The sequence below is a fragment of the Lemur catta genome, chromosome 18, assembly GCF_020740605.2.
Source record: "Lemur catta isolate mLemCat1 chromosome 18, mLemCat1.pri, whole genome shotgun sequence".
NCBI classification, from domain to species: domain Eukaryota; kingdom Metazoa; phylum Chordata; class Mammalia; order Primates; family Lemuridae; genus Lemur; species Lemur catta.
The window spans coordinates 45274472-45418650 of NC_059145.1; the positions used below are offsets into that span (position 1 = coordinate 45274472).

The following is a 144179-nucleotide window of genomic DNA, read 5'->3' on the forward strand; positions in this document are numbered from 1 at the left end:
CCAACATGGGTGGAAAAGGTAAATGCCAAAGCAGGCTGCATTTTAGGGAGGTGAGGGAGAAACAGGAGTAGACATAGTCTCTGGGGCCTATGATATTTTTAGGGGCCCATGAAAATTTTTAATTTTAATTTCTTTTAAGACCAGAGGAAAAAAAGTGAACCTAATATAATTAATATATAAAAATAAAACAAGTCTGGATTATATTTGCCTTTATACTACCATAATCATAAAAAATAATTTCTAATATTTTTTAATGGAGGAAAGGCCCACAAATACCCATGTAAGTCATACTATGTCCCTGGGCAGAGAGAAGCTTCAATTATTTTTCTAGATTGTTGGCATATTCTCTCGTTTCAGGTAACTCACACTGATCCAAATCACCCCACCCTTTCTTCTCCATTCCTTTCTCTTTTCTTTCTTTCCCTTCTGCTCCCTTGCTCCTGTGTCTCTCCTGCTGTGTTTCTCTTTCTCCATCTGTAGTGGACATTTGTTATTTTTGTCTGCCCAGCATCCATTCCCAAGTCTTTTGTCACAACCTTTGAATTTGCTTCGGAGCCAGTTGAGAAGTCTGCAGTTGGTCTGATGGGTTTTTCTTTGTACATTACCTGATACTTTCGCCTTACAGCTCATAGGAGTGCCTCTTCTGTGTTTACTTTGGCCAATCTGATGACTGTGTGTCATGGTGATTGCCTCTTCATGATGAATCTCCCAGGAGTCCTTTGAGTCTTTTATACCTGGATATCTAGATTTCTAGCAAGGCCAGGGAAATTTTCCTCAATTATTCCCTCAGAGAGGTTTTCCAATTCTTGTGTATTTTCTTCTTTACCATCAGGGATGTGTATGTTTCTTATGTTAGGCCTCTTTACCTAATCCCATATGTCTTGTAGGCTTTGTTCGCTTTTCTTATTTCTCAGTTCTTTCTCTTTGACTGACTTGTTTAACTCAGAGGTATTGTCTTCAAGGTCTGGGATTCTTTCTTCTGCCTGATCTAAGCTATGCTGGAGGCTTTTCACTGTGTATTATATTTCCTTGAATTAATTTTTCATTTCTAGAAGTTCTGTTTCATTTGTTTTAATACTTTTATTTCTTTAATGAATTTTTCATTCATTTCCTGCATTGTTTTATGGTTTCTTTGTGCTTGTTTTCTATTTTCTCTTGCATTTCATTGAGCTTCCTTACAATCCATATTAAAAATTCTTCATCTGTCATTTCAATCTTTTTGTTTTGGTTGGTATTTTGTTGGTAAGGAGCTACTGTTTTCTTTTGAAGGTGTCCTTTAACTCTGATTTTTCATGTTTCCAGATTTCTTTCACTAATTCTTTCTCATCTGAGCTCTTGGTCAAAACCTGGGGATGTTAGGCCTGGCATATAGGCATGTTTCTGTGTCCCCCAAAATCAATCCCTGAGCATGCCAAGGAGAGGAGTGCTGGTCCTGAGTTACCTATGGGGTATTATAGCAGGTTTGATGAACCTCTTGGGTTACCTCTGACCTGCTGTCTTCACCTTTTCCCAACAGTGTGTAGTGAGTTAGGTCCCCCAGCTTAATCTCTGAGATGGTAGGTATTAGCCCATTCCTGTTTGTTTGAGTTGAAAGGCACTATGCTTAGCTATGAAGTTGTTTCCCACATCATTGATTGAAGTTTGTGTGGAAGAGCCAGCTGCCAAGATAGTTTTTTTGTGCTCATGGTAAGCTCTTGTCCCCCAGGTGGGGCACACTAATGCACCAAGATTTAGGAGGGACTCTGTATCTCCCAGGGGTTTGCTTGATCTCTGCTCCCTCTGAGGTGGGGAAGGGGAGGAGCAAGACAAACCGTGGCTGGGTTGTGAGAGCCTGAGGGAGCCCTTGGCAGGGCTCAGAGGTTGCTTATCTGCCTTCTAGGGGGAGCTGCTGGTATGAAGTTCAGGGCAATCTCTCCAAGCCAGGAAGTCTGTTCCCAAGGGAGGGGCCTAATCTCTTGAGTGCTAAAGGCCCAGGCCAGGCTCTTTCTGCCCTTGACCACTAGCACAATTTCTCTGCAGGTTGGGGTGGGTGCCCTTTCTATTCACTCCCTGGAACTCCACATCACTCTCCCATCAATCAGTCCACATGAGTTCCCTCACTTCCTGAGACCGGCTCTCAAACTACCCCCTCAGTTAATGTGTGACCTACCAGCATGTGTCTCCATGGGATTCTAGTGGGTAAGGGGATCCCCAATTGCACATGCCTGTTCTGCCACAAGACCCCAAGGGGAGAGAGTTAGGCCTCTCTGTCTGCAGGGGCCTCTGCCAGGGGCATGCTCCCACCAGGCAGAAGTGGCCACTTGCATGTTTCTTGGCTCAAGCTGAATGCCCTATTTTAATGAGTGGGGGAAGGGGCCACTGCTCCCATTCAGCTGGCACACACAACGCGTTTGGTTGTCTTGGAAAACAGGGGCTAGGCTAATTCCCTTTAAGTGCCCCACCCTTATTCCATATGGCAGTTCTTCAGCAGGGGTGGAGGATGGGCATGCTCACAGATCCTTGTTTCTCAGCACCCCTCCACCCTTTCCCTTTGGATGTGTCCACAAGGGTTTCCTTGCTACCCTAGTCCAGGACCAAGACCTCTCCCCTGTGACTCCCTGCACTGCTTTCATGTCCAGGGGGCACCAGGTCCAGCCCACCTGTCTAATCAATCTACCAGCATGCAATCCTGCAAAATGCCAGTGGGAAGGAAGCTTGTAAATTGCGGTGGCCCCACTGTGAGCGGTGGGGTCAGCCAGGAGCATGCGCACCAAATTGTGCTTCTCAGTTCAGAGTATTCCATGTTTGCAATGGGGGGGAGGGGCCATGGCTATCAGCCAGTCCAAACTAACATTACTCTCTCTGATGCCATGACTGGAGGAAGTGCAAAGGAGGAAGTGTCCAGGCATAGGAAAGCCAGCATTCTGGTCTCTCATGGCACTTTCCCATGTAGTGTCCATTTGAACACCCGAACTCCTGGGGTTTGCTGGTTCACCCTGCTATTTCTATTTAGCCTCCGTGCCTGGGCTCATGGAGGGTAGAAGCACTTCCAACGTGTCTTATGTCCCACTGCTCATCAAAGATACCTAGGTGGGGAGGGGAAGCCCCCCTTACCCTTTCACTGAGCTCAGAGCCTCTCTGGGTTTGGTCTGCACTGGTGTCTTCTCCTCTCTGCCTTCTTTTTTCTCAGCTTCACAGTTTTTCTCAGTTGGGTCTCCAGATGTCTCTGTTTTCTCTCCCCGTGATCCAAACGTGAGGTGCAACTACTTTCCACTCTCCTCAGTCCAATATTCTATCTCCCAGCTAGGATGACCTGACAAGCAATGTCTCTAGTTGGCCATCTTGGTTCACCCCAAAAGGGTATCTATTTTTTAAAACCTACAGAAACATCATACTTAATAATGAAATGTTAAAAGCTTTCTCTTTGGGATCAGCAACAAAGGATAACTGGCACCTGCTAGTTATCACCCCTTCTATTCAACATTGCCCTGGAGGTCCTAACCAGTGTAATAAAGCAAGGACAACAAACATACGAATAGCAATCAAAAGGGAAGAGGCAAAACTGCCATTATTCAGATGTGCTGTGATCATATACATAGAAAATCTAAAAGCATCAACAGATAAATAAATCAGACTTAATAACAATATTGTAGGATGCAAAATAAATTTATATTTGTATCAGTTTCATTTCTATATATGAGTAAACAAAGTACAAATAAAACAAATACCTGTTATAACATCATAAAATATTATGTAACTAAGAAACCTCTCCAGAAAAAAATTGTACACACACAAACACAAACACACATATATGTAGAGAGACAGAGAGAGACAGAGAGAGATATGAAAGGCATACCATGTTCATAGATTAGAAGACTCGATGCCAAAAAAGATGTCAATTCTTATTGACTTGATACCCCAAACAAAATATGAATAGGATTTTTTTGTGAAAATTAATAAGTTCTTTCTAAAATTTATATGGAAGTACAAAAGACTAACCAAGACATTGTTGAAAAAGAAACATAAAGCAGAATGATTTGCTCTACCAGACAGCAAAAATTATCATAAAGCTCAAATTATTAAGGTATAGATAACTAAGGTAAAAAAAAATCTAGACAAATACATCAATGGTACAGAATAGAGAGCCAAGAGACAAACCTATACATGTATAAACACTTGATTTATAGCAAAGGCAGCACTGCAGAGAATTAGAAAAAAGACTCTTCCATAAATGGTATTGGAACAATGGGATATTAATATGAAAAAAATTAACTGGATCCCTACATCTCACTATACACAAAAATTAATTCCGGGTGAATTTTAAATGTAAGTGTGAAAGGTGAAAAAAACAAATTCTTTAGGATATAATATAGGAAAATATCTTCATTATCTTGGTTAAATAAGGAACAAAAATACTGATTGATCATAAGGAAAAAATTACTTAAAATTGGACTACAAATTAAGAACTTCTGTTCATAAAAATCACCTTAAGAGCATAAAAACGCAAGCCACTGAGTGCAAGAAAATACGTGGAATACATAACTGACAGGGATTTACATATGGCATATATAATACTACAAAGTAATAAGAAAAAGGCATAAAACCCAACCAAAAAATAGGCAAGGGACTTAAATAGATCATTTGGAGAAGAGGATATCCAAATGGTGAAAACAAACAAACAAATAAACAAAACAAAAAAAACACAGAAAGCTGATCAATTTCATTGTAATGAGGGCCGTGTAAATTGCTACCACAGTGACATACCAACAGATATTACTAAATGAGGGAGGCCAAGGGTTTCTGAGGTTGAGAGGAAATTTACTTTCTATTGTATGCCATTTTGTATTTAATTTATTTTGAATTATTCTTGTATGTCTTTAATTTTAAAGAAGGAAATTAAGTTGCATTTAAATTAAAGAAGGAAAACGATGAAGCTACGGACAGAAGTGACAGGGCTGATTCCACCTCCTTGTTTGTGGATCAGTGTCAGGCATTAGCTGATTGTTCTCAAGCTCTGACAATTACACAAAGGTAAATCAATGGCTGAGAAATCAATTGATAGAGCAGTCCAACAGGTAATTCAGGCTCCAGACAACTTTTTCTTTTTTAATAGCAGAGTGGTTTAGTAGGACAGTCTGGTTTTCTTTAGCATGTAGAGGCTAAAGATTGGGCTGGGATGATATCTCACCGACTTGAAATAAAATCCCTTGGAAATCTATCTGTGTTTTAACTAAAGTATTTATGGAGGAGAGAAATTTTCTATTTTGATGGTCCATTCCTTGACTAATATTAACTGAATGCCTACCGTGTGCTAGGCATTGTTCTGGATAATAGGAATATAGCAGTAAACAATATAGACAAGCTCCCTGCCCTTTTGAAGCTTACATCCTAGAGGGAGAAATAAAAAATAAACAGATAAATATGGAGAATGATGCCAGGAATAATATGTGCTATGAAGAAAATTTAAGTAGAGCTAGAGTTGAGGGTGCTGCTCTTTTAGTTAGGGGGGCCACATAAGGCCTCTCTGAGGAGGTGGCATTTCAGCAGACAATGGAATGAAGTGAGGGAAGGAGCCACACACACATTCGCAAGAGTCTTAGGCAGAGGGAACCCAAGTGCCTGCGGTGGGCTTGCATGTCTGTGGGTTCTACTTAGGTTATTGTGGTTTTACAGGATTGCGTGTTATTTTGCTGTGCTATCTCCTTTAAAGAGGCAAAGCCACAGGTGGGTTTAGTGCCCACTGTTTGTTTGGATGAACCCTCCAGGCAAGCCAGTGCATGCTAGGTTGGTAGCAGATGTTGTCAGCAACCTGCTATGAAAGAACACATTGTCTCCCCTGGCATCCTGGCCATGCCACTCATCGCCCAGAATGGCTAACCAGGTGTCTTGTTCTGGTATAAAAGTTACTATCTGGAGATTTTCGGACTAATTCTGCAGCGTCTCAGTGTCTCCAAAGTAAAGAAGGTGTCAGTAACCACTACCATAAATTGAGGGTCTTGAGTTCCAGGTGTTCAGATGGTGCATCCTGAGGATTCAGGTGCCACCCTTGACCCCAGCCCCCCACCCCATTTGCTTTCACCTGCTGCCAAGGTCTTCCTTCAGGTTCTGGCCTACACTCTCTTGTTTCTTTCACACAAAAGCTCTATTCTCTTTCCTTTCACAATTGTCTTTGGCTCATTAAAACCTAGAGCTCAAATATTTAGCAACCAAAAAACTGGTTCCCCTTTCCTTGAGGGCAGGAAGAACTTGCTCTTCACACGCTGCCAGCGAGTGATGAGACGTGTGCATTCCTCCTGGCAGGTGGGAAGTGCCCTCCACTTCCAGACTGGATTGAGACCCACTGGTGAGACAAAGGAAAGGGAGGAAAACAATTGTTGACATGTAAAAACTGGCTGAATCGTCAGCTCCTGCTACACTTTCCCCCGCCAGTGGTCCTCTGCACATCCCAGTGTCCCCAGGGAAGTCACTTCCTTCCGTTAGGACACAGCACCTGTCACTGTGGGAGTGACTCCCTCCTCTGGCCTCCTTGGGCGTGCAGTTAGCCTGGCCCGTGGGTGAATTGCTCATCTCTTTTGTGCTTTGTCTTCCTGGGTGTTATATTCTAATTATTCTGTCTCTTGTCCTCCTCTGGGCCATCCCTGTGTGTGTAGTTAGGCTCAAATGTAATCCCACAGGTGTTAACTGAAGCTGTGGGAAAGTATTTGCCTCCCCGGCTCCCCAAACCACCCCTGTTTTGTGGCTGTCTCCCTCTTCCTCAATTCAGTCTCCACCTTCCTGCTACAATCCCAGGGAAGTCCATCATCGGATCCACCTTCTCAGAAAACCCACCTTTCTGTCCCTCACCAAGTGACCCCAACTGTACTTGAAATTTGCACACATGGGGATGGTCCTCCCATCATCCTCCCTAGGAGAAATAGCCAGGTCATTTCTAATCTGAACAACCTAGTGTGCCCTGCTCCACTCTCCCTTACATGGGAAACCTTCGGTACTGACCATTTTGTTCCTAATCTGGTGTCCTCAGTTTTGTACCTCAATTGGTACAATTGCAGCTCCTGACACCTTAGTGTAAAAGTGTAATTTAATCAGGTGTTTGCCGTGCTGATCAGCAGCGGTGCTAACTGGGGTCCTTCCTGTCCCTTGGCTCTAAGGCCACTTGTGCTCTCAACCCTGTGGCTCGCCTTCTTTGCTCATCCTCAAGCAGAGGTGGTTGGTAACAGACGTTCCCAACCAACCTAATGGCATTTTTCCCAGTGGCAGTGGGCATGTAGTAAAAGCACCACACAGAGTCTCCATTGCCCTTTTTGCTCAGGGGTGTACAGGGTGAGAGGAAATGGGCTGGAAAGAATGACTGTCCAGCCTGAAGGCAGCAGGACATGTGATATCCTATGATGCTCTTGATGTGGTATGACCAGGGCAGTTGATCCCAAGAAAGAATGTGCATCAGTCCCTTAGGATCCCTTAGGATCTCTGAAATGCAGATTTCAGAGAGCTATCAACAGATAAAGAAACTGAGGCATAGAGATTAAGTAACTTGGCCAAAAATTTACAGTGAGGTAAACTATATTATATTGTCTCTATTCAATCATTTTAAATATTTATTTTACATTCTGAATTTGATAATTTTATTGTCTGAAGTTTTTAAAAGTCTAAATTTGCTTTTTGTTGATTCTCATGACTATGGCTCATGGCATTTTGTTCCAGCGTGTTTTGTAACTTGAAGTTGTGAGTTCATATTAGGTGGGCTTTATCTGTGGGTGTTCTAAGTAGCTTGGGTTGGGGCAGGAGGAATCTCTCCCAAATGGTTTTAGTTTTTCTTCTTTCCAGCTACCCCAGAGATGTTGCCAACTGAAAATCCCTTTTTATTAATTTCTAGGTTTGGGGTCTCCTAGGATAAATTTGAACCTGGAACTAAGGCAACCCTGGGATGAAGATTTCTCCTAAGGAGACTCATTTCCATTCAGTGGAGGGGTTGAGAGAGATTCAAGCTTGTTAGTCATCTTCCTTTGATGGTGAGTAGACTCTCTCTAGTTTACCATTTGTATTAGTCAGGCTCCTCCAGAGAAATAGAACCAACAGGATGTGTGTGTGTGTGTGTGTGTGTGTGTGCATGAGTGTGTGTGTAAGCATGTGGACATATATGTGGGGAGAGGGAGAGAGAAGGAGAGAGAGATAGAGAAAGAGACAGAAAGAGGGATTTATTTTAAGGAATTGGCTTGCATGATTGTGGAGGCTTGGTAGGGTAGGCCAGCAGGCTGGAAACCCAGGGAAGAGTTTCAGCTCGAGTCCAAAGGCAGTCTGCTGACAGAATCCCTTCTTCTTCTGGGGAGAGTTAGTCTCTTCCTAACTAAGGCCTTAAACTGATTAGATAAGGCCCACTCATATTGCAGAGGGTAAGCTGCTTTACTCAAAGTCCCCAATTCAAAGGTTGATCTCATAAAATAAAAAACCTTCACAGAAACATCCAGAATAATGTTTGACCAAATATCTGGACACCATGGCCTAGCCAAGTTGGTGCCTAGGATTAACCATCACATCATTTATGGGAATGCGGGACATGTGAGGATCCTGGCTTTATGCAATGGTCTCAGTTCTAACTTTCTGCCTCATACAGGCCCAAATACTTCATCTCTTATCCTGCATGGAATTAGTCTATTTTTAGGCCCAGGTTTCTGAGTTCCACTTACGATGACCTAATTCTCAGAACTTGAATTTTTATTTAGAAACCTATCATTGCTCTCATTAAATTACTCTTCTCGCCTGATGTTCTTGAGAAAACCAGTTCTTTAATGATGTGTAGGGATTATGATGGTGTATTCCCTTGGCCCACAGATCTCAAACCGAGTGATCTGGTAATGGATTTTAGCACCTGCAATTCACACTGTCTTCACTTGGTATATTAAAGGAAATTCAAGTTAAAATATTGTCAGCTCAGAGAGCAATTATGATCTGAGCCCAGATGATTTAGGTGTCATGTGAGATCTGGCCTTATAAAACCATGGCCATAGATTAATCTGGAACCCATTGCAGAGTATGTATGCCATAGTCATTGAAAAGGGCCCAACAGATAAATCTTGCAGTTGTTTTAATATATGAATTATGATGACAAAGCCACTATTTATGAAGCACTTACTATATATGCTAGGCATTGTACTTAGTATGTCATATAAGTTATTTCCTTTGAAACTCATGGGGCCAGGAGCTACAGGAAGTAGGTGCTGTTGATGGAAAACAACCAAAGTTTAGAGAGGTTGCCTTATTAGCTAGGTTTTTATTGCAACAGTGTTGTGTAACAAACAATCCCCAAATCCCAGTGGCTTTCAACAAGCGATTATCTGTCACTCTTGAGTCTATGAGTCAGCTACAACCCAGGTGGGCTTAGCTCCAGGCTCAAGGTTTCAAGTTTCCCATTTGGTTCTCTCAAAACCCCACCTGAAAGCCCAACAGCTTCCTGAAACAGGCCTTCTCCATGGTGAAGGTTAGAAACTCCAAGATGGGGGAGACACTGTATGTGATGCCTCTTAAGTCCTCAGCTCCAAAGTGACACCCTGTCCACTCTGCTCACACTTCCTTGGCCAAGACAAGTCCCACAGCCAGACCCAAGTCAATGGGGTGGAGAAGTAAACTCCACCCACAGAGAATGATAAGAGAGATGGAAGAACTGTAGACAAATAATATCATCTACCATGTCAATCATTCCATGTGTGCCTAGCATGCAGTCCTTTCTCAATTGGGATTTTTTGAAAGAAAGAATAAAATATTTATTGAGCAAAGCTCTGGTTGAGGTGTTTTGGTAGTGTTGGGGGGCAGATCATAAAGTTAAGGCATATTTTCTGTCCTTTATTCACCTATAGTCACCATCATATCCCCAGGGCCAAATCCACAGAAGGTGCTCAATAAACATGTGTTGAGTGGATGAATAAGACTACCGAGCAAGAAACTAATGAGGTTATGTAAAATGCTTAATGCCTCTAAAGGATCTTTGTTTGAGAACTAGACACAGAGGCACTCACATCTCTAGATGCAAGGCACCATCTCAGTGAGCCTACAGTGAAGCAGCTACTGATCAGAGTCAAAACCATCCCTGGGGCCCAAGAAGTGAAGGGAGGGGGTCTTCTGGGCCCGGCTTTGCACCAAGGACATAGGAAAAGGGGGACCACCTGACATATATTGGGAGATAGCTCACCTGAAAAGTGAATAATGGATTGCTTCACCAACTGGTGTATAAAGGAGCTTGAGGCTCATGTTTAATGATTAATCCATTAATTTACACTCATACAAACCACACATGAAGAGATAAAAACACCAAACATAAAAGCTTGATGAAAGAAGTGGTAAGGTGGATAGTGATGCAAGGGATCAACCACAAAGTATTTCTGAAAGCAATGAATGGGAAAGGGCACCCTTTTTTCACTGGCACCAAAATTCAAGAATGCCCTTTTCCCACTAAAGCCTGGCAGGTCTATCAAACCATGTGACCATGATAATGCAGATTGCAGGTGGCATTCCTGAGGGATTTGCAATCCTACTTACAAAATTAAGGTAGGTCCCTGCTGCAACATCTGCATTGAAAAATGTAGTACTTGATAGGATCAAAGATAGCAAAAAATATAGACACAGGGTTGATAAAGATGCTCTAGTGCAAACCCTAGAGTGAGAAGTTTGGGAAAAAGAGACTACAGAATTCTCTGCAGTTAGTCTATCAATGAGCAGGCCTGCTACAGGAAGTGACCAGCCCAATGATCAACCAGCATGGGCCATAGAAAAGGATCCAAAGTTGCCACATGGATGAGAAGGGAGGAGAAGAGAAATATCCCAGAGAATTTTCCTGAGTCTCACCCTGCTGATGGCTCCCCTAGTGCCTCACGGAGAGGCGGTGGGGAGTTGACGTGTAACTCACCATAGTTGATTATGTGTGTTACTTGTGGTTTTCTCCCCATATTACGCTGGTCATTTGCCTGTTTGGCCTTAGATCCATTCCCTGCTCATCTCCTGTTCTGCTCTATGTGATATCAGTCCCCTGAAAACTACCTTTCCCAGGCTCCCTTGTCCACTGCTTCCTATTAGGTTCAACCAGTGGGAAGAACTGAGGGGAAACCAAAGGCAGGTGTAACCACATCCAAGTTCCGGCTCCTATTGGGCAGCTTCCCCCATGCTTCCAAATCCAAGGTTCAGCTCTCCCTGGGCACCCTGTCTCCTAGGTTCTGGTGACACCATCTCTGCTCTTTGTCCCTCTAGCCCTATAGGTGGCTATGTCATTCTAATCTTTAATTGCATCTCTGTCCCATTTTCAGCTTTTCTAACACCTCTGTAACTTAGGTCCCCTTTTAAAATTCCCTAGATTTAACTACTTGGCTTGGGTTTTGTTTTCTGAACTTCTAAAAAACTTCTACAATTACAGTTTTCTGTTTAGTATACTGTACAAGTTTCAACCTGTAGTGTGGATTCAGTTCTTATGAATTAAACCTCTTTGAATCTCATATGTTTTCATTCAGGTTCCTTAGAAGCAGAGCCTGAGACAGGGATTCCTGAGGAAGTGATTTACTGGGGCAGAGCTCTCAGGAGAAGAGTGAAGAAAGCAGGGTGGGGCAGGGAGCAGAACTCATCAAAGATGTGGTCTCAATTAAAGTCTGACTTAGGAGCTCTGGAGCATGAATTGACTACAGAGCTGGTCCCACTGGGAATGCTTTTGCTACTCTGGGTCAGCTAGCCAATGGCTGCCCAAGCATGGGTGGATGGAGGATTCATAATCTCCATTGGCTTCAAGACCAAAGAATGGGACAGCTGAGGGCTCTTAGCAGCCAGCACTTGTCACAGCTGGGGGATGGATGTGCCAGTCTGGTAAAGATGATCCGAGTGTGGCACTGACAATATCCGCTGCACCAAGTCAGAAGACCTCCTTTTATGGTTATCATTCACTCCCTCTCTGACCAGAACCAACTTCTCAAAGGAAAAGAACCCCATGTAAGTGATATGCAATCATCACACATCAGCACTCGAGCTGGGAGGAAGTTAAGCTGTTTCCATTGTGCAGGGAGAACACTAGAAAAACTACTATCGGTGGCTGTGAGACACAGAAACTCTCTCCAGAGAGACAGGGAGAATATCTAGAATAAAACATCAGCCTGGGATGACTCCAGTGTGGCTTTCCCTAACGGTGGAGGTGCATTTGCACTGTATTGTCCCTCTCTGGAGATTTGAAACATTTTAACATGATCTATTACTATGAGAAATCCCTTTTCCTTATTACATAGTCAAAAGCCAAGTTCTATTGGTTATTCCTGAGATTTTTGTTTACATATATTGCTCTCCACTCCTGGTACAAAACCTTAGTCAGAACCTACATGGTCCCATTCTTGGATTGCTATGTCAGTTTCTTCATCATTTTCCCACTTCCAGTCTCTTAGCCTTGTCATAAAACACTAGTGTTGTCACATCTCTGCTAAAATTCTCCAGCTGTAAATCTGTATCTCCTGTCTGGCATTCCACTATCTATGGTTTGGCCCAACCCTACCCTCAGCACTCTGTTTCCCACCACTTTCCAACTCCTCCTCTCCTCTCCTTCTGTTCTCTTTAGTGGCTCCTGCTCATGATTACTGGTGTCTTTGCCGCGTCAGCCCAGGCCTTTGGGGATGGGGGAAACACACAGCTCCAGCAGGTCTTTTAACTAATATCCATTTCTGTAAACTAGGAAACATCATAAGTGATGGCTAAGGCTCATGGATGGAATGTCTAAGTGAAAAATTGTTTATGTCATGCGCCTAGTACAGAACTTTTCTCATGGGGTGCTCAATTAGTCTTCAGTCTTCTCATATCTCACATCACATTTTCTCCCACAGGAAGCACTGCTCCTTCCCCTTGAAGTGAACTTCAAGAGTCTGTACTATTAATAGTTATGCCTCCCCAGGACTTCCTGGGCTATCCCAGCACCAACTATATTTTAATAGCACCCACCCTACACACAATGTCTCTAACACAAGCTAACAAGCAGCCCTGCTTTAATTCATTGCTTAATCATTGCTTATGTGTGTGCCTTCTGCCTACCCAGCAGAGCTACACCAGTCACAAACGGTGTAAGGCTCCATGTTGTCCAGTGCGACTGCCCCAAATGTTAGAACCTATTCTCGGGCTGAACTAAGCTAGCCCATCTTGATGTCTTGAGCTAGGGCAAGAGTTGATAACACCCCCTCATTATTCTCCCAAAGAAAAGAAAAAATTTGCACAAATTTGTGCAAATTGTACAAATTTGGAATATCAGACTATGCTGGCTGAATACAGATTTCAAAACCATTTTTCTTTTATTTCAGGTCCAGCCCTCGAAGTCTGGTTGAAAAGACATGATAAAAGGGTGTCTTAGGAGACGTGGCCTATTGGGAAGGAAAGCTCTGGAAAGCCCAAGAGTTAAATTCTGTGGTGTGGCCACAGCTCTTCCACTCCTGTATTGCATTATCTTTCTCTGTCCCTGAACAGCTGATAATGTGGGCAGTGGGGGAAGAGAGGAAGAGGAGACAATCACCTTTCAAAAGTCAGCCTACTTTGGCTGTGAGAACTGAAGACTATGAAGATCAGAGCAAGTCCATATTCCAAGTCTTCAATGGACCATGTCCTTTGAACATGAAAGCCCTCACTTAGGCTCCCCAAGGCATGGAATCACTTAAGTGATGGTCACCCTGGACCCAGTCCAGCTGAGAATAAAGACAAAGATTTCAAGGATCATATCTTTATGAGAATGGGACATTTAACTACACCACAGATTTCCAAAAATATGCTGAAGATCAGAAATAGGAGGAGACCCAATGGCTTTGGTTTCCCCCCAAATGTCATCCAGGGCTACATCTACAGCTCCCTGCCCTCCCATGCTGGTTGTCCACTCTAGCACTATCTGAGCAATGCCACTCCAATAAAAAAGGGCTCCAACCCTTAGAGCTTTCTACCCGTATTTCTCAATTTAAAAAAAAAGAGTGTGTTTTAGAAGCAAATATTTTAGAGATGTTTGTGTATCAACTCAACTACCATTCATCTCCTTTCCTTTCCCTCTGGATGAAACAGGTTCTGGGCCCAGTGAACAGAAGACCAGAGCCCATCTACCTTCTCATCTCCTGCAGTCTTCCAGTCCCCATGGCTGGAGCCACTTGCTACCCCCACCAGACTCTGAGACCAATTTTTTCTGGATCCTAAGGGAATTAATGGGGTTCTAGGCCAAGTGTTCTGTTCTACCCACTCAAGGCTTGTATTGGTCTTATATCTCATGCCTTATACTAGGGGAATCATCCCTCTGGATTTTTTGGTTTGTTTTTATTTTTTGGAAACGAGATGCTATTTTATACTACACCTCTGGCAGGTGGGCGTGGTTTTCTTTCTCCACCTGCATTAGTTCCTACAGGGACTTTCTTGCTCTAACCCATCTTGTGCCACCTTTCTGACACTCCCTGTCTTCCTATATCTCTCCCATTCAGCCTCCTGCCAATACATCTTGTTATTCATTCCCCTTCTCCCTGGATACTCTGTCCTTCTACCTCCTGTTCAGACTATATGTTGCATCCTTTGTGTTTTTCTGGGTCACTGCCAGCCTTGTGATATATTTCTAGTGCCTGAGACACCTTGATAGTCTGCCGTGCCTGGAGCCTGGTATCTGGCTAGATAAGAGGTTGTGACTGAGCTCAAGGAACCAGCCACAGCTTGGTGCATAGCTTGGTGCTCTGGATGCAGAGCTGGAACTTTGGCCACTTTTTACTGAAGTTATAGTTCTGGGTTTACTAGAAATATCATGGTTATAAAGGACCCGGATTTGGGTCTTAGCTCTGCCTGTCATCTTCTGTGTAACTCTAGCCTAATACCTTCCTCTGGTGGGACTTATTTTCTTATCTGTGAAATGGGAGTTGAAGGAAGAGAATCCCTAAAGACATTTCCAACTCTGAAGTGCCCTGACTCCTATCCACTTTGGTCTGAGGTGGTTCTGCTTTCAAGGAGTCATGAGCTCCTTGTGAAACTCATCAGTTTAGGTGGACAGAGCTTATCACCCTCTACTTGATGTTTGTCTACACACTTTGTCACTTAACTAGCATTATCCTTCCCAATGACATTTTACTTTGTGTTGCTTTGATTAGAATCACAGGTTAATTCAACACATACCTATTACATATTGGCAAAAAGGAAGGATGACTTTGAGAATGAGATAAGAAACTGGCACATGAGTGTCTTCCTCCTTGGGCAGATGAAACCATCAAAACTGCCATCTGGGAACCACCCTGAAGTGGCCAGAGCTTCCAGATGCCCCTACCCAGCTCAGCCTTTCATAGACCTAGGACTGGGAATTTTATGAACCTTCCCAGGGGTACATTTCCTCTCCATACAGATGAAGAAATAAAAGCAACCTAGACCTTAGGAAGGATCCTAAAAACTAGAGCCCTTAAAAGAGTAACTCTGAGCAGACCCAATCAAGACAGGCTCTTCTTCATGGTTGCCTTGAAAATTCTCCCTGTAATACAACTGAGTCAAATAGCAACATCTCATGTTTCTGTAGAAATTCAAAACCTGCACTGTTTTTGCCTACTTTATTTGAGCCTTAAAATAATGCTGTGAGACATATCTAGCTGGCTAGCTGGCTACTCTTATGACTTCTATTTTTCAGATGAGAAAACTGAGTCTCAGGAAAATTGCATGGCTTGCCAAAGTCATTCTCCAATCCTCAGCACAATGTTCATGTCCTCTCTCTTCCATACTTTACCATTTTTTATCTTAGAGTGTGTGGCTTCCTCCTATTCAGCCATGAGCCTGAGCCTTGCTCTGCAGTGATGACCAAAGAACCTCTTCAGACACATTCACAGATCATCTTAATGTAGCTGTGGAGAGGATAATAAACATGATCTTACAGTTCAGTGTGCAAAAGAAGAAGCAAGAAATGCTGTTATATATGGTCATGAAGCTGGGAGTCCTAGATCCAATCTTCCTGGTGGTATGACAGATGACTTCATAGCTCCAAAAATATTGTCAGTTTCTCATAAGCTCCAGTTGTCTAAAGCTTCCAGGAGCATTTATGAGGCGGGGAGAAGGGTGGAAGGAGTGGTGCTTATTGCTGCTTTGCTTTAAACAAAATTGCAAAGTGAGACTCTTAATTTGCCTGCTCCTCCAATGGCTCTACCAGCAGATACGCATGGGCTAATAAGGTCTTTCTTTCCTCCACTATACTTTTTAATAGGAAAGTTATTCGTGGGGTGAACCAGATACTTCAATTACTTGGCATAAAAAAAGAGGGGACCAGCCCTATGTCCAATTACTAATCCAGCTCCACATGTGTGTCTGCTTCCCTCCTAATCTGTAAATAGCCAGATAGTCCTATGTATGGAGAGCAAAGTCCACATAAGCTCACAGATGCACTCATGCATTGTTCCTCCCAGGATGACAATATGGAGGACTCCCCACATGGACTTGGCAGGGCTGAGCCTTTAAGGACTGGAGGGAAAGGCTTGTCCTTCCCAACATGGCAGTCTGCTGATAGGGAAGGACTGTCTGGTCTTAAAATGTCAGAGGTGGGGATGCCCCTCAAGAACCCCTGAGGCAGCCTCCTGTTGCAGCAGAGGGATTCTCTAGGTACAGCAGGATCTAGCTGCAACAAGGGGCAGGGGCAGGGGCACACACAGCCTGTGGGGGGCTGGTCACACTTCCCTTTCCAAGGCAAGCCCACCAAAGGAGTGAGGAGTGCAAGCCACAGACCTCCAGAGCCTCTGCACCTGCTGTGGGCCTGAGTAAGGGAGAGCATTCCAAAGATGCCTGGGACCCTCCTGTACTAGGGAAGCAGACAGGAGGAAACAGAATGTAGGCACAGACTGGGAAGACTTCACACGTCTCTAGTGCAGCCTACAGGAAACACAGACAACACTCAGCTGGTCCCTCTATTCTGAGAGAGGCAGGTGGTGGTGGGGGAGAGAAAGAGAGAGAAAGCTATCCAGATCGACTCCTAAGTAACCAGGAAACCCAAAGGAAGCTAGGACAGTGCTTGGCTTGCTGATAGAAGCAGCACACTGTGAGGCTTCTCAGGTGTGTGTGTGTGTGTGAATATGTGCATGCAAGTGTGTGTGTGTACATGTGTATATACATGTGTCTTCACAAAGGTAGACTGACTGTCCCAGGATGCAGGGTACCAGGCCATGTGTCCTCTAAGTGAACAACAGCTACAAGGCCACAAGAGCTCTGTGGACTCTGGAATCTTTGCTAATGTACCTTGGAGGGCCCACAAAGCACGCAGGAAAACTTTTAGAAGTGTTTTGACTTCTCAACATTTTGAAGTTCCTTAGAAACCTACTATAGCAACTAGCAGTCTCTGCTCTAGGTGTGTGATATAGAGAAATGAGCCATGTATACTTGTGTGTGAGCACAAGGTTTCAGGACTGCCGCTGGGATCAGTCCCACTGTCCTTTGTCAAGCATCTCTACAGTGAAGAGTTCTTCCTAATGCTTGGCTATTTCAGGGGGCTGCACTCAAGAGATTTTTCTGTTTTGTTTTGCATTTCCACATAGGTCTGTATTTTAATTAGTTCCCATTTTTGCTGCTTTTCCTCTGTTTTTACCCTCAGGTTGGCTTTTGGTTTTTACAAAACTAGTACATTGAGAAATAAAGCTTAAAAACTGAAAACTCTCTTACCTCCAACACTAAAAATCTAAAGTTGTACATTTGGTACAAGCCTAGGTCTTTGGTTTTATTAGCCCGGAAAGACTGCAGACGTTGGAGCTGGACAGACTTGAAGTCAAATCCCACCTTTGATATTTACTTCCAGGTTACTTTGGGCAAGTTCCTTAACTGCTCTGCACCTCAGTTTTCTTATCCATAATGCAGAGATATTTATGCACCCTCATTAGGTTGCCTGAGGATTAAATTATTCAGTCTTATACAGCAAGCAGCACATGGTAGCTATTCAACAAATGCTACTTCCTTCCCCAGCTGTCCTCTTGTCCCCTTGTCCCCGTCAGCAGCTGTCATTCCCAGACATGGTTCACACAGCCACTATCCATCTTTATAAAAAGCCTGACATAGGGGCTTCTTTTAGGGAAGCACGAAGGCAAGGGTAGTCGGGAGCTATTAGCATCTGTTAATCCTAGCATTCTAACATAGTTCCTTTGAACAAAGGGCACCACTATCATATACCATGTACACGGGAGTTCTTAGTCTTTGGGAGGGGCATGAACATATTTTGGTTAAGTGATGAGACTGGAATCAGGCAGCCTGGGATCATGTGTCAGTTCAGCCAATGACTAGCTACATGACATTGGGCAGGTCATGCTATTCTGAAAACCTCAATTTCATCATTTGTGAAGTGTGAGAAGTGGATCATACCTCACAGGATTGGTGTTATATTTATTAAATTAAGTAATACTAAGCACTGTTTCAGCTATCTGCTACTACACAATAAGCCATCCCCAAACTCCGTGACCTAAAACAACAGTTTATGATTTCTCACAATTCTGCAATCTAGGCTGAGCTCAGCTGGGTGGTTCTTCTCCTCAGTGTGGTGTCTGTTGGGGCTAAAACAGCCAAGATGAATTATTCACTCATGTCCCACATCTCACTTGGGATGGCTGAAACAGCAGGGCTCTCTCTTTCTGTGTGTGTGTGTGTGCATGCATGTGTGTGTATGCCCTCTCCATTTGGTATCCTGGGCTTCCTTACAGCATGGTAGTCTCAGAGTAGTTGGACTGTCAGACCCCTAAAGTGTATGCCTAGAACTGGTGCATTGTCCTTTCCACCAAATCATATTGGTCAAAGCAACTCAAAGGGCTGGCCCGATTCAAGTGGAGGGGAAATAAGTTCCATATCTTCAAGTGAGGTATATGTGCATCCAGGAAGGGAAGAAATTGATGGTGGCCATGTTTGGGTACCAGTTACCATAAGCACTTAGTCTGGTGCCTGAAACAGTAGGAGTCACTTTAAAAAAAATCCTTGCTTGAAATTAGATTGAGATTTATAGACACAGTAGAAAATGAAACACAAACCCTACACATAAAATTTGAGGATATCTTGGGCCCTTCAAACTGATGAACAAGAAATATTTCCAAGCAAGCATTCCCAACAGAAGCACCAGGAATGCCATGTTCATCCTCACCCATTACATCCATGCATGATGTAAATGCAAAGGCTTATGCAAATGGTCTTCTCAGAGTGCTGTACACAGTGCAGGGGTCTTACTTGCCATGGGGGTTAAATGCAAATGAATGCAAAGACACCTAGAAACAGGTAATTCTTACAGTGCAGTGCAGAATGTGGAACCCATTTTAAAGGAGCCTTTGGCGAGAGGTGTGTCAGAATAACCATAAAAAACCATTTGGGTGAGAGATTTCTGCTACAATAAGGAATGATTTTGTATGTCTGTCATTCTGTCAGGCATTAGACAATGATGGATATGGAAGAGGATATAGCTACAGCAAGCCTGAGGTGGAGAGAACACAGATGTTTTCATTAATCGGACTTCAGAGCAAACAGTGCAGGCAGAGCTTTGTAAGCGCCAGGTCAGATCTGCTCACATAAAGAAATCAGTTTCTCCCCATCCCACTCCCACCCCAGGATGGCAAAGTTGTGTAATGTTCTTCTCAAATAAGAATGAAATAAACGATAAAGCAAGGCAAGGAGTGATTGGTGTATAGGCTCAAAGTCCAAAGACGATGATCAAGAAAAATTTCGTTCATTTTGGGTAAATTGAGAAAACAGACACATATCTGTGAGACTAAATTACCAGTTTTCCTCCACAGCTTGTACCAGCGTATTTAATTGCAGGAGGAAATAAAGCATCACAATCAGATAACATCCTTCCTTTGGAAGTTAGATAATATTCAAAGTTTGTAGAGATAGAGGAAGAGATTGTGTCTGTGTTATACGCTTTGTGTTTGGACCTTGGATAGATTTAAGCGTATTTGGGGACACAGCCTATGGTTACATTAGAATTGTGAATCAGTCAACCTTTTCTTAGGCCCATTCTCTTCCTTTATTTCACCAGTCTTGCCTTGCATTTGGCCTTTCTTTCACCCCATTCTTGAATGCTGGTGCTCTGTGATTTCAAGCCCCTTCTCCCATATCAAAGCAATTTATACTAGAAGAGTAATTTTTTTTTTAATGCTGGTAAAAGAATTTCTTTTAGGAGGGAAATTGCCTTTGTTTAGGGAAATAGGTTGGTAAGTCGCTGGAGGGTGGAAGGGAGCAGCACCCTGAGGGGCATGGTCTGGAAGAAGGCAGAGAGGCAGAAGAGGTGACTGAAGTGCCCTGCACTGGAAGCGAACAGCCCTTGGGAAACAGGAACACTGCAGAGAAAATAAAATACTGAGCCCCTTGGCCAGGAGCTGGCAACTAACATGGCAGAAATGACCCAGGGATATTTTTCAACAGTGTTAACTACTGTAACAGCAATTCCCAAACTTTCTTGGTTCACAGCACCCTTGGTGTCTCTGGAATTTTTTCATGGAGCCCCCTGGACCAAAAGAAATACCTACCCGTTCCTTTATTAAGTGATAATCCCAACAGCTCAATATGTCCTAACAACTTAGTAATAGTTCAAAATAACAATATAAATTCAAATTTAAAATAATTTTATTTTATTGTTTAAAAACCACAGCGACTTACTAATCAGATGTGTGCACCTTGGTTATGCACACTCGCAAACCTTGGAACACCAAGGATATCATCACCCTCATTTCCTGTTCCACGTTGATTTTCACTCGGGGCTTGCTTTTTATCTCAGTAACCCCGAACATCCAGATTCACAAAGATAGGAAGATATCACTGAAGGGATGTAGCACAATCTACTGTTGAAATTGTGAACGACTTTGAACTAGTAACTTGTACAGTGCCTAACAAATATTGAATATTACTTTGTTTACCTTGAAAATTTAAAATATCCCATAGCACTGCTATAAGTTAGCTGCAGCATCTGAGGGTGTCTCAGTGCATAGTTTAGGAACCATTGTACTATAGTATTTACTTTTAAATTGCTGGTATTGACTGTCCTGTCAAGTCCTTCTGTCCTTCACAACTTTCAGCAAATTCTAATAAATCTGAAAGGGTTTTGTGTGAGTCTAAAAGTGGATGAGTGTCAAAGATGGTTCAGGGAGGCAGGCTGGGGACAGATGTACCTGTGGAAAAAGGAGCTAAAACCAGAACTAGTTCAGCAGAGGCAGGAGCTCAGTGTGAGGCGGCCCCATGGGCATGACTTCTGGAGTACTGGTAGAAATACCAGGGTGGCGTTTCACTTTCCACAGGATTCAGAATGGAATTTGAGCTAATTTTCAGACACAATGACTCCCATTGGCATTTTTATTAAGAATTGAACACCTATCATCTCAGTTGTTGGTGAGGTTTGTAGAGTATTTAACGTAAATTTCCATCATTGCTTAGCCTAAAATTGGAGATATGTGTCATTGGGCCAAATAAAAAAAAAAATCTTTCTATAGAACATATTTTGATGACAAAGCGGCCAAGGTGGAAGCCAGGCTCAAGGATTGTCATTTTACATTAACAGAGCAATAGTGCCACACCCAACCAGCAATTTGCCCTTCTTTTGCTGAATCCATTACTGTGCCTTACTTTCTTTGTCCTATATAAATTGTCTTGGAACTTTGTTGTCCTGTGAAAGGCAACATGAATGAGCCCACATTTAGTGACCCTCTGAGTCCGTATTCCCAATTCCCAGGTCAGGGTCAGGTCCAAGTCAGGGACTGGCAAACTTTTTCTGTAAAGAGCCAGATAGTAAATATTTTAGGCTTTGCAGACAGTACCATCTTTGTTACAACTGCTTTGTGCTGCAGCACAAAAGCAGCCATAGACAATAATACATAAAGAAATGAGCATAGCTCTTTTCCAATGAAACTATTTGCAAAAATAGACAGTGGGTCATATATTTGGCCTAGTGGCTGTAATTTGCAAACCTTTGGTCCAGGAAGTGACAATTTGTGATAGAATGTGTGTGATATAGTTCAACAGCCACTGAAATGAAATACATTGCTGCAAGGAGTTTGCCAAACTCATGGTAAGGGCACAGTCCTCCACAAGACTACCACACCTGCCCAAAATTCAGATACCAGCTGCAAGTTTGGAGGTCCTCAGGGCTGCCTTCACTTCTGACGAACTGGCTACAAATTCAAGGGTTTCCACAGACTCCCTCAAGTTTGACAATTTGCTAAAACTACTAACAGAACTCAGAAAAGTGCTGTATTTATGATTACAGTTTTATTGTAGCAAAAGGATACAAATCAGAGCCAGCTGAAGGAACAGACAGGTAGGGAGAACTCTGAGAGGGCCATGAACACACAGCTTTCAGTCTTCTGCTCCTGGGAAGTCCTTAATGATGTTACCTCCTCCCAGATACAATTTGTAACAACACTTCAGTATCACCAACCAAGGAAGCTCACCTGAGCTTCATTGGCCAGTGTTTTTATTGGGGCTTCATCACCTACAGCCCATGTTGGCTGACCTTTAGTCTCCAGCCCCTCCTGGGGGTTGGGGCCAAAAATCTTTATTTTTTAGTTCCTAAACTGGAACTGGAAAGAGGTCAGAACAGATATGGCATATTGCAAAGCTCCCATGATAAGTCACACTATTAGGCTATCCAGTGGCCAAAACCCCCAGGCAAACAAAGACACCTCTATCAGGCAAGACATTCAAGAGCAGCTTCCAGAACTTGCTTTGCGTAAAGTTAATTCTTCACTACAGAGTAGTATATAACAGCTTGAAAACATCTTAATTTTGTGGTTTCTATTTATTTATTTGTTTCTTCATTCATTTATTTTATAAAAGCAACACATTCCTACTATTCTAATAGTCTCCTACATGGTCCCCCTGCTTCTCTCTTTTTCCCCAGTTAATTTCCTCTAAACCCAAGTCAAGTCATGTTGCTCTTCTGCTGAGGACTCTCCACGGCTCCCACCTCAAAGGAAAAGCCAGAGTCCTTATGGCGGCGTACAAGGCCTTTGGTGATGCGGGTCATCTCCCTGTCCTCTCCCCTCACTCCACTCCAGTCATGTTGGCCTCCCTGCTGTTCTCCACACACATCATCCCGTCTTCAAGTCTTTGCTGAAATGTTACCTTCTCAAAGAGGCTTATTCTAACCCTTTCATTAAAATCAAGGCCTCCCTGAACCCCCCGACCCCAGCACTCCTGATCCTCTTTATTCTCTATTTTGTTAATTATTTTTTTTACTGTGGTAAAAAGTGCTTAACATAAAATGTATTGTCTTAAACCACTTCTAAGTGTACAGTTCAGTGGTGCCAGATATATCACGGCACAATCAATCTCCAGAAATTTTTCATCTTGTAAAACTAGAGCTTTGTACTCATTAAACAGCAAGAACTCTTTTTTTCCTCCCCCAGTCCCTGGCAACCACCATTCCATTTCTGCCTTTATGAACTGGATCCATGGATTTTGTGACTGGTTTATTTCATTTAGCATAATGTCTTCCTATGTTGAACCCTTACACCCAGTGTGATAACATTAAGAGGTGGGACCATTCAGGGAAGTGATTAAATCCTGAGGGCTCCACCCTCATGCGTAGGATGAGTGCCCTTGTAAATGAGGTTGAGGGGCTCTGTCTTGCCCTTCTGCCATGTGAGGACACAGCCAGAAGGCATTAACTCTGAAGCAGAGAATAAACTCTCACCGGACACTGAGTCTGCCGGTGCCTTCATCTTGGACTTCCCAGTCTCCAGAACTATGAGCAATAAATTTCTGTTGTTTATAAATGAACCAGTCTCAGGTATTTAGTTATAGCAGCCTGAGCTGAGACAGAAATGGGTACTAAGAAGGGGGTGCTATTGTAACAAATATCTAAAAATGTGCAAGTGGCTTTGGAACTGGACAATGGGTAGAGCCTGGAAGAGTTTGGAGGTATATGCTGAGAAAAGGTTCCCTTGCCATGAATGGACCTTAGAGGGTGATTCTGGGGAGGGCTCAGAAGAAGACGAAAGATGGCCGGGCACAGTGGCTCACGCCTGTAATCCTAGCACTCTGGGAGGCCGAGGTGGGTGGATCGCTCGAGGTCAGGAGTTCAAGACCAGCCTGAGCAAGAGTGAGACCCCATCTCTACTAAAAATAGAAAGAAATTAGCTGGCTAACTAAAATATATATAGAAAAAATTAGCCAAGCATGGTGGTGCATGCCTGTAGTCCCAGCTACTCGGGAGGCTGAGGCAGTAGGATTGCTTAAGCCCAGGAGTTTGAGGTTGCTGTGAGCTAGGTTGACGCCACAGCACTCACTCTAGCCAGGGCAACAAAGTGACATTCTGTCTCAAAAAAAAAAAAAAAGAAGACGAAAGATGTAGAGAAAGCCTCAGTCTTCCTAGAGATTACCTCACAGGTTGTCATCAGGATATTGGTAGAAATAAGGAAGATAAAAGCCATTCTACTGAGGCCTCAGACAGAATAAGGGACATTGGAAACTGGGGGTAAAGCGATGTTTGTTATAAAGGGGCAAATAACTTGGCTGAATTATGTTTATGTCCTAGTATTTTGTGGAAGGCAGAATTTGCAAGTGAGGAAATAGAGTATTTGGTCAATGAAATCTCTAAGCAAAGTGCTGCATGGCTTCTCTTGACTACGCATATTATAGTAATATGTGAGAAGAGAAAACAAATTAAAGATAGAATTTATAATCAAGAGGGAAGCAGAACTTAAAAGATTTGGAAAATTCTCAGCCAGGCCATGCTGTAGAGAACAAAAAGCCATGTTCTGGAGGGAACACCAAAGGTGTGGCCAAGTGACCATTTGATAAGGAGATTAGTATGGGTGGGCGGAAGCCTGGTATTGTTCATCAAGACAATAGAAGAACGACAACCCCAAAGACATTTTGGAGATCTTTGGGGACTGCCCTACCCATCACAGGCCTAGAGTACCAGGTCCTTGGGAGCAGAACAATTTCAAGTCTCTGCTTGCTGCATTCTGGTACAGCATTCCTTTGCCACCCAAGCTGTGGCTCACACAGGCCCAGGTGTGGCTCAGGTTGCCCCTCCAGAAAGCACATATGGTCCACAGCTACTGTGAATGATGCTACTATGAACATGGATGTACCCTACTCCCTTTTATTCATTGCATTTACCACTTTGTAACAGATTATGTAATTTACTTATTCATTATATTTATTGTTTACTGTTTCCTCTCACTAGAAGGGAAGCTCCATGAGGGTAGGGATTTTTATCTTCTTTGTTACCTAATTTAGCCCAACCAGAACAGAATCTGGCATGTAATAAACACTCACTAAATAGTGCTAATAAGTGAATTAGTAATAAGCTTTTACCATGTACCAGGTCCTGCAGTAGACCTTGTGGAGGCACCAACAAAATATAGAATTTGCAGTTGAGTGGGAGGGTTAAACAAAGCTAATTGGCAGATTCAGATTTGGTTAAAAAAGAAAGCTTACTTGCAAGAATGTTATTAATTCCTCAACTTACCTACATTTCTTCATGTGGCTCCCCTCACTTGGGTATCACTACCTATGTTGCATATACGTCCTAATGACTAGAAGGAGCTATTTCTATCTCTTCATTTAAATTCTACTTGATGTGAAGAGATTTGAATAATTTGAGTTGTGATTAAATAATGATTTTATTTTTATGTTATCTCTTCTGGAATACTTCCACCCACAATTCTGGCTTAATAGGTATAGATATTATAGAATTCTCCAAAACACTCTTTAAGATTATCATCCACATGTAGAAAGGCTTTAAATGTTTTTTTCATCACAACTTTGTAGAGTTACTTGGAATTAAAAGGAAAAAGGAAATTATCTGATTTCCAAAGCCTAGGTGATAGCTATTTTTTAAATCAATATTTTTACTTGAACAAAATTCCAATTTTGCTAAAACAACTAATAGGCATCCGCATGGGTTTTGGTATACTGCAAGTTTACCTGTGAAGATTGCAAAAATTCTGTTCCATTCTTGGGAGTAATGTGGTCAACATGCTTGATTCTTTCTTCTGCTTCTGTTGGATCCAATATAAAATTGTTCTTTTTACTCCCTCTTTTCAGTAAATAGAAAAATTTCTTTGATCATTTTTCCCTACTAAAAAGTACTACTAAAAAGTAATACATGATTATTCCAGAAAATACAAATTAACAGGAAAAACAAAAAGGACACTGGTTAAAACCCTGATGAATATGACTTTAGATCTGCACTGTCCAAGTTGGTAGCCACTAGTCCCAAGTGGCTACTGAGCTCTTGAAATGTGGCTAGTCTGAATTGAGATGTGCTGTAAAGGGGAAAATACACATCAGATTTTAAAGATTTATTACGTTTAAAAAAGGATGTAAAAATATCTTAATAATTTTTAAATTGAGTACATGTTAAAATTATAATATTGTGGATATATTGGGTTAAATAAATCATGTTATTAGTCATATAGTTTCTTTTTACTTTTTAATGTGGCTACTAGAAAATGTAAAAATATATTTGTGGTTTGCATTATATTTTTGTTGGACATACTGCTCATAAGATCATTTTCTGTGCATCTCCATATATAAATACATATTATAAGAGCAGTATCATGGTGCTTCTATTTCATAACCCACATTTTTCACATAATAATATATTTTTAGCATATTTCCATGTCTGTGGACATATTTCTTCAAAATTATTTATAATAGCCACAGCATTCTACTGTAAAAATGGGCCATAATTTCCTCAACCAACATCCTATTCTTAAACAGTGGAATGTTTTAGTTTTTCATTATACAAAAGGCATGGTAATAAATATCCTGGAATCCACATCTTTGTCCACGTGAGTGACTATTTTATTAGACTAAATTTCCAAAAGTGAAATTGCTAAATCAATAAAAGTATATATTTTTAGAGCTTTTGTTACTCGATAGTTTTATAAACTAAAAACCATCAAATCACTCCAAAAAATGTGGTGTTAATTTAAACTCCCTCAGTAGGGTATACCTGGGTTCATTTCCTTATAGCTTTCCTTTATTGATTGTTATAATTTTAAAGAAAAACTCATTGTTTTCATTTTACTTACTTACTTCTGTTATAAGTAAAATGGAAGTTTTTCACACTATTATTAGCACTTTGTAATTCATCTTTTGTAAGCTAACTGCTCACATCCATAGCCTATTTATCTTTTGGGAAATTCTTCTTTTATTATTGATTTATAAGCATTTTTATAGATTAATTATATTAATCCTTGGCCACATATGTTTTGTATATTTTTCCTAGTTTATTTGCCTTTTAATCTTTCACGTTACTTTTTGATGTCCAGAGGTTTTTAATCCTTACATAATTTTCTTTTAAGATAACTGCCCTTGAGCTTATTGGGTTTTCGGTCTTTAATAAAGCACAGAACAGAGAGAGAGACAGAAGTTGGTGGAAAAAGCAACCCTCAGAAGGGCTTCATTTCCCTCATTTGCCAGTGTGAATTTAATAAAAATGTTATAGTGCGAATTGAGAAACTTCACATTTCTCAATATCAAGAATAGAACAGGCCATGAGGGAATTTTTTTTATCAGACTCATGATTTTGAGCAAATGATTTGGAAAATCTCAAATACAAGGCCAGAATTTTCCAATGAAGGTACAAGAAATCTTTGGGCAGGGCCAATAGCACAACAGCAACCTCAGAAGGTAAAATGACCTTCATGTTTTGTTGGAATCTATAGAGTGAATTAGGTCAACCAAGAGCAAGTCTAGGGCTTCATGGACATCATGCCCCCTGTCCGGGCCCCAGTTTTTCTCTCTGTAAACTAAGAGGCTCATATTAATTGTTCTCTATGGTCCCTTTGAACACTAGCATTCTACTAATCTACAACTAGAACTTTTTCTCCTCCTTACCTAAGTATATCATACTTTCAACCCTCCATTTTGAAAGACATCTGGGCAACCATTAAAAACAAACAACTGTCTGTTGGTTTTGACCTGATGCCTGATTTTTATTTGTTTTCACCCAGAGAGAAAGATAACCACATTTGTGGCGCATCAACTATGTCTGTGTTTTTTACTATCATTTTTTTTGCATTTGTAGCACCACACTATCCAAAGAAGAGTTATATACATTGCCTCAGTTTCCCCCAGGTGACCAGCATTTGAAGGAAAAAATTAAAATGGGTTGGTGACATCAAAAAACAAAACAAAAGGACAAATATAATTATTTGCATTCTTGTTTGTATATGCCTGACTGCTCCCATGTCAGTCAGAACACAGACACACACTCAGAATATTCACCTTTGTATGGGAAAGTGATGATTTCAGCGGCATGATCACTTCATATCATAAAGAGAAATATACTCGGGGTTCCTAGTGACCAGAGACCCAGACTTTCACCCAGGTTTTTGTTATCTGAGCATCTGTCCCTGAGCTTGGGACCCTGACTGAAATGATGGTATACACAGCCCCTGATGGGGGAAGAGTTATCATGTAAGAGAATTGCTATTAAATATAATTAGACAAACTTTACCAGTTCTGGCAAAGAACTCATAGAACTATTTATCTGGTCTAAGCAGTCTGTTCTAATAATACTTGAAATGTGAAACTATTTAAAATCTATTTTTAAAATCCTATTAAAGAGATTGATGGCATTTTTAAAACTAAAAGTGAACATTTTAATATTTACATTTGATAATCGTTCCCAGTGTGATCACAAAGCCATGCTGGAAAATACAGACACAGAGCTAACAGGAACCGAGTACTTCCAGGAGATCAGAGTCAGGCCACTGTAATGTATGTACTCCATTAACTGAGTTCACTGGCTGCATATCCCAAACTAAAGGCACTGGCTGGGAGGCTCTCTACCCTCAAAAGAACCAGTATGTTATCAGCCAGGCCAGCACTAACCCAAATTAGCAGGAAAAAAGGAGTGGACTTACCCCATGTCAGTGATTAGATCCTTGCTACTCCAACTGTAGTCTGCGAACCAACTGCATCAGCGTTACCTGAGAGCTTGTTAGAAATACAGACCCTTGGCCCACACCAGACCTACAGAATCAGAAACTGCATTATGACAAGTTCCCACGGTGATTCATGTACACGTTAAGGTTTGAAGAACACTGGGGTAAGCATCTCCTCTGTCCAGGTGGGATTATTTTCTCCTTGTGAAAGACTGCAAAGAATGGCAACAGATTTCTCCCCCTTCTGTTTTCATGTCCCTTTGCTTCTCCCATCAAAAGGTGGCGTCGTTTGCTCTAACCCCTTGAATCCGGGCACTTTTTGTCCTGCTTTGTACAACAGATTGTAGTAGCAGTAATGGTGTTGGCATTCCAAGTCTGGGCCCCAAATGGCCTTGCAGCTTTTACTCTCACCCTCTTGGGACCCTGAGAACACTATGTGGGGAAGCCCAGCTGCCTGGAGGATGAGAAGGCTGTGGAGAGTGAGGCCCAGAAAGGAGCTATAACCAACAGCCAGACATGTGAGTGAGTCGTGTTGGAGCATCCGCCCCAGTTGAACTGCCTGATGACAGCAGTCACATGAGTGTCCTCAGGAGGACTAACAGAAGAAGGGCCAAGCTGATTCCAGCCCAGATTGTTAACCCACAGAATTATAAGGGGAAAAAAAGGTTATTGTATTAAACCATCAAATTTTGTGTGTATTTTCTTATGTATCAAGAGATTAATACACTCCTGAAATCTTCAACCAGGGCTGTGTGGATTTCCTGAGAACAAACAAGCCCACCTTCACTAATGTGAAACTAAAAGACGGGCAGGTTTATTTCTGGAGAAGCTCCTTTGTTGATAGACCTACACTTGATGAAGGAGCAATGGAGATATTCATGCTGGGTGATTAACACAAGCTCTGTGACTAGTGAATTCTTTTCAGAGCTCCCTGGATGGGTGCTGTGAGGCAATGAAAGCCATGATGAAAGTTTTCTGAACTTTGGCTTCCAGATTTACACAGAGACCTCTGGCCTGGCTTTGCCTATTCCCTCCCCATTGCCTTGACCCAGACTCCTGACAGTTTCTGCCCAATCCAAACATCACCCAAGACAGTGACCCATGAGTCTTTGATGAGCAGTGCTGAACTGGAAAGGTCTGTTTTCAGGTCACCCTGAACTGAACTTCAATCCTGGCCCCACTGTTTATAAGCTAGGCAATTGAGCAAATTACCTAACTTTTCTGAGACTCAGTTTTCTCACTTATCAATTGGGACTGAGAATCCCTATCTACAAGGATTGCTGCAATTACATATAAGAAAGATGATGGCATATAATGAATGCATTATAAATGTATTCCACATAAATGAGGCTGGGGTGTGAAGCCTGTAAAGGCCCCGACAAGTATAATTTTTGAAAAAGAGACAAATAAACCCATCGGTTCTCCACCAAGCCCCTCCTGCCCTTCAGGAGCACCTGACTTCTGAGAGGCAGGGCCCTCCAACTGTGTTTTGCCCCTGCTTTGCTGCTGCCTGTTTGGCAGCTATTCTGCTTAGAGCCACTGGAAGGAGGAGGGGGACAGGGTGATCAGCATTCATCTCGGGGCCACCAGGTCAAGTGGGTACTAATCAGGAAAAATGTTTGGCTATTAAATGCTCCATTGAGTCCTTTAAATATCACCTGATGTGTCATAAATTTGGATTAGCCGTAGAAAATCAATCTTCACCATATGCAAATTAAAGATGAAATGAGATTCTCCTTGTGAGCCGTTGCTGTCCCTCAGCATACTAGTCACTTCAACTTTATTTAACTGGCCTGAATTTCTCTTCCATTTTGATTCACTTTGTGACTTGAAGCTCATTATCCCTTAGACAGTTTACGGTCAGAGAGCTCTGGTCCCGAAGATGGTCTTCGGGGGGCCTCTGCCAGTGCTTTCTAGGATTTGTTTCTTCGTCTCGTCTGTGAGGACCCAGGGGACCACCTGGATGCGCCGGCCTTAGCCCTGAGACCATTTCCCTAAAATTGTATGTTGGTCCTGGTAATGACACACATGGTGTATGTGTGAGTGTGCCTATGAGAGTAAATATTAACACATATTCTAGAAATATATTCAGGAAGTTAAACTTTCCATTAAAAAATAAAACACCATACTTAGTCCCTCTTCCTGATTCCACAGAGTGGTGAAGCCTTGGCATCAGACTTCGTGGAGCCAGACTGAATATTTGGGTACGGGATGGCATAAAATAAGCAAGTTTTTTACCACTCCTCCAACTGCTCTGCGCCAGCCCACAGGAATCACCTTAGCAGGCAGGGAAATGGTGCAAAAGCACTGGTGACTTCCCAAGGGAATGAAATGCTAACATTGGGTCCCAGCCACCGCTGGCTACCCAGGAACTTATTCATGTTCTGCCTCTGTGTTCAGCAAGCTTGTGGGGGATGCAGCTGATTAGCCTGCTGGGGAAACCAACTGGCACAGAATGGAATGACTAAAGATAATAAACTGTATACTACTTTATAGTTCGCTAAAAACTTGCAATAAATTATCTCACTGCATCCTCTCAACAGTCATGTGAGGTTGGTATTCCCATTTTATAATACAGAAATTGAATGCAGAAGGGTTAAATTAATATATGAAAAACCTTAAAAATGTTTGTGTCTTCTGACTCGTAATTCCATTTCTAAGAATTCATCTTGAGAAAATAAGAAATCCAGTGATGGAGAGATTAAGTGATACATACGAAGAAGTTACAGATAATAGTGAAAAATTGAAAACAACCTATGTTCAAAAATAAGGAATCACTTGTATAAATTACAGTAATTCAACATGAGCATATTTAATAATCTCTAAAAATCAGGATCTTGAATATCATTTAAGGATGTGAAAATACATTTACTATATAATCTTAAATTTTAAAAAGGAGGCGAAACTTTATGTGCAGTATAATCCCAGTTTTGCTGCATCTCTGTACATACATGGAAAACAAGATGAAAGAAATCCTAAAATGTTAGTAATGGTTTTATCTGTCCCATGAGATGGACATTGACTTTCCCCCTCCTTTTACTTTTCTCTATCTTCATAATTGTCTATAATATACAAGTAATACAATTTAAAAAGTATGAACAATCAATAAAGTAACATATAAAATTATTTTTAACATTACTTGAACATGAAGAACTACTAAAAAAGCAGAATATTAAAGCACATGAAATACTTGGGGTGCTTTTGAAGGTAAACATATACCAAATACAGTTATTTTGTCAAAACCATTTTGCTCATTTCTAACTAATTCATCTTTAACAAGATAAACAAGATTTCAAGAGGATCTGGCAATGATCCATCTGCAAAATCACTGGATGGTTGGTTCATCTCTGCAATTTTCTATACTTATCTTACTTACTCTTCACAAAGCACTGTCGGTGTTTGGAAAAATGATTTTGTGAAACTTGGTAAATTGCTAGGTAAAATATTTCCTTGGATAATGGTGTGTCTGACACTTTAAACATCTGAAAACTCTCAGAGTTATTAGATCTCAGGTAGAGGAGGTCAGATAATGTCTCCGAAGATGGCTCCAATTAGCAGAGCTTTGAGTGATGTAAAATATGAGGCAGGGGGCGGAGAGAAAATGGTCGGCTGCAACTGCAGAATTCTAAACAGATATTTAGAAGGAATTTCCAAACCAGAAGCTTAGTTCCTGCTTCCATTGGAGTGAAGGGGAGCAAATTGATTCTGCAAGGGAATAGTCTACCCTTTGTGAGGAGATTTCTAATGAGCCCAAATTCTATTTCTCAACTTTTCTTTTTTTGCTTAAATTGATTTTAAAGCTTTAATTTTAGCATTTTTGATTCAAGTCCATTTAAATGTTAATGTATGGTTTTTTAAAAAAATTATTAGACTCATTTGGAATGTAGTGATGGTTTTTTAAGTATAATTCTTTAATTCACCTGGAATGTACTTCCTCTTTTTTATGTAAAGTCTTTAATACATCTAGAGTGAATATTAATGATTTTATTAATAATCATCTCCATTACCATTTATCAGCACTTGCTACATGCCTGGAATTGTGCTAACTCCCTTTACACACATTAGCATACATCACTGGCCTTAAACCTCACAACACTATTCAGATTTGGGATCTGAGCCTTAGAGAGTTTGAGCAGGGACACAGCCAGGGACATAGACTTTCTGCCTCCCAAACAGTTCATTCCCTTAAACACCCTGTTATGATGCTGTCTGTATTATGGGCCAAATTGTTACATTGGGCACGGTTCCTTTCCGCCATTTTTTTTTTTTTGGTTTATTGATCCGCCTGTCCAGTCTTGCATCTTACTACTTTGTTGGTATTTTTCTATCATCAAACAAGGTATATCCATTGAGATGGGTGTGAATAGATTCCATTGTTTTCTCTCAAATGTGTCTGAAAGGCAAGTTAATGTCAACATCAGCCAATGCATTTTCCAGTTTCAGGGAGCCTTTCATACGGGGCTCTACCTGGCTGGTTATCTGTGTTCTAAATAATGTATCACATGAAAAATAACAATTCTTGGTATGAACTTCTATTAGGTTTATTTTTTTGTTCTCTTTACAGCAAATGATGTTTCTCTGGTAGGTATGACACCCCTCAGAATTGATTATATCACTTCCATTATGAACTTTATCACCACGGTTATCAACTCAACCATCAATGTGACATATTCAGTTAGTGTCTGGGGTTTGCAGTCTCTGCCTGGATATAGAAAGATGGGGTTACAGAAGTGAGGTGGAGATAGAGAGGAGGGATTGGAAAATGGAGATTAAAAAAAGAAAACAATTCTTCTTGCTTCATGGAAAAGCAGACAAGGAGACCAGTGGGGACTGGCCCTGGAACTCTGGTATGTTCATTATTAAGTATTTACTTATTTACCCTTTCTCAGGTTCTGTTTTATGAGAAAAGTGGGGAAATTATCTTTATGGTACTGAAGTCAGAAAGGATTTGTTGAAGACAACTTCCCCCACCCAAAAAAAGCACAAACTAGGGAAAAAATAGATAAAAAAGAGTGATAAATTTTATTACTATATAGAAACTAAAACTTACATATAACTATAATCACGGTAATTAAAGTAAAAAGACAAGCCATAGACTGGGAAAAGATATTTTCAATACACACCCCTGAAATACATAAGGAACTTGCCTGTAACTTAGAATGAGGTCATCAACCCAATATAAAAATGGACAAAAAATATGAGCAGGCAATTCACAGAAGAAAAAAACCAAATGGTTGAAAAACCTAGGATAAGGTGTTTAGCTTCACTAGTTATCAAAGAAATGCAAACAAAAATGATGAAGCACTATTTCACATCTATCATTTTAACATTTTATGTCTTATAATACCAAGTGTTTGCAAGACTGCAGATGGCCAAAAATCCTATTACGCTGCTGATCAAAATATAAATTGTCACAGCCCACAGGAAAGCATATTGGCAATATGCTATGAAAGCCAAGTTGCTCTTAAGCCTCAACAGGTATATACTCTAGATATATGCTCTGGAGCCATGCTTCATTCACAAACTAGAGCATGCATCAGAATCACCGGGAGGCCTTGTTAAAACACAGAGTACCAAGCCCAATCTTAGAGTTTCTGATTCAGTAAGTTGGGGTGGGGTCTGAGAACTTACATTGCTGACCAGTTCCCAGATGATGCTGATGCTGCTGGTCCAAGGACCACACTTCCAGAATCACTGCCCTTGCAAAAGTCTTACACATATGTACAAGGTATGTGTACAACAATGTTCATTGTAGTGTGACTGGTTGCAGAAAAACAAAGCAGGAAACAATCTAAATATCTATCAATAAAACAGATAAATATAGTGTAATATATTCACATACTGGAAAGAATTCTGCAGTTTAAATGACAAAGCTAAATCTCTGTGTTGATTTAGAGTCACAGCCTTCCTAACCAGTTTTAGAATCATTTTGTTAAAAGTCATTTTGGTTGCATTATTTAGTCCCTCATAATTTCATGGATTTGTGTTTTCTCTCTTTTGTTTTTGTTAAAAGGGTCAGAATATTTTTCATTTTATTGTTTTCTTTCTTCAGAGAACCAGCTTTTAAAGGTATTTATCAGTTCTTCTGCTTTTCTGCTTTCTAATTAATTAATTTCTGCATTTTATCATCATTAATTTCTTTTCTCCATTTGATGTTCTTTTTAGAACTTATTGAATGGAATCAGGAGCTCACTTATTTTCATTCTGTTGTCTATTAATGACAGAATTTAGGAACTACTGATTTCCCATTTGGTAAAGCTTTGGGGCCCATTCCACAAATGTTGCTACGTTATTTAATTATTCCTATTGTCCTAATTATCATTTGAATTTTCTCTTTGACTCAAGAGTTATTTAGAATAGCATTTTTTAAATTCCCATGTGTGTAGAGGTTTTTGTTATTCTTTTCAAGTTGTGGCATTGTGAACAAAGAGTGTGGAATAGTGTGTGTGTGTGTGTGTGTGTGTGTGTGTGTTTTATATGTAATAAAAAATAATAATATATTCTGTGTTTAGAGAACACAAAGATCCTTGGATACTTATTAAATAAACTTTATTGATTTTGTTATTCAAATTCTCTCTATCATAATTAATGGTTTGCTTATCTTTCAGAGACTGAGAGACATTTATTAAAGTTTTCCACTGTGGAGAAAAAATATATATATATGTATATTTATTTATTTTGACTATATCTAGCATGAATATTAAAGTCTCCTTTTAGTCCTCAGTATTTTTTTATCTACAATTCTATTTTTTCTGAGATCAGTATAGTGACCAGTTTCTTCTCATTTGCACTTGGATGACATATGTGTATCCATTCTTTTACTTTTAAATGTTTTTTATGTTTCTTGTAGACAGCTTATTGCTGGGTTTTACTTTGGATTGACTCTGAGCATTTGTATAATTAAATAGGAGAGTGTAACCACTGACATTTCTCAAAGTGGTCTCCTTTCTTCTTTGATCTCATTCCTATTTTCTGCTTTATGGGTTCTGCCTGCCCAGGGTGCCACTGAGGGTCATTGCTTTGGACTGAATTGTGTTCCTCTAAAGTTCATATGTTGAACCCCTAACCCTCAATATGACTATATTTGCAGATGGGGCCTATAAGGAGGTAACTGGGGTAAATGAGGTTGTAAGGGTAGAGTCCTAATCCAAGGATTGTGGCCTTATAAGAAGAAAAAGAGACACCAGAGTTCTACCTCCACAGGGATAGGTGTGAGGAGGCTAATTGCAAGCCAGGAAGGGAAGCTTCAGGAGAAACCAACCTTTCTGGCCCCTTAATCTTGAACTTCCAGATTTCAGAACTGAGAGAAAAGAAATTTCTATTGTTTACGTCATCTAGACTATGGTATTTTGTTATGGCAGCCCAACCTGACTAATACAGCCACACTAACATTAATGACCCAAATTTTTGAGCACTTGACCACACCTATTCATGGAAGACTGTGGTTTCCCCTCCAAAGATCTCCTACTCACCCAGTATTTCTGACAGTCACCAGGGAGCATCTCATGGGCTTGTTCTGTAGGTACTGTGCAACCCTGCAATCTCTCCCTGGGCACAAGTGTTTCCCACCAACTTCTGCTGCTGCCCCAGCCTCTGGTGAACACTGCAGGCTCTTGGCAGAGACTGGCAGGGTGGCTGTCTCTTTTCCACCAATGGCCACAGGGCACAGGAGCCTCTAAAATGACAAGGACTTTGTGTAGTTTGTGGATATTATCCACTTTGTAGAGAACCAACTTAGAACACAGCCAAAAGAAATAAAATAATAATCATAATGTATATAATAAATAATCATACACATACATTTTACTATTTTAACATAAAAATATGAATACATGTTTATTTGAAATTATTTATTATTCTGTATTATGCACTTTGTGTAAAATAATGCTATTATTTAAACAAAACAACACTAGAACTAGCTAACAGTGGCAATTAGCAAATAACCATAGGATAAATAAAATAAATAAGTTAGCAAATATAATATTATTTTTATAATGTTTCTTTTTTTCTTCTGATAGGGCAACTTATTTAAATTCTTTTTTGAAAAAACTTTTTAATTGATATCTACATTTTATATGTTGTGTATTCTTAAGATACAAATGCAAGACTTTTGAAAAGGAGAATGTAATACAGCAGTACTAATTAAACAGATATTCCCTATATTTAATAAGTGATAACAATGAGGTTTTTCTTTTTGCCCCTTGATACAGTAGGATATTTTTACTTTTGGTTTTCCTTTCCCCATCATACTTCTCTGACCTCCCTGCAACCTTTAAGATATCTTTCTTTTCTTTTACCTAGTGGTAAAACTTAATATAGTCAACATCAAAGTTACTTTGACTTACAGTTCTGCTCTCATCAAATGCGTGTTACACTGATTCCTGCTATGAGTTCAATGTGATGACATCAAGCTAAATATACCCTCAAGTCTCAACAAAAGTGTTTGACATAGAATATTTAGAATTTTACTTACTAGCAACAGCAGGCTTTTAGATTATGGGAATTAGTTTTCAGCTATCCAAAACAGGCCTGTAGTTACTAAGTGGATGGACATTTGTAGAGAACTGGAAACTAATTCCTACAAGTTGCTGTTGGTTTTTTTTTTCATGATAAGATGTATCACTTGATGCATGGTAGAAAGTACAACCATTTGTAAGACCTGACAAAATTTGTACTACACTATAATAGGTCGACACATCTGTTACCAAAATTTCCCATTTGTTTCACCCACAAGACATTTTAATTGTATTTAATTACAACTTTAATCAAGGAAACCATGCAATGTTATATAGCAATCAAGGGAATGAAATGATAATGCATGTTTGTTTGTGTGGTTTGCCCAAGTTAATTAAGTAGGTCTTATTTTCAGCTAAGCTTTATTGTAATTGTTTGGAGATGAAAAATCATTTGATTGATTTAGAAGTACTTGTCTATCTCATTCCGTACTTGGGAGATTCAGTCTCCATCTGTGTTTGCACTTTTCCTCCATCACGCTCAATCTAAAATTCTTTCTACATATCATGTAGTATGCTATGTTTTGATTCTTATCTCCCTAATCCAGTTATATATGTTTTTACATCTTTCATTAAAATTACACAGTCAATGGGCCTTTTTCTCCAGTGATGTCTGGGTTATGCTGACATTTGTTTTGTAATTAGTCTTATTTTTATTATCTAAATTCTTAGAACACATGGTCATACAATTCACAATGTTAAAAAATTAAACTAGGTCAGAAATTCAGACTGCCAAAATAAGGACCTCCATCAATTTCTCCCCCAAAAAACAATTAAAACAGTGGCAAAAAGTGTAAAAACCCAGGTTTTCAGAACTCTACAGATTAATCAAAGCCTTGCAACAATGTGAAGACATTTATGTATGAAAAACTGCTTACCTCAGTAAGAATAGCAGAGTTCATGGCATTTGAACTTAACTTACTTCCATTCTTGTCTTCTCAACTCTGCAGCAGCCTTGTGACCATGAAAGCTGTGTAAACCAGCAGCCATGAAGCCAACCTGCGCTGGGTTTAGACTCCTCAAAAAGCCCCACCCTAGAGCATTGTCATTATTTCATCTACTTTATAGCTCCTTGTAGAAACCTCGTTTGCAGAGTGTTGTCATTACTTGACTTCATTCAGAGCTCACTCTACAGGGAAAGCTCTATCCCCAGAGGGTTGGTCAAAACGATCAGTAACAATTGTGATGTTCAACATCACAGTTGCCGATGGCTGTAATACCAGTTGGGGTAAACAAAAGACTGCCTCAAGATTAAAAGGAAAATCTTGAGAACAAGATGTCTATAGGGGCCTTGAAAATCTCTAACATATTCCAGGTAATTTAAAAGATGCATGCATATGCAGGGTTGTGTGTATGTCAAGAAAAGACTTGAGAATGCCCCAGTCTCTCCCGTCTGGTGAACTTGAGGCCTGAACTGAACTAGGAGGAGGTAAATTCTAAGGCACAGTTGTGAACTTTCTAAGTGTTTAAAGGCATGGTGCTATACACACAGAGTCCCTCAGAAAAAAATGAGAAAATGTATTGGCTCAAGGCATGTAAGAAAATCTCTGACCAAATATTAGCTGACCACTAAGTTAACTGAGCAGAAACTTTACATACTACAGAAATACAGACAATAGCAACAACAACAAATCCTTGGGAAGGGAAGGAACTAATTTCCAAATTTGCCACATTATAGTATCTAAAATGTCTAAATTTCAATATATATGAGAGACACAGAGAAGCAGAAAAGTGTGAGCTATACAAAGGAAAAAAAAACAATAAATATAAATTACGCTGAGGAAGGCCAGATATTTTACTTACTAGACAATGACTTTAAATCAATAATATAAATATGTTCAAATAACTAAAGAAACTATCTCTAAATAATTAAATGAAAGTATGACAGCAATGACTCATCAAATAGGTAATATCAACAAACGAAGAGAAAGTGTTTTTAAAAGTATCAAAGTTGTATTTCTTCCAACTTTTGCACCCATTGATGAAATCAAGACTTTTGCACCCATTGATGAAATCAAGACTTTTTGTATTTTGGAGAGAGGTTTCCTGCTAAATTGGGACAGTCCCAGGCAAAGTAGGATGGTTGGCCACTCTGTCTGCAGATGAATAAGGTAGAAAAATGTCTGCCTTTTCCTGTGTCATGCTCTGGGTGAGGGCATCAAACTGACCCTTAGACCTTAGTGTCTTGCAGAATTTTTTCTCTAAGGTATCCCATACTTCTTTGTCGCTCTCATGAAAGAGGCTTTTCCTTCAGTATTAGCTGTTTATTCTAGTTGCTCATTTTTATGACAATTGTTACATCAGTATTCCTAAATGAGTTTGATTGTCTTCAAATAATTTCAAAATAACCTTTGAAATTATTTACCTGAGAAATCACCTGGGCTTGGTGATGAAGGAATGTTTTAGTCTTAGTTTCTTTTCTGATTATTGGTCTGTTTAGAATTCTTATGTTTTCTAGGGTGAATTTTGGTAATTTCTATGCTTTATAAAGCACTTAATCATTTCATCCATGCTTCAATTTAATTTGCTCCTAGGTTTGCCAAGCATTCCCTGAAACTTTTTTTTATGTCCTCTGTAGCTCTTGTTAATTCCCCTTTCTAATGTTTTTTTCATCTCTAATGTAAGTGGTTTGTCACTGTTTTTTATTTATTGCTTCCTCTTTTTTTGCCTTGTAATTTATTAATTTTAGCTTTTTTCTTTATCATTTTTAAGCTTTTCATATGTTACCCTTCATATTTTTTCCTAACTTCTGGAATACGTTTTTTTAATCATTTGTAGTTTATAATATATGTGTTTGTGGCTTTATTTTCCTGTGAAATCAGTTTAGGTCATCTTCCATTAATTTTGAAATGCTGTATTTTATTATTGCTAAATTCTAGAGTTTGGAATTTTACCTTCAATTTTTTCATTGACCCAAAAACCGTCTAAGAGGAAAATATAGGGTTTTCCCCCTATTATTACATTATCAGATAATTTAACTACTCTAATAAATATGATATTGTTTATTGGTCTGTAATAAATAGTATTCATCATGCTCGATGTATTCGTCAGGATCCTGGCAGGAAGACAGGATGCTGAAAAAGATTTAACTGAACAGAATTGAATGAGGAAACTATGTATAGAAGTGTGGCCTGGCTTAAGGGAACAGAAAACGGTGGTGATGTGTCCAGGAACTAGCAACAGTGGAGTTACTACCCCTAGGCCTGAAGGGACAGGGGGTTGGGGGGAATGTCTCTGGATCCTGTGAAAGACAGAGCCATGCAGGAGGGACCACCTAGAGGAGTTGTAGCCACAGGGAACACAGCCACTTTGGAACAGCAGGAATGGAGAGAAGAGGAGGGAATAATTACTCCACGCCCTCCACCTTCCACCCTCTTCCCACACCCAGTGGCTCCCAGTGGCTGAACACAGTCTGAAGACAGAGGACCCGAGAACCCGGGAGATACAGTCTGTAGAGGTCAGTCACAAAAGGACGCAAAATGGGTTTGAAAAGAGAGGAGAAAAAAAGGTGGAAGCAAAAACTGGGAATAAACAGCACCTCAAATAATTATCATTCTACTCATACTTAAACATCAGGAATAGATGTAAGCTGTATTAATGCTCTATGGTCTACTGATGTGATGAATTCTTTTCATAGCTTTCCTGATTTCAAAACATGTTTGCATTCCTAGAACCCTGAACCCTGCTTGATCACAATGTATATTCTTTTCACTATACTTTTGAGATGTAACCTATTTATTTAGAATTTTTATATCTGTACTCATAAATGAGATTGGTCTATAATTTTTTTTTGGAATGCAATTGTCATCATTGAGTCTCAGGATTAAACTTACTTTGTGAAATGAATCAGAGGAGATTTTAATGGTTTTATGTTCTGAAATAATTTACAGAGCAAAAAAAATTGATTCCTTAAAAGTTCTTTACAAAATTACTCAATCATGTTCTTACTGGGACCTGGGAACTTTTCTTCCAGGTAATTCTTGGACAACTTTTTAGGGTCTTCCATAAATATTGGTCTGAACAGGTTTTCTACTTTTTGAGCCAATTTTGGTCATTTATAAATTTCATAGGAAATGATCCTTTTCCTGGAGATTCATTTTCCCCTAGTAGATTCATGTTTTATTTGCCCAAACTTAGGGGGTTAAATGGTCTTGATAAAGGGTTTTTTGTGTCTCCCAGGGCAGCCCACAGGGTTTCTGGGGTCGCAGCATGGAACAATATCCTCAAAGGCTTGGTTAAAACAGTTAAAACACTTAAGAGTAGTTTTATCCTGCAGATAGGATTGTTCAGGCATCTCTGCAGCTGTTGACAAATGCGGCACTCCTGCGGAGCTGACCACATGAGAATGTGCTAGAGCTGCCCTTCAGAGAGATTCACCATGTGGTGCATAACCTCAGCACCTGTCTACCCTGGAAACTGACCTCTGGAAATCAGCTGTGATTTATCCTTTCTGCTAAGCATAAGCAATAAGGAAATAAGTATGTGAGAGGAGGAGACAGAAAGGGAAGGAGGGCGTACATGCACAAGTGAACCTTGATCTAAGAACGATGTGCCTTCCTTGAAGATCCTTTCCTGCCAGCCTTCGTTCTGCCACTTTGGATGTGTCACTGTGAGTAACCTTGCTGGGCTTCAGTTATCTGACTGTGAAATGAGAGGCTCTGAGGCTTTCTTAGATTTATGTTTCTATTAACAGATCCCCCCAGAAGTAAGCTGAGCACAAACAGGTTTGTACCTCACCTTTGGCACGCTCGCTCTCTCTCTCTCATAAAAAACTAATGCAACTGCATTAGTGACAGTGTCTGAGATATAAGATCTAATTCAGGAGAGACCAAAAGGTCCTTTTCTGTTCCCCATGTATTTCCCCCCCAGCCTGCCTTGGACTCAAATTTCTCCCATGTGGGATTTAAGGCATCAGCAACCTGAACAAGAATCTTGTCCTGAGGAAAGAACCTTTCGAGTATTTAACAATTTCATATGTTCTAATGCATCCAATTGGCAAGGTTCTTAGGTGACAGGATGTTCTGATGGGGAGGGAGAAGTCTAGTGCATGGACCACTGGAGAGAGCCAGCCTGGAATGACAACCACAGTTGTAGGGGATGGGTGGGGAGGTATGCAGTTGGCAGGCAGGTGACAACATGATGTTTACTGGGCTCCTAGCCCAAGATGGAGATAAAATACAACACTGTCTTAGCTCAGGAAGCTAGAACAAATTATCACAGACTGGGCTGCTTAAAAAACAGATATTTATTTGTCACGGTTCTGGAGGCTGGGAAATCCAAGAAGGTGCTGGTAGATTTGGTTCCTGGTGAGGGCTCTCTTCCTGGCTTATAAACAGCTGCCTTCTCACTGTGTCCTCACATGGTCTTTCTTCCATGTGTGAGTGTAGAAAGAGAGAGAGAGAGAGATCTGCCTTCCTCTTCTTCCTGGGGCACTCATCCCATCATAAGGGCCCCACCATCATGACCTAATCGAAACCTAATTACCTCTCAGAGGCCCCCCCTCCAAAAACCTCCACACTGGGGGTTAGAGCTTTAATATATGAGTTTGGGGGTAGGGGACACAAACATTCACCCCATAACAAACACAGATTAGCCTTATAAGAGTTTAAGGATTGTTGAACATCAAAGACTCTGGCAACGTAGCGTGAACAACATGATCTTTAGAAGCCAACAGAGCTAGGTTTCTATCCTACTTCTGCCACTCACTAGTACGTTATTAAACCTCCGTGAGCCTCTTTTCTCAATTGCAAAACAGCAACAATAATGCCTATCTTTAGGGCTGATAGGAGAGTTAAGTGAGATATTGTTTAAAAAGTACTTAAGCACAGTGACTGGTATGAGTGAGAATTTTATCAATATATCTATTATTATTAATATAATAAATCCCAGTTTTGCCACCATCCCTCTCTAGAAGCCATTTTTAATAATTAATTAATTACAAGAATTTTTGTGTTCCTGCTGTGCTGGTCACTCTGGAGTTACAAGGAAGAATATTCCCTGCCCTCAAACAGCTTCCCATACAGTGGAGAAGACAGATTGTACACAAGCAAGTAAAATATAAAGCAAAACAAGCATAAGAACCAAATAGAAGTGTCCCAGCCTACTGTGGGACATGCCTAGGAGGGAAGGATGGACTCTCAGGGTGGGAGTCGGGGAGTGGGTTGGGGAAGGATTCTTGGAAGAGGCAGCATGTGAATTAGGCTGCACAATCTGATACGGTCGTCTGGTCTAACACCTTCACAATTAAGGGCCCAGACAGGGAGTGTCCCACTCCCACACTGAGGACAGGCCATGTGTCAGTCCTGGTTAAGCTTGACTTCTGAAACCCCACAGTAACCCCATAAAATGAGGATTCTTGCCATCCCCATTTTACAGATGAAGAAACGAAGGCACAAAGCAACTTGTCCAAGGTCGCATAGCCTGTAGGTACAACAAGAATTCAACCCCATGAAGTCCTCTCCACAGGAGCCACTGCTGCCTGTCTTAGTGACAGCTGGAGCGTGAGCGCCCCACTGCCCACTGACACCCTGTGCTTTCCCGCTGTTTTACACAGCCGCTTGAGGGCAGAAGAGAAATATGTCAGGAGGTGAAGGGTTCTGACGAGCTCTCCAGGCTGAGGACCGAGCATGAGCCAGAGCATGGAAACCTGAAGCGTGGGGTTTGGGGAAGAGTGTGGAATTACCACAGCTGAAGGGCAGAACAAAGTTAATTAATGACAGGCAGCGGCTTGGGTACCTGCACCATCACGGTCTGACACCTCGGGTGGGGAAGAAGCCAGGGATAGCAACATGTTTATATTTCTTAGAGTAACGAAAGGCAAAGAGTGGTCTCTCCGGCATCAGAGGCTCCCCTGTCATCCTGGAGACCACAGAGATATGAAGAAAACCTGGACTCTCCACCTGCTCCTCACCTGGGTTTTCTCTCTGTGTGACCCCCTCCCTCGCCACACTCCTGCTGGTCAGAAAAGTGGGAGTCACATGGGCTCCACCTTCTCCCTCATTCCTTTGTTAATTCTATTTGTAAAAATATTTTTGAAATTGCCCCCTGTGTTAGTCCAGCTTCTCCAAGAAGCAGCCACCAGGGACTTTTAGTAAGGGAAACACCTACGACACACAATATGGGGGAAGCCAGGAAAGCCGGAAGAGCTCTCAGACCACGAAGCAGGGTGGCCCTGAGGGAAGGAAGGAGGGAGGGAATGTTGGGTGGAAGCTCCTACACTGCTGTGCAGCGTAAGGAAGGTTCCACAAAACCCCTGGGGAGTTTTTGAGGGGACAGCACCGTTTGAGGAGCTCAGGGTCTCCCAGGAACATTCCTGCATTTGTATTACTGCCACCCTCAGCAATGGGCTGATAGCAGCCCCTGGGAAGCACAGCCTCAACGCAAACACAAGGTTGGATTCTAGATCACAGCAACAGCACCCGTGGTCAGTTATGCTTCCCTGTAATTGGAGATCGGTGAGTCTAGACTCCTGGGCTCCACCACGTGAGGCCAGACACATAGCCCCTCGCCAAGTCTACCACTGCTGGCCCAGCTCAGACCCTTCCCTTCTCTGGACCATTGCAGTAGACCCCCAGCTGGTCTCCCTGCTGCTAATCTTTATCCCTCCAAACCTATTTCCAAACTGCAGTCAGAAAGAACTTTCTAAAACACAAATCTAACATGTCAATCCTCTGCTTAAAGCCTTCAATAATGATTTTACCAATTCCCTTGAAATCTATAAATGGAGCTCTTGCTTTGAATAAGAGATTGATTGAACATTTAATCAAACAAGATGTCCTTGAGCTAGTAACACGTACTTTATCTCAGCACTCTGGTCTGGGTGAAATAAGACTCTATCGAGACTGAAAATACAATTTAACTGAGACACTTAGGCATTACCTTTACTGAGAGTCATCGGACTTCTTGCTAATCTCATTGGGGAATTAAAATCTTTGTAAAATGTGACTTAGCTAAGCTTATTAACAGCTGACAATATTACAGCAAAAACACAATAGAACTGAATACTACATTCTGAGTTCTTAATTTGGAATTTTGTTGACCTTGGGATTTTCTTATACTTTATGAACATCCTGCCATCTGGGATTCAAGGGAGTACCATCTTTTGGAAAGGCTATTAACTGACTGCACCTATTCATGTGGTAAAACAATAGTTAGCTCACAGCAAGACTGCAGGAAGTTCTTGCCACAAAGCATGAGAATGACAATATGGCCTCCATTATTCCCTCCTCAGGAACACAGTGGAAACCTCTGCTCTCATTTCAGTAGTTAGAAACATCTGTAATTCTTGGGACAATTGGAGCCTTACACTAATCACAAGCTTTTATCTAAAGATAAGGCCACAGTTTTAATTTTTGTTTTGATCTATGCAATGCTAAAATCCTTTGACTTAGAGACACACCTAGAGGAGCAATTCTTAATATAAAAATGAGAATGCCACAGTTGGTCCCAAATTTAGACATTCTCAGGGTGATTATTTTGTACAGTTAATTGTGTGAAATACAAAATGGGTTCATAAGGTAAATTGAATATTATTTCTATTACAAAGGATTTGAGTTGTTTTTGAGTATCAAGGCTAGTTCCTATCTGTTCCCAGAGATACCACAGTTTCTCCAAAATATACACATCATATTAGTTTAGCCATCATACAAGTGGTTCTTCTGGAAATGTCCACATGAAAGCTTGAAGAAATCCTAGGTTTGATGGCCCGTTATTAATCCCAACATTGCAAACATTCACAAGAAACATATCATGTCAGTGAACTTATGATACTGGCTTCTAATATTCTCCATGATCAAGAACTCATAACAACCATTTCAGACAAAGAACTTGCTGACTGCGATAGATTCTTATTTAAAACCCTCCAATCTACTTAAGATTAAAAAAGAGAGGACCAAGATTCCTAATCCCCCACTCCTTGGCCACCTGCATACACCTACTGCAGGTTCCTAGAGGATAAATAAGGAAGAGGCCAGCATGAGGAAAATACAAGCTTTCTCTTACTCTAGCCCCAAAACTGCATAGGAAGGGTCCAACCTTGGTGGCTGAGCTGGACCACAGGAGGGTGACAAGGACAAACTTCCTGTCTCTGACCAAGGGCTGCACTGAAAGCAGGCTGTGATATTTTTATATGTTAACTTGGCTGGGCCACAGTGCCCAGATATTTGATCAAACGTTATTCTGTATGTTTCTGTGAAGTTGTTTTGGATGAGATTAACATTAAATTGGTGAACTTTGAGTAAATCACACTGCCTTCTATAATGGGGGTGGACTTCTTCCAATCAATTTAAGGCCTGAATAAAAGAAAAGACTGAGCTTCCCCAGGCAAGAAGGAATTCTGCCAGCAGACGGCCTTCAGACTTGAACTACAGCATCAGCTGTTCCTGGGTCTCCAGTCTACCAGGCCACCCTGCAGATTTTGAACTTGTCAGCCTCCAGACACTCATTCTCTCTCTCTCTCTCTCTCACACACACACACACACACACACACACTGGTTCTGTTTCTCTGGAGAGCCCTGACAAATACATAGGCCAAGAGGCTTCCTTGAACTTTCTGTCAAGCCCACATCTGAGAGAGGAAAAGCAAACCCAAGAAAAACAAACCCATGGAGGGGAGTTTGCCTCTCACTAGGGGCATCACTGGTTTGGCCTGAGCTCACACTTCAGCAGCCCCAGGGCCGAGGGAGACCTCCCAAGCAGGCATTTGACAGAGAAGCGTTTACACTCCAGAGTGCTGTGGCCTAATTAGGTACTAGATCCACGTCATTGCAATGCCAGAGCCACCAAGATGCCTTGTGCTGGATGTTTCCCATTCGCCCCTTCAGATCCAATCTCCGCGTGTCTACACAGCTCTGCCAAGGAAGCTGATCTGTGTGAGCCACGTCAGCAGGTTCTCTCACCCCCAGGCCACCAGCTGGGCTCACCCTCTCACCCAGAGCACTTCCCCTGCCAGGGAGCCCTCCCCAGGGAGCCTCCGTGTCCCTGAGTTCTGGAAGTCTCTCCCTCTCCTTGCCCCTTCAGGGACAGTAACGATAGCTGCTGTTTCTAATGCCAGGTACTGCACCAGCCCTTGTGCCTTCCTGGGACCATCTACACCTTTGTAAGTCATCTCTTTTCAAAACTCTCCTCAAATTACCCAATTTGAGCATTTCATCTCTTTTCTGCAAAGACCTTGAGTAATACACTACCCCTATGAGGATTATCAGATTTAGCAAAATAAAAATACAGGATGCCAGTTAAAATTGAATTGCAGATAAACAACAAACATTTTTTTTTAGTATAAAGAGGTCCCAATAGTCATTGTTTATCTGAAATTCAAATTTAACTGGGCATCCTGTATTTTATCTGGCAACCCGAGCCTCACCGTCAACTCTGAAAATATTTTGGGAATCTTGGTGAACTTCAGTTGATCCCTGAAATACATAAGGTTAAAAACAGCCACAGAATATTAATCCTTGTGATGGTTCTAATTTGCAGAATTGTTCTCTCAACTGTACAACTCTCCCTTTCTCTGTGTGTGTGTGTGTGTGTGTGTGTGTGTGTGTGTGTGCACATGTGTGAACATATGGAGAGAAAAAGGAACTGTGTGAGGGAACGTGAGAGCAAGAGGAAATAATGAGAGACAACCTGTAAAGAAAGATTGCTGGCTCATCAGGAATCTTGGCTCCAGGGAGGACAAGGGGCTTCTTTATTCTGTACGATGTTCCCAGACTCTTGGGTACCAGTAAGAGCTCTGCTCCTCTCTGCGTCATGCGTCTACCTTACATCTTTCATGGTAGATTCTGATGAATTTGGCTCTCCAAGGCTGTTTTGTCTTAAACAAAAACAATCTCCTGAGATTTATATCAAAGGATAAAATTGGACTCTGGGAATTGGGCTAGGCCTACTAACTATAAACCACATTTGGATATTATTAATATTTCACATTATATTTGGAGAACATATTCTCAATAATAAGATGAGATAAAAAGACTCAATTTAATTCCCCTTTTCTTATTTTTTCTTGTAAAGACAAGAAAGAAAGAGAGGAAGAGAGGGAGGAGGCAAAGAAGGAAGGAAGAAGAATAAGAAAATATGTGTAAGGAGTTTTGGTAACTCAGATAAGTACGCTGGAAAAAAATAAAAAGTTTTGGCTCTTGTAATCTGTATTGAAAAAAATCAAAACATATAATCATCAAAATAAGTTATTATTTTTTGCAGCCTCCAGTTATTATAATTTCACTGGATACTTTATAAGTAGTTGTTGTTCTGGGAGATATTCCAAGCCACCCTCCAAGATTTCACAAAGAAAAATTCGCTACAAGGCTAGAAAGTATTTGATGAAGTATTACTGAGACTATCTTTTCAGCCTTTGACCCGGAGGCCCCTGCGTGGGTCTGTGAAAAAAGGGAGAGTGGGCTGTCACATGGGCAAGGAGGCTAAGCAGCTCTTTGTGCCCTTTGAGTTGGATTTGAAAAGACATAGCTTAACTTTCCCGCCTTCCATAGTTCTCAAACAGACTTCAGAGATAGTTCTCGGCAGTATATTTAGGCAACGACTTCTGGTTTCAGTGACTGGACAAACACCACACTATGCCCCTCCTAAGCCATATCCTAGAAATGATAGAAAGTATTAAAATAACATGTTACATATCTGCATAAACACATTCAAAAACAAGAGGGGGTTGCAATGAACAGAAAGCTCTGACAAACTCGTGGAGAATAGAAAGCAGAGGCCCACATTGCAAAGAGAGACAGGAGAGAGGAGCATGCAAGACAGTGGCCACAGGAAAAGCAGGTAGCAGTGAGGTGGAATCCAGGATCATGCGGGCCCTGGGCCCCCCGTAGCACCCTTAGCGGGGTACTGCAATGGCCCCAGTGCTTGGACACTCCTCACCACCAGCCAGGCCTAAGGGACCCCGTCAGAAATGTGAGGGCCGGAGCTCTGGGCAGACAGTCAGAGCCCCAGGCCTTCCTGAGACTGGCCACAGCACCCTGACAGCTCATGAGATTTGCGATTATCTGGCCCCACCACAAACCACTCTAGAAATTTCCCCAGAGGTCCCCTCATTCTGTGCATAGACACCAGTTTGCCTTTATCTGAGAAGTCCAACTCCTTGAATCTTTATCTATCAAAGTTCCTTCTATGTGCCTCCTGGCTTTATGCAATCTGTAACACATCAGGGTCATTCATTAAAACATTAGCCAAAACCGTGCCAAAGGCAGAGCCTACCTGAGACTACCAGAAATGTTTCTCCAGGTTAATGAGTCGTCTTCGAGCACTGGTTGAAGCATCTATGCATCAACTCACTTGCAAACACTTTTGTTTAACCAATTTACCAGCTGTGTGAGCTGCACCATCATTTAGTCACTCTGAGCCTCAGTTTCTTCTTCCTACCTCATAGGATTGGTATGAGGATCAAATAGGCTAACATGCTTTGCACAGTGATTGGAACATAGGAGTTCAATAAAAATTCAGTTATTATTATTATTTTAAGCATTTGGAGTAGTCAAGGGTTTTCCTGGGTTTTAGTCTTCCTGAAGCCTTCCCAGCCCATGTCTTATTTTATCATACTCCTTGGCTGTACACCCTCCTGCTATCTTTTCCTTACATCCTTCAAAGGAAAATATATCTGAGAAGCTCATGTACAGGCACATGTCTCTTTGGAGGTGCCTTATTCTTGAATTGTAATAATTTTTATTTCTACAGTCTCCATTTTTTTTCTTATGTCATGTCACCACTGAGATCCTCTAGCCACAGAATTGGACTCATTTTTGCAGATGTTTTGGAAATCTGCCTTCTGATGTCTAGCAACCATTTTCTTGCCATCCTCAATGTTTTGTTTATAAATCCCAGGGTAAAATGATCACATCATACAAAGCATTTATCTCTTCCATTTTGCCACCTAGTTTTTCGCTGGTGGCCACAATCAGTTCTAGAATAATTTTTGACCCCTCCCGGCTCCCCCTGCCTGGCTGGGAGGTGAAGTGGTCAGCAGGGCACTGCAGGAATGTGCTTTGCTCCCAGCAAGGTGGGGCTCGCTGCAGCAGGCTGGAGAGCTGACACTCCAGCCCCAGCCCCGACACCAAAACCCCTCACACAACATAGATCATAGATCGCTCTTCCCAACTCTTAGTCTCCCCAGATTAGTCTCCACTGCGCCTCTCCACTTGGATCTGTGAGTTTCTGGGTTGCCTTCTTCTACAGTGTGACTCTGTTTGCCATCCTTTTGCACACAGCACCCTTCTAGTCGTATTTCTGATGACTTACTCATCACATCTGAATGTTCCCTCTTTATGTTAAGCTTTTAGGTCGCCTTGATTTTCCCTGAGCGTTAGTCCCTGTCCGTTGGTAAAGACTCAGTCTGGCTTCCTCTTTATCAGGTAAGCAAGTCCTCATGAAGCACTTTCTCCCTTTCTTCATGAAATGCTTTCCATCCCTAGCCCCGAACTCCCTACTCTGCCATCAAAGGCCAGAGTCCAGGAAAAAGTACCTTCCCCTTGCTGGGGTCAGCTGTTCACAGCCCACCCTCCAGGTATTCCTTGCGTCTGGCAAGTGAAAGAAGTGGGAGTCTCCAATCCTTCAGCTCTTTAGCTGGGGTTTTGGAACCCAAGGCACATGCCAGGTGAACTCCGAAAGGATCCACGTGACTCTGCAGAATGGGGAGCAGCCTGTCTTTTTTCATCAGACCCTGCAGGAAATCAGCCCCAGCAGACCCTAACGGGCCCACCACATTGCCTGGGCGCTCGGCATTCCCCTACACACCAATGGCTTCCTACTGCGAGCACCTGCCACTCTCTGCCTGAGGATGTGGATCAGTCTGTGTGGGAACAAGCTAGAAGTGTTGGGGGCCATCAACCAACAACAGAGAAAACCACTGCTTCCTGCCCTCCTCGTGGTGGGACATCTGTGAGCCTGCTCCACACTGTTTTCCAAAGCTCCCCAGCCAGACTCACCCCAGTTACCCAAAGTGGTAACTTGCTCAGAAAGAAGAATGTTCCTTGTCTCCCTCTCTTCCTCAGTTCTTTATATTACTGTTCCCAAATAAGCAACGTGCACTCACATCAGCTTCAGGGTCTCCTTCTGAGGAACCCAGACGAAGACATGGGGCAGCTGTTCTTGTCTGCCTCGGCACATACCAAGCAAGTTTGAACCACAACTGTACACTATATTCGTTTCCCATCGTGCTGTAACCAATTGCCATAAACTTACTGGCTTAAAACAACACAAATGTATTGTTCTGTGGGTCGGAGGTCTCACCGGGCTAAACTCAAGGTATTGGCAGGGCTGCTTTTTTCTGGAGGCCTCAGGGAAGAATCCATTTTCTTGCCTTTTCCAGCTTTTAAAGGCCACCTGCATTCCTTGGCTGTGGTCCCTTCCTCCGTCTTCAAAGCCAGCAGCATGGCATATTCAAATCGATCAGCATCTCTCTCTCTCTCTCTGACACTCTTGCATCCTTTTTATAAGGAAGGACTCTTGTGATTACATTGGACCCATCCAGGAAATCCAGGATCATTTTCCCATCTACAGATTCTTGACTTAATCTGCAAAGTCTCCTTTGCCATGGCAGGTACATATTTGCAGATTTGGGTGATTAGGACATGGATATTGGGTAGGGGTGGGGGACTGTTATTTTGCCTACCGCAGATATTCAGAGGCCCAAATTACAGCTCTGAATAAGGAACTGTTACCACTATTTACCCTGCAGGTCCATGTGGACTATGGATGAGCGCCCCAGACTCAGGTCTCTCCCAAATGCCCCTCCACAAGTGGCAGGTGGGCATTGTATTCCAGCTTGCCCAGAATAAGGCTGGCTAGCTCGATGAGAGGATGCTGATTTCTCTAGCTTTCTGAGGGTCAATTTTCCCACCTATAAAATGGAAATAAATTTAATCTATTTTGCAGTGTTGTTAAAAGGTTTAAATGAGATAATGTAGTTAAAATTGCTTGTTAAGTTATTTTTGTATCTTGGGGCTACATGTTTATTTTAACTAGGTCTACACTTATTATGTAATGGTGAAAAAAAATAAGCATATAATTGAGGCCCAGGAAATTTGCCTTTTTCTCAATTGGTTGTTTAGGCTTTAGGGATACCGAGATTACCCGTCTAATGACTACATTCTCTGCTGTGCAGCTGCCTCTCCAGAGGATTCTCAAACAATTCCCTCTTCCTGGTGGGGTAACCTCCTGTCTCTCCTTCCAGAGGGAATTAACTTCATTGTCTGAGTCAGGAACTTAGAGCAATGGGGACTAGTGTGCAGCTAGTCACATGGCAAGGAGGAGAGATTCAATCAGGGTCTTTAAGCACACAAGCGGGTGTTACCCGGAAGATTAAAAAGATTGCTCCCCCTCAGAGACCTAGGGTCTTCTCTAGTGACTTTGTGGCAGAGGACACAGATTTCGCCCCTCTGCCTGGCCCAGGGCACAGAACTGGGAATAACAGGTGGAGATTGCAGGAAGGCAAGTTTCAGATCAGTCCAAGGAGGGATTTTCCAGCATCTAGAGCTGTTTTATAACGAAGTGCTTCCTTTGGAAAGTAGAGCTCAGCCGTGCACGTTGCTAGAACTGTTGGCTCTCCGATGGTTTGAACATCGTCTGCCCACTCACAACTTTTTCTAGGGGGTGCTGTCCTACCCAGCTCTCCCACGTTTCGGTTGTTATTTTAAGCCACTAAGTTTTGGGGCTATTTGGAATGCACCAAAATGCAACTGATAGGATTTCCTAACAATAATTCCAGCCACATTTACCTGCCTGCAGGTCAACAACACAATCGCTGTCTCTGCTCAGGACTTTAGGAATTTTAACCTTGATTATATTCATTTCTGAGTACAATGCCTCTCCTCCAAGCTGTTGAACTTACATGGAATTATACCTGTTCTTTTTTGGTATTGGGACCTGCCTGCTCTCCCATCCTTTCTTTCTCACCCTGGGCATGACCTGGCCTCCTTCTCTGTGCAGACAGGACCTGACGTTGGTTGCTAGTGACACTTTCTTGACAGCATCCTCCATATGCTTCAGACATGCCTGTTCCACCAGCCTGTCTTGGGTCACCCAACCTTCCACGCTCTCTGCCCCTTTGTGGCACATGATCATGCTGATTGGAGTCACAACAAAACCACAGTTTCTAATGTCAATGCCATTGGTAGTTTTATGCTTTTTTTTCTGATCCTCCAGGCGTTCCTCTCTCAGCAGAAAACTGCATGTGTTTTGTTTTTTTTTTTAAATAGCAATCTTGAAGCTATCTGACTTCGACTTCCTCAACTTCCTTCACTCATGCCTAGGAACTGACCTTATCTCTAACAACCTGAAGACTGTGAGGAACAGACTTCCCTTCTGCTGCCCACAGATAATCCCTACAGTTAGGCTCTTGTAAAAATATAACTTTAATTGTTCTTTTTCCTAATTATAAAAGAAACCCAGGTTCTTGTAACAGTAACTCTGCTCCTCAAAACAGCATGTCAATATGTACAATAAGGAGCCCTGATGTTTTAGGAATAACATTGAATCCATTCTAATATGGACCAAAAAGTAAATTAATGTACAAACTTGGAGACTTAATTATTATCCATGATAAATTACTTGTGACACTTCATAAATGACTGTAACACCTGGGTTTGATCTGGAGGATTAGTTCTTTATGTGCACGTTGTCTTTTCAGAGCAGCCCCCATGTGACTCTGCCAATTGGGAAATGGTGACCATACTGTCTCACACTCTGCTGCTGGGAGTATGCATGGGTGCACAGGGTGAACTGGCAGCACGGACACAGAAAACCTCCTTCTATTTTGGGATTCTACTTTTAACAACTTATTCCAAGGAAATCATCAGGCGCACACAGATATAAGAACACTCTCCATAGGCTGATTCATAATGGTCAAATACTGGAAAGAACTTTAATGCCCATCAATGGAGTTTTGAATAGCAATGCCAACAACAATAGTGATAGATAACTTTTGAGGTCCAACTACTTCCCATTGATAGGAACTATTTTAGAACAAAAAGTTTAAAGTAAAAGAATATATAACTGCTATTTATTTACAAAAAGATTATATGAAAAAGGCAAACTCACCATTTCTAAAACAAAGTTACCTCTGAGTTTGTCATTCTTCATTTGGTTTCAGGGTGGCATTAATCCATAGGTGGCTAGTGGCAAGTCACATGGAGAGAGTGGAATTTCGAGCTTGGTTTAATTAATTCTGACCTATTGTCTATATAATGACTTCTACTGTGCAGAACCAAGGTAACGGTAGAGAGGAGAGAAAGCTAATTGCGCTGAATAAGAACATTTGATAAGGAATAGTGATTACTGAAGGGTGAATGATGCAAAAAAAAAACCAGAAAACTTTTGAGTACCTACTACGTGCCAAGCCCTGTGTCCTGACCCCTTCACAAACTCATTTAATTCTCACAAACATTCTTTAAAGGAGGTACAATTATTATCTTATTTTATAGATGAGAACACTGAGGATCAGAAGGGCTAAGTCAACGGGTCTAGAGCTGGTAAGGACTTGAGCAATCTATCTCTAGAGCCCATGTTCTTGGGTAAGTGCAATAAACATTATGCAGTCGTTTAACATGGCATGAGAAGATGAAATAAGCACTAGACAATAAGCAGTACATACATTATGATTCCAATTTATTTAAGTCTATATGTACTTACACAAGTATGTTCATGCAGGGGGTGTGTATGTGTGTTTGCTGCATGTGTTATGCACACAGAAAATGGTTAAGCACAAAGAATGGGAGGATCTACGGACAGACTATTAACAGTGGCTATCTCCATGCTCATGCAGAAAGCAGTCGTAATTCCAAAGGACTCACTGGCTGGGCTTCCCACTGTATTGCTGTGCTGGGCACCTGCTCCAGAGGCTAGGGTACATTTCCACCTGCCTGACACCCAGGAACCCACATCTCATTACAGGGTCAGAAAAGGTTGTTGTAGCCAGCACCAGCCAAGGTAGAAGCCAGGCACTATGGACCAAAAGAAAGAAACGAGAAACCAAAGGTGGTGGCAGAATTCTAAGGTGTCTCTGCAAATTCCCACCCCCAGGGTATGTGCCCTGTCTTAATAAGATGAGGTATCATTCCTGTGATTAGGTTGTGTTATGTGGCACAGTGGGCTTTAAGAAAGGAAGATTATTCAAGTGGGTCTGACCTAATCTCACGAGCCTTTAAAATCTGGTTTAGAGATCCGAAAGAGGGGAAGTAAGAGATTTGATGTGTAAGAAGGAATCAGTGCAAGGAAGATTCTCCACTGCTGACTCGAAGACAGAGGCCATGTGGCACACAGTGGCGGCTGGCCAGCAGGAGCAGAGAGCAAATCCCGGTCATCAGCTGGCGAGAAGATGGAGACCTCAGTCCTGAAACTGCCGGGGACTGGATTCTGCCCACAACATCAGTGAGCCTGGATTTCCCCCCCAGAATCTCCAGGTAAGAAGGACACCTTGAACGTGAGGCCCCAAACAGAGAAGCCAGTCAAGATGGGCCAGGACTTCTGTCCTGCAGAACCGTGAGGGAACAAATGGATGTTGTTGTAAGCTGCTCAGTTTGTGGTCATTTGTTATGTAGCATAGAAAACTAGTTATAGCAACCCACAGAGCAAGTCCAGACACGTCAGTGGGTGCCGGCTCTGCCACGGTGCTAGTGACTCTCAGTGAGCAGCCATTGCTGCCATGAGGACAACAGGGCAAGAGGGAAAGCCCTGGGTATGAGGCAAGGTCGGGGAATTGAAGTGAAAAGGAAAGGGAGGCAGAGCAAGGCTGCACTCACTGAGCATGGAGAGGGACAGAACCCAAAGTTGTCATGGGGACTCTTGGCAGCAGCGGGGGGTGGAATCAGGAAAGGGAGCTTCTTCCTTAAGAGCAGGCAAAATGCTTGAGATCACTATCTGAAGGAAGAGAAGTGAATACAGTGGGGTTTTTGAGACGCTATATGCATTGGAGTGACGCAAAGAGCTGAGATTTTTTAGATGAGTATCGCAATAGGAAGGTGGTATTAATAGCTAACATGAGGGAGAGAGAGAAAGAAGAGGAGGAGGATGAAGGCGGGGAGCTAAGAGGAAAACAATAAAGAAAGTGTCCCCAATAGAAACGCCTGTACTATAGTCTCTAAGCAATTTCTATTAACTTGTGTGTTTGGGAAGCAATTCAAAATAACACGAATACATTCTTTTTTTCTAACCCAATTGTTATTGTGAACATTTTTATCAGTGCATAATAAATTAAAATTTATAAATAAATAAATTAATTAACACCAGAAAAAGAAATCTTTCTGCTTTAAGTCAATTAACCTTGTAGAGCAGGAGTTATGTTATTCTTTAACAGTCTTGATAAATCAACCATGTTGGTGGATTAACACATTTTCCCTTTATTAGAATGGAAGATCCCAAAGACATAAAAGAAACAGGTATAAAAAGAGGTGGTCTTCCCAGAATCTCCAAAACAGAAGCCTTTTCTAGTATTAAGCAACAAAATGTCACTTAGGTTGGGATCCTTAGAAGCAAGGCCTGAGACAGGAATTCAAAGGTCTCCGGGGAAAAGGAACAGGATGGAGTGAGAAAGGAGCTAAGCTAGGATGTGGTCTCAGCCAGGCACTAGCCTCAGGCTGATTCCAGAGGTGTGCTCTGGAGGATTAATTGCAGTATAAAGTTGGTCCCACTTTAAAGCCCAGAGCTGGCCTTTTGTACCCCTATATAAATTAGTCAGGGGCTGCCTTTTGTGGGTGAGATGCATAACCTCAGGTTTAGCCAAGGGCAATTCTCTGGAGAGGAGAAAAACTAGGAGCCTTAGCAGCCAAGCTCACAGCAGCTGGGGACAGTGCACCGCAGGGAAGGGAATCTGGGTGGGGCCTCCCTCCAAGTGGAAGTAGAATTTGAATCTTTTCCCCAGGGCACCAGCCTCAAGGTAAATCAGAGGGAACTAGGAACACCCAATTCCATATGCCAGAAGCATGCAGATGTCCAGCTCTGCTAGGACACTCTGCGCACTTCTTTAGACCTGGCATTTGATTGTCCCCCCTTTCCTAAGGGTCACAGTCATCACAGTTCTGGCCCTGATTTTTCTGCCTTCCTGTTGAAGCCCAGTCCTCTCTCCACCTTAACTCTGGCTTAGGGTCTCTTGGCCACCAGCCTGCTCCAAGTGAGTCCTCATCCCTGCTGGGATCTGGGAGACTGTAGGAGTCTTTAGGCTCGGGAAAGAAATCAGAACCTTAGAGCTTGAGGGACCTTCAAAGACTCATGTAGTACAACCTGTCGTTCGCAGTGGGAAAGGACCTTGCCACACGGCTGGTTCAGTCCGTTGCCACAGAGCCCAAGAATTTTGTAAGCACCAGCTAGCTCAGATGTCCACTCCTAGTCCACGTACACGTGGTCAGGGTTTTAAGGTACATGGGGCAGCCTCTTCCCAGGCAGGGACTGTGAATAGAGCAGGCAATGAACATATCCCCAGCTGACCCCAAGGCAGCCTATCCATTCTTGGCCTTTCTGGCCAAGAGCTAATCAAATTTTCTTCCCCAAACATGTGAACTGACACGTACAGAGATTCTGGTATTCCCAGCACTCCAAAAAAAGATCGTGGCATAGAGAGAGAGAGAGCAGTAGAGGTCATGTTGGATTTCAGCAATATTTATAAATTGGGTATATTTATGGCTTAAGGGGTACTCATTCAAGGATGTTTATAATCATGAAGTCTACTGTGAAAAATTTATACAAGTGTCTGTTTGCTCTTACTTATCTGGGCAGTAGAAAACATGGTTCCTAGGCCCCCATACTGACATTTTGGTAAAGTCTTTTAAATGCCCTGCTACTTCCACCTGACAATTAAGCAGTTTCTCAATTTCAAAAAATCTAGCCTGCCTGTGAATTGAGTGAGGAATGGTGGAATTAGTCTAAGGAACTCAACGGTTTAATGCATTTTGCCATGGAGATTATAGCTGCTGCAGCATGGGGACAGGGCTGGCCTGAAAAAAGACAGGCACTCCTTGAGCATTCTGTTCAGGCAGCTGCCCATTATCCAGGGGGTGGATGATCCAGTTTGGGGATTTTTCATGCCTCTGGCTTCTCCTCCCTTCCACTGTCTGCCCTTTGGCCACATTACAGATCAAATTAGCATGTCTTTGAGAGGATAGAAGGGGAAGGGACAGGTAGAATTCAAATTGGTCAATTTTTTAGCTTGTTCACTGCTCTAATGCATGAGATCAAAACCAAAGGCTAACGTGGGGTTTGGGATTATCAGTGGATTATATTCAATCTATACCAGACCTCTCCTCCATTACTAGAGAAATTGGAGTCTGATTGGGACTCACTGCATTTCACATGGGTGCCAGAGCTCAGCACATGGAGGCTCGTCCAGAATCTCAAACACATATATGTTAGAAGTTTGGAGCTGGAAGGGGCCGTAGAGATGATCCAGCCTTGGAAAATTAAGGCTCAGAAATCTGAAGCCCAGACATGGTTGCCAGTAGCAAGTGAATAACTTGAAAGGGGATCTGAAGCCAGTTCACTTTAAAATCACGTAACCGTGGCAGGTTGATATGTGAAATATTAATTAAATGTGCCCCTTCTGGATCTTCCATGGCTTCTTGTTGGAACCCCCAACTGGAAACTAAAATAAAGACCATCTATGGCTGCAAAGATGCCCCAGCCCCAGCGCTGAGAGCAATGATCCCTGACCCTAAAGCTGCTAAAGAACACAGCTCCGAGTGTGGGACTAGACACACTCGATGCAAAGAGCCGGCGGGAGACAAAACCAGCTTTTCTCTCTGCCTGACTTGAGGAGAGCAGAGTTCAATGAATGAGAGGCCAAACAAAGAGGGAAGCCATACATTCCACCGTACACACACGGAGGTCATTATCGTCTTCATCGTCATCATCATCATCATCATCATCATGAGGGAGGAGCAAGAAATAGGAGAGGATCCTTATGAGGTTTGGGGAGAGCTGAGAAAGAAGAAAAAGGCCTTTTGCTTCTGCCCTGGAGGTTTCCGGTGGTGGCAGTCTCACGACAGTGCCCAGCTGGAGCCTGCAGCGTGTCGGGGTGCCGGTGCGGGCAGGGGCGAGAGGCAGGCACAGACTTTCCCCAGCCGAGGAGTGGTGTGGAGCAGACTCTGCAGGTCCCACGCCCGCCGGTGGAAAGAGTCAGCGTGCTGCCTTGGGAGTTGCCAGGGGAGCGAGGTAACTCAAGGAGACACTCGTCAAAAAAGGGAACAGTTAACACGGGGCGATGGGGAAGGGAGGCGTGGCTGATTGGATTCTAAGAGAGCTCTTTGGAGACCACATCACCCACCGGCCACACCCAGAGTGTGAATGACATGAGCACCGTGCCCCAGCAGGGCTGCCGGTGTCCAGTCCACCTGCCTGGGAGAGCCGGCCATCACCCTCCATGCAGGCGCCCAAGGCGGGGGACAGCCAGGCTCTCCCTCCCAGCGTGCAGTCACCACAGACCCGCAGCCCTTGCCTGCTCCCGAGAGCCCAAGTTAGGTCAGAACCAGGAGAAGAGACAAGAAATCCTACAATGTCATTTTGGGCTGGACTGTGACCAAATTACAAGTTGTACATCCTAAGTTGACCCTAGGACTAACGAGTCATTACATCGATTGGATGAAGTTTCCTGCCACCCAATATAACTGGGGCTTATTCCAGGGGGAGCTGTCTCTCCTCGGTCTCCTGAAAACCAAGTAAGAGAATTTGGCCTCAAACTGTAGCTGAAGAGAGATCCCCACACTCGGCCTCCAAGGACAAACTGGTGGAGGGAATGAGTATTCAGCGAGCGGCTGTTATGTCCCTGCCCCATATGAGCACCTTCACCATCCTTAGTGCCCTCGCTCTTGTAGCGTCTCTGCAAGGAGGCGGCTCTCATCCTCGTTTTAGGGAAATGCAACCAGGACCTCTGCAGCTGCATGAGATTTACATCTGTATCTTCGTGATGCCAAAGCCCTTTCCTCTTCCACCAAGCTGCCTGGGGACAGCATGTGTCAGAAGAGCTGAGAAACACCCTCAACCCCCGCCTCATCCCTCTCTCCCCCCACACACACCCTGGGTGCTTTAAGAGTAGGACAGTCAGCAGCTGAGCACACAAATGCAGCCCTGTCTGGGAACAGGGAACCCGAGGGGATGCAGCAGTGGCCTTTGGAGGGGTCAGTGACAGCTGTGTAATCGGGGAAGTGCCTTGTCCAATTGAAAGCCCACCCTCCCTTTGAACTCTGCACAATCTCCCCTGGGGTCTGGGTTCAGTTTTTTTCCTTGGCAAATTATACCATCCTGCTGGGAGGGCAGCTTGCTGAGTCTGGCAGTGTTGACACAGCAGTCTCTGGACACGTTCCGGGAAAGCAGGCTGGAGCATGTGAGACGAATTTTCTCCTGAACTGTGTGGTTTCCAATGTGTCAGAAAAACAGACTCGTAGAAGTCTGTTTGGCTTGTGTGCATGTGTAGACCCCCCCTTCCGGAGTTGCAAATGCTGTTGGCCTTCACCCCTGTTGCTTTAAAACCAAAATAAGAAAAAAGTCAGTCCTCTGGTGTCTGGTTCCCTGAAACCTGAGGCAGCGTGGACAATGGGAGCTCTTTCAAGTCGCAGCCCCGGCTGCCACGTGACCGTGCCTTTGTGCCGGAGCGGAGGCGAGTGGAGGCTGCCTCTGTGTCTGGACACTGGGGCCATTTCAGTGTCGCTGCGCTGCCAGGCCTCTCCTCTCCTCCGCCTGCCTCCAGGCCCTTGGCTACCCCTCTTCCTCCCAAACATCCAGTTCCTGTTCCCAAAATAACTGCCCACAGGAAACCGCCTTGACGTGAGGCCTGTGCAGGGAATGAATTCCTCACGCCCCTGCAGGGATGGAGAGGCTGGCAGGACTATTGACAGGAGCAGGAAGAGCCACAGCCCGGCACTGCTGCAGTTCGCAAGCTGTGATGCCAGGAGGGCCATCAACGCCCACTCCTCATGCTCCTCCCTCGAGAGAACTTCTGTTTTTCCCATAAAAGCAAGGCCAGGCAGCAGCCCAAGTCGAGCTCCTTTCATTGCTTTTCCATCCTTCAGGAAAGGCGCTCAAGTGTGTTTGACCTACAGATGAACTGGCCAGTCATGGCTCCGTTCTCGCCAGGGACTGGGACTACCTGGCCACTGGGCAATGGAAGCACCCCAGCTGCAACTTCCTGCTCCCCCACCTCCCCTCTTCCCATGAAATGATGCCAAAGAAGCCCCCTTTTTCGCAAAAGAGAGAGGTCTCTGCTCCTCCTGGCCAGGGAGCAAGCAAGAGGGGCTGACTCTTGAGTCAGAGTCCTGGGAGGAAGTCACCCTCAGCACTCTTTGTGACAGGACACCTGCAAGTGGGCCACTCCTCTAGGTTTCATCAGTGTAGCTAAAGTAGAGGTTACCCAATTCTCTCAGCCAGTGGTTCTCAGCCCCAGCCGCACACTGGAGTCATGTGGCATCTGGGTACCTTTTAATACTCCTTCCAAACCAAGGAAATAAGAATCTCCAGAAGGTGGGACCAGGCACTGGTATTTTTTGAAATCCCCCAGATGGGTCCAGCGTGCAGCCAAGGCTGAGAACCACTGGCTGAGCAGTCCTCAAACTCTAATGTATATATGAACCACCTGGGCTCTTGTTGAAAATAAGTTGTGATTCAGCAGATGTGAGCAGGGCCTGACATTCCGGAGGCCCAACCATGGGTGCTGGGCCTGCGGGTCTTGGACCACACGTGGAGCAGCCAAGCTGCAGGAGACCTTAAGAGTCCCGAATGATACCCTGCACCTCTCCCTGCTTTAATTGGCAGAACCGGGGAGGAGATGAGATGGGAGAGTCCACAGAGGACTTGCGGGCTTCTAGGTCTTAAAGGGATGGCTGGGATAGAAGTCACATCCACTCATTTTGGAAATCTCATCAATGGTGGAGAGACCTGATGGTCAGTGTGACTGGGACTAAATTCAGGGATGGAGTAAAATGTAAAGATAAACCTCACGCGTCAGAGCTGGAGTGAGAGAAATGGCATGGTGAGGGATCACCTCCTACCTGCCCGCTCTTCACCTGAGGCTAAGGATGGTGACAATCTTCTGCTGACATAGCTGAGTGACATAAAGCTCTGTTTGGGATTGTCAAAAACCATCTGGTCTGAATAGGGTCTTGGGATCTCAGGGAGCTTACGCAATGAGGAATGGGGCGGAGGTGTTCATTTGTCTCAGGGTCTCACGCATTGGTGACGTGGTATGCCGACGACAGGGAAATTCTTTTTGCTGCCTATTTCCTTTCTGATTCAGAGTCAGTCATTGGCTTAAAAAATAAAAATAGCACCAGAGCCTCCTAACGGGTTTCCCAAAGATAACAGCCACAATACCCAGACCGAGCCTCTGAAACACAATAACCAAGCATTCCCCAGCTCAACCCTTGAGTCAGAAGGACCAGAGCAAGAGGCACTGCCGTGAGTGGGACCTGGGACTCCCGACTCTCCCCCAGCCTCATTTTCTCATTGTTAAGATGGGAGTAACAAAAGTACCTACCTCATTAGATTACTGTGAAAATTAGACAGTGTGTAAAGCACATAGCATAACACCTGGTAAACAGTAAATGCTAAATAAATGCTAGCTGCTAGTATAATTACAACCATTATTATAATCGAAATAATAACTTTCATCTCATAGGATATGGAAACTAACATAATGCTTAGTGCATAGAAGATGTGCAATCAACACTTGCTAAATCTAAGCAAAAGGTAGGTAAAGTTTTTCTTCTATGCCCTCTTTCCCTTTTTTAGGGTATTTATCAGCCTTTGGTTGGTTTTCATCTACCTGCTTCTCCCCAAACCCAATCACCCTGCAAATACAGAGAGAAGGTTTAGAATGAAAATTCCCCCTGGGAGAACTGTGACCAGCAGACCTGCCTGCTTTACAGAGATGAGATCGTCCTGGTGGGCAGGAGGAGGAAAGAACAGGACGTGGGAGGGGAACACTTATTTACAGAGATCCTATAAGTGAAGAACTCAAGTACCAGGTGCTTTTATAGGTGTTACCTCAGTCAATGCCAGTGTCCGGGAAGGAGCAGCATGGATTCATCCGCTCCTTAAAATGAAATACCTCCCTTTGGCACCGTAGCACCCTTTACACACATCTGTGCTCTCAGAGTATGGTTTGAGGAATCATTGCTTCATCTGCCTTTTCTGGAAAACACATCTCTCCCTCTTAGGTCTCAGAGGAGTAAGTCTGGATGGACTTCAGGGGCCAGCAGGCTCAGAGAATTTCCTTGAATCTAAACACAGAAGAAGACTCCTAGGGAAAGGGTGGGGCTCAGGGTTGCCATAGCCCTGAATGTGGCAGCACAGGGCACAAGGGGCTGTAGTCTGCCCACTCAGAGTTCTCCTGCTTCCTGAGAACTGTGTGTAGGAGGGATCTGATTTCTGCAAAGCTCAGTCTGTGTGGCTTGAGACATTTGGGAGTGGGAAGTAGTGGGCAGGCCTTCTGAGACCACAGAACTTCAAGGGAAGAAAGCCATCTGTGATGGTTAATTTTAGTCAACTTGACTGGGTTAAGGGATGCCCAGATAGCTGGTAGAACGTCATTTCTGGGGGTGTCTGTGCAAGTGTTTCTGGACGTGATTAGCATTTGAATCTGTAGACTGAGTGAAGAAGACTGCCCTCTCCAATGCACCATCACCCAATCCATTGAGGCCCAGATAGAACAAAAAGGCAGAGGAAGACTGAATTTGTCCTTTGCTCGAGCTGGGACTTCCATTTCTCCTGCTTTCAGATATCGGTGCTCCTAGATTTCGGGCATTCAGACTCAGATTGAGACTTATGCTATTGGCTCCTCTGGTTCTCAGGCCTTTGGGTTTGGACTGAACCTACGTGACCTGTGCTTCCAAACTGCAGATGGCAGATTGTGGGACTTTGCAGCCTCCATGATCTCATGGTATAATCCCTCATAATAAATTGCTTATCTAGATACACCCTACTGGTTCTGTTGCTCTGCACAACCCTGACTGATACTCCATGTGAAGGGCAGGTTGTGCTTGGCCTTGGTTATCATAGAGGGAGTGATGCAGAGCATGGTATGATGGCTGTCCCCAGGATTTGCCCCCAGCTCCATGGATTCATGTGTGTGCTGGAAGAGACGACGCCATGAGTGAAAATGGAAAAGGCTGTTGCATGAAGAGTTGAGGCCCTGGAGCACAAGCGGCCCATCTCTTGCTCTCCCCCACCTCCACGTGGGTCAGAGTGGAGGGCTGCCTTGGTCTCCTTCATGGTGCCACAGACCAGTTGTGCATTTTGTCACATGGAGGGCTGTAGCACCGTCTTTGGCCATAGGGTGACAGCTATCAATGTGGGGTGGAAGCAAAACCTGGCAGAGGTGGCAATGTCCAGCAGGCATGGCTGTGCCCAGGACAGGCCACGGTGACCAGTAGGAGGGGAGGATGGAGGTGCCTACGATGCATAGAAGTACCCACTGGAGGTAGAAGCAGTGACCAGGAAAAGCCCCAATGAACAGTGACTGGAAAGGACAGAGGCACCTCACAGAGACAACTCCCTGGGCCAAGGGCCAGAGAGAGAGGCAAGGGAGCCTGGGAGATATTGTGTGGTGGCTGGATGAACTGGGGCTTGGGCTCCCAAAGGACTCCCAAAGATGCAATATGGGGAGGCTTTGCCAGGAGCTGAGCTCCTGTCTTGGCTGGTGGTGGGTGGAGTGATTTTTGTCCAAGTTATCTCATTATTAACCCTAGCCCAGCTGGCACAACAAATGCTGGAATATTTGTTAACACTCCAACATCATTGGGATGAAGCCCGCTTTTTGTACATGGCCTTGAACACAGTACTCGCCCTTCTGTTCTCTGTCTCTCTTTCTGGCCCCCCACCTTCTCTTTATGTCTTTAGACTTTTGTCTGCCTCCATCCCTTCTTCCCCACGCCTGTCTCTCTCATCCCTGCCTCTGTCTTGTTCACCCTGTCTTCCATCCCCACACAATGCCTGACTCATGGTAGGCATTCGACAAATATTTTTTAACTTCATATTATGGAAAATTTCAAACATACACAAAAGTGGCAGAATAATATAAGAAACCTCCATGTGCCCATCACCCAGTTTCTATACTTTCACTGACATCCTCACCAACTTCTCCTCCCAGGTTATTGGGAAGCAAGCTCAGACACCCCATCATTTCACCCATAAATATTTCAGAGGGTGTCTCTGTAAGAGCTCTGTAAAAACAGAACCAAAATCCCACTAACACACTCAAAAGTTAGCAGCAATTCCTTAGTATATCAAACATCAAGTCTGTACTTCAACTTTCCCCAATCGATTACATTTTTTTTTACAGTTTGTTCATTCAAATCAGTATCTAAGTAAGATCCATACATTGTGTTCTGTTAATAATTCTCATAATTCTCTTAGGTCCCTTTTAAGCTATTGGCAACAGATATTTTTTGTTTCTCTGTGTCTTACTCTCTTTCTCTGCCTCCTTCCCAGGCTCACATGCAGGCTCACACTGCGGGAGAGTCGGTAAAGGAGTCCTGCACACACTTGTGGCTGAAAGTGTATGAACTTGGATCTGAAGGAATAAACAAGGTCCCTAGCTTAAATGTTAGTGCAGCTTTTCCAAAGCACCTTCTGCTTCTTTGTCCAATGCCCATTCCTCTGGCTTTCTTGAGACCCTCTGGTTATTGAGCAGTGATTCTGGAGGTTTCAAGTCCCAGAAACCTACAGGTAGGAAACAGCTAGGACCAAAGTCAATTAAGAATGTGAAGACTGAAAAGTACTGCACAGATGTCTACGGTGTTTGTTACTTTATCTGTTGTTCCAAGTAAAATTTCCAAAGACTCACCCATCAGTGATTCCTAAAGCGGTGTCTGTAAAGAAAGCTGTGGAGTGCTTGTCAGTAAAGTGCTACTTCACATCAATCACAGGGACAGCGCTCAGTTTTGAAAGAAATCTTGTACAAAGTCTTAAATTGTTTGTCAGAGCTGGAGGCAGCAAACCCGGTGTCTTTCCATTCTTTTTAGCAGTGGAATTCTTTTTTGAATAAAATCTTAATGTAAAATTCAAATAAATAAAGTGAATAAAAACAGGACTTAGTATGTATAGTTTGGAGGGTGGAGGGTGAAATACTAGAGAAAACAACTTAAAGCAGAACAACAAAAACTGACCTGACCAAAAATTATTTTGCAAAGGAGTGAACTGTATCCCAGAGCGGAACCCAAACCAAGACCCAGAAAGAGCCTCTACCCAATCCCACTTACGTGGTGAGGGTCCCAGGTGAGCAGATCATCACTTGGCTCCTGGTCCACACTTTTTCTACCACCCCCTGCTGACTCTGGCCTACTCCTTTTGGACAAATGAGAACACAGAGGCTAAGAAACGTTGCATTAGAGAACAGCCAAGATTCAAATTTATAAAGAAAGAAAGTAATCCACGAGGAGGTCTTGTAGTGCATTCGTCATGGAACAAAGGGCAGAATTCATCTCCTCCCACCTTAGTCCCTGTAGGCAAGTTCAGAATTTCTCAGAGACCCTGGGTCTAGGGCTTTTATTATTTTTTTTCAAATAATCATTTTGGAAAATGATCAGAGCTAAGTGATTTTAGAGGTTTCAGATCCCAAAAACCTTGAGCTGTGGCTCCTTTGTTTCTCAGGAAAGAACCTGTTGGTTGACTCTTTGGCAAATGACTAATGGCAGAATGACTTTAGAATCCGGTTATCAAGGTCAGAATTGTAGGATGTAAGTCTGCCTTTTATGGGAGTTGCCTGTGCTTGTGGGAAGGTGAGTCCTGTGTGTCTGGCTACCAGAGCTGGAGAGTCAATGGTGGGAACAGTGCCCCCCCCTGGTGGAGAACAGTTGCCATGGACCAGCTGGAAATGGAAATGCTGAGTGATGGGGAGAAGCTTGCTGGATGAGAGGCTCCTTGGATGCCTGGTTCACACAGGTACACAGCTGGGACCTCAGGAAACACTCACACAACATAATTGTGAACCTAGAAGAGACTCGAAGCTCTTGCTGGCCACACATATGCATCTCCACGGCTGCTGCCAGTGAAACCTGCAGGGGAGGCAAAAATCTTCCAGTTCACACTGAAGCTTGACTGTAGGTAAGCTTGGTGGGGAGTTATTCTGTGCAGCTGAGGGTGTTGAGAAAAGCACCTCACTCAGCTTGATATTGGATTCAGTTTTGGGGACCAGGGAGCTATACTAGACAACACCTGAGCATCAGGGCCACCAAGCCTGAGTGTATATCCCAGATCCATCACTCTCTAGCTGAGTGACGTTGGGACCATTATGTACTTAACCTGCTAAGCCTCAGTTGCTTCCTCTGTAAAAATCAGGACAATGCCACCTACCTACTTCACAGCATGTTTTCACAGTTGTCTCTCAGCAACCTTGCCAAGATGGTTTTGTGTTGCCTATTTGATCAGTGAGGGAACCAAGACCCGAAAAGAGTCCCCTACCCAATTCCACTTACTGGTGAGGGTCCCAGGTGAGCAGATCTTCGCTTGGCTCCTGGTCCACACTTTTTCTACCACCCCCTGCTGACTCTTCTCTAATATCCAGTTGGACACAGAGTCTGAGAAATGGTGAATTAAAGAACAGCCAAGATTTAAATTTATAGAGAAAGACAGTAGACTAGTAGTTGCCTGGGGCTGGGGTAGGAATGGACATTAATTGTAATTTGGCACAAGGGATCTTATTGGGGGATGAAAGTGTTGCAAAACTGATTTATAGTGATTGTTGTCCAAGTCTATAAATTTACTAAAAAGCATCGAATTATACACTTGAAATGGGTGAATTTTATGATATATAAAATATACTTTGATAATGATATTTGAAAAGCCAAGATTATAAAATATTTATTTTCTCAGAACGAATTACCTATTTTACCAGTCACATTTGGAAGCAATTAGGATTAGTCTTTTTAATATTGTAATTATTGATTTAAAAAAATAGACATGTCCACTTTCCCCTACAGTAAGCATTAGCAACACGGTTAATATTGGCTTCATTTGGTTTTCCTCACTGTGAGACCAAAGGTTGGCAACCATGAGATTCATCGATATTAGAAGTGCCACATATAAACGGGTAGAACAGGGTGGCACGTTGTGAATTCTCACTAATGGCAGGGTTAGAGACCTAGAAACTACTATGTATCCTAGGGTCATAGGACAAGTAATTACTATTAGCAGTTGGCAAGGCTGTTGTGACAACGAGCAATGCTGTATGAAAGCGCCAACCACCATGGCTGGCACTCGATAAATTAAGGTAATTAGCATTTTATACCCCCAGAGCTACTGAGTCCACTGGATTTAAGTTGTGCAGCAGAAATCCTCACCCTGATATCCCATATCCCCAGTCTGGCCAGACAAATTCTGGCCTTTTAGGAGGCTGCCTTCCCGTCAGTAACATGTGGGAATATTCCATCACTAATTCTTGCTATGAAGGCTGAGAAGGGGAAAATTCCAGCAAGGCTGTGTTGTGAAGAAGGGCAATACTTGCAGTGCTGCAAATGTGCAGTCTGTAGTTAGTGATTTCTGATGGCGGATTCCACTCCTCCATTTGATTAGAACTGAAAAATGAAAAGAGCAACTCTTCGTTGTGGTTGTTTAAAGGAAGTGATTTTTGTGGTTTGGTGACCCTGGTTCATTTTTCCGAGTGGCTGGGCCACACATCGGTGCTGGTTGGTGCCTTGGTAGGAACAGCCCCGTTTACATGTTGCTATGTGGGATGGTGTAGTACTCCAGCCCTGAAAGATATTAAGTGTCTCTTCAGGGTCTCAGAGGCTGACACTGTTTGAAAAGCTATGAGCTTTTCTTTTTCTTGGCTTTGATAGCAATGACCATTGACCTAACACCAGGAATCCTGTGTCTCCCTTGCAGACTGAAACCGGGATTAAAGTGGGAAAGCTTGGGGGCCCAAGGGGACAACCACATGCACACTCCAGGGGTGCCATTCACATCCCTGTCTCTGTGAATGGAGCCTGCAAGGCTGACCTTGGAGGCCCTGGCAGAGGGAGACGGGCAGAGAGCTCAGAAATGGCTGAGTGGACTTCTCTGCTCCAGAGTCCTGTATCCACGTGTCTGAGACATTCTTGTTCCTCACAGTATTCCACGTGGCTGCTCCTCTGCCATTATGGGATACTCCTGACATGATTTAAGAATAGCTTTCCTAAAGTACTCTTGTGGGGTTTTTTTTGACGTGTCTCTATTGAGTGTCTACTGCATGCCAGGCACTGTGTAGAGCGGGGTGCACTACTGTTAGCTTATCCAGTTTCATGACAGCCAGCTGAGGTTTGTACTCCTTCCTATCCACTCAGGTCTCAACAGTGCTGTGTATGTACATATGCAAATATACGTGTGTGTGTATGAATATATATACATGGATATATATGTATATCATGTGTATGTGTATGTATGAATATTCCAAATTGTAACAACTTTATTAGCAGAACTTATTGTAAATTTTCTCTGAAATACAGGCTCAGTCCTCACTGCGACTGCCCACGGAAGAGCTGGATGGCAGAAGCCTTTCTGGAAGCCGAGCCCAGTAACTGCTGGCTCCCAGCATCCTCGCCAGCCTCTGGCTTCAGCTACTTCCGTGTCTGCCAAGCTGCCGGGGGGAGGGGAGAGCCAGCGATCTGTGGTGCTCCTAAAACTTCTGGTAGGATCATAGAAATTTGGTTTTCGCCAAACCATCCACCCCCACAGGCACTGGGATCTTACTCCCCGCCACCATGATCACCGCTGAGCTGCCCGATTCTGGAAGCTCGAGTGGCGATGGATCTTTCTGGTCCTGGTGATTTCCTGCGGTGGGAAACAGGAAACTCACCCCTCTGTGTTGCCCTCAGGGAGGGGTGCCCCACAGCAGACTGCCTGGGCCCCTGGTGGCCCGGCTCACGCACAGGTTCCAGCAGCCACAGCACACTCGTGGTGGCTCGGCCTGGCGCTTGCCCTCGGGGTGGTGGATGTGGGGGTCTGCAGTGTCTGGGAGCAGCGACCCCTCCGATGAGTCCTTAAGAGAATCCAGCTCCCTGGTGCCGATGTCCCCCCGCCCTCAGGGAGCCTGCTGCCCTCTCTGGTAGTTACTTTCCTCTAATTCAATTCACCTTTGAACCTCGATGTCAAGCAAGTGACTGGCATTCCAGTCCCTTTTCTCCCAGAGTTTTTATGCCTTCTGGGAAATTTTTTGCCACAGAAGTGTGTTAGGAAAGGGGATCGGTCCGGCTTCACTGGGCATCATTTGGGCCCCAAATACTAACGAATGTGTTGGGAGACAGTTAACACTGGCCTCCACTTACCTCCGCCTTCTGACTCCTGGGCCTTAAATCTAAAGAATTTAGGCTCTCAGAAAACTAAGGCTCAAAGTGGTTAAGTCACTGGCCCAAGACAGTATGAGTTATCCAGGGCTCTGCATCACTTGACATTGTTTTTAGAACCAACTGTGACTATAAGAAAAAGACCTCAGATGTGTTTGGAGCCCTGGGTACCACCTGGGTTCTTGCGGAAGCAAGGGAACAAGGATTTGAAGGCAAGTAGTTTATCTGGGAGGTGATCTCAGAAAGCAGCAGTCGAGGGGGGCAGGGTGTACAACAGAGAAGCAGAGACCAAGCAGGGTGCATTGATAAGCCCGTTACCATGGGAGCAACCAGGGCTCTGAGGAAGCTCTGGGACTGTGTAGATAGGTTCTCAAACTTGTGCGAGCATCGGACTCGCCTGGAAAGGGTATTAAAACACTGACTGCTGGGCCCCACCCTCAGAGCTTCTGATTCAGCAGGTCTGAAATGGGCGGCCCCGAGAATTTGCCACGAGTTCCCTCCCAGGTGATGCTTAACGCTGCTGGCCCTGGGACCACACTCCGGGAGTAACAGTGAAGAACATGCCTCAGGGTGGCCCCACTGGGGGTAAGGAGCTGGGTATCCACCTGCCAATTCTCGTCTCTCATTGGCTGAAGGCTGCTCCTGGGAGGCTGACTGCCTGGTGTGTTGAGCACCAGCCGAAAGGCCCTGCAGCCAGAGAGCCCTCAGGTGGGACTAACAGGCCAGGCTGTAGGGAGCCACAGGGCACATGGGAATAGAGAGTGCTGGGGCACCCAGGGGGCCGGCCACGTCACCTGAAGGAACAGTGTATCGCTGTGCTAAAATCACAGTTCCCTGAGTTAGAAAGGTAGAAAGAACCCTCAAACATAGTGGCACAAAAAAGGCTAGTGTCCCAGCTGTTCTCACTCTCATGGCTGTGTGACCTCAAACAAATATCTTACCCTTTCTGGGCCCCCAGCTGGAAGATTGCCAAGGTCATGCCTGTCCTGAAAATCCTGATTCTCTGTCCAGAAAAGCCCTGCAGGCTGACAATTAAATCCAAGTTACCACATTCAGTCACAGCCTAGGGAAACGTTCAGCCCCGAGCAGAGCTCTGAGAAAGCACCGATGCTCACGTTTGTTGCCCCTGCCCAGTGCTTCCCTGCAGGATGCTACTTTACTCGGGCACGTGCTGCACCCAGAGTGCCAGGCATTGTGCTCCAGTCCCCTCAGACTCCCTAGGATGGGAGTCTTGGGTGGGGCCCTCAGCTGCTGGTCCCAGGCACCAGGCTCACTGCCTTCCCTTGCTTCCTTGGCAGGTATATCAAGCATTAATGAGCCACTTAGTCTCAATCAAGGAGGACTATAAAACTATGCATTTCCTTTTAATGGGTTATGCAGTTAAAATAATAAGCTGCTTAATCTTTTCATTTGGGGTAGAATGATGTATTAGGGCAGACTCAATTGTTCTCCTACCTTCCGCCCTTTCCCTGAGCTCCCCCAGGGTCCTGAGTGTCAGAGAAGCTGAGCCTCCTACAGCTCGTGTAGAGGAAACACATGGGACTAAGTTTCAGATAAATAGATACAGTGGGCATCTACAGGTTTGTCTTCCAAAAAGCCAGACCACCCCCCCTTTTGTTGGAAACAGTTCCCCAGTTTTGTTTGGAAATCTCACACCTCCCCCTTGTTAATCCCAGTGGTTTGGAACAATGAGTTCCACATGGCCCCGGGAGAGCGTAATCAGCATATTTCATAACACTGCTCCAGTGACCGGCTCAGAGACGGGTGCATGAGCTAAGTCATCCAATCAGAGTTTATCCTGGGACTTTTGCTGAGTAAACCAGGAAAGGGACATTTTATGCTGAACTTTGAGCTGTGAGGATCAACATCTGAAGTTTCCAGGGGCCACCACGGGGGGGACCCTGCCTGAGAATGAAGGCAACCTGAGAGGAAGCAGAGACAAGAGCTGGAAAGAGGCAGCTTCTCTGGAATGTTAGTGAAGAGATGGGGTCCATTGTACTTGGTAACTGTCCCTACCCCTAGACTTTTCAGCAATATAAGCCAATAAATTCCCTTTTTTCCTCCAGACATCCTGTGTCTTGCTTCCAAAAGAATTGGGTCTAGCACATCTGTGTTCATATTACACCCCGCTCCTGCCAATAAGGGAGACTTAGCCAGTGCAGAAGCCTGAGTGCTCTGCTAATTCCCAAGTTTCAACAACCCAGAGACCTAGCAAGCATTTGGTTAATCTGATCCAAGTAGATGGGCAAGTTTGATAATTCAAGCCAAGAACCACCCACTCTGGGTCTAGAACTCTCTGAGGGCAATAACTGCTTCTGATTCTTTAGAGAAATTGCAGGAGGATGCTGAGGTTAAGGAACAGATAGGAAGGAAGGAGGGAATGAAGAGTCAGGCTATAACCACTTGGCTTGCTTTTTGGCATCGGGTAAACACTCTACAGCAGTGGTTCTCTGTGAGATAGGAGCTGGGAAACAAATGAGAATCTCAGGTGGGGCAGGGCAGGGACCCCTAAATGCTTCTCATGCATAGGTATGCCCCCCTCTCAATAAGAACCACCAGTCTGTGGTACTGGCCATATCTATGAGTCAACATTCTTCATTCTCTTCTTGAACTTCTTATCTCATGAATGGATGAGCCCAGGGAAGAGTGTCCAAGGCTGTGAATCAATTTGCAGTCTCAGAAGAAGAGTCAAAAGATACCGGCTCCCTCTACCCACCCAACTTTGCAGTTGATCTTTCCAGCAGCTTTGGAGATCTTCGGCAGGAAACTAAGTGCCACAATTACTGAGTAACTTATTATTTGTGTCCTACTCACTGCCACAAAGGACTCAAAAGAACTTACGATAAAAGCACACATGGCAGTTTGGGAAGACTGCAATAAAGGTAAGAAAGAGATGGGGTATTATGTGGAGAAAGAAGACCATTGTTTCATTTACTAAGGAAAAAAAGTTGCCTCAGCCTGAGTGGTAATTTATCTTTGAGCTTCCTGGGATCAGAGGCAAAAAGGAAACTTTATGTGTTCTTTACAGTCTTATTGATCAAAAGATGTTTTATCAATGGAGATCAATAAATATACATACAACCGATTCTCTTAAATAGTAGTATAATCCATAGTATAGACGCCCCATAATCTATTCATCTAGTCACCTATTGATGGATTGCAAGTTGTTTCAAGTTTCGATTTTTTTTTCTTTTTGGAGAATTTTGAGCAATACTTCAATATCTACAATGCATTGTCACAAGAGAAAAGCTAAGAGGAGAGACATCTATTTATTCCACTTTTAAACAGTGAGCACAAAATAATTCACATATAAGTATGTGTTTGCACACGTTTGTGTGGCCTGGAGAAATATGTGGAAGGAAACATCAACATTGCCAATGGTTGTTATCAGGTAGAATTAGGTTTGATGGTAAGCAACAGAGACTGGAAAGAAAGGTGATGTAAACAAGATAAACGCTCATTTCTCCATAAGGAAAAGAAGTCTAAGCAGTCCAGGATGGCAGCTCTACAAAGTCACCAGGGACAGAGGCTCCTTCTGGGTCAGCCCTCCACTGTCCAGTGATATGGCCCTCATCTTCATGGTCTGACCCTTGTCCTCATGGTCCAAGATGATTGCTGGAACCCCAGCCATCATACTGACATTCAAGGAAGCAAGAAGTAAGAAGAGAAGAGAGAAAGGATTGCTTTTAAAGGGAGGCCTCTAAGAAATCCCATGTGACAAGTCCACTTACATTTCATCAGCCACAATTTAGAAACACAACCACATGTAGTTGCAAAGGAAGCTCAGAAATGTAGTCTTGTCTGGGAAGCACTGTCCCAGCTAAAATGCAGGGTTTGTTGAACTAAGACGAAGAGACAATAGGTGCTGAGACATCTTCAGCAGTCTCCGCAATAGTCAACCAATGAGGAAGGGAGGGTATCAGGGAAGGGAGGAACGGGGAGGGAAACACGTGGAAATCGTTAAACTTTTTCTCTCTCTGCATGTTACTTTGCATTACTTCATTAGTTGGAGTGTAAATTTCTTAAAAGTCATTTTGGAAAAGTTTAAAAACATTTTTAATAGGCATCATAGGAGCAATTTATCCATAGGTCTTTATATAAAATTCACGGAACAGCCTAATAAGCCAACAGCTTCACCAGATTCAAAAAGGCTGGGACAGGCCAAACTGAGGGGCTGTGGTGGGAATGCGGGGTCCCTGGGGGGACGTTCCATGGAGGCACAAATGCAGGCTGCCTGGAGGGCCTGGTTTGAAGGGAGCTGAAGTTTGTAGCAGAAAGGGATGCAGGGAGGGAAGGACTGGCTGCTCAGACTCCGAACTCAAGATTTCCCGGGACTCACTTGACTTTCCTCACTTATAGGTCCACTGAGCCTGCCCAGGCCAAGAGCAGCCCTTTATGGCAGATGGAGAGTATGGGATGGTCCCTCTTAGGCTCGGGAAAGTAATGGTGCCAGGTTCAGAGTCCATCATCAAACCCATTGATGTCCCAGAGAAAACAAGTTCTGCGGGCACGTTTGATCCAATCCCTCGTTTACATGTGAAGAACAGTCCAGGGGGCGAAGGGCTTCACCCAGAGTCCCCAGGTGTTGCTAGTAGAAACACATTAGAACCCAGACAACCTGATTCGCAGATAGCACCCTCACTGACGCTTTGCTCCATGGCCCTTTCCTTTCCCCAAGAACATTTCCACGGGGAGAAGCGGGAACTTCATTCATTCTGGGGTTCTTGCTGTGGAAATCCTGACTCCCATATGGGTGTCAGGAGTCCAAAATGGAACAAACTGCTCCCTGACTTTCTCCTGCTGGGTCCCGTTTAGATGGTTCATTCCCCAAAAGATACATGGCAATTTGGGATCCGGAAACAAATCTGTGTTAATTTCCCAGGGTTGCCATGACAAAGTATCACAAACTGGGCACCTCAAAGCAATGGAAATCCTTTCTGTCACAGCTCTGCAGGCTAGCGGCCTGAAGTTGAGGTGCCACTGGGCCGTGCTCCCTCTGAGACACTGGGCAGAATCCCTCCCTGCTTCTTTCTGGCTGCTGGTGGTGGCTGCCAATCCTGGGCATCCTTTGCTTTGCTTCTGTTGTCGCACAGTGTTCTCCCTGTGTGTCTCTCTTCTCTCTTGTAAGGACACCAGTCATATTGGATTAAAGACCTGCCCTACTTTAGTATGATCACACTGTCATTTACATCTTAATTTACATCTGCAAAGACCCTAGTTCCAAATAAGACCACATTTACAGGAACCAGGGTTAAGACCTCAGCATACCTCTTGGAGGGCCGCAATTCAACCCCTACCAAACCCCTTGGGGGCCTTCCCTAAAAGCTTTCTGTGCCTGCAGGACCGCAGGCTGGCTGGGGCCACCAAGAGGATCACACTTGACAGGAGGCCACGAAGGGCATGATTAGAAACAGAAATACTTCAAAATTAGATTTTAATGATGAGAGAAAAAGGGAGAGTGTTCTGAGGTGCCCCCCACTCCCAAGCATGGACCTCCAGGGCAGTCGCCCAGGGGTGGGCCTGACCCCTTCCTCAAGGTTGTGAAAGGCACAGCCTGTCAGCGGGCACAGGATCCTTGCTGCAGACGGAGGCAACTGTGTTGGTACAGAGGTTAGAGCTTCCGAGCCCTGGCAGCCGTGGGGGTGAGCAAGAGGATGAGGTCAGATCAGGGGGTGAACGGACTCCCCCAAGACCACAGCATAAGGCTTCCTGGGGCAGCGTGAGAACTGTCATGCCAGGAGCACTCGGGCAGTTGCCAGATTGAACACAGCCAGGGTGGGCTGTCCTCCTAGCCTGCACATGTCCTTCCCCAACCCTGGGCCCAGTTTCCCTGCCTTCCAAGTAAAGAGGTTTGATCTCTAAGGTCCCTTCCCAGTTTGGTAGTTCTGAGCTCAGAATGAGAGCAGGGAAATCTTGGGGGGACGTCTTTAGTGGGTTTCCATGGACACACAGCCCGAGAGGGGAATTCAGGTGCATGGGAGGGAGGGAAGCAAGACAGGAAGGGGAGGGGCCAAACATGTCTGGTCTCAATAAATCTAGCCTTAGCCGACATTTACTGAGGGCGGTTCTGTAGCATAAATCCCACCACGGAGGCAGTTAAGGAAGGGCTTTGTACCCCTTTATCAGTAAGTCGGTCTCTGTGGGCTGCCTCGGAGGGGGTGTGTATACCTGCAGGGGAGGTGGCTCTGAGGGCAATTCTCCAGAGAAGGGGGCTGCTGGGAGCCGCCCCAGCCCCTTACCACGGCGGGGGCATAGGGAACCACAGCCACCAAGGCCGAAGAAATGCAAACATGAATTCTCTCGGGCCTCTGCGTAGAAAACACCTGCCGAGAACAGAAGAGCGATTCTGCATGCTGGGAAGCCCTCCCCGTTCATCCAACTTATATGACTGAGCCCCTGCTACCTGCCAGGCACTGTTCTGGAATATGACACTTGGTTTCCCGAAAATCACAGCAAACAGCCGTGTATGGTACCCCCCTCAAAAACAGCCGGGTCCCTGCCCCAGGGAGACCCTGCCCACAGAGGAGCTACACCAGCTCTCAGGAAGCAGCTACAGGGCTGCGGAGGATGAGCGGAGGAGCAGCTCAGACTTGCACATGTTGAGTTTTGAAATGCCTGCAGCACATGCGAGCAAAGATGCTGTCGCCATGCTGGTACAATTTGGAGGCAGGTCTGGCTCCACTGTCCAGGAGTTTCTGGCCAGGAAGCCTGCTGTGCAGCCAACTGTAGCCTCCATATGTTTGAGCAAATTCCACTTGGCAGGTGGAGAGGGAATGTTAGCTGGGCAGCCAGTCCTTTGCCTTCAAAGCCTCACGTGCCTTCCCTCTCACCTTTTAACTTGCGTCTCTGCTCATATCTGCAGTCCTACTTCTGTGGGATCCATTCCAAAGGGCCTGGGTGCTCACGCTTGGCCAACCCAGAACCAGCTTTTGTGTCCCCAGAGGGCAGAGAAGGAGTGACGTGGGTGGGGGATGAGAGCCTCAGAAGCAGGGCCAGATCAGGGTCCTGCCAGGAGGGCCATGTCCAGCAGCGAGGGAGGGGCCGCAAGAGAGGGGGACCGCAGCCCTGTGAAGCCAGGAGGAAGTTAAAACAGATTGTTTAATGTTTCTTTTTCAAAGCTCAAAGTCCTTCCTGTTCATGGAACAATAAAGGGGATGCTTTCAGAAGTGGAGAAAGTGGCCCAAAGCCAGCGCCGTGCTAGTGAGAGGTGGGCAGGCTTGGGGCTGCTGGAACAGATGTCCCTCACAAAGCACCCACTAACGTGAAAATAAGATGCCCTCGCTGGAAAAACCAGACATTATCTGGGGGGTTCATGCGTGGCAACAACTTCAATTGCAAGCTGAGCGTGTTGATGGCTCCATGCCAAAGATCAACCTCAGCCCATGATCATGTGCTCACAGTTCTCTGTCTCTCTGCCCTATGTGTATATGCCCCCACATATAAACATACATATGCACATATATGTACACAAAATGTATATGCATATATGTGTATGTATGTGTGTATATATATTTTTTTCTCTAAAATATGGACCAGACCACTTGCTGTCTTAAAGAGAAAGGCCCAATACCAAGACATCTCGATGGTCACTAGTGTGTATTTCAGGAGGGTTTTGTCATCCCAGGGAAAAATAAGAGACAAGACAGAAAAAGACTATAATATGGACCCCAACGTTAACATTTTTGAGCACTTAACGTGTTCCAGGCACTGTGCCAAGTCCTTTCCTTGCGTAATCTCAGTTCCTCACAACAACCCCCTGATAGAAGGATTGCTAGTACTCTGCCGTTTACAGACGGAGAACCTGGAGCACAGGGGAGGGAACTCACTTGTCGAAGATCACGCAGCTAATCCACGTGGGATGCCAGGGCCAGTTCCGGCCACTTTACCATAGACACAGACACCAACATAGCTCTGCTTCATGCAAAAAGTCTTCAAAAGCAGTGTCAGAAAACAACTCTTACAAGCGAAGTCCAGAAATAAATAGAAGAAAAGGGCTGGGACAGAGAGGGGGTAAGGGTGGAGAGGGTGGAGAGAGAAAATAACTCTGCAGCAATAGGAAGCCAAAGTGAGGGACAGCGTCTGGCCAGATCGACTAGCCCTGAGCTTCCTGGGAACCGATGCAAAGGAGGACAGGCAGGGAGTGGCCCAGCTCTACCTAATAAGAGCGTCTTAATCCAATTTGACAGAAAAGGAACTGTCCCAGCCTTAATTCCTGATATGGATTTGTCCTGGAGTCTTTCTTATTTAAGGGGGCTGACTCAGAACTGTTGTCGTTGCAGTTGTTGAGGAGGAGGAGAATGACGATGCTTGTTGTGGTGGATGCCTTGGTCCATCTGGGCTGCTGTGACAAACTACCATAGGCTGGGGGGCGTAAGCAACACACATTTACTTCTCACAGTTTGGGAGGCTGAGAAGTCCAAGATCAAAGTGACTGGTGAGCGCTCGCTTCCTGGTTTGCAGACAGTGTCGTCTCCTTGGGTCCTCTCAGGGCAGAGCTCCGGGAGGAAGGGCAAGCTCGTGTGTCCCTTCCGATAAGGGCACTACTCCCATTCGTAAGGGCTCTGCTCTCATGACCTAACTGCCTCCTAAAGGCTCCACCTCCTAAAACCGTCACCTGGGAAGTCAGGATCTCAGCATATGAAGTTGGCAGGGGCTGGGAGGGATACAAACAATCCATACCAGTTGGTATTTGTTAAGAAAGGCCTCCTTTCCTCAGGTGTCTTTGGGAAAGGCTGGCCCTAGCACTATAGGGCCACCGTGTTGTGGCCGTGCGGTTTAGGTCCTCACCTATCCAGGCAGTCGGGAACCGTACAGGGTTACCCGCTCACCTCCACTCCCCCAGCCTCCTTGCTTCCTCCTGGAGACCTTCTCATGTCTCCACAGGAAGGGACTTCCCGTAGTATGTGTGTGAGACCGTGTCTCTCTGGGAATGTCTGTTTCCCTATTCACATTTAAACGATCGTTTAGAGATATATAAAATCTAGATGTGCAGCTATTTTCCCTCCAGCCTCTGCAGACAGTGCTCCATTGTCTTCCTGCACTCCAGGTGGCAGGTGAGAAGTCTGATGTCTGTTTAAAGTGGGCTCTTTTGTAGAGGTCTGTTTTCTGTCTCTGGAAATGCCTGTGTCTTGGCTGTGTTTAAACGTCGATGTAATCTGTCTACGTGTGTGAACCTAGTCTGTTTGGTGCACCATGCACCCATTTAATCAGAGGCCTCACGTGTTTCATTAAATCTGGAAAATCCTCAGTCATTAATTCTTCAAATATTTATTTTCTCCCCTCCATGTACTCATTTCCCTCTTTCTGGGAATCGTAGAAAAAATGTCAACATTTCTGATTCTAGCCTCCATATGGTTTTCTCTCTTCTTTCCACCTCTGTATCCTTTTCTGATCCCGTCTGTAAGATGAGTGACCCGAATGTCCCTCTCTCTAATTCATTCTGGCGCTGAGCCCAGTGTTCTTCCATCAGTCCATTGAGTGCTTTATTTTAACAATTATTTTTTTTGTACCTGTTACCTGTAATTAGTTTTCTTCACACTGTTCATTCCTACTTTCTGATCTCCCTGAGGATATTTATTATGTGTATTTTAAATTATTCTTTTATTTGTTCCATTAGTTCTGCTCCTCCTGCACAAGTTTCTCCTTTTGTTGGGTTTTGTAATAGCACACCTACTCCTCAGTTGTCTTATAATTTCTCCCTGAGAACACTCACGTCACCCTCGGGATTGTCAGCTGGCATAGCTGGGACTGTCCACCTGGCCAGGGACAGAGAGCTCTCACATGTGCTCCTGCAGGCACCTCTTCAGGACAGAGTCTGTAGGTCGTACTCTGGGCTCAACTGCCAAGGCACCCTGTGCTGAGATGGGTGGCCCTCGGCATTGGTTTGAGGAAGGAAGACTGGCCAAACCACCTGCTCGTGTCACCCTCCGCTGTTCTGATGTCACCCAGGGACCTCACTCTGGCAGGACTGCTTCCTGCCCTCCAGAACACGGACCCAGTGGGGAATCATCCACACCAGGCAATGTGCTGCAGAGCCTCCAGTGGCCCCTGCCACTGTCACCCCACCCTGGAACCCTACCTCCTTCACTGTCCTGGGGTTTCCTCCTAGTGTCTGTGTTGGTTCCTGAGATCCAGCCACCTCTGATTTGCTTCCGTGCTGTTTCTAGGTTTGGGCATAAAAACACAGCAGCCCATGCTGGTTGCTGCCCCTAAGCATGAGCCCGCCCTCCAGGCCTGGAACAGTCTCCAACTGCCAGTGCTGCGCAGCCTGCACCCGGAACCCTCCAGAACAGGAGGCATTTACAGAAGCAAGCCTGAATTTCTCCAGGGCTCTTTGAATGAACCAGGACACCAGGGGGCTGATCTTGCCTCTACTGTCCCCTGACATTGGCCTCCAGAGAATTCCTCTGGGAAGCTACTGTCCCCCTTGGCAGTGAATGATGTGCTGGAATCTATTACCTGAGAAATTTCTTTCAGAGTCAAGCACACAAATCTTCACTTTTCCTGAGAAACAGATATGTTGTGTTCTCTCTGATAATGAGAAATATATGACTGATTCCTTCCCTCTTTCCACTTCGGCTGTTCTAAGGGTCAGAGCTAGAACTGAGGCACGATTTCAGCACTTACACAGAGAGACTCATGGCCTGCATGTTTGGGTTTCTTCCTTTCTGTTCCTGACTTCTTATTATCAGGTCTTGTGGACCTTTCTGCTTGTCTATTTTATTTACACCCTGATTGTCCAAAAAAAAAAAAAAAATTAAGCTCACTTTTAGAGAGCCACAAAACAGGAAAGAAAAAGGCAAAAGAGGTGATTGTTTCTATTCCCTAGACCTGAATTTTTATTCTAAGCTATATCTTGCCATTTTATCGTATGTGTTTCTGTTGTGTGTTAACTCAATTCCACTGTGGAATGAGGCTGAGTATATAAAACACACACACAAAATAAGAATACATGAAGTCTCTGGAGCATGTCTTTGCAAGCAATCCTATAAAACACCGAGGCTTCCCCATGCGGCTGTCTATCGCGTTCAGCCTTGATGAAAGTCAAGGTCCACCACTCCGCGGAGTGCCCCTGATTTGCAGCTGATCACAAAGCTTGCGTAATAGCGATAATGATGCCCAGCCCAGCCTGGCTTGGTGCTCGAGTAGATTCATTTCACAGGAGAGAGGGTGTCACCGCTCACAACACTTGTTCCTACCCCAGAACTAATGTCTTACTCAATGAGGACACTACCAAGCCTTTTGTGAACAAGGTGTGTGCTTGTTAGGCGATGAATTTGCACTGCGGCTCATGCTCTTCCAGCCCATTCACCTGCCAGCAATAGCCACCCGGAGCGCAGGATGCCAGTGAGGACGTAACCTCACGGAGGGGGCCGTGACCACACGTGCACGGATGGGGAGCCACTCTCAAAGCCACATGAGAATTCCAGGCACTAGTTGGAGCGCTGTGATTTTTCACAGGCATGGGACACATTGAGATGCCAGGCTTGCCCACAGCTGGCCGCTAAAGGCTTGATTTCTCCTGCAGGTAAGCATGCAAAGCACCCGTGGGCTGCCTGGGAGCATGCCACATCCCAGCCTCTTTTTAAGGCTCCCTGGACATGCAAGTAGGCGGAAGGCTGTGTGAAGCCCAGTAGAAAACAAATGCCCTTCGGGCACTAGAAAAATCACTCCTTGGGGAGTTTAATAGGACCAGACAGCTGCTCCACACTGGCCATGCAGACTCTCCAGGAACTTTTTCAGGTGAGATTTCTTCCTCCTCAAGGTGTAGGTCAGGGAAGGCAGCCAGGAAGAGTCCATGGATGCTCAGGCAGGGGTGCGGGGTCTGTGTGTTCTAGGCCCAGATTTGCCCCCATTCGCTGCCATTGGTTTGGGCCTTTCATGTCTCAATAACTCCCTTTCCCCCATGTGTGAACCAAGGGCTGCAACTCCTGTGTGCAAGGTTTGAAGACTTGGGGAGAAATGGTGAAGGATTCTGCACTTCTCAAAACAGATCCATATTTATAAATCAGTCTCATTGCTTTAAATGAGTGATAGGGGAGATACAAATATTAATAAAATCCCAGGAATACAGAACCGCACGTCAGATTCTGAACTTGGTGCACAAGGAAAGCTTCCTGTTTATGGGAAATACTCCATAAGCCGGAGAATCCTTTTGAAATACACTTGTGCACTCCTTACTGATCTGTTACGTTGGTTTGTAATTTGGCACTCTGTTTCTCCTTAAAGAGAGGCAGATGGTTTGTACCTTGTAGGAGGACTTGAACCCATAGAGTTTCACAGAAACAATATGCTGTGGGTCTGTATGCTTTAGAGGTTAAGCACTCAGGATCTGGCAGCAAATAGATCCAGGCTCAACTCCAGTTTCATCTCCTTCTAGCTGACCCTTAGTTTTCACATCTGTAAAATGGGAATAATATCTACCACATAGGGTTATTATGACAGTTCAGGAAAATAATGCAAGAAAAGCACTTCAGACAGAGTCAGGCCCATAGTAAATGCTCTCAAAATTAAAGCAATAAGTATTCTTGTTAAAGCAGGAAGGCCCTGCTACCACCACCATCTCTCTCTCTCTCTCTCTCTCTCTCTCTCTCTCTCTCTCTCTCTCTCTCACACACACACACACACACACACACACACACACACACACACAGATTCACATACACACAAATAAGAAAACTGAGGAATCTGAGGAAACTGGATCTCACTGCTCATGCATGGCAACACTGGAGATTCCAAGCTAGAATCTCCTCCTCCCTTCTCCCATGCTGCTCCATCCTCCCAGATTTGAGTGTGGAGATTCAAGAACAAAGCATAAATGCTAGATAGGATGAGTCTGTTCCTGTAATCATGCCTATAATTTTCAGAGGAGAGAAGTGGCAGCTTTCTGTGTACCTAGAGAGCTTTATCTCACCTAATTCTTCTCTTCACAATGCCTCCTAAGATCGCTCACACTGCAGTCTCAAACCCCACAGCCCTAGCTCCGGTGCCCTTCCACCTCTCATCCCAGAGAAGGCATCCACCCAGCTGCCCGACCTTTGGAAAAGCCAGCATCCCGGGCACGTGGTGCCACCCATCACCTCCCCCTGCCTTTCCAGCTCTGCTCAGCACAGGGCCTGCAGGTCTCATCACCAGCCCCAGCATGAGCCCGGGTCCAGACGGGGGCATGTCAGGAACTCCAGACCACCAGCTGGTGGCATCAGAAAATAGACTTGCTGCCCTGAGGTCAACAAAATGCAACCTTTCCCTGCCCCAAACCATGACTACCAAGTCCCTAGCTGGGATTCTGCCCTAGTTTCCTGAGAGTACACCCATCATCAGCCCTTCTCCTCCCCGCCTGGCTCATACAGAGCCCTGGCTCTTGGCAACTTCCTTTCCTAGAGACTGGACCGTGATCCAGACTCTGCCTTGGTCTACTCCAAACTGGATGTCTTGCTTTGGCTTCTTTCAAAAGCCGACCCTGAGACAAGGACCTGGGGAAGGTGGTTAGTTTGGGAGATAATGCCTGGAAAGAGTGAGAGAGCAGGGAAAGGAGGCAAGAAGGGAAGAACAGTCTGGAAATCACGGGCTAATGAGCAGGTTACCATTGCAGGCACCTGGAACTCAATCTGGCCCAGAATCCCTGGCGAGACGGTAGAGAACACATCCCTCAAAACCGGGCCACCAGGAGGTGAAGAGGCTGAGATACGCATTTACCAGCTCCCAGCTTGCATGGATTGGGGGTTGCCTGGGGAGAGTTAACTCCAACACTTCCACCCCCTTTGCACCCTGGCAAGTAACTTCTGTGGCCAAGAAAGCCCCCAAGCAAAGAGAGGTGAGGGGACTGGAGAAACGAAGGCATCAGTTGACCTCCAGGGTGATATGGTTCCAGAACTGACAGCATCTGCTATCGTGAACAAACTTCCTGGAATGGTAAGTTTTATCCCTGGGCTTGGAAGGGCTCTTTCTACCCTGAGTTTTTATCATGCCAAGTTTTCCCCTCTACTACTCCAGCCTTGATTTTTCTTTCTGAGAGAGAAAGTGAGAAGTTGAAAAAGAAGGATGTAAGAAAGGCAGACAGCATCGTGGTCTGCAGACCTCCCTCCTGCACTCCGCTCCACTTGGATATGTCAGGCTTCTGTCTCAGGCCAGCTCCCCAGAAGAGACCCTGAGATGACAAAGTGTACGTGCTAGTGTCATATTAAGGAAATGTTCCCAGGAGAGACTTATAAGGAAGCTGGGGAAGCCAAGGAAGGGTGTTATCTCAGGCACAGTCCCTCTGGGGGTGGCCTTGGCCTGACCCCGTGGGGGAGCGCTGAGTGAGGCAAGGGAACTGGGCTATCGTCTTCCTGCACTGATGAGTCACAGGCTCGGGCCACTCCACAGGGATATAAATTCCCAGGCCCTTCCACTGTCCACTAGTGCAGGCAAAGTGAGCGCCACTAGCCCAGCCGCAGGTGCTGAGCATTGAAAATAAACGTGCACCTAAGCCAGGGCAAGGGGGTTTCAGGGGAGCAGGATGGGGCACCACCATTATCGGCTATAGGTTGCAGACAAAATTGCATTTGAACAACAGGTTTTGCTGCTTGGAAAAGGTTTATATACTGCTGGATTAGATGATCTCTGAAGGGTTTTTGTTTGGTTTTTGTCTAACTCCAAGCTCTGAAAGTCTGTAATTCTTCAACATGGAACTACACACCACATGGGTTTGGGAACTGAATGTTAAATTATCCCATCAGGACTGGAAATAGTTCCTAAATCACACCCTAAGAGTGCCTGAAGCAAAGGCCCAAACATAGCCAGTAGCAGGAATTTTCAGCTCAGAAGAATCTAGTCACAAAAATATAAGAATTATTGAATCTACCCATCAGAGATGACTCTCAGAAAAGTAGACATTGCAGCTGGTCCCTGTCCCCTCCCTCTCTCTCTCCTTTAGAGAGTTTGGCTAATAATGGAAGGTGAGTCGGTGCTGGTTCCCATGGTGCAAAGTTTTCTTTGTTGATGGTATATATTTTTATTTCATTTCCATTCAATAATTCTTCAGAATCAACCTTTAGATACACAAAAATGAGAAATGAAGATGAAATTGTTAGATGTTAAAAGTACCTTGGAAATGATATTTCTGATCCTCTTTTATTCCAGGTACAACTTGGAGGTGGGGGTAAATTTTCTTGATGTTTAAAAAAGATAAAGGGACTGTGTGGGGGCATCCCCTAAAGTATCAAAATGTTTACCTTAAATTTTAAAATATTTAGTGAGTTCACCATCCCATGCACGTTTATTCCTGATGTACTGTTATATTACATGACACAGACATGTTTCCTCAGAAAAAGAGGGATTTTAGAGCCTACATTAGAAATGTCTTCTGTTTTTAGTTTTCTGGAAACATTTTATCATTGGCAAATGGAATGATGTTAGAGGAGTTTGTTCATTTTGACTGTGCATAAGAAAATAAACCTGTTCTTTCTTAATTGCCAACAAGAGGAAATTCATGAAACACGTAATGGAATGTCAAAACAAATTAAATTCCTGGTCCCACTCCGAACTGCAGTACTTTGTTTAAGCAACAGCTAAAACTTGTGAAAAGTGAGAACTTTGTTATAGTAATTCCATTCATCCATTTAACCAGTAATGACTGAGGGTCTTCCATGTGCCATCATTGTTCTGGGTGCTGGGGACACAACAGTGAACAAATCTCCAAACCTTCAAACCTTGCAATATTAGCCGTTATTTTCTGAATTTGGCATACATATTGGAAAGATGTTTCCATTTTTAAACCTCTGCCTGCTGTTTTGATAAATAATGCTCTCCCAGGTTCCCAAAAGGAGAATTAATTTGGTGAAACAAATCAGCAGTTGTTTCACTCATTGTTATGGTAATAGAGAAATTAGGTTTTTAATTAAGCCTGGGGAAGGCTGGAAGAGTAGGAGACAAATAAACACCCACATGATTTGATGCAGAAGGGACATGACAAGTCGTCTTTTTGGTTGTGGTGTCTAAAATTCTTTCCATTAAATCATTCTGTAGGTTGAGGCAATTTATTCAGGAGGCCCCACCTACATGCATTTCCTGCCTTAGAAATATGTTAACATCCACAGATTTGGCATGAATGAGGTTTTAATACGAGCCATTTTTAGGGAGATCCACTGCAGATATTGCTGTTTTGCAAATGAGTGAACATGCTCTGGTCATGCAGTATGGGCTAGTGTCAGGATTCAAATTCAGGCAGTTTGACTCCAGAATGCTCTAATCCTTTAACCTGTGTTAACTTTCGCAACATAAAGAAAGGGTCCGGAAGTGTCTAGTACATTTATCACCCTTTTTATTTTTTGAAATCACTACAATATTTTGGATTACATAAGGAATGCATGTTACTTGGCATTAGAAGGCAAGGAAGAAGGAGGAGAAGAGGAACAATAAGAAATAAGAAAAGCAAAGAAAGCAAAGAAAGAAAAGAAAAGAAAAGAAAAGAAAAGAAAAGAAAAGAAAAGAAAAGAAAAGAAAAGAAAAGAAAAGAAAAGAAGAGAAAAGAAAGAAAAATGCAAAGAAATCACAAAACCTGCTCTATTTCTACTACCCATACACCGTACATCCTCAGTGGGGGCGATATAGTCCCTAAGAGGACAAAAATTGGTCCCCATGGGGAGAAAAAAATTACTCTTTATGTATATAAAACACAGATATTCATACAGTACATAAATAGATAGGTATATAATGTATCTGTGGTGAAAAAGAAATCATTGAGGAGTAAAATTAGGGAAAAATATGTAAAAAGGCTCCGTGAAGGGGGTGATAATTATTTGTAAAAAGGTTGAAAAATAATGCTATAGCTATAAATTTTAACATATTGGTAGCTATCTGTAGAAATTTTTCAAGGCAGGCTATGGTTTTTTGTACAAAAATGGGATTATGTGTCTATAACTGTACCTTTCCATGTCAACAAACATCCTTCATAATGATCATTTGTACCATTTACAAACTTTTGCATATATTATCTATAAATATATATATATCAAACCTTTACATATAGTACTTATAAGTACCATATGCACAAGAATCTCACTTGATTCTTCAATAACTGTGTGAAGATAGATATTTTTATTATTATATCCATTTTACAGTTGAAGAAGCTGAGGTTCAGAGAGGTGAATTAACTTGCCCAAAAATCTCTTAGCCAATATAAAGAGTGAAGGCAAGATTTGAATTTTATGTCTTAAAATTGGAGTTTATTGTGCTATTTTTTCTAGCCTCTTAAACAGAAAGCTTAGTGCATTTATTTTTAAATCTTTTTTAGTTTTCTAATAAAAATATAAATTTTCCTCAGACATCCCAAAGTTTGTAATAGTTTCTCCATCAAACAGTTACAAGATCTTCCCTGCCCTTGCAAATTTGTTACCAGGTTCAAATAAGATACTGTGGGGGGAAAGGACCTTGCAAAGCTTAAAGAGCTTTCTTTGTCACCTGACCTTGTAGCTTCTTAGATGTTGTTGACTATCTATCCCTAAAGAGGCCCAAATAGATTTTGCCACGGTCCCAGCATGAGGCTGTGGCACACATGGCCTCCCAGGCGAACTCCTTTTTCTTGTTCTAGACCCTGTGCCCAGCCCTCACTCTCAGGCTCCCGTTTACAGAATGAACATGGCGGGAATGGAGGGCTGACTGTTGATTTAAATCAGCCATAGGCAACTGGCAGCAAATAGGCCTTGAGCCAAAATGACATTAAGAAACATTAGTCTGTTTTGACCATGAGTTTTATTACAGATTTTTTGTTTTGTTTGTTTAGACTGTTTTGTGTGTTTTTTGAGAAGGAGGAGATGAAGGTTTTCCGTTCAGCTCAAGCCCTGCAGCCATAAGGCAGGAAGAGAGCCTCTGTTTACAGACAGAATCTTGGGTGCACAGAGCCATCCTCCGTTTCTTCAACCCTGAGTCCTGCGGAGTGTCTAGGGAAGGGCTGGATGTGTCGTTTGACCCTTCCCTGGCAAGTCACTCCAGATGCATGGGCAGTCTTCCTCCCTGTGGCCACACTGGAAGTCAGTCTGCTGACTCAGGGGGGCCTTTCTCACTCCCCTCACTGCAGGTCATTCTTGGATCCATCTCAGTCCAATTCAGTGAGAACAGTACAAGAAAACATTCTGGTATCTTGTGAAAGTTGGTCAGCTGCGAATTTGGTTACAAGGGTTGCTACGGCAACCTGAACAGCTACATTGGGGAGGAGGTGTGTTTCCTGCTGCAGTGTGGCGTGTGTGTTTGTGTGTGCACATGAGTGTGTGTAGCACAGAGGAAAGAAATAAAGTTACTACCAAGAAGGGGCTAGTCACTCCACATAAGGCCCTGGGATAGTCCCACAAGCCATGTCCCTTGGGCCCACTTGAGTGTACCCTAAACTCAATTGCAATGGCAATTTCAAGATAGCATGAAGCCAATCCTTTTCAAATTGTCTAGATTAACTCTGTGCTTGTGGAAATCTTCTCCTTGAAGTATGTTTCTTCCAAGTTTTATTAGAGTATAGTTTCCTCCTAATCTCTCAAGCCAATGACCTTGCAGGTATCCATATATGTATGGACACCAGGCCTGTTTACTTGGAAATGTTGTTAGTGGCAGGTGACAGGCACGCCATGACTGTTTATAAGAATTGCATGTGTCTTTGAATGTCCAGAATTTCTACAAGGTGTATCATCAAATGTGCTTTACGGACTCTGGATCTCATGCAGTGCACTTAGTGTGTAAGGATTTCTGCATTCTCAGAGCTTCCTTATGTAATTAAAGAATTTTATACAGCTTGAATAGCATTTACTTAATAATATTTTAAACTCTCAAGCGTAAAAAGTCTGAATCATATGTAACTGGAAAAATGTGGAAGAAAGGCTAGTTATTAGAGATCTTAAAAATTAGAGATACAATAAAACTCTACACAGATCCTTTTTCTCTCAAGATTTTAATAACAAGAAATTCATTAGGTGCTTATGATGTACCAGCCTCTGTTCTAGGCAATTTACATAAACTCACTCATTGAACCCTCACAATAACAACATAAAGTGGATATTATCATTGTTACTACCTCGATCTTACAGAATAGAAAATGCAAACACAGACGGAAGGTGCCCAAGTCACAAGGCTAATAAGTGGGGAAACTGGGATTCAAACCAGGTGGTCCGGCTCTACCACCCAGTCTGACAACCCACCCCGGGGGTCCTCCTCAGACCAGGGGTCTGCCCTGGGCACTGTCCTCTGTTGCCCCCTCTCTGGCTCCCTGACTCTCTCCTCCTCACCCCTCCTACAGATCCTACTTCCCTTTGGGTTGGAAAACAATTTCTTTCATCATCACGCACTCCTTCAGAAATTATTGTTTAGGGCATACGCTTCGGGCTTCCTGTATGCGAGCAATCTAGAACTTTAAAAGTCTTATCTCTCAAAGTTACTGCATCTGCCATGAGCTTCAAAAGTCTGTTTCAAGAACCAAAGCCGAGCACTGGCTCATCTCTATCTCCACGTTGCAGCCCGCTCCAGAGGAGATAAGCCTTGGCCTCTCGCTCTAATTTAGCAGAGGGAGGAAGGACTGCAGATTAAAATGAATTGGCTAGAACTAAGGTAGTTAAATTAAAATTTCAAATGTTATTCCTCTACATGTTGTATCTGAGAATAGTGAAATTGCTAATTGCGTTTGTGAGAAATACAGGAATAAGTAAATGGCATGTGTTAGTATTTTAACTATTCAGATGTGCTGCAATGGCATACGTTATTTGAAGTAAAGCTAGTAGATTTACAAGCCCTCTCTCTCGACATCCACTCTTGCACTCTTCCATTTAGAACAAAGTCACCCCAATTTTAGCCACAAAGCCACAGATAAAATTTCCCAGCCTCCCTTGAGCGCAGTGTGGCCATCTGCCAAATTCTAGTCCAGAAATGATTTGTGTGACTAACTTCCAAATCACTTCCTTAAAAAGGGAACTGTTTGCTCTCCACTTCTTTCCCACTATCCAAGGGTCACATGCCACAATCTCGGGGACAAGTCAGTTTGGCCATGCCAACAAGCCCCACAGCTTGATGGGACAATGATAAAAGGACCTTGGGTCCTTGGTTACCCTCAGGCAGGACAGCTGCTCTGGACCACCCACCAGTTAAACCTGCCGCTTATCTTTAATGACAGAGGGTTAAAATGTCTCCTTGTTTAAGCCACTGTTATTTTGGCCTCTCTTAGTAGCCAAACCAATATCTTGGTTAATAAACCATCCAAGACTGGAAACATTTCTAAAGCATCTGTTATACACACAGCCCTGTGCTAGCCACTGGGGCATGATGGAAACAGTGCACAGATTCATACCATATGTTGTCAAATGGAGAAAACTAGACCCACACACATACAGTTGTGTGAACATACAATGCAGTAAATAATATGACAAAGGAAAGGCAATGACAGGAGGGTGCAAGGGGTTCAGACAAATACATGGCCTGAAGAACAGGTTATGAAAAAAAAAAAAAGACCTGGGAAAAAAGGTGGGACCTGACCTGAGTTTCACGGGTTGGGTGGAGCCGGGCCAGGCACAGGGGAGAGGGAAGGGGACACTTGGGCAAACAGAGCAAAGTGGAGGTAGAGTCTGTGCAAGGCAGCGGGCAGTGAGGGGACTGGGGAGAACAGGCCAAAGGAGCGCGGTAGGACACGGAGGGACCAGTTGTGCTGGGTGGGCGTGAGTGCTGGCCTGTGCAGTGAGGACAGCGCTCTCCAGGGGCGGGAAGAGTCTCCCCCTGCTGGGTGCTGCTGCTCCTGTCAACGCTGACATCCCTGCCGCCCAGCCAAGGCCCCTTCTCTGTAGCTTCCAGAGACTGAGTCACAGAAGCCTTCTGTAGAACCTGCCTCACCCACATCCCCTTACTTTTTATCATTCCATTCATGCCAGCCCCTGTATCTCATTGCCTAAAGGCTCCCTCTGGCCACCAGAGCCAGCCATGCCCACAGGGTCCCCATAATTAGTGCCCTGTTGGCGCTCCCGTGGGAGGTGGTGGATAAATACTGCAGCCCCCTCATCCCTTGGGTGGAATAACAGAGGCGCGTGTTCTACACTGGCTCTCAGAGCTCCCCGGACTGATTAAGCCCCAGATACCCACAGTAGCTTGAAAACGCACCTTTGACTGGCTTCCTTCCCTTCCCTACATCATGTCCCTGCTCTCTCTGGGTGTTTCCTGGTATCGTCTCCCAGATAAACTACCTTCATTAGAATCCTGATCTCCAGATCTGCCACCAGGAGAACCAGACCTTGACCCTCGACTGTCCTATGCTGGCTTTATTTAGACAGCACAGAGGCCGAGACAATGTGAGACTAACAGGGTAAAATTGAGACCCTGCAGGTCTCACAAACACAATGCAGAGAGCCAGTGAAATCAGCCACTGGGCTCTGGTCACACTGGTGACACCCAGTCACCAGCCTTTCCCTTCCCTCCGAGAAGTGGTGATCTGTCAGGGAGACTGGCCTCGCACAAAAAGGTCATCTTCAAATTCATGTTTAATTACCTCTTCTTCCTCTATCAGGTAACATCCCCATGGTTACAAGAAAGCCTCACCTCCTTCTACTTGCATCTTCTCAGGAGAGGAGTTAAAGAAACCTTGGGGCGGAGTCTAAAGGCCGTGGGGGTTGGCCTTTCAGCCCCCTTCTGTCCAGGCTTTCAGCCCTGAACAAACAGCAGGGAGTCCTGGGGGTCTTTCAGGAAAGGAGTGTCATGGCAAGGTGCCCATGTCTTCAGGAGCACACTTGAGCAAACCAGCACACTTTCTTGTTTTGTTCCTCAGTGACTGCTTGAACTTAGGAGTAGAAGGAGTCAGTTAGATGTGAGTCCAAGAGGTCAATATAGGCGTCATACTGGCTAAACAAAACAGGGAAATGGGACCATCCACATTCCTCAAATGAGGCCAAAGAGTCTCTGATTTTAAAATACAGAGCTGATGTTTCACAACAGAGTGGGAAGTGGCACGACCTGGGAGATCAAGGTCATTACTTCCCACTTGCTGGCTTCGTGAGCTCAAACAGGTCAGAGATTCTCAGTCACAGAATGTGGCACCAGGGAGAACCCTGGAGAGAAGCCACTTAAAGGCAGGGCAGGATGAAAGGCCACAGGGGTGAAGTGAGGCTCCCAGGCTCCCCCATCAGCCACCGGAAGGGCTGGGATTTGAACGCAGTTGTCTGCCGGCTACACTGTTCTTTACACACCTCACAGCTTCCTCTCCCTTCCCTTCCCTACGCTTCAGCTGCTTCTCCTGCAGTGTGAGGATAATAACCACACACGTGTGGAAGACTTTGCGAATGACCCCTCCAAATTCCATTCCACCCCTCCTCTGTTGAGCAGTGGCAATGGGACTTGAAAAATTGATCCTTACTCTAGAGGTAAGCCCTGATTGGTCTCAGCCCATCATAATAACCCCATTCCCTTGCCAGTGGTTGATTCAGCAACCCAGGCCTAAGCTAATCGGTGCTTGGTGTTCCCTTGGTACACAGTTACCGAATAAGGCATGGGCACACCGTCTTATTGGATAAGACTGGACCAAACAGGTTTCTGTTTCTTTCTCTCTCTCTCTTCCTCTCTCCAAGTACAAGGAAGAAAGCCTGCAGTGCTACGGAGATCGGTAGTCATCCTGCAGCCTAAGTTACTCTTTTCTGGGTTGTTGTGAGATTAAATGAGGCAATGCAGGTGAAGAACTTAGCGCAGTGCGGGGCCTGTAATAAGTGCTCAGACCACAGCAGCCCGCCATACAGTGGCACTCTGTCTACGGCTCCTTGGCACATAAGGAAATTACTAGACAGTTCCACTCCATTCTATCTCGGTCAAGGTGTAATATTCACCTTTATTGCTCATTCCATGCCACAGTTCAACATCCCCACCCTCTGCTCAGAGGGGCTGCAGAGGGCCCTGGCGGATTGTCTTCCAGCCACAGATGGGGGGTGGGGGTTCCACGCTTAAGGGGAAGTGTGCACAGCTCCTTCCACCATTCCTCACCCCAAAGACAGGGGGCCCTTTTTCTGTCCCTCACTCTGAGCATCCGCACTCCCTCTGCACCTTCCTCCCCAGTCTGCCTTTTCCTCTCCTGCCCACCAGCCCCAGCCCTACCTGGTTTGGGGGAACAGACCACTGCTCTGCTGCGGGTATCCTAACTTTGCTATTGATCACTGTGGCCTACAGCTTCCTCCAGGCTTTGTTTCTGTCTCATTAGGGTAAAGAAAAGCAGCTTTTAGGGCATCTGTGAGAGAAAAGGAGCAGCAGGAAAAAAAAAAAAAAAGAATACACACAGATTCCCCACCCTTTTGAGGAACAAAAGTGTTCACACACTTAAAGTATCTAATCACAGTGTCTCATTACAAGGACCCAAGTCATAGTAGCTATTATTGTTCATGACAGATTCATTGCAAAAATCGCCCCAATTCCCTGTCTCCTCCTGCATACATGCCCCTTTGTAGGCCCTTCCATTAAGAGGTAGAGACTACTGCCCCGCCCATTGGATCTGGGACAGCTTGTGACTTGCTTCAGCCGATAGAATGAGTGATAGAACACCGGTGCTGAGCGAGCCTTCAGGTGGCCCTGCATGCTTTTCTGCTGCCCAGCTGCCACGAGGATAAGCCAGCCCAAACTGGCCTCCTGGAGGATGAGAGATCGATCGTGCGGAGCCAAGACAAGCCCTCCTGGTGACTGTAGATGCATAAGCTGAGATCAACAGAGCCTGGGCAAGATGAACAGAGCTGCCCAGCCAATCCACAGATTGACGGCCTGAAATAACTATTTATTGTTGCATGCCACTGAGATTTTCCAGTTACTTTTTTATGCAGTATAATTGTGGCAATAACTACTAGCTGATGTGCTATTTGCTCATTATTATTAATATTATTGACAGGCAGTTGACTAAAGAAGAAAATGTAATTTTGTGTGCAGGCTGTCTGGAGACTGCTCAGGCAGACAGAGAGCGCCCTGTCAAGCTGGCGTGGGACTGGGCCTTGGAAGGGGGCGGAAGGGGACCAGGAAGAAGGCAGCAAGCACTTCCTGTCTGCATCTGTGACCTTCCCAAAGTTCAGTGGTCTTCAAATTTTTGCTTGCATGCTCATCTCAAAAAAGAATTTTGAAAAATTGTACACCCTCGCATATTTTTAAGTTTGCAGGTAAAAGTTTTCATCGTAAGTTTAAGTGATTGCAAGGGATATAATTTTCATTTTACTGCAAATATTGACATTTTAAACATAAAACTATCAGTCTTAAATTATTAAAGGGAATCTGGCGCTCAATGACTTCATACCCATCACCGTCCAATTTAAAATATATAAATAAGCTCATCTTTACTGCAGAGAAATTTTACATTTTCCCTTTTTCTCCTTGAATTCCTATTTCTTTTATATTTCCTCCATAAACCTTTAGCATAATTTAATATACTTTTAAACTTTGAAAATATTTTATTGATCACCCTATCATACATTAAAAATATATTAGATATGTACTTTTCATACATTAAAAATGTATTTTATTCTTGTGACCTTAAGGCTCTTCATGTTTAAAAAATTACTTCTGGATTTGAATTATCACACAACTGATCAAAACTGCATAAAAATGCTACCAATTTCGATCATTTTTTAAACATAAAAAGTTAAAAATAATTGGAAATGCATCTCCTAATGAGATGAAATATGATCTAACTTTTGATATGCACTTAATGAAAGAGAAAGGTATATTCTGCTAAAAATTAATCAGTCTGAAGCTAGAATAATATTATTCTTGTTAATGGGAAGTAGAAAACATTAAATATTTTATATGGCAAAATAAAATAAGCAGTAGCAATCATTGGATTATTTCATGATATGATTTCATAAAATGGATTTTAAATTATCTTTTTGAATAACATGCACTGCATTGGAAACAAGTCACTTACAATTTTTATCTGTGTGTTTTATTTGATGTATCTTGAAAATTGCAAACGTCTTAGAAAACCTTACAGTTACATTTAAATTAGTCAGTGTCACTAACCTATATGCCTGGGCTGTACTGTAGTGCTCATCCTTTGAGCTAAAGACCTGACCTAGGATCAGTGCTGAGTGTAGTTGAAAAGTACTGCTTACATTTACATACATTTGAAAAGGCTGTGTCCTTTTTTTCTCTAGTATTCAATGTTTCTGACGGATGCTCCCTTTGCTTTGCTGTCTGTCATTGGACTCTCCTTCAAGAAGGAAAATCTCTTGACTCTCACCACTCTGGCTACCATACATACATATTCAGAACATCATCCTGTATGTCAAAACACTGTTTTCTAGGCCATCTTCTCCCTCACGTACAGTACACAAGGTGGGGAAATACTAGGGAAAATACAGAATCTTCGTTAAGCAATAAAGAACTCTTTCCCTTATTTTTCTCCATTCTCCCTGACATTTGCACACCATGTGGCAATACTGCCACAGTCAGATCCAGAGTGAGTAAGGGGTACGCCTGCTTTTCTTCTTTTTAAAAAACAATAAAGTGAGACAACAAATATTGTCATCTCAGAGGTGCTCCCAGGCAAATCAAACCAGAAAAATATGTGTATGGAAATTAAGGATCTGGAAATTGGTCCCCTTAAAATAACCCATGCTCAATCTCCCTTGGAACTTTTTCATAGGAACCTATCGTGGCTACCCTCCTTCAGTGAGTGCTTTCCTATCTGTACAAAAGACTCTTCCACCAATTGTCTCAGTTGATCCTGCCACACTAGGTTAAGGGGATGGACAAAGACTGCCGTATCTATTTTACAGTTGTGCAGCTCCATCCTACTTCCTTCCCTCCCTTTCTCCTGAGGGCTGTCCCCCAGTAAATCACGTGCAGAAAAATCCCGTCTCATGATCTGCTTAGAACAGACTTGGTCTGGAGCAGAAGGCAAGGTTGTTCTAAATGAGAAAGTAAAGGATAAAGTCAAGAACCAAAGCCAAGTGAGACTGGAAGTATTATAAAGAAAAGACTAGGGGTGTGTGGTTGGGACATGGTGGGACTAGTTACACCAATAAAATAGAAAGGCCTGAGGATAAGGATGTCAGCAACAGAAGGAGACTCCCTGTACCTTCAAAGTCCCCTTAGAGCTCCCTGATGCAAGCAGAAAAGGAGCTTCCACCAGGGACCTTTAATTCCAGGGTGCTAGACAGGCAAGGGGAGGGGAGGCCAGTAGAATTGCTAAGCAGCATTGTGGCAGGACTTCACCTCAGGCTCCAGAGATCTCTCCCTGATGCCCGGAAAGCCCCTGCGGGCCACCTTGGACCTCACCTTTGGGATTTGCCTGACTCTGCTACCTGGCTACAGTTGGCAGTTTTAATTTCGTCTGCTCAGAACAGTACTCCTCTTCTCCTGGGAAATGTTCCTCCAACCTCTTCTAGTGGAGACTGCCAAAAATAGTATCCCACCCCACACATAGTGATTGGTCCAGAGACAGGCACATTCCTAGCCAAGACAATCAGGGCTAAAATTTTTAACTTAAAAAAAAATCAAAGTATTTACTATTTTAACTAGGTAATACATTTATGTAGTTCAAAAATCAAACTGTCAAAAAGAGAAGGTATGCAGTAAAAAATCTTGTTCTCTCTCTTTCCCTAGTTCTCCCATAACCAGGCACTTCTTAGGGTATCCTTCCATAGTTCTTTGTGCACATACGAACAAGCACAAATTTATTATCTTTCTTTTATCACACAAATGGTGGCTTAAGGTGCACATTTTCTGCTCCTGGATTTTTTTTTTTCTCTTAACATTGTATCTTGGTGGGATCTTTCCATATCAGTAGATGAAGTACTTCCTCACCTGCATTTTTTTTTTCTTTTTGAGACAGAGTCTCGCTCTGTTTCCCAGGCTAGAGTGCTGTGGCATCAGGCTAGCTCACAGCAACCTCAAACTCCTGGGCTTAAGCGACCCTACTACCTCAGCCTCCCAAGTAGCTAGGACTACGGGCATGCGCCACCATGCCCAGCTAATTTTTTCTATATATATTTCTAGTTGGACAGATAATTTCTTTCTATGTTTAGTAGAGACGGGGTCTTGCTCTTGCTCAGGCTGGTCTCGAACTCCTGACCTCGAGCGATCCACCCACCTCGGCCTCCCAGAGTGCTAGGATTACAGGCGTGAGCCACCGCACCCTGCCCTCATCTGTATTTTTTAATAGTATAGCTACAGAGTATTCCATTGAATATATGTACTATACATTATTTAATCAGTGTCCTTTCAATGGACATTTATATTGTTTCTTGTCTTTGCTATTCCAAACAACATTGTAGTGACATATATTGTTTTGCATGTCTGAGAATATTTGTATGATAAATTCCTAGAAGTGGGACTACTTGTCTTGAGGCATATGGGCTAATTTCCCTTTCTGTGGGTTGCACCAATTTTTCACTCTTGTGTGCAATGTATGCAACTGCCATTTCCCCATAGCCATGCCACTAGACAGTGCTATCAAACTTCGGGATTTTGCCAAATCTGACAAGTTAAAAAATGGCATCTTAGAACAGTTTTAATTTTCAGCATCTTTTATCTTTGGGTTGGAGGACTCCAAATGCTTGCAAAGCCGTAAGGAGGGGACCCCAGGCTCTCAGTGGCCGTACCTCAGCCATGTGGAAAAGGCCAGTTTGGATGAAGGCCAATTGTGGACAGAGAGGAGCAGAATTGAGAGACAGGGATGGAGGGTCCCTGGCTCAAGATGCCTGGGCCTCCCCACACTGGACTACAGTAGCCAGTGACACTTCCTCTTTTGATTTAAATTGGTTCAAGCTGGGATTCATCCAGATTGAGGGTGCACAAAAAACCCCATCAGGCTACGGTGATCTTGTTACCAGGTAGACCTGCCAGCTGCTTGGCCAAGAGCCAGGACCTTGTAAGAAGTTGCTATAGGTATAGTACAACCACTTTAGAAAACCGTTTGATGGTTTCTAATAAATTTAAACATACACCTACCCTGCAGACCAGCAATTCCACTCCTAGGTGTGTACCCTGGAAAAACACCTGCATATGTCCCCCAAAGGACAAAAATTCTTTGGTCATAATAGACAAACACTGGAAATTACCCAAATGCCCATCAACAGGGCATGACAAAACAGTAAACTGAGGTACTTCTTTTAATGGAAGAACGAATTACTGATACAACATAAAAGAATCTCACAAACATAATGTCAAGCAGAAGTCAGACATAAAAAAAAATGCATCCTATATGATCAGATTTTTATGAAGTTCAAGAAAAGGCATAACTATATAATCTATAGTGACAAGGTTAGAATGGTTTTTGTCCCTGCAAGAAGCATTACTTGGAAGGAGGCATGAGAGTAGTTTCTCAGGTAATGGAAATGTTCGATATCTTCATTGGGGTAATGGTTACATAGGGAGGTTTGCAACTGTCAAAATTTATCAAAGTGTACTTTTTTATTATATCTCAATTTTTTTTAAAAGTAAAAGAATATTATCAACAACAAACAAGCCATTGTAGGGAACAGAAGTGGAACATCTCAGAGATCATCACTTTTAGTAGCTGTAGGTAACACTGAATCTGTCCTCTCTGGGGACAAAAGCCCCTGTGGGTAGAAGGAGAAGTCTCTGCCCTCGGTAATCTGCACACACTTTGCTGTGGATACTCAGTGGATCCTCAGCTCTCTGGGAGCCTCCCCCAAACCAGCCTTTCTCACATGGTTTGGCTGCTCAGACATCTGTCCTCATCTGCCAGACAGCTGAGGTCCCAAGAGGGGCTAGTGTCCAGGCCGCCCCAGGCTCTGGTCAGACAGACCCACCCCCACCCTGGCTGCACCCTCAGAGTCCATGTGAATGAGATGATAATGGGCTCCTTTGGTGGGTCTTTCTGGGGAGTCCAGATACCAGGGTATGAGGTCTGACATTATCCATGCTGTATACATTACAGCTATTTCATTATTTGTTCATGAGAGCTGTGTTGACTGAGTTCTGAGGCCTTGGCTTGCCAGGGTGAGCAAGGCAAGGGAGGGGCTGAGGAGAGGGCTGGGAGTTTTCGTGGTCGCCACGCTGAGTCCTTGAACATTACACACCTGGATTAAGTAAAAGCTCTGGAGCAGAATTCATTGCAATTGGTTCCCACCCTCTTCCAGTAATTAGAGGGTAATTTGGGGTAGGAGATTTGTATCAAGCCTCATTTACACTGGCCTGCAAATGCCTTTAATCTACCTTCTTACCTTCTAAGAGAGATGTTGGAGGAACACCAAGGGGAGCTTGGGGAGAAGGAAGGCTGGGAGGATGACAGTTCTACGGGGCTGGGAGGGCGAGCGGGAGAAGGTAGGCAGTGGAGAGGCGTTCTGAAGGGAGATGAGAAAGCAGCAGAGAGGGGCACCCTCGGTGCCGCTGGGTAAAGCCAGGTGCAGCAGCAGAGCCTGAGGACTGCATGGCACAGCGGAGTAGCTACTAGCCCCATGTGTCTGCGGAGCACTTAAAATGTGGCTAGTGTGCTGTAACTCTATTTTTAGTATTATTTCATTCTGATTGATGTAAGTGCAAACTGAAAACCTGAAGTAGGCTAAAAATGCTTTCCTTTGAGAACAGCTTCATTAATACCTATTTGATATTTTTAAAGTTAACTATTAAAATTTATTTCACCTGATTATTTTTAATGTGGCTACTAGAAAATTTTAAATTCTATAACAAGCATGCATCCTATTTCTGTTGACCAGCACTGTCCTAAGACACCAGGATACTTGCTCCATTCTGTCCTACTCCCTTCCAGCAGACGGCATGGGGTTGTGCAACTTGGAGGTCGTTCTTTTATATGCATCAACATTAACCCCATTCAGGTAAGCTCTGCTGTTATAGTTTGCTCATCTAACGAAGTCATCCATTCAGAAGTTGAAGGAAATAAGCAAACAGATAAACAAGCCCATGAAGGAAGCAGGCCCCTAGGGGTGTGTTGCCTCTGTGTGCCTTCCCCTAAGTGCAGTAGGAAACCAGTCCTGACCTTTACTGAGAGGAGTGAGGGGGCCTAATTTGCATTTTAATATATCACTCAGGCTGCCCCAGGGAGAAGGAACTGATGGAGAGAGAGTGAAAGTGGGGCCCGGTGGGTAGGCCTCTGCAGCAACCTAGGCAGCTGTTAGTATTGGTTGCTGTAAGTTGACCCTGAAAAGAATTTTGCATTAAACAAAACAAAGCAATGGGAAAGCAACTATAAAATAAGTGTCATCTTCCCTCGGCCTCAAGGGTAACTTTTTCTAGTACATTTTTCGAAAAGGCGGGATGTCCAGTATCCCTCTTGTGTTGTCCTCTCAGCTGCAGGCACCTCCGCACTCACTGGTCAGCCCTGGGATGGGCCCCAGCCTCCTCTGTCACTGTCCCTGAGCAAGCTCCCGCAGAGAAGCGTTGTCCTGACTGCTCAACTCTTCATTCCTGTGACAACCCCAGCCCCAGCTCATCAAAGTCCCAGCCTCCTTCCTCTATGCCCAGCCTCTGGTTTCCAGGCAGGACCTACCTACATAAGGTCAATGTCAGAGCAATTCATTGATAGCTGGGTAGGTATCCAGCCAGACCACGATGTGCACGGCTCTGCCCCCTCACTGGGAGGGAAGAGGAGGGATTCTCATAACATGATTACCGTTGTTTCTATAACATAATATAAATAGCTGGTGGGAATCCCATTTAGCCACTTCAGCACTTCTCAGTCAATGGTTCTCAAATATAATGTGCGTGAGAAACACCTGGATGTTTCATAAAGTGCATATGCCTAGGAAACAGATGGCAAAGTCAAATGTGGTAATTAGGGAGCATTTAATATAGAACTATTTACAAAAGTGTGAGAATGATTAAGGGAAACCGAGGACGGTACAGAAGTGGGAGCTGTTGCCAACCCTACATTTCAAGCTATATCTCAAGGACTAAGGAAGGGAGCCAGAAGAGAAGCCTTGCTGGAGAGGCCCCTGGAAGAGCTGTGGTCTCAAGCAGAGGGACAGACCAAGAGGGACTTGGGGGAATAAACACCAGCACCTCACTCTCTTCCCACCCTCTGGGTCTCTTTTGTGCCCTCCGTTGGCCAAGCCCTACCAGAAGCCAGCTAGTGACGGAGCTCCTGGTTGTAGCCCATTCAGGTCATACCAGCCCACCTTCCAGGCCCAGTACAGCAGGGAGGAGTTTGAAAAGTGGATCTGAAAAGACAAACAGAAAATATCCAACCCATACTGTATCCGGAGCAGGAGTAATTTCCAATCTGGTAACTGCATTGGATTACCTGGTAAATTCTAGATGCCGCAGCTTAATGGCAATATTGGCAGACAGGAGACGAGCCAGATAAGGGTGAAAAGGGCACTGAAAATCATTTTAAGAATGATTTTATAAAAACAGGAATATTTAGTCTGGAGACAATAAGATTTGGGAGGGATAACCAGTAGCTATGTGGTTTAAATGGTTTGACCTGAATTGACCTGTTTTGACAGGTTTAACTGGTTTGAACTGCTCTGCAAATGCATGTCAAATCTTTACTTTTTCTGATTAACTACTTAGGTAGACACAAACCTTATTAACAGTTAATTCACTATCTTCCCCTTGCGGCTTCCCAGCCACCCAAACTGGATTGTCCAAGAATCCCAGGAGGTGACTCAGTCACAAAGGAGCCAGCCCTCCCTGATGCTGCATCGAGGGACCTGGAGCCTGGCTGTCCCATGACAACCACTGTTTCTCACTGCCACAGACCGGCTGCTGGAGCGTAGACTCACACTGCCCCTTGCGTGCTCATCTGCAGGCACAGTCCCTGTGCAGGTATAGAGGCTTATGAGCTTAGGCACCAAGGCAGTAATTCTTTCAACCCACATGCACACCCTCCATCTCTGCCCCAGGGTGGAAACAGGACAGAGGGTGGTTCCAGCCCCTGCCTCGTGCAGGCTTAGAAGCACCATCTCCACTTCTCCTTCCTGCCCACCTGTCCAACTCCCTCTGGGCCAGGTGGCCTGACTTCCAAACCTTTAAAATGCAAAATATCTTGAAAAAAATACTTGTCTTTTGAACATTGAGGTTACTTTCCCTACACATAGCCTTTGGAGAGAGCTGCCCTCAGGGGCAACAAGGTGGTGTCTAACCCAGCCACTCTGGGATGCGGAAGATAACTTCCTCTCACTGAAGAAGGCAGAGAAAGTATAGTCCCTCGAAGGCGCTTTATTGGTGACATATCACAGAGCCCCCGAACACACTTTAACAGAATGACATCACAGGGCTCCTCATGTATCAGGGCCACAAGGGCAGAAGGTTCAAGAAGTAAAAGTTAAAAGGTGACAGATTTCAGTTCAGCCCCAGGAAGAAATGTATAAAGAGAGCTATTCCAAGAAAACTGGGCCTTAGCGTGTTTGGGAATTTGTATGTTATATGGATCACTAACTAAGGGGTAGAGATGGATTATTAAACGAATGGTGTTGTCGAAAATGGCTGTTTTTGAAGGAGAAAAATGTTGGATTTAATCTAGGCTTAAAAATGAGTAAAAATCCACATGTGTGAAAGATGCCCTGAATATTTATAAAAGAATATAGAAATCTAGATTAAAAAACTAATATTTAATTATTTCAGAATGGAGAAGGAATTTCTATGAATAAATACAAGATAAGATCTCAGATAGAAAGATTTAATTAAATACATAAAATTTTTAAAAATCTATTCATCAAATCTAACAATAACAAAATGAGAAATCATAAACTGGGAAAGAAATATAAAAATAAATGTGGAAAACAAAGGCTATAATTTAAGTCATATAAAACTCTTATAAACCGATCTGAAACACAATATCACACCAATAGGAAAAAAATGAGCAAAGGAAATGTAGAGTTAAATCATAGAAGAATGAATATAAATGACCATCATAAGCATAGAAAAAAAGACATTCAACTCACTTGTATCAAAGACATATAAAACAACATAATGGTGAGGTGTTACTTTTCAATTATGAAATTGACAAGTTTTTAAAATGAGAAAGTAGGCCAAGTTTCAGTAAGAGAGGGCTCTCTTATTTAAGAAAAAGGGGTTGGTTTTGCTGTGGTAAGTTCCCTGACCCTGGAAGAGACTGAAGAGGAGCCGGCTGCCAACTGTCAGCCATGTGGCAGGGAGGGTTCTCAGCGCAGGGAGCTTAGGGCTGGTACATGCAAGCTCCCCTCTGTGTGGCTTTCAGTGCTGCGTTTCAGGGCTGGATTTCCACCTAGCTGACCTGAGGGCAGAGACTTTCTAGAAAAACAGGCTCTCCTGGACCTCACTTTCTATACTTTCTTATGTTAATTACTCTCATGTTTATAGGTAGAAACTTGTCCTCTAAGCACTACCACGTGGATGCACTGAAGGTCTAATTAAGGACAGGGCCCAGTTGTCCAAGACACTATGATATAATACATGCCAAAAAGAAAAACATCTGCCTGTATCCTCTCTGCCCAGCCCTGAGTAGTGAGTGATGAGTCAGCACACGCAGCCGAGCAAGAGTGTGCTTGGTGCCCAATCAACCTGGCATGGCGTGAGCAGCTTCCTGCCTTCTTCCGGGGAAGCAGACTGTAACCAGCAGGTTTATTGTACAAAGTATCGATCCTTAATTAATCTTTCCTTAAACAGTAAAATGAGTCTGTCTTTCTTCTTCACTTTTTCCCCTCTCTCACCTTCTCCCTCCCCTTCTCCTCCCTACCCCCTTTCTCCCTCTGTCCATACACATCGATATCTATCCTATACACCAGTACCTGTGTCAGGGTGGAAATGCTCCAAATGTGTGCAGCCCTCTCACTGATTCCCCTCCAGGCCGTCGTTGAACTGTGGAGGCCAGCACGATTCACTTCTGTGCACATCCTCAATAGTGCTAACCTTCTCTCTTCCACCTCAAGGTCAACTCCACTCTTTGCATCTAAAAATATTACATTTTAAATATCCTAGATATTCGTTGCCATTTTTGCTAAGGTACTAGTGCCAGTCCCTGCAGGATCCCTCCCCATCCCAAGAAGCAGGGCACACTTTCCTTTGAATTCCATGACAAGTCCAAACCCTTAAGAGTGCTGCAGAGGGGAATGCTAGGGAGGTGAATGCTGTGGTTATCCCCTGTTGAGGGCACCAGGGACCTTGACCAGCTCTCTTTTTCTCTCTCACATACTCCGCCTCCAGGTTCACTTGTGCTCAAAAATGTGTCAGTCAACAGAGCCCAGGAGCCCCACACGACACAGCCAGTTTGCAGCGTTACTCAACTTCTGGCTCAATCAAGACCTGGTTAAGATGTTGAGACGCCCTATCCACTGAACTATTAAAATGTCACCTCAGGACATGTGTCAAAGAAAAATAGTAAACAATAAAATACTTGTTAGAAAATTTAATGAAGTTCTGATTTTTCCTTGTAACTTCTTTAATTTTTTTAAAAATGATAACAAAAAAGTCCTAGTTTTATATTAAACCACCCTAAGTCATTCCTATTATTAAATTTTTAATATATTCTTGGACTAAACTCAACTAGGTTATATTTTTCTATTAATGTGCTCTTGGATTTACTGTGTTTAGGCTTTTTTGCATCAGTGTAAGTTTAATTAAGTGGCGATTTTTTTGTGTGTGTACAACCTTGTGGGGATTGTACCTTGTCAACAGAAAAGCCAGATTCTGTAAAATAATTTAAAGAGGTTTATTCTGAGTCAAATTTGAGGACCGTACCCGGAGCCACACCCAAGAAACCTTGAGCAAGTGGACTCGCTGTGGCTGGGTCACAGTTTGGTTTTATACATTTCAGGGAGACAGGGGTTACAGGTTAAGTCATAAATCAATACATGGAAGGTATATATTGGTTTGGCTAGAAAAGGTGGGCCATCTCAAAGTGGGGAGAGGGTTTACAGGTTACAGGTGGGCTTAAAGACTCTTTGACTTGTAATTGGTTAAAAAATGAAGCTTTGTCAAAAGGCTTGGAATGTTTTAAGATAAGCGGGTCTATTAATCAGAGATAAGCCATTGTTGTATAAATTGAGGACCAGCAGGCTTGTCTTGAATAGCCTTAGGCCTGTTAGTGAGTTACAAAGGATACCTACTAGAAGGGAGGGGGGCGTGATGAGGCAAGTCTGACCACCTCTCTTGGCCAGGAACTCAGTTTTAGGGTATCCTCCTGGCCAGGAGGGGGTCCATTCAGTAAATCAGTAGCGGGGGGAACACTTAAGATTTTATTTTAAGATTTTATTTTAGTTCATAACATCAATATTATGTCTGCTTCATAAAAATAATTTGGAAGTTTTTCTTTCTTTTCTATGTCTTGAAACAGTTTAAATAACATTGAAATGATCTCTTCTTAAGAGGTCTGGGACAATTTCTCTTGAAACCATCAGAGCCTCATACCTTCTGGAGGGCAGCTCTTTAACAACTTCCTCCATTTCTTTCATAGTACTTGGTTTGTTATGATTTCTGTCTTTTCTGAAGTCAATGTTGGTAAAGTATATTTTCCTAGAATACTATCCATTTCCTCTGAGTGTTCAGATACATTTACATGGAGTTGAGCAAAGTAATCCCTTTTGATTCTTTTAATTTCCTCTATATGTGTTTTCTTTTCACTTTTTAAATTTTGTATATTTTTGCATTCTCTCACTTTTTCTGGATTAAGATAGCTCATGCTTTATCTCCCTCATTAGTTTTGTCACAGAATTTGAATCCATATATATAATTTGTTTTATCATTTTCTGTTTTGCAATTCATTATTTCTCCTCTTATTCATTCCTTCCTTCTACTTTTCTTATTATTCTTGTTATTGTTTTCAAACTTACTGAGTTAGATGCTTAAGCCACTTATTTTAACTCTATCTTACTTTATTGGTACACATATTTGAGTAGAGAATTTTCCTCTGCACTACTTTAGCTATTTCCCATAAAGGATGATGTGTAATATTTTCACTGCTGATACTCTTTAAATTTTCTAAAATTTCAGTTTGGAAAGAAAAAGAGGAAGGAATCTTCATGATACTATCTTCAAACTTTTTTTTACATTGCATTATGCATTTCTACCACATTATTTCCTCTACTGCATCTGCTTTTTCTGAAAGAGTTCCTTCCTTGAAACTGACTGGGACAGACATCAAGAATGAAGGGTCTAAAACCATCATACTGTTTCCATCTCAGTCTTCTAATGATGGTAAATAGAACAGAGAGGCGGACCCTAGGTAGGCAGCTGTGTGAGAACGTCCCTTTCTCTCTCTCTTCCCTGCCTTTCCTCCCTTCCTCCCTTCCCCCTTCCCTCTCTTCCTCCTTCTCTCCCTCCAGGATATCTTGGTGAACAAGGGAATGTGGACTGGACCAGACCCTGACCTTGGGAGTGAACTAGTTATGTTAGGATTTGCCTCTTCTTAAAGCCATTTTGTGGCTCCTGGTATAATTTGTTCTCTCCCTTTTGTTCTCCCTGATATTCAATCGGTTCTTAAATCTCCAGCCAGCATCAGTTACTGTAAGGAAATCAATTCATCTAGTTACTGAGTCAATAAATGTTTATTGAGTATCTACCACAGTGCAGCCCTGTGCTGACGCGGCCGTCCAGGGGTGAGCAGGATGGGCACAGCAGCGTCGCCTCCCAGAGCAGGTGGCCTAGAGGGACTACTGCGGCAGGGACTTCTGCAAAGCAGAGTGGTGTATGTGTGTGTAGCAGGAGCACTCTTCTTACTGGGCTGTATGATTATCTGGGGTGTAGACTGTCAGTGACTACAAGGAGAACGAGGCTCCCTAACACCACCAGAGAAGCCCCCCTTGGCACAGTGTGTGATTTTGAGAGGAAGTTCCAGATGCAGGGAGCGTGCGTGGGAGAGGCATTTACCCAATCCATGGCCGCAGCAGGCTTCAGGAGGAAGTGCCATTTAAGGTGAGACTTGAAGAATGATTGGGAGTGAGCTGCCCAAAGTGATGGGAAAGGGTGACCCAGGCGGAGGGAACCCCAAGCGAGAAAGCCCAGGAGTAAAAGAGGGACAGTATGGTGAGTTTGAAGAAATGAAAGACTTTCAGGGGATGTGACCCTGAGAAACAAGGCGGGAGCTTACTAAGTTCCTCCAAGGAGTTGTCTCCTCGGTGGAGAGCAGGCAGTGTGGGGGCTGCTGGCTGTGGGTGGGAGAGGAAGGGAGGGAGGGAGGCATTCCCAAGAGGGAATGGGAACTCAAGGAGGAGGAAGAAGAATGTGCTCTGAGTGAGGAACCATGCTTCCCATTCAGAACGAGGAAGTGCAAACCAAACAGGAAGACTGAGAAAAAGCAAAATAAAACATGCCAAGTGGTGACGCCACCCGTTTGTGGAGACATCCCAGCTGCTGGTGATCCAGAGCGCACGACTAAAACACACCAGCCGAGCCCGGGAGCCCCCGGCGGATTTCCCAGCAGACCCGAAGGCGAAGGCGGAGGCAGGATACCTGAGGCTTGGATTTTTTTTTTTTTTTCACCTCCTTCTCTTTTCTTCATCAGACTCAGCTGAAGGTGGTGTCAGAAGTCGCATTTGGCCAGAACTTGTGTTTCTGCCGTAGCCTGCGGAGGAGCTTCTGAGGCTCGCTGCTGCAGTCAAAAGAAAATCACTGAGGCTCCCGGCCCACCTGGCAGGTGTCTGACAAATGGCCAGGGGCCGTCGGTGAGCTGGTCTGGGCTATGCCTGCTGGCTGGGCCTTTTCAGAGTGGTGTAGTCATGTAGGGGCAAATAGCCAGGTGACACAGCCCCCAGGGAAGGAGCCAAGCTATTCAGACACTCAGATGCCCAGTACTTCAGTTCACAATCATGAATTGGAAATCTCAAGACCTTGAAACTCCAACTCTGTGAATCCAGGGGGTCGGGCAGGGAGGAGATGCTGGGAAACAGCGGTTCTATTGTGAGGTGGCAACATGGTGGGCATAAGGGACAGCAGTGGGCAAGCCTGCTGGGGTAGAGCCGTGTTCCCGAGAGAGAATGCGTCCACTGGAGATGAACGTGATGATCTTTAGGTAGCATACAGAAAAAACATGTGAAATAGGTATTGATTTTACTGTATGTTTGGAAAAATTAGCACATAAATTCTGTAACTTCACTTGTTTAGGGTAAAGCTAAAGTACTCAAGTTAGAATGCAGGTCAATGTAAAAGAAATTTTTTTTTTTTAATTTCAGAATATTACGGGGGCACAAATGTTTTGGTTACCTAAATTGTTTTGTACCATTTGAGTGAAAGTTCCCTATCCACTTTTGCCTGCTCAGGCACCCATATTTAAAGAGGGAACTCCATAGCCAAGCTCGCCAAGCAGTCCAGGCAAACAAGGTCAGCACGCTGAATAGTCTTCTACCTTCCCTATCTTATCTGTGAGTGTGATGTCCAGAGGACCCTGATATAGTCCCCCACAGGCCTCGGCAGCCTATGGGGGAGCCCACTCCTCTGGTTTTCCTGGGTGCAGCCCACATGGCCATTCATATGCGTTGGAGTTCAGTGTCTGAGGCTTTCCCAGGCTGGTGCTGCATGCTGCTGACAACTCCACAGTTCTCCACAGGGGTCCCAGTGACGGTTCCGCTCCGCAGCTCCACTAGGCATTGCCCTGGTGGAGACTCCTCATGACAGCTCCAAACCCACATTTCCTCTAGGTATTATTGCTCTAGTGTGGGATCTCTGCGGTAGCATGTCCCTATAACAAGTCTCTGCCTGGGCCCCTAGGCTTCCTTCCAGCAAGAGACTTTGAAATCTAGGTGGAAGCTGACATGCTTCCATAGCTCTTGCATTCTATGGGTCTACAGAATTAACACCACATTTACAGCTTCCACCTTGCGGAGCAGGGGAGCCCCTTGAGTCACAGCTCAGGCAGCTGTGGAGCACTGTGCTGGAAGGCAGAGAGCAGAGCCTGAGGGGGCTCTGGGCAGCAAGCCGTGAAGGGCACCCTTGGGTCTCTGACCCCCAAAACCGTCTGCCTTCCTAGGCCCATGGGCCTGTGATGAGAGGGGCTTCAAAGATCTCTGAAATGCCTTTGAGGTCCTTCTTCCATTCTCCTGATGATCCTTTCTCTCTGTGCTAATCTCCTTAGCAGAAGGTCGCTGGGCCACACCCTTGGTTTCCTCTCCCACATCTGCTTTTTCACTCTTCATGTGGCCAGGAGGAGAGTTGTCCAAATCTTTCCACTTTGCTTCCCTTTGGATTATAAATTCCATCTTTAAGTCATTTTCCCCCCTCACAACTTAATGTAAAGGGTTAAAAGTAGCCATACAGCAGCCCGAATGCTTTGCTGCTTAAGATATTTCTTCCACCAGATCTCCTAATCATTGCTCTTAAATTCTGCATTCCATAAAGCCCTAGGGCATGGACACAATGCAGACAAGTTCTTCGCCAGTTTATAACAAGGATGACCTTTACCCCAGTCTCCAATACTCTGTCCCTCAGTTCCATCTGAAACCTCGTCAGAGTGGCCTTTGCAGTCCGTATTTCTACCAGCATTCTGGTAAGGACCACTTCACCAATCTCTAGGGAGGGCCTAACTTTCCCTATAGCCTTCTTGTCTTCTAAGCCCTCACCAGAATCTAGGCTTTTTCCAGCCTCCTCCTCCAAATTCTTCCAGCTTCTGCCCATTACCCAATTCCAAAGCCACTTGTACATTTTCAGATATTTGTCATCAGCAACAACCCCACTTCTCAGTACCAATTTTCTGTCTTAGTCTGTTTTCTGTTGCTTATAACATAATACCTGAAACTGGATAATTCATAAGAAAAGAAATTTATTTCTTACAGTTCTGGAGGCTGGACATTTCAAGGTGAAGGGGGCACATTGGGTGAGAGCCTTCCTGCTGGTGGGGACTCTCTCCAGAGTTCTGAGGTGGCACGAGGCATCACATGGTGGAGGGGCTGAGTGTGCTGGCTCAGGTCTCCCTTCCTCTTCTTATAAAGCCTCCAGTCCCATTCCTGTGACAACCCATAAATCCATTAACCCATTAATCCATTCACCTATAAATGGATTAATCCATTCATGAGGGAAGAGCCCTCATGACCCAATTGCCTCTTGAAGGACCCACCTCTCAATTACTGCCACATTGGGGATTACCTTTCAACGTGAGTTTTGGAAGAGACAAACATTCCAACCATAGTACCATCCTGGCATGCCTGGGACTGAGGGATTCCCTGAGACACAAGACTTTCATTGTTAAAACCAGGAAAGCCGGCCGGGTATGGTGGCTCACGCCTGTAATCCTAGCACTCTGGGAGGCCAAGGCAGAAGGATTGCTTGAGCTCAGGTGTTCAAGCCCAGCCTGAGCACTGAGCAAGAATGAGACCCTGTTTCTACTAAAAATAGAAAAAATTAGCCAGGTGTAGTAGCATACACCTACTACTCAGGAGGCTGAGGCAGGAGGATCACTTGAGCCCAGGAGTTTGAGGTTGCCGTGAGTTGGGTTGATGCCATGACACTCTAGCCTGGGCAACAGAGTGAGACTCTGTCTCAAAAAATAAATAAATAAAAATGAAATAAAATAAAATTTAAAAATACCAGGAAAGCCCTGGGCAAACTGGGATAAGTTGGTCACCCTACCAAATGATGAGGGTGGATGGAACAGCCATGGAACAGCAAAGTCACCTGAGGCAGAGACTAGAGCAGAGGGAATGTGCTGAGGGAGGGAATGGCCGGAGGGAAGAACCTCTCCAAAGAAATAGAGCATCTTCTCCAAGATGAATTGCCATGTTAAGAAAAGGATGTTGGAAATTAATGTGGGAATTCCTTTGAAGGGTTGAAGATTGCAGGGAAATAGACAAGGCTGAGGATCCCCAGCTCCCAAGCTAAAATCAGGAGATGATCTCAGAGGCAGTGAACTGGGAAACTCTCAAGAATTAAATGAGGATCGGGTTAGTCTAAGATCTCCAGTGACTGAGGGATGCCCCTAAAAAGATTTCTGGTCGATTAAACCTCAAATTGGCAGAAGAACCACAGAGCCAGGCTCGGAACTGTCCCATTGATGGGTCCCTTGCCTCAGATATCTTGGCTTCTAAGATTTCACACAATTCCATGCCCAAAACATTGTATATCCACTCTCACCCCAGTTTTCTTCACTTTTTACTTGAAAAATGTCCTATTTTAAAATAACATTATTTTTTTCCCGTACATAAAACTCACTTGAAAATAAAATACACTATAATATAGTTCAAGGTTTTGCCAATGTTAGAAAATCCAATAACAGCCTGACCCCAGGACCTGGTACAAGAAGCTGTCATTCCCCCAGTCTCTCATGATTTTCACCCTTATACAGCTGTAGGGAAGGTGGTGGCCTACAGACCTACTAGACTACAACAGGGCCTCCCATTTTGGAGTTAGGATGGGACCTGCTTTCTCTGCTGAAATTCCATGGAAATAATAATAGTAATATTGACTATTATTTATTGAGAATACACCACCTGGCCTTGGGCAAGTAAATTAACTCAAGTCTTAGATCTCAGATATTTCATGGAGATAAATTAATACCGTCATGACTGAATAACCATGTTTTCATCAATGATGGACCACATGGGAAGACAGTGAGACCTCCACTAAGTGGTAGAGTCAACAACTACAACTCTCTCTGTAGGACTCCCTATCTAGAAGGGGGACAATTCCCACAATCCCACTGGAAATTGCTTTTAGAGATGTTGACTACAGTTTGTGAAATCCCTGTTGCCCATCAGTGAGGGAGCAGAAATCGTTTGGGGGAGCCTCAGGGAAAGGCCCATTAGGGCAGGGGGCCAGTGACCAGAGGTGAGCACTACTCTCCAGGGGCAGAGGCAGAACCACATGTCATGCCCTGCAGACTCCAAGGCTGCATCTCCCAGGTAGGAAGAGTCCCCAGAGGACAGAGGGGCCACAGGCCTTCCAAAACAGGTTATCGACACAGCCATGCATGTGTTGTGGATATCCGTATTAGAAAGGAACACTAGCTATGTTTGCTTCCCTGAGAGATGGAAAAAAATACTTTTTTAAAATCGTCTTTTTCTTATCATAAAATTATATGGCAAACTTGGGCTGGGTGCGGTGGCTCACGCCTGTAATCCTAGCACTCTGGGAGGCCAAGGCGGGTGGATCGTTTGAGCTCAGGAGTTCGAGACCAGCCTGAGCAAGAGCGAGACCCCGTCTCTACTAAAAATAGAAAGAAATTATCTGGCCAACTAAAATATATATAGAAAAAAATTAGCCGGGCATGGTGGCGCATGCCTGTAGTCCCAGCTACTCGGGAGGCTGAGGCAGGAGGATCGCTTAAGCTCAGGAGTCTGAGGTTGCTGTGAGCTAGGCTGACGCCACGGCACTCACTCTAGCCGGGCAACAGAGCGAGACTCTGTCTCAAAAAAAAAAAAAAAAGAAACAATTATTGAAGATAATTTTAAGTAGAGAAATACAAATGAGTAAGAAAATGTCCTGGCTGATACTTTCTCTCCCGTACTGTCATGTCAGGTAGCCACAGCTGTAGGTGGATATTAAGCATTTGAAATGTTGCTAGTGTGGCCGAGGCACTGAAGTTTCAATTTTATTAGTTTTAATTAATTTAAATTCATGTTTAAAAGCTGACAAGCAATTCCATTATTGTAAAACTTTTAAGTATATTTGGAACCACTTAAGTATGTGAATCTATTCTGGCATCTATAAAGCTTGTGAAACCCAAATACAGATTGAGAATTTCCAATGATATTTTTTTAGCATTGGAATTGAGATGTGCTATAAGTCACTATACACACTAAATTTCAAAGACTTAGTGTGAAACATAATAAAAGATGTCTTATGAATAATTTTAATATTGGTTATGTGTTGAAATGGTAATGTTTTAATATTAATACATAAAAATTAATTTTGTTCTTTAAAATTTTTTTGATACAGCTACAAGAAAATTTAAAATTATATATGCAGCTCCCATTATATGCCTACTGGACAGCACTCGTGGAGAGGATGAGTTGTTTACCCTAAACCAGATTACCCAACCATGGCGGCTTAGAGGGTCTTGGAAAATGTACGATCTTGCTGACCTTCATTGGAGCTCTTTGTTTCATAGCAAGATAACAAGACAAAGAGAAAACATACCCAACATGGGTATGAAAACTTCTGGGGTCATTTCCTCTGTGCCAGATGTGGGCTGCCAATACTATCATTCCCATTGGCAAAGTCCTTCAAACTTTAAAAAAAAATGTAATTACTTTTATGCCACCCTTCCCCTTCCTATCGTGTAGGACTTCTATGAATCTAAAGTGAGAAAGCAACTGTAAGTGAACATCGGAACCAGATGATGATTAAAATATCAGCCAAGTGTCATCAGCCAAGTAATCTCTTTCACACATGTTACCTCCTCTGACCTTCACAACACTTATGTCATAGGCGATATCCCCATTTCATAGGGGAGGAAGCTGTGGGACACAGAGAGAGGTCAGGTCCCTTCCCCAAGTCCCACAGCTATAGCCAGTATGTGGTGGGGCTGTCATCCAGCCTTCTACTGTGACCTATCAGAGAGTCATTGACACTGGGGGAGTGGATAAGGGACAATTTTCAAATGAGAAACTGAGTCTGGAGGTTTCTCTGCCCCTCTAATCTGCAGGCTGTCCCCTCCAGTCCTTGGAGGGCACAACAGATCCCATGACAACTGGGAAGGAACAATGGGAAGAGTGAGAAAAACTTCTTCAATATATTCATTGTCTTTCCAGACCTTTCTGATGGGAGAGCTGGCTCTTGGGAAACAAGACCTCTTATTCCCAGACTGGCTCTGCACACTCAGGTACGCACCCAGGTGGCACCAGCACAGCCAACAACCACTTATTTGTCCAAAGCAACAGTTGACTCTCTAGGGCTGCTTGAACCTCTGGCAGTGAACCCACCCTCATTCTTGCTGCCCACAAGCATGAGCCTCCTCAGGTTACCTTCAGCCCCAGATGCCTGTTTCTTCCCTTCCTGGTCTTGACCAGTGGCAAGCCTGGCACAAGTGCTGGGGCAAGACAATATTCACTTCCAGCAGTCAGTGGTTGTGCACAGGGCCCTTCCCAAGCTGTGGATTCCAGGGCCAGCCCTCCCTTCTGAAAGGTGGTAGTTTGACTTGGAATGAGATGCGCCTGCACCTGCCAAGTTCAACACGCAGTGGAGACAAACACAGCTCTATCCCCAAAGGCCCTGCCTAAGGCAAGGCACAGACAGGGCAGTTCATCTGGCGAACAAGGCGGTGTGGGCCAGGCTCCAGCTCAGCTGGATGGAGGTAGGAGAGGGTAGGGGAGGGCAGGGGAGTTCAGGGAGGGAGGAAAGGGGTCAAGTTTCCACTGCTGCCTACCCCCTTTTTCCATCTAGATACTTTTTCTTTGGCCTTAAAATAACCCCATAAGTTTTGATTGATGTGTTTTGTTGTTTTAACTGGTCCTCCTCAGGGAGGGTTTTCAGAAAAAGAGGTAGGTTTCCAGGAGCTGGAAGGCCTCAGAATGGAGCGAGCTCGCCCACGCCCACTCCCTTCTTCACCAGGCACCGGCAGCTCAGCCAAGGACTTCCTTCCCCTCCCCTGACTTCCTCCCCTCTCTCCCACCATTTCACCCAGGGCGAAAAGGCACCAAGTTTAAAAGAGAGTCAGCTCAAACCAGAGTCATCCCTGGAGTGTAAGAAGAAAGCCCTGCTAGGATGTCCAACGTCTCTGAGTTGTGTGACCTGAGGGGAGAGAGACAGGACAGAGCAGACGACAGATACTCCACTTCTGGGTGTGTCCTACCCCCTAGTATAACCAATGGCTTTGGTCTCCTCCAAGAGATGGTTAAAAGCTTTCACATCAGCTGACTTGACTTTCAGCCCCTGCTCTCTAATGGAGATGAATAAAGGACCCTGGGTAATCGCCCACTCACCGACATAGCAGCCACCTTTATAACAAAAAGTGTCTGTAGGGCCATTTCTGGATTTGACAGAAGCTGATCTGGGACACTGTGTGGCTTTATATTAATAGTTACTGCTGATCTCCATTAATTATTTGATAGTTACTAGTTAAACCAGTCCTCACACTTCTAATAGCAACTTGATGGTTATTTATTTAACTCCCTCCAGTTATGACTGCTCAGCATATCAAAAGGCTGGGGAAAAAACCCTAGATAAACCTGGGAAGAGAAGGCAGGCACAAGTATAATGGGTGACTTTGCTAGGCTTAACAAAGATCTCAGGCAGAGAGCAAATTTAACTGAAGGAGCAAGGCATCCTTTAAATAAACAAACCATAGATTAAAACAAATGCTAAATATACAGAGGAGACCATTGCACAATTAAAAAACTCCCTTTTCTAAGTAATTTAAAATACTACAATAGTTGTGTTTTGCACTTGGACTAAGTATTATATAATTCCCATTGTGGGGACAAGTAAACTCTCACATGTACATATTATTTACAAAGTTGTCAACACAAAAACCTATATACTGTACCTTCCGGACAAGTTAAGTGATTTTAATCCCTAATATTCACCAATCTTAATTTTCATCTTATGCTGTCTTTAGAATGTAACAGTTGAATAGAGATGAGAGCCTACTGTGCTACCAGGAATATCTACATTGAGATTTTACTGCAGGCCAGGCACTTTACAAACATATTCATTTAATCCTTAGAACAGCTCTTGAGTTTTATTATTATCTTGATTTTACAGATGAGGCACCAAAGTTGCAAGAGGCCTAGGTAACATGCCAAGTTCATAGTGTTAAAAAGTGCCAAAAGCCAACACTTAACCAATGAACATCAAATTCCAGATCCCATGGCTTAATCTCTATGCTATCCTCTCCTAGTTTGATAATCAACTAACTTGTTGACTATTGATGTAAAGTTTTAGCTCTCCGATTGAGTTTTCTGATTTGGGGGAGCAGATATTGTTGGGGCACCACCCAGATCTCCCCAGATGCCTTTGACTGATTCTTTGTTCACCTCCCCCAGCTTCAATGAGCCTTTGCCTTTGCGTTAGTCCCATTGCTTCTGCAAAAAATTGCCACCAACTTAGTGGGTTAAAACAACATAAATGTATTATCTTACAGTTATGGAAGCCAGAAATCCAAAATGGGTCTCATGAGGCTAAAATCAGCATACCAGCAGGGCTCCATTCCTTCTGTCAGCTCTAGGAGAGAATCCATTTCCTTGCCTTTTCCAGCTCCTAGCGGCTAGTGCATTCCTTGGCTTGTGGTCCCCTCCCATCTCCACAGCCAGCAATCAAATCACTCTGACATCTGCTTCTGTTGTCACATCTCCTTCTCTGACTCTCCTGCATTCGTCTTTCACTTACAAGGACCCTTGTGATTACATCCGGCCGGCCCACTGGGTAATCCAGAATAATCTCTCCAGCTCAAGATTCTTAATCACTTCTGCAAAGTCTTTTGCCAATGAAGACAGGGTATCCACAGGTTCCAGGCAATAGGATGTGAACAACTTTGGGGGCCATTATTCTTCCTGCCACAGCTTCTAATGGCTGAAACTCTTTCTTTCTTCCAAGGCCTTCCTTTAGGCTACTGACACCACTTTTCCCACCAGCACAGAGAGCTAGAAGTACCTGTTAGAGCTACCAGATGTCCTGGCTTGTCCCACACTGAGGGGTTTCCTGGAGCATGGGACTTCCAATGCTAAAACCAGGATAGTCCTGAGCCAGCTAGGATGGTTGGTTCCTCTATCCCAGAATGGATCTTAGCCAGTGACTGACAGTGCTGGCTTATGAAAACCCAGCTCCTTTGTCTCAAGTTTGGACAAACTCTGAGGAATAATTTGCACTTCAGAATTCCCCTACAGGATTAGGCTTTAGCTGCCAACTTTGCCTAAAATGATACCCTTGCTGGCTTCTCTTCCTTCTCTTTCTTGCTTTCTCACTTTGTTACTATATTCTACTGGGAGCAATTCCTTACAAAATCACCTGCATACTAATCTTCATCTCAAGGTATGCTTCTGGGGTGACTGGCTGAAGAAGGAAGGGGTAGAGTAGCTTTGTTGTCATTTATTCAACAAACGGTATTGAGCTTCTATAGGGTACCAAGCACTAAAACCAGAGATGAAAAGTCAAACAGAAGCTATTCTCAGTCCTCAGGAAACTCACAAAGTAAGGAGACAATGGAGTAGAACCAATAATGCAGTGAGCTAAGCACCAAGAAAGGCATTCAAAGGACACCAAGGAAAAGCAAAGGAAGGGCACAGATTACAAGGAGAGAGGTAGGGGTTGATGATTAAGAAGCTTGCACTTTCTTTTGAAGCCCATATAGAGCCATTAAATGAGACACACATATCAACAAATTTCTGCAAGTCAGAAAGCAAGTAGAGAAGAAGTAACTAAGAGTTGTGTGTCTACCTAAGGGCCTACCAAAGTTAACATTCTAAAAATCTGATTATGCCACTTACCTGCTTAGTGTCATCCAGAAAGATCACTCTTCTAGTAGGATACCTCGATTTAACTCAAAGGGTTTATCACATGTATTTATCTCCTCTTCCTTCTTTTACTTTTAAGTAAGAGACTTAAAAAAAATGTGCAAACTCACAGAACAAAGAGAAATAGAGATGTCGGCAGAATATCAACAAATTGTTGGAAGTCATTACAGGAATGGTAACTGAGTCGGCATTCCAGAGGAAACTACCAGATAAGTTGTCAGCAGAGGAAGACTTTAGAAACAGGAGAAATCTGTATAAAATATAGTTGTGCTTCTAGCCCTCTATCCCACTCAAAGAGAATGAGGTTTGGTCTCTGAATGAATTGAAGTCTAGAGTTTCAGCATTCAAGAGCTCAAGCTTGGGAGGCTCAGAAATGTGATACAGGGCTACAAATAGGTGGATAATAAAAAACCTATGTTCTGAAAACTCTATTTCCCATTCCCAGTTCCCCTCACACAACCTTCCCAATAAATCAGCTATAAAGCCCAGACAGGAGATGGATAATACTTGTCTTGAGAAATTGAATGTCTCCAAGGAAAAGACCTCTATCTAGATACTGACATTTGAGAGTTTTCTACCTAAAAATAAAGCTTGACCATCAACAAGCCCCATACATGTACCAGAACATTCAATCAGTTCTCTCATCCCTTTGATGTCTTACTCTTAAATATATACTAACCCCCAAGGAAAATGAAATGTTTGAAAGAAATCCCACAACATGAAAGACAACAAAACCAACAGAAAAATAGGTGTTAAGAGGAAACAGAAATAGTTTTGGAAACTAAATACTCATTAAAAAATCTGTCTGAAGGTAGAAAAGGTAAACAAAGAAAATAGAAAGAAATTTTCAAAGATTTAATTAAAGAAGTTTCCAGAACTAAAAAATAAGCCAACACGATGAAAGGTCCACCAACAGCCTAATACAATGAATGAAAAAAGATTCACTTCAAGGGGCATTATGATAAAATTTCACAATCTCAAGGACAAAGATACCAAAGCTTTCAGAGAATTTAAACAGGTATTTATTACAAAGACCACACTGAAACATAGGAGACATAGGAGGAGTATGCTGCGAACATTTGAAGAGAAATTATTCTCAACCTAGAATTCTATGCCCAGGCAAACTACCGATCACGTGTGAATATGCAATATATATTCATGTATGCAGGTAATCTAATGACTTACGTCCCCCATGCCTTTTCTAAGAAAGCTACTACAAATGTGCTTCAGAGAAAAATGAGGTAGAAAATTAAGCAAAAGGAAAATATGGAACCCTAGAAAGAGAGGATCCAAAGAGGAATGACAGTCATGCAGCAGTTTAGAGAGTGACCATTTCAGGACAAGCACGCAAGTGGAACTACTGTTCTTTGGTTATATTCCTTATGCATTTCACTATCTGAAAAATCCTGTTACTACACTGACAGATCTGATGAAGTATTTGAGAAAAATATTAAAGATGGGTATACAGAAAAGTTAGCAAATGGAAAATGGGACAATATTAACTCTAGGAAAAAATAAGAATAGAAATATAATTATAATACCCTACTGTACTCTGCAATAAATAATTATTTCACAACCCTAATCATGTAAACCTTGACTATTGAATAAACCAGACAAGTGTAGCATACAGACTGAATAGGGAGAGGTATATTTGGTGTTATGGGTTGAATTATGTCCAAAATTCATACATTGAAGTCCTAACCCCTAGTACCTCAGAGTGTGACTGCATTTGGAGATACAGTTTTTAAAGAGGTAATTAAGGTTAATGAAGTCACGAAGGTAGGTCCTATCCAATGACTGGTGTCCTTGTAAAAGAAGAGAATAGGACAGAGACACACATAGGTGAAGACTCGGAAGAAGATATCTATCTACACACCAAGGAGAGAGGCCTCAGAATGAAACCAACCCTACTGACACCTTGATCTTGGACTTCCAGCCTTCAGAACTATGAGCAAATAAATTTCTGTCATTTAAGCCACCTAGTCCGTGGTACTTTGTTATGGCAGGCCTAGCTGACTAATACAGTTGGGAAAGTATAAGACAGTCACATCTTCATAAATTATAACAGGAAGTCAATATGCTAAAATGTCCAAAATTGATAAATCAAGAAATGTAAAGCTAAGCACATTATTTTAAATAAATAAATATAATTTTTAAAAGCTAATAGAATTTAAAGAGTTATCTCTGGGGCGATGGATGGGGGCTGAGGATTCACACTACAGATCCACAATCCACAACCTTAAACCCATAGAGACAGTTATATTTTAGAATTCAGTTATTTTATGATTTTTAAAAAGCAATATCATGCACATGGTTATGGTACTTCCTCCCATCAGGGTGTGGGGAAGCACGCCATAATCAACACAATATTTCTGCAATGAGACTAAATTTAGGTCAGATTTTGCCACTAGTATGAGCTTTGGTGCCCAAAGTGGCAAAAAAAAAAAACAGTTGTCAAATTTAAAAAAGAAAGGCAACCCAGTGACTGTAGACTTGTATTTGATGTTTTTAATTGTATATAGTATTTTGATAAATATCAAAATCATCTTTAAAAAGATCATTCTAGTAGAAGGGTAGAGGGAGACTTGGAGTGTGGGAGTTCACGTGGGAAGACTTGGAGAGTGGGAGTTCACGTGGGAATGAGACCAGAGTCAGAGACAAATGACAAGGCTGATGTGATCATGAGGTGCCCAGATGGAAGGACCTGAACTAAGGCAATAATGGTTGGTAGAGAGAGAGAAAGAAATGGATTTGAGAGATACTGAGAATATAGCATCACAGCCTTTGTCAACAAATCAAACAAGATAGGTGAGGAAGAAGGAAAAGTCCAAGACAAAGCTTGAGTTCTTAGTTTGGGAAATGGAGTAGGTGGAGCTGCCATTTGGACAGGGTTCCTAGGGGAGGGAGCAGGGAGAGCAAAGGAGGGACGGGATTTAAGGATCCAGCCCTGTCCCTGCTTTGCTTTCTCTTCTCAAGGAAGTCTTGTCTGAAGGGATAAAATGGCCAGGCTCCTGGAGTCAGTCCCCCAAGCCTGAGAGGCAGCTAGCCTGGCTGGAGATGCCCCTGGATGTTGTCTCATAAGAAAAGGAAACAGTTTCCCAGAAAAGCCAATTCTAGGGTTCAGTTAATGGCTCAAGTGATAATTGACAACTCCTTTTGATAAGACAAGCTGAAAATAATTCATTTTCTCCTATCTGCACAGATCAAAATTGGGGAAATCGTCAGAAAGAAACTACCACTCAAAACAGTGCCAGTGTTAAATTGTTTCAGGGGTGAGTTATTTCAAAATCAAAACGCTATTTAGGATATATCGGAGAATAAGGAAAGGAGGAAAACATCTCCATTCTTTTAAAGACACACTGACATAGTGCTACTATCAGAAGTTGTCCAGGATATTTTTTTAAACACTCCAATTTTGATAAATATCCATGAAAAGTCTAAACATAATAGCAATAGACTCTGAGGGTATCTTTTTAATTAATTTAAAATCAAGAATTTTAGTAATATATTTCTTCATACTAATTAATAAAAGGGGGAAACTATGTGGTCTTCTTAAGAGATTTCCAAAAAGCATAACAATCTAATTTTTTAATTCAATAAAATTAATAATATATACATTCACAAAGCCAATAGCTTGTGCCCTTCTTAATGATGACACAGCATTGATTAAAGTTCCAAACAATATAAACAGGCCAAACAATAAAATAACTAAAAAGTAAAATAAATGAGAAGGCAAGTTTACCATTATTTGCACATATTGTCATTGTATTCCTCAAAACTCAAGACAATCAACTGAAAAACTATTGGAAATAATAAGCAAATTCAATAAAGTGATCAATTACAAAATAAACGCAGAAAATCAGTAGGTTTCTTACATACCAAGAATAAAAATCTAATTCACTTAGAAAATGCAATATAAAACCAGATCCCACTCACATTAATATATGATATTAATTACATAATGGAAATCCAACAAACACGTACATGATCTGTAAGATAAAAACTATAAAATTGTGTGTTAAGTGATCTAAAAGCACATAGGAATATATGGAGGGGAATGCCATGTTCTCAAACAGGAAGAGTAAAAGACGTTACTTCTTCCTAAATCTGTAAATTGAACTACTGTCAATCAAAATTCCTAGAAAAATTTTTTTAGAAACTTGACAAAATGATTCTAAAGTTCACCTGGGAAAAGAAATGTGTAAGGAGAACCAGAATATTCAGAAAGGGAGACTATTGAGGGATATTTGCTCTATCAAATATGAAATGTGCTTTGATCTATAGTTCTTAAAACAATGATGAATGAATGGGTACACTAATTAATAGAACAAAATAGAGGGTTGTATATTTTAGGGGTGGACTTTCAAATCGGTGTGTCATTGAGAAAAATAAATGTATATAATTACCTTTCTTCTTACATAAAAACAAAATCCTTAAGTTTGCTTCCTAATAAAGAACTTTCACTTAAATCCTCAACTGCTACTTGGAAAACCCAATGTAAGCTGCATTATTTTATTTAATTTTCAAATAAGAACCTATTAGGTAAGTGTTATTAAATTTTCTATTTAACAAATAAAGAAACATAAGACTGGAAAGTTAAAGAAACTTGCTCAAGTGGTAGGTCTGGGAATAAAAGCCAGGTTGGGATGTCTCCAAACCTCTAATCACTTAAAGGCCTGTTCCTAGCCCAGTCTCTCATTGGCCTCACAAGGTAGAGGCCAGGTATACCCCTTCCAAGAAGTTATCCCAGTGAGTCACGTGTGTAATGCTGGCATGTCATGACAAAAACTAATCTTTCCTTAACCAATGCAAGATAATCACAGATAAAAATACCTGAAAGGTGCATGGGTTCTGCTAATTATAAAACACCTTATCACCATATCACACCATTTTTAGAAAATGCCAATTTTGAAATTCTATCTCTGACCATGCATGCTGTACCAGAGGATGTTAGGTAAATTATGCAACTGAAAATGATTCATATTGCCCTGCCTGCCTACCTCCAGTGAGTCACCATGAAACAAATGCGACAAGTCCGGAGTTCCCAGCTTCAGCCAATAGCCCCAGCAGATCAATCTCTTTCCATGAAGTCTTTAAAGATTATCCCACAGACCCTCTGATATGTACACAGCCCTAACAGTGCACTTGTCACTAGACCCTAAGGGTCTTTCTGCTTGTCAACTTATGGAACCTCTGAGAACAGAAACTAATATTCATATTCTCGAAGTCTGTTGAAGGTGCCTGGCACTTGGTAGATATTTAATATTTGTTGAAAGAAGGACAAAGATGATAAATGAATGATAGACAAATGGATAAAGGCATTACTTCTTCAGACTAGAGTAGAACAGGAGCCAAATCCCAGAGAGGACGTTAGCGGGCGGGCTGTGAGAATGGCCACTTGCCTATGGTATCTTCTCATTCATGGAGCAGGACTGGGGCGCTCCCCTGTTACATGCCTTTATCATTATGACACGCTATGCCACAGATACTTTTTTACGTGTCTGTTTTTCGCACTTTGACCTTTTGCTCCTTCTCAGAAGAGACTGAGTCTTCTTGCACATTTGTATCTCTAGCAGCTAAATCAAAGTCGACAGCAAAGTAGGAACTCGGTGCTTACTGCATCAATGCATGAATGAATGACGGAATGAGTTTTGCTCTGCTACTTTATCAAAAGTGAAGCAGAAGACCCAGGATGACAGCCCTCTGACGGGGCAATGGTCAGGGACCCACGCATTTTCTGCAGTTGACTTGGCCTGCAGCTCCCTCCCTCTCCCCTTTGGGAGGTCCAAGAACACTAGACAGCGGCTGAGGGTGTTGCGGAGGATTTTGGTTACACTGACTGAAAAGTGAGGTAGCCATGGTGGATCTGGCCCAGGTAGCATACGCCAAACATCCTTCATGTCCCATTGGTCATTCAGGGTTGTGGCCAACAAAGGAAAAAATGTGCTGAGAGAAAAAAACAAATTAAAAAGAAACATAGCTTAAGCATGCAGCTTAGCTGCAAGCCAAGAACTGTTCCTTCTTAAACAGAAATTGAGGCAATGGGCATCACGTCAGAGGCTGCAGATTCCATGTCAGAGTGGCCGTCTGGAAGGAGAGTTCTTCATTTCCAGCTCTGCTATCAGTCAGAGGAGGCTAGACAGCTCAGCCAGAAGCTGGGGGAGAATCGTTATTGAGCCTTTTGGAAAATTTTAATATTATTATAATTATGGTAAGTATTGCTATTATTTAATCTTAAGGAGTCTAAACTTGTCCTAGGCCACGGTTAGTCTTTGCTTTGCCAGTAATGGTCTTCCATCGCTAATAATAACCCAGGACATTTGTGGCATTAATTTGCAGTTGTATTCTGTTCACATTTTAACTGCATTAAAAGTCCCCAAGAAATTTATTAACCAGGATTTTTTTAATAGCAAAAAACCTCTCATATATAAAAAATAAATTCAAGTAGAGGCTACCACTAGACCTTTCTCTATAACCTAGGAAGAAAGCAACAGTTCAAGATGTTCTCCAAAGACCCTTCTTTATAACTAATTTAAATCCTTATATCAAACCTAACGCCCCAGACTACTGAGTACCCCAGAGTACCACTTTATCTGTGGTAGGAGTTAAGAGGAATCTATACCCAAATCAATATGAATGTAATTTGGGATGTATAAAACTATTCTTTGTGCACACAGACACACAATTTTTTCATCATCTTAGGAATATTATCAAATTGCTCTACAGCTCTTTTCTTCTAATATCAGCTGGTACTGGATCCTTTAACCTTCTTTTACAGTATTTTCTAATTCACTGATCAGCTTAAGTCTTCCCTAAACTAATAACAAATTCTACTTAAACCTGTAACTACAGAGACTGATACTAAAGAACATACCAAGCCTCTCACTATGACCATAAATCTAAAGGGAGAAGCAAGGTAACTGGACATTTACCCCATCAGGATTTTTTTAATCAAACCTTTGGAAGTATGCAGAGCATTTACTCATGCCTTCCATAAACAGTGTCCTCGTCTATCTCTATGCCCCAGAGCATGAGATGTCGCCATAAGCTAAATCCTTGTCTTGATTTCTTGCCTAATGTAAGTACTGATTCATTTTCTTTTTCTACTATTATAGTACTTCCATACACTGAACACCAATTCTGGTCTATACTAGTTCCTGGAGATATAAAAATGAGTAAGATGCTGTCTTTGCTCTCCAAAATGCAGTCAAATAGGAAAGGTAAACATGCAGATAAGACACAAAGCTGCACTCTGAGAAGAACACTAATTTTCCACATGCTGACCATGGAGCTGAGCATGTCTCCTACAGCCATGGTCCTATCACACAGATCCTGTGATTATCCCCGTCTTGCAGTTAAGGGGACTGCGGCTTAGAAAAACCATGTCACTTTCTCAGAGCCCTAGAACCAGGAAGTGATAAGAGTATGTTACAACAGGAAGAGAAGGATCGGCTCAGCCTGGGTAATGCAGGAAAGACTTCAAGGAGCGGGAAGTCGTTGGGCTGAATCTTGAAGGATGAATAGGAGGCTTCGGGTCAACATTTGCCTGGCTGGGAATAGACAATGTTGCAGGAAATCAAATTTCTAAAAGGGCTTATTTTTGGTGGTTGTTTCCCCATTTAGCCAAAACAAAGAAAAAAGATCACTAAAGAATTAAATGATTTGAAATAGGATACATATGGAAGACTCTCTTCTAACATCTTTTCACCTCGCTGGATCATCCTCTTTTCTGAAAAGATAAGAATTACAGATTCATTCTTTTGGGCTAAAGTAAATTGTTTGGTCTCTGGCAGTTGCCTATTAAATGCCCAGAATGAGACACGTTAGTTATTATTCATTAACACTCTAGCACGAATCGGTGTATCAGCTCAATGCCAGCCCTGGACACTGACTGCCAGTTCCTATCTGAGTGACTTCAGGCAGTTCCTTAAACTACAAAGTGGGGATGATAATCACAGTCCTAATAGGATTGTTGCAAGGATTAGAGCAAAGAGCACTTAGCACAGTGCCTGGCACTTTGTAAGCATTCAATAAATGTTAGCTAATCTGATGATTGACAAGACCCTGAAGAAAGGGAAATTAGAGGGAAAGGGAAAGAGGGGAAGATCATTAAGGGCAGATTAGGGGAGACTATTACTGTCTCTCTGGGACTGGGAGTCACATACAAGGACACAGGGGTCGAGAAAGCAGAGATTCGGCAAGGGGAGACAGGAGGGTCCCATTCATAGTACGGTACTGGGTATGTTTCACACGGTTACATGTTGATTTTCCCAAGAAACTTATCAGTCTTGTTCATTATTGTATCCCCAGCACTCAGAATCCACTAGGTGCTCAGTAAGGGTTTGCTGAATGACTGACTGAATGAATGAGGGATGACCTTCCATATTTAAAGGTAATACACATGCATGCACAAAACAAAGAGAAGGACACACCCTAAAATGTTAATCATAGTTACCTTAGGTTCACAAGATTACAGATGATCATTTTTTTCTTTGCACTTCTTTATTTTTTTTCAAGTTTTCTGCACCAGTCTTCAATTACTCATATAATTAAGAGTAGGAAATTACCAGAGCAGTTCTTAGTTTTCTGGACTATCAGAGGTTAGATTGTTCTAAGCTTTCCTCAAGCAGGGAACTTTAGGAAACTGGGCTTTTCAAATTCTCATGTGCTCACAAATCCCTTGGGGATCTGGTTAAAATGCAGATTCTAATTCAGCAGGTCTGGGGCAGGGCCAGAGAATCTGCATTTCTAACAAGCTCCCAGGTGATGCTGACAGTGTCTGTCTGCGAACCACACTGGGAAAAGCAAGGTTATAGACTAATGTAAATTAACCCCGATCCAAACATACATACAAGAAAGCAAAAGTAGGAAGAGAAAGTGTGCTGCTGGGCCTCAGCCAGAGGCCAACGTGCCTTCAGGATGTTTCTCTCTGAGACCGGGCATTCTTCAGGATTCTCTTTTGCTGCCTTTGTCTATTGGGAGCCCAAATTGTTCAAGAGAAAGGATTAGAGTCAGTTAAAGCCCTGGGGATACTCATATTTTCTCCACAAAAGGAGGGGCTGTGACAGACCTGGCTCGTTTTGTTTTACTCTGTCTTCCATTAAACACCACCACTGTTGCTGTCAGTCGAGTTCTCTTTAGATTAATGTCTCCTAAATTAATTTTGTGTTCAATAAGCCTCCACAAATATGTTTGTTCAGCAGACCAAATTGGACCCTTCGATTTAACTAAGGATGGACGCGCAGCTACAAACCCGTCCGCGGTCACATGCTGTCGGCGGGGCTCGTTCATTAGTCACTGTCACCGGCGGTGGCCACTGGTCCCTGCTAAGCTCCTCCAGATAATCAAATGTTGCTCCTATTGAAACATAATCCTCCCCAGAGCATAGAGGGGCGTTTTCTAAATTGGCTGAAGAGGATTACAAAGCACTGGAGAAGGAAATAAGTAAAAGTGAAAGCAATGCTTAATTTAAGATTTTCTGACAGCAGCAAACCTTCGCTTTCTGTAGCCCTCATTTTCGTACAGAATATTTAATACACATCCCTCCCACCCACCTTGTCCCACTTCATTCTCATAGTCTATTCCAACCCTGCTAAATCCTATTACAGAATTTGGAGTTGGCCCCAAATCCTTATTTCAAAATAAGGAATCTGGGGCCCAGAGAGGCTGGACGACTTTCCCAAAGCCCTCAAGTTTTGTCCTAGACACCACAGTTCCTTCCAAAACCTCAAACTGTCTCACTTAGTTTAATTGCTTGAGAGAACAGACTTGGGGGTGGACAAACCAGGTTTGTTTTTATGTTGCCATCAAAGTATTCTTTGTTAATAGCTTCACACATCAAATGGTGCTTTAATAATAATAATTAAAAACAGTAGCCTTTACCTTTTACGTTAACTTTCCTAAGCATTCACTTCCTAGCGTGGGTGGATGGAATGAGCATGATGCCTGGAACACAGAGGAGATGTGACATCCAGAGGTACACAAAGGGCTGCACAAAGGAGGTGCTGGGACCTCCCCGGGGGGCTGGGGAGCAGAGCGGGTCCCAGGTGCTCGGCGACACCTTCCAAATCGCCAGTGACCATCCCTGTGGTCTGCAACACAGGGAGCATCGCCCCGCCCGGAGGAAGAACAGAAAGGGTCAAAATTCATAGCCATCCTCACAGAACTGATATTCTGCATTCCACTTTAGTGTTTCCTTATGTTTTCTTTTTTAAGAAATCAAAAGTAATCCATATATCTACAAAAATTATTCTTCAATCCAGCAATCCCACTTCCAGGAATCTATTCCAAAAGTACACTGGCAAAATAAGAAAAGATACGGGCAAATAACTGTTAGCTGCAGCCTTATTTATAACAGCAGAAACCTGGAAACAATGTAAATGCCTGTCAATAGAAAAATTATTGAATAAAATATGGTATATCCACACAGTAGAGTGTTACAGCCTGTCAAAGAGGAATAGTTCTAGACAGTATAAGGAAGTGGTTGCCAGGATAAATATTTATGTAACAATTTCACTGTAGTAAAGTTTGTACAGTTCCTAAAAAGTGGTAGATATAAAGATATGCATGTATATGCAAATATATATACACAAATGCATATTTTAAAATAGAAGATGGGGAGAAAAGGAATAAAAGTTAGGCTTCTCTGAATATATCCAGTTTTAAGGATTTGAATTCAAACCATGTGAAAATTTACATAATTATAAAACCAAATTAAATTTTGAAAAAGCAATTCTTAAAATCAAAAGCAAAATTAAACAGATGAATGTAGATGTATAACTATTGGTAACATAACCCCCAAAGAGAAACTATTCTAACTGATTTTAAATTATCTGTACACCCCTAGCAGTATATGACTTCAAGCCAGAAAAAAATGCAAAATAATTTTTCAATTGTTTTCGATAAGCACCTTGTTGGTGAGGGTATTGGTCTTATCACTCTGAGTCTGTTGGATATGTATTATAAAAGAAAGACGAGGGAAGGTTGGAGGAAGGGAGGGGGAGAGAGAGGAAAAAAAGAGAAATAAGGAAAGAAAATGGGTATTAAGGACAAGGTCAATGAGAATCAGGATTTTGGTACGGGGGAAAAGAGATACAGTTGTCAGATCAGTGAGAGTTACTCTGTAATCCTAAATTTGAGTTGATAGTATCAACGTAAACTCATAAAGTACAGTATTTTACTTCTTAGAGTTTTTTAACTTTTTATTTGAAATAATTATAGATCCCCAGGAAGTTGCAAAAAAAAATACAGAGATGTCCTATGAACGCTTTACCCCATTTCTCCTAGTGGTTACTTGTTACATAACTACAGTACAACATCAAGCCAGGAAACTGACATTGGTACAATGTGTATATATAGTTCTATGTCATTTTATCACATGTATGAATTTTTGTAACCACCATCACAATCAAGGCACAGGATTATTTCATCACCACAGAGATCTCCCTCGAGCTAACCCTTCATAATCATACCCACCTCCTCCCACTCACCATCCCTAACCCCTGGCAACCACTGATCTGTTCTCCATCTCTATAATTTTGTCATTTCAAGAATGCTATATAAATGGAATCATACAATATGTGACCTTTTGAGACTGACTTTTCCTACTCAGCATAACACTCTGGAAATCCATCCAAGTTATGTGTGTCAATAGTTTGTTCCTTTTTATTGATGGTTAGTATTTCATGGCATGGTTGTACCACAGTTTGTTACGCCATTCACACATTAAAGGATATTTTGGCTATTTCCTGCTTTTAGCTATTACAAATAAAGCTGCAGTGAACATTCATGTTCTGGTTTTTGTATGGACATAAGTCTCATTCTTCTGGGGTCAATGCCCACGAATGTGATTGCTGGGTTGTTCTGTAAGTGTATGTTTAGTTTTTAAGAAACTGCCAAGCTATTTTCCAGAGTGGCTGTACCATTTTACATTAGCACTAGCAATTTATGAGTTTCTCTGCATCCTTGCCAGTGTTTGGGATAGTCACTATTTTTTATTTTAGCTGTTCTAATAGTCATATAATGATATCTCATCACGGTCTTAATTTGCATTTCCCTAATGAGTAGTGGTATCGAATATCTTTTCATGTGCTTATTTGCCATCTGTATGTCCTTTCCAGCGAAATGTCTCTTCATGTCTTTTGCCCATTTTTCTAATCAGATTGTTTGTGATTTTACTGTTGAGTTTTGAGAGTTTTTCATATATTTTATATGAGTCCTATGGAGTTTGCAGATATTTTCTCCATGTTGCTATCTTTTCATCTTCTTAACAAGGTCTTTCATAGAGCAGAAGTTAAAATTTTGATGAAGTCCAATTTATGTATTTTTTCTTTTATAGACCAGATTTTAGGTATTGTGTTTAAGAATTATTCTACAAGTTATAGGTCCCAAATACTTTCTCGTATGTTTTCTTCTAAAAGTTTTATAGTTTTATGTTTTGTATTTAAACCTATGACCCATTTTGAGATACTTTTTAATGGTCTTTATTTTTAGAGACATTTTAGGTTGACAGCAAAATTGAGTGGGAGATACAGAGATTTCTCCCATACTCCCTGCCCCTACACAGGTGTACGCAAGCTCAGATATATGTTCTGGTATCAGCACTATGTCAGTGTCTTTAAAAGAATGTAGATGCGTTTCTTCGTTCTGTATTCTCTGATATGTCCTAAAATAGCATATGAAGTTTAATTTTATAATAACTCACTGCTGAAATGATTAAAAACTGGCACTTTTTAATAGACTTTTTTGAGTAGTTTTAGGTTCACAATAGAATTGAATGAAAAGTGCAGAGATTTCCCCACCCCGAAACAAGCATAGGCTCCCCTATCATCAACATTCCCCACCAGAGTAGTACAGTTGTTACAATTGATGAACCTGCATTGACACATCATTTTCACACCAAGTCCTTGGTTTACATTAGGGTTTATTCTTGGTGTTGTACAATCTATAGGGTTGGACAAATATATAATGACATGTATCCACCATTATAGTATCATACAGAATAGTTTCACTGCCTTAAAAATCCTCTGTGCTCTACCTATTCATCCCTCCATCCCTGCTAACTCCCAGCAACCACAGATCTCTTTACTATCTCCATAGTTATGCCTTTTCCAGAATGTCAGATAGTTGGAATCATACCATATGTAGCCCTTTCAGATTGGCCTCTTTCACTTGGTGACATACATTTGTTTCCTCCATGTTTTTTCATGGCTGGATAACTCATTTCTTTTAAGTACTGACTAATATTCCACTGTCTGGATGTATTATGGTTTACTTATCCATTCCCCTACTGAAGGACATCTTGGTTGCTTCTAAGTTTTGGCAATTATGAATAAGCTTCAATAAACATCCATGTGCAGGTTTTTGTATGGACATACGTTTTCAACTCCTTTGGGTAAATACCAAGAAGCACAATTGCTGGATCATATGGTAAGAGAATTTTTAGTTTTGTGAGAAACTGCCAAACTGTCTTCCAAAGTGGCTATACCATTTTGTATTCCCAGCAGCAATTAATAGGAGTCCTGTTTGTTCCTCCACATCCTCACCTGCATTTGGTGTTGTCAGTGTTTTGGATTTTGGACATTCTAATGCGTGGGTAGTGGTGACTCATTTTTGTTTTAATTTGCTTTTCTCTGATGACATATGATGTGGACCACCTTTTCACATGTTTATTTATCATCTATATATCTTCTTTGGTGAAATGTCTGTTAAGATCTGTGGCCCATTTTTAAATCAGGTTGTTTTCTTATTGTTGCGTTTTAAGAATTCTTTGTATATTTTGGATAACAGTTCTTTATCAGACATATCTTCTGCAAATATATTTTCCCAGTTTGTGGCTTGTGTTTTTATTATGTTGACAGTGTATTAAGCAGAAAAGAATTTGTTTTCATGATGTCCAGCTTATCAATTCTTTCTTTCATGGATCATTGCCTTTGCTGTTGTATCTATTAATAAAAAGTGATTGTAAAACCCAAAATCATCTAGAATTTTTCCTATGCTAACTTCTAGGGGTTTTGTAGTTTTGTGTTTTACATTTAGGCCTGTGATCCCTGAATTAGTTTTTATATGAGATATGATGTTTATTTAGGTCAAGGTTTGCAGACTTTTGTGGTCCCAGCATTATGTTAAGGCCTTATACAAGACAGCCACCCCCCAGGATGGGCCCAGGCCTTGTCAGCCAGTCACTGTGCCCCTGTGACCATCAGGGTCTGCGTGTTTGGGTGGAAAAAGCCTGAGTGAAGGCCAGTTTTGGTGTTTTCTGAACCCCTTTTAGTTCCTACTTTCACACTGCATTGGTCTTTGGAGAACCCCACTTTCTGTGCCAGCTCAACCATGCACATCAATACACGTTCTGAAATATTTCTCCCACATTTGAGGTGTTTAGTCAGGAAGGTTGTTTAGGGTACTGTGGTGTCCTGCTGCCTGGAACAAGAGTCCCTACCCCTTTTTGATATGTTTTGCATCAGGTCGTGTATTTCTGATGAACCCTACTCCTGTGAAAATCCTGTTTCCTATAACACTAACTCACCGAGAGATGACGTGACCCTTTCCCCACCAAAGGCAGTACTTGTGGCCCTGAGCTCAGCTGGTTTTTTCTCACTATCTTTGTATCCTACACCTCCTCCCAACCTCTCTCTCCCTCTCTCTCTTTTCTGATGGCTTTTTTATTAGTTTGCCAAAATAATTACACTTAGTAGGAATAATTACATTCAGTGATTTGGATGTGTGGGATAATAGGGGTTGCCATAAAGGAACTGACAGAGCCAGGCAAAGCTTTCAGTCCAGTGATCTCTAATCAGTGGCCAGAAATTCACAGGCGAAGTGTTTAAACATGCAGCCCTTAGGGTGGCCATGTGGGTCTGTGTGAGTATGAATGTCAGAGTTACTATATCACAAGGGCAGTTGGGTTGAGCCTCCCAGAAACCACTAGAGTACACAGAGTGATCATTTTATTATTAATACATTAATCAAAGGACAGCCTGCCTTCCACCAGAGTGTTTACCTCTGCAAACATCTTGCCGGGCGCATTGTAAAGATGGGTAACTGAAGGTAAGAGCAGCCTAGGCTCTAGTCTCTCACCGGGCAGGCTCCCAGGCTTTCCTCACTCCACCTTGCTCCCAGCCACCGCCCCCAGCTCAGGAGCCATGGCTCTGTTTTACAACCAGACAGATGCCTGTCATCAGGTGGAAGGGAGTAACTAATGAGTGTCTGTGAGTGGGAAGTGAATGCAGTTCCCGGTCCAGCTCGTTTCTGCTATCTGGTAAACCCAACAAGGGAAGTCTTGGGTGATCTCCAAGGGCCACAGGAATCCAGCACAAGTTTCTTATACTCCACAAATCCATTTTTTCACTGATACATTATAAAATGTTCCAAAAGCCAACAGATGCCTAATAGGGGCTGTGTTGTCTCACACAAGATTTTACTCCAATACCAGCTTCAGCAAGTCCAAAATTTGAATCCAATCCCAGCTCTGCCTCAGCTATTTTTTTTTATTTCAGCATATTATGGGGATACAAATGTTTAGGTTACATATATTGCCTTTGTCCCACCCAAGTCAAAGCTTCAAGTGTGTCCATCCCCGAAATGGTGTTTCACCACACCCACTCCCCCTCCGACCCGTCTGACACCCGATGAATGTTCCTGCTATATGTGCACATAAGTATGGATCAGTTAGTATCAATTTGATGGTGAGTACATGTGGTGCTTGTTTTTCCATTCTTGTGATGCTTCACTTTGTAAAATGGGCTCCAGCTCTGTCCAGGACAATACAAGAGGTGCTAGATCACCATTGTTTTTTGTGGCTGAGTAGAACTACCATTTGATCCAGCAATCCCATTATACTGGGTGCTACCCAAAGGGAAAAAAGACATTCTATAAAAAAGACATCTGCACTAGAATGTTTATAGCAGCAGAATTCACAATTGCAAAGACGTGGAATCAACCCCAGTACCCATCAATACATGAGTGGATTAATAAAATGTGGTATATGTATACCATGGAGTTCTACTCAGCCTCAACTTTCTTACCTTTAAAACAGAACTGTGACAATCTTTTTTTTTTTTTTTTTTTTTTTTTTTGAGACAGAGTCTCACCTCTGTTGCCCAGACTAGAGTACAGTGGCATCAGTGTAGCTCACAGCAACCTCAAACTCCTGGGCTCAAGCAATCCTTCTGCCTCAGCCTCCTGAGTAGCTGTGACTATAGGCATGCACCACCATGCCCGGCTAACTTTTTCTATATATTTTTAGTTGTCCAGCTAATTTCTTTCTGTTTTTTGTTAGTAGAGACAGGGTCTTGCTCTTGCTCAGGCTGGTCTCGAACTCCTGAGCTCAAACTATCCGCCTGCCTTGGCCTCCCAGAGTGCTAGGATTACAGGCATGAGCCACAGCACCCGGCCAAAACTGTGACAATGTTGTGAGGGTTAAAAGATGGAGGATTCCATAAGATAATGTACTTGAAAGGACTTCATATGCAAGGTGCTCCACAAATGATCATTGCACTTTATTGTTAATTATTGCCATGACATCAACATAAGATTTGTATCCTGGAAACCAAATCCAGTACTTAGAAGACCCTGTGAAACAGTGAACTCTTGAGCTTTAGTGAGAATCAGAATCACCTGGAAGGCCTGTTCGCGCTCAGGTTTCTAGACACTCCTTTCCCCCCGAGTTTCTGATTCAGTAGATCTGGGAAGAGGCCCCAAAATTTGCATTTCTAACAAGTTCCAAGGTGAATTAGTTTTCTATTGCTGAGTAATAGATTACCACAAATTTAGCAGCTTGAAAAACTCACATCTGTATCTCACATTTGTGTGGTTGAAAAGTCCAAGCACAAGTTCGCTGGGTCCTTTGCTCAGGTTCTCGCTGGGCTGGAATCAAGGTGGCAGCTGGGCCGTGCTTTATTCTGGAATCCAGGGTCCCCTCCCAAGTTCATGTGCTGGCTGTTGACAGAATTCAGCTCCTTGTGGGCGAAGGCTTTAGGGCTCTGATTTCTTGCTGGCTGTTAGCCAGGGACTAGAGGTCACCTTCATGTCCTTGCCATGTAGCCCCACCAAAGGCCTCTCACAACATAGGGATTTTCTTTATCTTGAGGCCAGCAGATGACATTTCTTTCATGCTTTGAATTTGTTCTTTCAAGAAGGGCATAGCCCAAATATCTCCCTTTTGATCAACTCAAAGTCAATTTATTAGGGACCTTAATTACATTTGCAAAATTCCTTCTTATAATCATGGGAGTGATATCCCATCATATTCACAAGTCCCACTCACATTCGAAGGAAGAAGATGACAAAGGGCATGTCCACCGGGGAGTCAGCAATCTTGGGGCCATCTTAGAATTCTGCCAACCCTATCAGGTGACACTGAGGATTCTGGTCCAGGAACCACATTCGAGACCACTACTTTAAAGAAACATCTAAATGAATACACATTTATGTGATGATGATAACAGTGGGTTTACAAAAACAATGATTATATATTTCTAGATAAAGATTTCTAATCGAAATGACAGAGTTTAAGTGGAAATTCATCCACTACACTGAACACTTATTGATACTGCATAGGATTCTTTTAATTATGAAGATATCTTTAAGTTCAAAAATGATAAGCAGGACCAGAAACTGGCCATAATTATGCAGCAGCGAGTGGTGGCTCAAATCGTTGGCAGTTAGACTCTGGGGTCATAGATAGGCATAGGGGACTGAGTTCAGCCTCTCTGGGGACCCACCCTGCTTGAGTCCTTGGCAGCTCTTGAGGCTGTCAGCTTGGCCTCAGTTCCATTACACGTTTCCCTAAGCTTAGGTTGTACTGGTGCTTCCTGGTTTCCCTCCAGAGCCACTCTGGTTACCACTTCTCAGTATCCTTTGTGTGTTCCTCTTCCTCCACCCTGAGGAAGTTGCTCAGGGCTCTATCCTGGGGCTTCTCTTCTCATGCGCCATGTTCTTCCGGGATACTCCAACAGAACCCACGGCTCCAAACACCTTCTTTGTGTTGAGACTCCTCAGTCTTTATCCCCCACCCAGGCCTCCTTTCCTAAAGGACAGATGCATATATGCAACCACCTCCAAGACAGCACCATCTGCATGTCTTCTAGTCCTTCAAACTCAGCATGTCCAAATTGGAACTCATCACCTTTCCTCCCACCAAAATGCTTCTTTCCCATATTTCTCATCTCAGTGAATGGCACCATCATCCACCAAGATGTTTCAAGCAAACCTGGCATTCTCCCTTGGCCCATCCCTCCTCCATACCCCCTCATCTAATTGATCATCACCACCTGTCAGTTCCACTTCCTAAACATCTCTCCATCCATCTACTTCTCTCCCTTCCCATGGCCACTCCCATAGTCCAGGCCATCATCTGCTTTTGTCTGCATCATGAAAATGCTCTCCTAACCATTGTCTCTGCTTCCATTGTTAATTTCTTCCCATCCAGGCTCCATTTCTTAACCAGAAAGATTCTACTAAAATGCAAATCTCATCATCTCATTCCTCTACGAAAAGTTTCACTGGCTTCCCACTGCTCCTCACGGCAAAGTTCAAATTCCTTACCAAGGCTTCAAGTTCTCCATTACCTGGCCCCTCCCTGGCTCTCCAGCCCTATTCTTGCCAATCCCCACCCCACCCTCTCTATGCAGCCATGCTAAACTCTTGTTTATTCCTCCCACACAACACCCTCCCTTTCCTTAACTCCTACTCAGTTATCAGGTCTTGGTTTACGTATTCTGTCCTCCAGAGGCTTTTTCTGACTTCCAGATAAGGCTAGAGGCCCCACCAAATATATCACAGCATCCTGCACTTCCCCATCATAATATTATCATATATTACATTATTATGGGTGCTGAAAGCTCCTTGAATGAAGACATAGGGCCATTGTCGGGTACTCTTCTGTGTCCTCAGTAAAGCCACTGAAACAGTGGGTAGACTATGTCCTTCCAGAAGTAATAAGTGGCCCAATGTCCCAGAAGCAGTTCCTTGCTAGATCTACCATGAGAGGTGTCACAAGTACTGAATTCCTTTAGGAGCAAGGACACAGTCGCTAAGACTCAAGCAAGCAGAGAGGTTTTTCCCTGAATGAAATATGATTTTAATTTGCACAATATGCACATTTATAATAATAATAGCTGCATAAGACATGCAATAATAAGTCCCTAATGCTAACCTGGGGCAAAATATCTAATACAAATTAAATTGGCTCTGTTCCTAGGAATTTTAGTATATTGCATTGTGAAGTTTTAGCCAGAATGTACAGAGTATAGCTGATTAATATTCTAATTAAAATCAGAATGGTACCATAGGAAATTGTTGGTTTTCCCCAGTAATGAATAAATAAAAGCCTTCCCAATAAAAGTAAGCTCCCAACAGACATCTGATGGACTATAGGAACAATATAGCAGGCCGACCCAGAAGATCGCAAGGCCTTGAAATGCTGAGGTCTTCAAATCCACCCTACGAAACCCTCTTAACCACAGAGATATGTTTGGGCTTTGGAGGATGCTAGATGCATGCGATTGTTTTCTTTTCTTCTATTCTCCAGCATGAAGAAACTGTCCCACTCACATTCTTGAAGGGGCAGCTCAATGCACAACATGATTTTGGCTAGCCTTTAGCTGTAGATGTTGGAACAGACATGGGTACTTGTACCAAAGTGGGCCGATCCAAAGGGTACATGAACACGGGAAGCTGAGCTGGAAGGCCAAGGGGTCTTGGAGCCTCAGGGAACTCCATGAGCGCAGCCTCGGTAAATAAGCAGGGGGAGGCAAACATAGCAGTTGCCACAGCAGAGATAAGAAACCACGAGGACCCAAACGGCAGAGTGAAATCAGACGGCACAAAATTTCCCAGAGTGGTTAAAATAAACCCAGCTGTGCTGAAGCTATCTTGAAGTTTCCTGTTTCTTTGCTATCCCACACCTCCTAAGGTAAAGGGAAGTCGTGGCACAGGCTGTGTGATTTCCCGCCCAGGTTCTCAGTGTCACCCCTGCCTGGTTGAGAACTGTACCAGTGCCTCAGACGAGGACAGAGGTGATGTCCTGAGGGAAGCTGTGGGGAATGTGCAGCTGAGCAGAGCAGCAAGAGTGAGGTGACAGAATCAGAAACAAAAGGGCCTCAGTAAGTGGAAATATGAGTAAATCCAACAAGAAAAAGGTCAATATGGGTGGATGTAAAGACCCACGCTTGCACTGGGGGAAAAAGTCAACAAGAGAGTTCAGGAAGAAGGTGGAAATGGAGAGCCCATGTGGTGGTGATGCACGTGGAAGTGGCTGAGGGGGTTAGTTGAAAAACATGTCTGACTTGGGGCACCAAACTCTTGACCAGCAACGTCTGTGTGCACCTACTATGTGCTAGGTTCTCTGTTAGGTGCTATCTATGCACATGTCAAAATTTTATTATGGCCTCTGAAAATCTAAAAAACATAGAAGGCCTCATTTTCAGCAAAGTGGTTGAGAAAAAAGAAGCATTTAAAAAAGTCCCAAACTTAACAGGTTTGGCCCTTGCCCCTTTTAACTTTGCCTCCTCAGTCTGTTTCACAGCTATCGGGACCATCAATTTCTGCTTCTTCTGGACCTTCCTTTTCACCCCTTCAACAGATGTCTTAGTTTGGGTTCCCTTAAAAGCAGATATTGAGGCAAGGATTTGAGTGAAAGCGGTTGATTTGGAAGGTGGTCTGGGGAATACTAGTAGAGGGGGGAAGGGGGACAGGAAAAGAAAGGCAGCCAATAGTGTCATCCAACAAGCTACTGCTGGGACAGCTAGAGCTCAGTGTTAGTGGGGAACTCTAGGACCTGGTGCAGGACACATATCTCAGAGTTCTCCTGATTAAGGAGTGAGGACTCTGGGGCATTTATCCACCAACTCAACGGTTGCTTCCAGAGCATCAATTTTCCGGCTTGCCTTGCATTTAGGCTATGTGTTCAGGGCCAGATAAACAGCCCTCAGACAGAGATTCACAAATGTCATAGGAACAGTCTTTGTCTTACAGAGGTAAATTCCGAGGGAATGGGATGGGGCACTGATAACTACAGAACTCAAGTTTTCTTCAGGATTAATCATCCTTCTCCACAGCTGTGCTCTATGGCTTGGTATGCGGCGGATCAGAAGATGGCCTGATTCTTCTATAGCAAGCAGAATTAGGAGCCTGTGAGAAAGGAAGACGTTAGAGAGTGTGTTGTGCAAAGTTTTCGCTGCCATGTTGCAGGAGAAACACATCTGGCAAGACTCTCAGGTCCATTTATTCGCTAGAAGCGCAAGAGATCCAGAGTCTGAGCATCTAGAGTCTCCACTGAACAGCAAATCCTAAGCAGGCTGTTCATTTTCTGATGTGATTTAATGAGTCCACAGGGCTCTGAGATCCTGAATGAATGACTAAAAGCAAAATTCTTCTTTCCTGTTTCTTCATAAAGTCCTTGACTTTGCTCTCTTTTGCACTTGAAATTAGAAATACACATGGATTTTCCAAAAAAAAAAAAAAGTTGGTTTTTACTTGAGCTAGTGGAAAAGGAATGTGTGATTACAGGAAAAAATATATATACATATAAAAAAACAAAAATCTTCCTAGTGTGTATATTTTCAAAATCATCTGTGGGCAATAAAAATGGGCAGCAATCCAATTATTTTTGAATAATTGTCTTCATGCCTAAAGAAATGCTCCATCAGAATTTTTTTAATATGAAAGGAAAAGTTCTTAGAAAAAGTCTTTTTCTCTGAAAATATTTCTTTTCCTCTTTCCCTTCGTTCCTATTCCTGACCCCAGCCCAACCGGCAGCTTCCCTTCACCATGAGTTAGCTCATACGCACGGGCCTCTATTATGACACTTTTCCACTGAAAGCCATGGGACAGCCTTCAATTTCATCCTACCCAAATTCGAAATGCCAGTCCCTGCTTTGCATCTTTTTCACATATTCTAGCCCAGCGCTCCATGGATGTGGCTGACACATTTCCTTAGTTATCCATATGTCCTTGCACTGTCCCAGGCATTAAGCCCCTGAGGAAAGACTGTTTTACTACCTTACCCCCCTAGAACAGTGGTGCACGCCACCTAATGGCTGCTGTGTGCTCAACCCCGGGAGGCACTGTTCACGTGGAATACCATGAAAGTAGAGCCCTGGAGTTGTTAACTTAGCAGTGCCGATCAATACCAACCTAAGACTGCTGCTCAATGGTGACCTGGATGGTGACGTCAGTTTACAGTAGCAAGTATGACAAACCACTCACAATGAGGAAAGCATATGGTTTTCCAGGGGAGGCAAGATCTAGGAAAAGCTCAGAACTAGATGGAAATTCAGAGATCAGCTCCTTCATGTGCAGCCCTGTCATGTGATCCCCTCAAGTGGTCCAAACTCAAAATGGCTCAAACTTCATAACGTCCTCCAGTTAAGCTAGGAATTGTTGACCTGGCTCCAGAATATTCTAGAACATGTCTTCTGCCTCATCAGTCTTCATCCCCACACCCCTACCATCTACTCCATCATCCCTACCCCATGCCACACGCCTTACCGTGATTCATAAGCCACCTGTTACCCTGTGGGTGTGCAGGCATGCTGTGGCCAGACATTCTTCAAGAGAAGCCTCAGGCTTCTCGATTTTTTGTGGAATTTCCTGACTTTAAAATGTAGTAACCTAACTTGGGTGGCGTTTAAACACTGTGTATACCAAGCAAAGCCAGATCCGGCCCACAGTTTGCAGTCTCTGCCTTGGATGGTAGACCCCATGAAGGAACCAACACTTCCCTGTCACTCAGCAGCTGGGTGGTCTGCCATGAGACAGCATCTCTGAGCTTTGACGTCTCCATTTATAAAATGAGAAAATGGCCCCTTTTTTGAAGGATTTTGTTAGAACTGAGCTAAAACAGATAAACCACATAGCACAATGGCTGGCACTGCCCATTCTCAATAAGGTCACTCACTCCCCTTTGCAACCGAGACATACGCGTGTGGGTGTTGGTAGAAGACATTCTCCTCACAAGGCCTTCTACTCATTTCTTTCCCTATTACTAGAGAAACATGGAGTTGTCTTTAACCAGTTATCCTTACCCTAAATCAGGGTTTTTACAAATCAGAAAATTTGGTGTTGCATGCTTGCTGGTATAGGACCATAAGAATAAACAAATAAGCAATAAAAATAAAAGCGGACATATCCTTACTGGTAGCATTTAAACAGAAAATATAACAGTTATGAAGATGAAGGCAGTGTGCTTATGTCAGGCCAGGTTTACAAGAAGGTCACACCATAGTAAGTGTGCTCACATACAATTTACCAAGCCCTCCTAAGTGGCCAAGGTCAGAAGTCAGCTGGCAGCTGAGAACACACACATGTTTTCCCTCAAAAGGTGAGTGGGTCTCTGCCTTCAAAAGGATGGAGCTGGGCTGTATTTAACTGTTGACAACATAATAGCAGGAAGTGGGGCTAGGGCTTAGGGTCAGGGCAGAGGCTGCTGGAACTTGTGAAATCCCGTTCATTGACCCGCTTCCTGTCTCCCTTCTCACAAGGGGTGTGGGATGTCTGGCGGCAGTGGGACATTTGAGCTCAGATTCAGGCCTGGGTTACTTGTCAAACCCCCTGTGCCCCATTCTCTTTCCTATTTGGTGATGATTTTCATACCTGGATTGTCATAGGCAGAAAACACTCAAAGCTACATTTTCTAAAGTCAGTTGGGATTCTGGAGCACAATTGTTACAGGGTCAAACAGCTTGTGACATTTCGATCCCTGCCAAGCTAGCATGTTTTCTAATTTAAAATTAAATGACATAGAGAATTGGTGACCCCTGTGTGCCCACCAGGCCCTAGCACTCGGCCTGCACACAGTGAGCACTCAATAGATCATGGTTATCGAATAAAACCAACTCTTGGCCAGAGGAAATGATGGCCTATGAAGAGAAGTAAATCCAACACAGAACAGAAACTGGTCCTCCTCAAAAGCATGAATTTACTCCTTTTTTAAATTTCTCACTAACAGAGTCTTTCTCCATTGGTTCACTCATTCATTCATTCAATAAATATTTTTTGAGCACCTACTATATATCAAATATGCTGCCAAATTCTGAGGATCAAAAGAGGGTCCTCAGTTAAGGTTGCATCTACCCTGTGGCCCTCAGGACCATAACTTCAGCCAGATCATCTGTGGTGGTCACCAATCTATGAGGCTTGTCTGTCCAAATCAGCCAGATGTGCTAGAAACTGTTTCGCTCTCAATTTCCCTCTGTGCTGCACTGACACAGTGTAAATGTCACTTGGTTTGGCCAAATGGAAAACAACTTTAAAAAGGAATGGGGCATTTTTTCATGAATTTATCATTCTTTTGGGTTATGAGTTTATTACACTTTGAGCTGACAACTCTCGAGCCAAAAGCCTCCACTTGAGATATGCCATTACTATCCTAGGTCAGTCTGTCACTGAGGAGAGTTGATCAGTGGAGTAAATGTGACAAAAGCTAGGAACTTGCTAGTGGCCTATAAACATCACTCAACCGCAATCTGAAGCATGAAGAGCATGAAGAGAGTTATAAGGCCAGGTATAAAGCCAATCAGAAAAGCATAATTCTTGTGAGGAGCATTTAACACTTGCTTATATCCTGAGCGCTTACTTTGTGCCATTCACTGTGCTAAGAGTTTTACCTGCATTATCTTCTACAATCATCACAATAACTCTGTTATCATCTTCCCCATGTTATAGCTAAAGAAGCTAAGACCTTTTCAAGAGGTTAAACACCTGTCCATGGTCACAGAATTAAGAAAAGGTGGACCCAGGAATCAAATCCGAATTGTCTGAGTCCAGAGCCCTGTCTCTGAACCACTCAGCTCCTGCAGTTCTCCCGTACACATCACTTCTCTTGGGTGTCACCACCAGCCATGGCAGCCAGAGATGGGAACTACAGCTCAGATCTCACAGGTCCAATGGGCACCATGTTACAAGAAAACAGAGCACAAACACACAACCCCTGGTTAGCAGAAACACGAGGAATCTGGAAGGACCACAGCTCCTACTTTGGAGTGCTCCAAGATCCTGCATCATGAGTGAGATCTGCCCACATTTCCTCAGCTCTGCTGAACACTTCGACTGGTGGTGGGAGCCTCTAGAGAAATGAAATCCCAAGTGCTGAGCCTGAACATGCTCTGGACCCTCCCAGGAACTAGATTAAAACGGGAGGATCAAATACTCATGAAACCTATAAATGCATTTGCCCCTTGACCCCGTAATCCCACTTGTGTCCTACTGATACTCCTGCAGTCGTGAAAAGGTTATTCATTGCTTCACTGTCTGTAACAACAAAAGAGTGGAAACAATTCAAGTGTTCATCAGAAAGGGATTGCCTAAATTAATTATTATATCCATTTAATGGAATACTACATAGCTGTGAAAAAGAATAAAGAAGCTCTCTGTGGTGTTGAAGATTTATTGTTAAAGAACATGTAGAAAAGCATTTTAGTATGCTATCTTTTTTGCAAGCAAAAAATGTATATACGCACACACACACACACACACAGTCAGCTCTCCATATCAGAGGGTTTCACATCCACAGATTCAACTAACCATGGATGAAAAATACCTCTTTAAAGAGCAATTAAAAAATAGTACAATAATAAAAATAACACAATTTCTTAAAACCTATACAATATAACAATTATTTACATAGCATTTACATTGCATTAGGCATCATAAGTAATCTGGAGATGATTTAAAGTATGCGGGAGGATTGTGTAGGTTATATGCAAATACAACACTATTTTATATGAGGGACTAGAGCATCCTTGGATTCTGATATCTGCAGGGGGACTGGAACCAATCTCCCTCAGATACAGAGGGACAGCTGTAGATGACATACATAAATATGCTTATGTCTACATTAACTCTGGAAGGATGTAAGAGAAGCCAATAGAAATGGTGCCCCTTTTTGTATTAGGGGAGTCAGTAGGGGAGCTGGGGGCTGGGGTAGACTGGGCACTATATATCTTTTCATGTTTCAATATTTGAACCATGTGAATGAATTATTGTACCTATTCAAAAAAGGATGGCCCTCTTGAACCCCACTAAAGATGGTTTGAACCTTTTTGGAGAGTCAGCCATCACATCTGGTCATGAACAAATGTGTGACAGAATATATGTACACAGATTTGGGGAACATCTTCTTTGCCCTCCTCCATTGACTCAGATTGGAATACTCCATCTGTTCTGGACTGAATGTCTATGTTACTCCAAAATGCATATGCTGAAGCTCACTGTAATCCCTAATGCGATGGTGTTTGGAGATGAGGCCTTTGGGAGGTGATTATGTTATGGTTACGTGAGGTCATGAGAGTGGAACCCTCGGGATGGAATGAGTGTCCTTATAAGAAGAAATATGAGAAAGGCTGTGCTCACACTATCTCTCTCTCTTTTTCT

The 144179-nt window shown here is 43.3% G+C and overlaps 1 long non-coding RNA gene across 2 annotated transcripts; it reads right to left on the bottom strand.

Annotated features, from left to right (window-relative positions):
* Positions 1-48579: 48579 nt before the first annotated feature.
* LOC123623142 lies at positions 48580-104395 on the bottom strand. 2 transcript variants are annotated; one of them, XR_006729803.1, is made up of 3 exons: positions 104223-104395; positions 55132-55281; positions 48580-48924 (listed from the first exon to the last, which is right to left on the bottom strand). It is a non-coding gene; the product is annotated as an uncharacterized LOC123623142 (long non-coding RNA). The 2 variants fall into 2 exon arrangements; XR_006729804.1 differs by lacking the exon at positions 104223-104395 and adding an exon at positions 56080-56187.
* Positions 104396-144179: the final 39784 nt, after the last annotated feature.